Here is a 144179-nt window from a genome sequence, read left to right as displayed (position 1 = left end):
ATCTACAAAGTTTAGGGGAAGGAAATCTCAAGTGTGACAAACAGATAACAAACAAAAGAAATTAGATAACACATATGAAGGATTTAATTGAAAAGGCTTAATAAAAGAATTATTTACAAAGGTATGAGCAGGGTTAAAGTAACCAACAAGGAATAATAAATCACCCAAGGACTGGCAACTCTGGGAAGCCATTTCTGTGTGTAGACTTGACATGGCTAAAAAGAGGAAACAGTGTAACTTAACCCAGTGAGAAGAAAGACCCACCTGACAGAAGCTTTGGTTATGGAAGAACACAGACATTTTCAAAGCCACATCCTAGCAGAGAAATTGTAAGGGACAGATAGGGAACAAATACCTCAATTTATCTTTCTTTCTGTCCTCCAGGCTTCTGCTGGTGCCTATTATTAGACAAACCCAATTAGAAACCACAGAGCAAGAAGCTTGGGTATATCAGTCTGTAGAGGCTGCTGCCTCCAGGGTGCAGATCAGGGTAGAGAAAAGCGGATAATGGATATTGAGGGATGGGGAGCAAACAGAATAACCAGGACTACTAAGGATTTTATACCCAGCCAAAATTCCTATCAAGTATAAGAGTAATGGGCACAGTCTCAAAAGTAGGAGAACTAAAGAAAGTATAGTACCAATAGCTTGCTTGTCATAACAACAACAAAATAATAATAATAACAATAATAATAAACACTACTTGATAAAATCTGGTAAATCAAAATAAAGAATTTAGGAAAAGATAAGCTAGGGTGAACGCTTCTCCACAGTAATACTTGTCACACCTCAATCTATCCAGGAAGTCCCTACTTTTTATCCTTTTGAATAAAGAAACTAGCAGCCTAGGCTGATTCCTTGTCTTCACCTAGAAGTTCAAAGCAAGTTGCTTGAATATTTCCAATGAGCACGTGCCAATTTTAAAAAAGTAAAAGGAAATATGTACGATAAAGAAGAAAGAGTATGAAGAAATACTGTGATAAATAGCTCATTACCTGATAGGAACAAACAGAATATGAAACATTGTGTGCAAGCTTTCCAAAATGCTGCGAAACTTGTATGTAATTGCCTTCTTTCTACATAGAAAAAGATCAGATCCTGAAATGACTTCTCTGGCATTAAGACCAAAAAAAAAAAAAAAAACCAAAACCCAGTGCTGTCAAGTCGATTCAGACTCATAGCGACTCTACAGGACAGAGTAGAACTGCCCCATAGAGTTTCCAAGGAGCGCCTGGTGGATTCGAACTGTCGACCCTTTGGTTAGCAGCCGTAACACTTAACCACTGCGCCCAGGTTTTCCTAAAAAAAAAAAAAAAATTTTTTTTTTTTTTTTTCCTAGCCACTCTCAAACCAGACGATCATTGAGTAATCTGGTATTCCTGGCCTCAATCTTTAGATTACTTGCCACGCTGAGGCTTAACCAAAACCAAACCCATTGCTGTCAAGTCTATAAGGACAGAGTAAAACAGCCCCATATGGTTTCCAAGGAGTGGCTGGTGGATTTCAACTGCCGACATTTTGGTTAGCAGCCTAGTTCTTAATCGCTGCACCATCACGTCTCTACCCTGAGGCTTAGATACACTGTGTAAGTAGTAAATCTTTCTCTGGTAGGCTCAAGCACTCTGTTTCAATAATTTATTAACTTTCTGGAATTGATTTAGGCATTTGTGGATAGGGATTAACTCAGAACACTAGATCTTAAATCGAAGTCTGCTTTTCTAAATAGAACCTTAGGGGCCTGGGAGGGTTAACAAAGTGGAAAAATGCATTCGAACTGACCTATTCTGCAGGAGAACTTCAGTGAAACTCTTAGCATTTAATAAATCTTTAAAAAAGTAAATTGCAAGTCTCTTTAGTTGATTTTTACTTGATTTCATTATGATGGTCAGCATTTTTAGTTCATCTCATTATGATGGTCTGCAGATACCAAGACAGTCAAATTATCAGAACTGAAACAATCAGCTATTTTTTTTCAGTCAAGAGCTCCAGAAAAACATGAAAATTGTTCAACTTCAGTACCAACAAATAAATGGAATTTTAAGCAAAAAATAAGATATTCATTTTTATCCATTGAACTAGAAAATGTTAAAAAAAAAAAAAAAGTTCTGTTGAAAGGAAAGTAAATTGGGAATTATCAAATACTCCTGAGGGTTTAATTCAGTATATCTAGTAATCGATTGTAGAATTGAATTATCCTAACCAAAATAAAACAAAAACAAAACCCCATTGCCATCAAGTTGATTCTGACTCACCGCGGCCCTACAAGACAGAGTAGAACTGCCCCATAAGGTTTCCAAGGAGTGGCTGGTGGATTCGAACTGCCAACCTTTTGATTAGCAGCTGATCTCTTAACCACTGTACCACCAGGGCTCCAAATTATCCTAGAACCTTTCTAAAATTGGAGCTCTGGTGGTACAGTGGTTAAGAGCTTGGCTGCGAACTAAAAGGTAGGCAGTTCAAATCCACCAGCAGCTCCTTGGAAACCCTATGGGGCAGTTCTACTCTGTCCTATAGGGTCGATATGAGTCAGAATTGACTCAAGGGCGGTGGGTTTTGGTTTTTCTACAATTGGGGATGACTTCCCTTTCTGGACTCTGCTGTCACTCTTGTAACGGGAGGCTTAATAAAATTGTGAGTTAAATTGTAAGTTCAAATGGTGTACCAAGGGAATTCTGAGATAACCCAAAATGTAGATTTTCAAAGGGAATAATATCTAGAAAAAATTCCTAATGATCAAAAGGATGTGAAAATATTCAGGAGCTGGAGAGTTGCGGAGATGTAGAAAAAGATTTCTTTGGACCAAACTGATGTCATAGTATGAGTTCCCCGTTCATCACACATACATGTAAACACACACAGAGACATTAGGATGGGTAGGGCTCTCTTCCATGCCAGCCTGGGGATTAGGGTAACAACAAGGCCATTATGTGAGCTTGACAACTCTTGGAATTTGGGAAGGACAGTGGATTGGTGTTTCACTTTGCCAGGAAAGAGAATGAGCAAGGTGGAGAGCCAAATAGAGTGAAGAATGAAGGAGAGGTGCCATTTTGGTTTTGCCTGGGCTTCCAGGACGTATTTGAACAAAAGATAGAAAAGTGTTCATTGTGGATCGTAAGCGGTGCAGGCCAGTGAGACAGTCAGCATGGAGCTGTTGTCACCCCTCCCCAAGAAATCCTCCTGGGTGTGCTGTAGAACTAGCTGTAAGAGAGACGGTCTACACGGAATAGACCACTGGGGAGCCAGACACTGAGGGGGAAGCACTGACCAAAGAATAGAGTATATCAAGACAAACTTAGTTGGAGTTAGAAGATCCTAACATGAGAGTTTTCAAAACCCCATGAATGGTGCATATGAGAGAAAAGATCAGCTTTTTTGACAGTTCTATAAAGCCACAAAATATATCCCAACAACACCTGTTGAATAAGAAATTTCTATACTCCTCCTCTTTTCCTCCTGTGTTCCAATCCAAAGGGTCCTTAAGAATTACTGGCAAGTGGGGAGGAGATGAGTAATAAAAGAAAGAAGCTACACACACTAGAGCCTGAAAGCAGAGAGTAACCCTCTACAGACTACATTTGGGGGCATGGACTAGAGAATCTTATATTGAAATGAAGATGGATGTGTGATTCTCACATCACAATTTCTGAACTAAAGCTTTATTTTGTATAGGACCCAAGAGAGACTAAAATATAAGAGAGCTTCCAGAGGTTTTATTCAGTGAAAGAGGAAAACATTTCACCCAGGGGAAAAAAAATTATAAACTGACGATGGAAAATAAAAAATTATATGCATTTTTGAACTTTTATTAGGATGCATGGATTATACCTCAACATAAAGGAAACAAAAATCCTTATACCTGGGCCAATAAGCACCTGTATCTACAATTAATGTCCATGGAAGCAGCACTCAATAAATCAAACAACGCATTGCATTGGGCAAATCTGTGGCAAAGACCTCTTTAATGTGTTGCAAAGCAAAGATGTCAGTTTGAGGACTAAAGTGCACCTGACCCAAGCCATGGTATTTTCAATTATCTCATACGGATGAGGAAGCTGGGCAATGAATAAGGAAGACCAAAGAAGAATTGATGCATTTGAATTATGGTGTTGTCAAGGAATATTGAATATGTCATAGACTGCCAAAAGAATGAACAAATCTGTCTTGGAAGAAGTACAGCCAGAATGCTCTTTAGAAGCTAGGATGGCAAGACTTCATCTCACGGACTTAGGACACGTTCTCAGGAGGGACCAGTCCCTGATAAAGGACATCATGCTTGGTAAAGTAGAGGGTCAGCCAAAAAAAGAAAGACCCTCAAGAAGATGGATTGACACAATGGCTGCAACAATGGGCTCAAACATAACGACGATTGCGAGGATGGCGCTGGCCTGGGCAGTGTTTCGTTCTGCTGTGCGTAGGGTGGCTTTGAGCTGGAACCGACTCAATGGCACCTAGCAACAACATTAAGGTGTAACACACAAACAGAGTAGTATACGAATCATAAGGCACAGTTCAGTAAATTTTCACGGAGTTATCACACCCCTGTAACCGGAATCCATACCAACTTACATTCATTTTCAGCATCTCAGAAACTTCCCTCATGCTACCGTCAAATCACCCTGCTAAATATAACCACGGTCCTAATTTCTAACTGTACCACCAAGACTCCAGTTTCTAACACCATAGGTTTGTTTTGCCTATTTTTGAACTTACATAAATGGAATCAAACAGCATGAATTCCTTTGTGTCCAACTTCATTCATTCAACTTTATGTTTATGACCGTCTTCCATAGGGTTGCAAGTTGTCATTTTCTTCATTCCCACTTCTGTATAACATTCTTCCACGTCATGAGTTGGACAATTGCAGATCTAGGCCAAATTCGGCTAACTAGCTCTTCTTGTTTTACCTACAAGCTAAGAACGATTTTCACATTTTTAAATAGTTGAAAAAAAATTAAAAATATTTCATGGCACATGAAAATTACATGAAATTCAAATGTCAGTGTCCATAAATAAAGTTTTATTGGAATACAGCCATGATCATTCGTTTATGTATCATCTGTGGCTGCTTCCGTGCCACAACGGCAGAGAACTTAAGGCCTATAAAACCTAAAATATTTACTACCTGGTCCTTTATAGATAAAAACTGCCAACACTTGTTTCACGTGAAGGCACCACTATTTATTTATCCGTCTGACTACTGAGAAGTATTTGGTTAGTTTCCAGTTTGGAAATATTACAAACAGTGCTGCAATGAACATGCTTACACATTTCCTCTGTGAACATATGTGAGCATTTTTCCTGCATGTATACTTAGGAGTGGAATTGCCGTCCTTCAAGAAGCCACTGCCAAACAGTATTTCAGAGGAATTGTACAAACTGACACTCCATCTGGCAACGTTTGGAAGTTCTGGCGGCCCCATATCCTTCCCAGCACTCGGTATTACGTCTTATTCATTTTAGCAGTTATGGCAAGCTTTTAGTAGTACACTTAATTTTTATTTTCCACAAGGAAGCTAGGATTTATTCCTGCGTATTTTTTTTTTCCTATGCTATTATCAGTGGCATCATTTTTTCAGTTTTTATTTGTTTATTGCTGGTATTTAGAAATACAATACATTTTGGTATATTGACTTTGTATCTAGCAAACATGCTGAATTAATTTATCCCAATCGTTTGTCTGTATATCTTCTTTTGGAATTTGTGATTATGCTAACATGTTTTCCTTCGCATAATGATAGCTTTATTTATTCCTTTCCAGTTCTTGTGCCTTTTCTTTCTGTGTTTTTGTTTGTTTGTTTGTTTTTGGTCTTATTGCACTTGCCAGGACCTCTGGAACAATGCTAAATAGAATTGATGATAACTGGCATCCTTGCCTCTTCTAATCTTAGGGAAAAACCATTCAATATTTCACCATTAAGTATAACTTTTCCTATAAATTTTTCACAGGTACTCTTTCTCAAACTAAAATAAGTTTTCTTTTATTTAGAGTTTACTGAAAGGTTTTTGTACGTTTTAAAAAATTGTTAATGGAGCCATGATGGCACAGTGATTAAGAGTTCAGGCTGCTAACCAAAAGGTTGGCAGTTCAAATCCACCAGCCGTTCCTTAGAAACTCCATGGGGCAGTTCTACTCTGTCTGATAGGGTCCCTATGTGTCGAAATTGACTGGATGGCAAAGGGCTTGTTTTTTTTTTTTTTTTTTTTTGGTTTATTATTAATGAGTGTTGAATCTCAACAAATACTTCAATGTATTTATAAGACCGGCATATGCTTTTTCTACTTTTATCATATGATGAAGTAGAATAAGTTTGAATGGGAAATCATTTCTACATTGCTGTAATATACCCCACTTTGTTATAATATATCATTCCTTTAATATATTGCTGGATTGGATGTACTATTTGTCAAAAACTATAGAGGGTCTGAGATTTCACCTCACTTTCAAACCAACATGTTAACCCGCCAGAGTTTTGTGAATGCTGGTAGAAGACACGAGATGCCTGGGCCAGAGAAAAGGAGCAGCTATTTCTTCACTGCAGGAGCAGAGGCCAGAGCCTTAGCATTGCTGTCAGCTCCCTCAGCCCCAGTTCCCACAAGGCAGTCCAAAGTAGGCCAGGTGATGCCCGCAGGTGCAGCAGGCTGCATTACAAAAGAGGGCACAGAGTTTAGAGAACCCGAATCTTTTATAATGGGCGGTAAGCATGCTGCCCTGTTGCTCCAAAACCAAAACCCATTGCCATTGAGTCTGGCCCTGGTGGCATAGCAGTTAAGAGCTATGGACGCTAACCAAAAGGTTGGCAGTTCAAATCCACCAGCTGCTACTTTGAAACCCCATGGGGCAGTTCTGTCCTATAGGGTCCAATGAGCCTGTTGCCCCAGAGGGAGGCGTTATCTCTTCCTTCTAAGGCAGTCTGCTGTATAAAGATGAAAAGGGAGTCTAAAACCAAAGGGCAGACAGTGCCTCCCATGCAAGATGTGCACAAATGCAAGAGGCCCACGGAGAACCATCTTCCAGCACCGTTTTCCCAGGAACGCATCGCTCTGATAAATTCAACTGACAGAGGCTAGGGCCAGATCACTCGGATCTGTCTCACTTAGCATTTAATTATGGGTACTACCGACAGGACTTCAGATAGCCAGATTAGGCTAACCTGAAGATTTAAGGCCAACCTGAAGAATTAAGGCCAACCACGCTTCCAAGGTTCCTGGATCCAGCCAGTTGAACAAACTCCATAAATCATCAGGATCTACCTTAAAACTCCAGGAGACTTTCCCATTATCTGAGCTGACCTTTTCTCTTGACCAGAGACATGAGTCCAGGGATAGCGGTGTGTATTAGCTCTTACACAGACTCTCTGCTGGCCTGCAGGAAGAAGCCTAGGACAATTCTATCACCTATAAAACCCCTGACCAGTGAGTTGAAGCTCACCTGAGATGAGATGGTGTCGTTAATTACTTCAGCTAAAGTCAGGTACAAATTTCATTATTTTTAATTGCAGGGTTCTCATCATAGGATAATTGCTGGACGGGTACATATAAATAATGAGCCAGTTATCCCTCCAAGAAGCTCCTCCAATTTCCCGAGGCTAAGTCATTTTGGAGATCTCTCCACAGTCATCTGATGGATACATCCTGGTAGTATTTCCTCAAATATTGGAAAACTTTTTATGGTCACTCCTAAAGTGCAAATCACTGTGTTTTTGGGAAGGAAACAAATTAATGTCTGCAAAGCTGAGAAAGCAGGAAGAGACAGGAAAGCTGGAAGAACGGGGAACTCGGCGTGGAAAGGGAAAGGGGGAGAGTGCTGACACGTTGCAGGGATGGCAACCAATGTCCAAAACAATTTGTGTATAATTTTTTTAATAATTTTTTTAATGAGAAACTAATTTGCACTCTAAACTTTCACCTAAAACACAATTAAAAAAAAAAAAGTGAAAATAAATAAATAAAAAGGTCCAGTGCAAGAAGAACAAGGGCATCTTTATAGAACTTACAGAGAGCATCCCTGTCTTCCAAGGATGTAAAGAAAGTTTGTCTTTGTTCAAGAGAGATAGTATATCTATCTTCCAAGGCTATGTTTTGTCCAAGCATTCTTAAAAATATAGCTCAGAACATAAGGGCAGTAGGTAGAAATATCTGATATTTCTAAAAATAGCTTCAATCTCTAATAAATGTGACTATTCAAATTTTTCTGTTCTGTTTTTGTAATTTTTGTTCTGTTTTATAAGGAATTTGTTCATTTTATCCAAATTGTCAAATTTCTTGTTGTACATTTATTCATAATTACTTTCTTGCTTTCTTGTAATATCTGCAAGAGCTATAGCTTTGTTCCCTTTCATAACTGATATTTCTATTTTTTGTTTTCTCTCTCTTTTTTCTTAATTAGTGTTACTAAAGGTTTCTCAAGGACCAACTGTTGGCTTTGTTAATTTTTTTTATGCTACATTTGCTCTGTGTCATATGGATTTCTGCACTTTTGGTGGTCAAGAGGCAACCATTGAAACTATTGACTTCAAAACGTACCACAATGACTGCAAGAGAGTTATCAGGAAGCTGTTACTGCCACCACGTCTTCTCAGCCAACAGGCAGCTAGTGACTGGGCACCAGGATGCTGGTGAGGAAATAATTAACATCTCCATGACCATGCAGGCTGGCAGCAACAGGAAGATGGTGTTTGTCTCATTCCGACCTTCCAAATTTTGCTCATGAGTATTTAATGGGTGAAACATATTTTGCATCCAGAACCCGAGCTGCAAAGAAAACTTGGAAATACAGTTTTTAGCTTTCTAACTTCTTTAAGGACTAAGGTGCACTTGAACAAAGCCATGGTGTTTTCAATCACTTCATATGCATGTGAAAGCTGGACAAAGAGTAGGGAAAACGGAAGAATTGACACCTTGAATTATGGTGTTGACGAAGAATATAGAATATACTATGGAGTGCCAGAAGTATGAACAAATCTGTCTTGGAAGAAGTACAGCCAGAATGCTCCTTAGAAAGCGAGGATGTCAAGATTTTGTCTCACATACTTTGGACGTGTTATCAAGAGGGACAAGTCCCTAGAGGAGAATATTATGCTTGGTAAAGTAGAAGGTCAGCGAAAAAGAGGAAGACCCTTAATGAGATAGATTGACACAGTGGCGGCAACAATGGGCTCAAGCGTAACAATTGTGAGGATGGTACAGGACCAGGCAGTGTTTTGTCCTGTTGTACATAGTTATGCTATGAATCAGAACCAACATAACAGCACCTAACACACACAGACACAGACACACACATACACACACACTTCTTCAGTGCAGAAAAGTGTATCAAAAAGGTGGGAGCGGCAGCATGTGCAAATTCACCATATTCTCCGCCCAACACAATCTCCAAAGGTGATTTTTTTCTTTTATTAGAAAAATTCACATTCAGAAAAAAGGGTACATGGAGAGGGACGTAACTTAAAAATAATAGATTTAATCATGCCTGTTATTTTCCCTCTACTCCCCTGAGAAAATATTGATAAAATCTTTCAAAAATATTATCAACGGGTCTCCAGTATCGTAAGAGGGATTTGACTGAAGGCATCACAAAACAGAGAAAGTATCAACTTTAAAACAGACATACACTTTGACCCATTAATTCCGTGGCTAGAAATCTAGAATAAAGAAATAATCATAATGGGTTATTTATACAGAAAAGTGTTTCGAATTGTTATTATTTATAATAGTGGAAAAAATAGAGACCAAATGTCTTAAATAAGGAAAATGGCTAAGCAAATTAGAAAAATATATATTATAATATTATACAATTATTAAAATAATATTTATCATATAATTCTGAGTAAAAAATTAAGCTACAGAATTTTCTACACAGCATGATTTTGACTATGTACACAAATGCATGAGAGAACGGTAGGGAAGAATTAACTCAAAAAACTAGACAGTAGCTACGTTTCAGTGATAAGTTTATGGGGTTATCAGGCTTCTTTACACTCTTCACTTCTTCCTCAATTTTCTTTAAGAAGCGTGCATTTATGTTGTAATCAACAATAAAATAAAAAGTGGTTTTATTCTAACAAGACAGCCTAGTATTTGGGAGGAAAATGATCTTCGAATTCTTGAGTTGAAGGGAATTAAAGGAAATCTCAAAGAATCACCATTTTTTTCTGTTCCCTGGGCCACCCCTAAAGGGATGTTGTTACAGAGTGTTTAACAATCATGTCAGAAGAAAGCAGGAACATTACAAAACGTACAAGATCTCATTCACTTGATCTATTGCCTAATTGTCCAAAGAGTCTTGTTTAACGTTCTCACTTCTAAAGTATGTAAACAATAGGGACTAGCCAGTTGCTCTTGTCGAAAACAAGAAGAAACTTGCCAAAATGCCCTTAGTTTTGTTTTGTTTTTTTTCAAGTAACCTATTTTCACATAACCTTTTTATTTTGACTAAATTGTAGTTTCACGTGCAGTTGTAAGAAATAATACAGACATATTCCATGTGCCCTTTATCCAATGTTCCTCAGTGGTAACATCCTGCAAACTGCAGTAAAATATCATGTCCAGGATACTGACATTGATACAATGAAGATATACAACATTTCCGCTACTACAAGGATTTCTCTTGTTGCCTTTCTACAACCATTCTCCATTCCTGCCCAAGCCCATCTTCTCTTTGACCCCTGACCAACCACTAATCTGTTCTCCATTTCTAAATTTTGTCATTTCAAAAGGCTATCTAAATGGACTCCTACATTATATAATCTTCTGGGATTAGCTTTTTTCACTCTGCATAACTATCTGGAGATTCATCCAGGGCGTTGTACGTATCAACAGTTTATTCCTTTTCATTCCTAAGTAGTATCCCGTGGCATGAATATACCACAGTTTAACTATTCACCCGTTTAAGAACATCTGGGTTGTATTTAGTTTTTTACTATTATGAAAAGAGTTCTTATAAACATTTGTATATAGTTTTTTGTGTAAACATATCTTAGTTTCTCTGGGATAAATGCCCAGGAGTACAACTGCTGGGTTGTACGGTAGTTGTATGTTTAGTTATGTAAGACACTGATGAAGTGTTTTCTGGAGTGGCCATACCATTTTATATTCCTACCAGCAATGGATGAATGATCCATTTTCCCCACATCCTCACCAGCACTGGGAGTTATCACTATTTTTTATTTTAACAATTCTGATGGGTGTGTTGTGCTACCTCATTGTGGTTTTAATTTTCCCATGCTCTAAATGGATTTTTTGCTCTCTTACATTGAGTTTTGAGATGCTTTATATATTGTGGATATAGTCATTTGTCAGATATTTGGTTTGCAAATATTTTTCCCAGTGTAATTTTGTCTTGTCATCCTCTTGACAAGGCTTTTCGTAAAGCGAGAGTTTTTCACTTTGATGTTGTCCAATTTACCAGCCTTTCCTATCATGGTCATGCATTTATTGCCAAGTACAAAAACTCCCTGCCTAGCCCTAGGTGCCAAAGATTACTTCCTGTGTTTTTTTTTCTAAATTTTTTAGAAATTTATATTTTATGTTTAAGTCTATGATCCACTTTGAGTTAACTTTTGTATTAAGTGTAAGACTTTGGTCAAGGTTCACGTTTTTGCCTCTGGATATCCAATTTGCTGACAGGCAATCTTTCCTCCATTGAATTGCTTTTTGCACCTTTGAAAAAAGATCACTTCGACATATTTGTGTGGGTCTATTTCTCAGTTCTCCATTCTGTTTCATTGGTTTATGTGTTTATTCCTCCTCCAGTATCACATAGTCCAGATTACTGTGGCTATAGAGTAAGCCTTAAAATCAAATAGGCTCATTCCTCCTACTTTACTTTTTTTAAAGTCATTTTAACTGTTCTAGTTCTTTGACTTGCCACATAAATTTTGAATAATATTGTCTGTATCTACAGAAAACAAAATCTTGCTGAGTTTTTTATAGGAATTGCATTTTGATAGGAATTACATTAAACCTGTACATCAACTTGAGGAGAATGGACATTTTTACTATGTTGGGTCTTCCAATCCGTGAACAGAGTATGTCACTCCATTTATTTAAATATTTTTATTTCTTTCAACAGCGTTTGTAGTTTTTGTCACATATGTCCTGTATATGTTTTGTTAGATATAAACATATGTATTTCTTGTTTTGAGTGAATTCAAATGGTATTATATTTTTGTATTTGGTGCCCATGTGTTCATTACTAGTACATAGAAGTACAATGGATTTGTGTTGTGTGTCATGTATCCTGAGACCTCGCTGAACTCACTTATTAGCTGTAGGAGTCATCTTTTTATAGATTCCTTGGGATTTTTGACACAGACAATCATGTCATCTGCAAATAGGAATAGCTTTTATTTCTTTCTTGCTGTACTACTCTGGCTACAACTTCTAGCATTATTGAATAGAGTGGTAAGAGCCAACATTCTTACTTTGTATCTGATCTTGATTGGGGGTGGTAGGGGGAGCATCCAGTCTTTCATCATTGAGAATAAAGTTAGCTGTAGGATTTTTTTTTTTTTTGTACATGTTCTCTATCAAGTTGAGCAAGATCCCTTCTGTTGCTATTTTTCTGAGTTTTTATCATGAATGGGTGTTGAATTTTATCAGATGTTTTTTCTGCATTGATATGATGTGATTTTCCTTCTTTTTTTTTTTTAGCATGTTACTATGGTAGATTACATCAATTGATTTTCATATATTCAGTCTTGCATTCCTGGAATTAATTCCATTTGGGGACATAATTCTTTTTACATTCTACTGACTTCTATTTGCTAATATTTTCTTAAGATATTTTCATTCCTATTAATGAGGGATATCAGCTTATAGTTTTCTTTCTTTTTTTTTTGTACTTCCTTTTTCCTGTTTGGTATCAGTATAATAGTAGCTTTGTTAAATGATTTGGGAAGTGTTCCTTTCTCTTCAATTTTTTGGAAGAGACAGTATAGAATTGGTGCTAATTCTTCATTAAACATTCAGTACAATTATCCTCTGAAAATATCTGGGCCTGGAGATTCTGGAGGGGGAGAGTTTTTAAATGTTAATTCAAATTCCTTGAATTTGAATTATAGGTTTCTTCAGGTTATCTGTTTCCAATTGGATGGACTATGGTATCTTGTGTTTTTTGAGAATGTGGTCCATTTCATCTATGTTGTCATATTTATGTACGTAGAGTTATTTGGAGTATTCTCTTTTCCCGTTTCATTCCTGATAGTGGCAATATTTGTCTTTTCTCTCTGCAGTGTACATATTCTTTCTTTTTTTCTTTATGTCTCTTGCTGTGCACATCACCAGAGGAATGCCGTTATAGAAAAGTAAACAGTTTTAGAGGAAAACTACAGAAAACAGAATGTACAAGACCTCATTCAACTTCTGTTGGATTTTCTAGACATCTTGTTTAACATTTTTACTTCTGAAATATGTAAATAATTGGAGCTGGCCAATTTCTCTTGTTGAAAACAAGGATAATCTTATCAAAAGCCCTAATTTTTTTTTTTTTTTTTTGAACTACTGAATTCAATTTTTTTCAGTCTTAGTTAGGCCATGTGGGATCCCGGAGAAGAAGGCACAGAACACATGGTAGGATTTTTGCTGTGACTCAACTTCCGTCCTGAACTGCCATTTATATTCTGATTGAAGTGATAAAGCAAGGGAGGCCAAATTGCATTTACTCTTTCAAGTAATGAAGAGAGAGAATCCTTTCCTAATTTTAATTGGAACCCAATTAAATATGTGGAATCCACACGGCTAGCTTAAATAATAAGAACACCATCTTATTATTTAACTGTAAACTCTTCACTTGCAAGTCATTGGGATTTAATCTGCCCTTTGACTGGCTCATATTCATTCACTTGTATATTTTGTTGTTGTTGTTGTTAGGTGCTGTCAAGTCAGTTCCAACTCATAGTGCCCCTATGTACAATGGACGGAAACGCTGCTGGGTCCTGTGCCATCCTCACAATCCTTGCTATACTTGAGCCCGTTGTTGCAGCCACTGTGTCAATCCATCTCATTGAGGGTCTTCCTCTTTTCTGCTGACCATCTACTGTACCAAGCATGATGTCCTTCTCCAGGGACTGGCCCCTCCATTCTGTACTATATAAAAATTCTGTGGGGATATATCATGCTTCGACCTAATCTCAAATCATTTGAAAGGCCTATATGACCTTCCTTGGGAACTATTTTAAGAGCTTTGCAAAGCAACTGAGCTATCCCAGCCCTCTGGGCAATTCCTTTACTCTCTTCCCTGTAGACTGAAATCGGCAGATTGACCTTTCCCCAGTACTTCAGCTATAGTGGATTTCCCAGAAGCCTAATGCTATTTTTCACCCACTTTAAAGTGTAGATTTTAAGGATGATTAAGTATCTACATTTGGATAGAAAAACAAAACAGAAATAGATTGATAAACAAGAGACCTAATTACAGATGCTATTCTATCATTTAGACTGTAAGCAAATCATTCCTGTTTCCCAATTTCCTTTTTGCTGGATGCATATATTTATTTCCAGCCCTGATCCTTGGAGACAGAAATTATCAAAAGAACACTTACCAAACACTGAGTCATAAAGGAGTAAATCGAACAAGATATATGCCATTAATTAACCTAGCTCTTACTAGTGATTTGTTGCTGTGTTAATTTTTTCATACTTGTACATGGTTAAGAACAGCCATCTTTATGTTTACAAAATGTTGGTCACAAAAAAAAAAAATAGTAGAATTTTAGAAATCTTGCCAAATTCACTTATTTCAAAGATGACAACACTTAAGGCTGGAGCCATCTCATCTGCCCAGTGACAGAGCTGGGACAAGAAGACATGTCTGCTGTCTCTTTTTCATTTCTTTCCACTTCATCAGTATTTTTCTTTAATTTAGCAACAGCAGATGACAGCTTATCTATTGCTGACATCAGTAAGATTGGCCTATACTCATGCACAGCATATATTCCTTTTCTTTTGAAAGCAATACAAATTTTAAGGGGAACATTATCAAGTTAATATAAATCTGTGAGTGAATATAAGCCAGTCAAACAGGGTGGATTAAATCCCAGTGACTCGCGGGTGGAAAGTTTACAATTAAATAATAAGATCATGTCCTTTCCACATAGCTAGCTATGTAGATTACACATATTCAATTAGGTTCCAATTAAAATTAGTAAGGGATTCTCTCTCTTCACCACTTGAAGAAGTAAGCGCAATTTTGGCCTTCCTTATTTTGATTAGCTGGCTGTGAAAGGGTGTGTTCCCCTGTGTGTAATTAAATGAGGGTCAGAGATATGTCCAATGTTAGAGCTGAGAAAGAGTTTAGAAATTACCCAGTCTTACTTGTCTACTCATGGAAAAATTCCTCATTTACTCAACTTCATTAAGGAATGACATTTTTGACATAGATATATAGAAACGTACAGGTAATTGAGCTGATGGTCCAGGGCTTTAGGAGAAGAGCCAGCAGGAGTTGGGTGTCAGTCACCCTGGAGACAAACCAAAGCAGATTGCAGATTTTAGAGATAATCTTGGACCAAAGCACTGTTAGAGTCAGGTGTAGATAAAATCAGGAGGGCAATTAAGGGACACATCAGTCATAGGATGTTCAAGTTCTAGTTCATAACCCAGAGAGACCCAGAGTTGGGTCAATTCCCTCCAGTCAAAAACCACCATGGACACACTTGTAATCAAACAAGCAGTATTTAGATTTCAGTTGGAAATTTTGGAGACAGGTCAAAATTGTGGGGAATTGGTTTTTGTCAGAAAGTGGGGACAATTTTACAATTGAGTATTTCAATAAATCTTATCTGATGGGATGGCATTGGTGGTTCAGTGATAGAATCTTGCTTTTCATGCAGGAGGTGCTGGCTGGATACTCAGCCATTGCATCTCACGTGCGGCCACCACCCATCTGCCACTGGAGGCTTTTCTGTCAGCGATTTCAGGCTAAGAGAGACTAGAAAGAAAGGCCTGGTGACCTACTTACAAAAATCAGCCAATGAAAACCTCATGGATCACAATGGCCCTATGCACAACCAATTACGGGGATCAATCAGGACTGGGCAACATTTTGTTCCATGTGCATGGGGCCGCCATGAGTCACACGGACTGAGGGTAGCTAACAACAACATATAGGGGCAAACTAGAATGGGGCTAAACTTGTGATTGGTAAAGAAGGAGCAATCTCATATTAGCCAGGAGATGGGGATGTTTGGTCATTTTTGTGATTAGGAGAGTTCAAATTTTGCTTATGTTTAGATGTGATAAGGAGCCCTGGTAGTGGGGTGGTTAAGTGCTCAACTGTTAACCAAAAGGTCGGCGGTTCAAATCTACCAGCTGCTCTGCAGGAGAAAGATGTGGCAGTCTGCTTCTGTAAAGATTACAGCCTTGGAAACTCTAAGGGGCAGTTCTACTCTATCCTACAGGGTAGCTATGAGTTGGAATCTATGAGTTGGAATCAATTCGACTGTGGTGGGTTGAGATATGATTACAGAGTGGTCTTGTTTCTGTTTTGATCCATCTGGTCACGGAATGCCCTTGTGTGATGTTCATGTTCTGTGAGATGCGTACACCCAACAGCTGTGAGTGCCAGTCCAACTCACAGCAACACCAAGCCTAGCTAACAGTGCCCGGCCAGCTCCTGCATGTCAGGACCTGCTTTTCTCTTTCTCCAATTGGAAATGGTCCAGTAAACCAGTCAGTTCTGTAGAAAAGCCAGTCTAACAAAAATAAGTCATTTTCAAGTGTTTATTCCCTATAAGCCCAATTAGTCTAGTAAGCTACGCTGAGTAAGCTTGAGTTTACAATACAGAGACTGTGGGTGAGATGAATTATCAGGAAGCTTGCCATTTGGTCTACCCTGTTGACATGAGTGTGTCTATATAGTTGGAAGGGTGTTAATGACCGTGAGTAACATGACTTCGTGACTGACAATGAGCACCATGACATGGTCATGAAGGAGCTGTTGAAATCAGGCCAAATACCATATTCTATTGAAGCAAGATTGAGCTTGTATAAAAAAAATATTCAAGATGTCCATCAAAACAATGCCAGCACGAGGGCCTAGATGAAAACTTAGATACCCAGAAGCACGAAGCAACGCATGAAAAAAAGTCTAGTTACAAAAAAATTAAGGGCCCCAAAGGGCATATTTGGAAGAAATGTCTCTCTCAGATGAATTCCCAGGCTCAGTTTACATGGCCCAGGGCAGTGTTTTCAAACTGTTCTACATAAAGATTACATTAGGGCTTCCATATGCCTGTGGTTCAAAATTATTTTTAATAAAGTTTATAGCTGTATTGAAAAAAAATACACACACACTCAATGAATTATACACCAAACGTAGGAATGAAGGGCAATGAAGATCACTAATGTGTTACCTTGTGATGGAAGTTGAACTCATTTTTCTGAAGCTCTCAGAATGAATACAGACTAGGGCACATAAAATTTTCCCCATGGATACGTGCCCACTGCATATTGTGTTGGGCTCAGTTAGTGGCAAATTAAGACTTAGTATGCGCTGATGCATGTCACTCAGCTGTGATGACGGCAAGTTAGAGATACGTTAGGCATTCATTTTGTGTTGGATTTTGGGGTGTTAGCTTTATTTCTTTATGACTTTGATCTCTTATATTGTGCTGGGTAGCTGTGGAAGTGGCCAAGGAGTTGGCTGAGATGGGAGTGATGTGACATCTATGCTCACTGCTGTCAAGTCGATCTCGACTCATAGCGACCCTATAGGACAGAGTAGAACATCTATAAAAAAAAAAAAAATTGAACATCTATAGTTACCATTCAAACGAACAAACAAAAACCTCATTGCTGTCAAGTCAATTCCGACTCATAGGGACCCTATAGGACAGAGTAGAACTGCCCCATAGGGTTTCCAAGGAGCGGCTGGTGGATTCAAACTGCCGACATTCTAGTTAGCAGCTGAACTCTTAACCACTATGCCACTTTCTTGTTTTTCATTATTTTATGCAATATTTGAGTCCATTTCCTGCCTGAAAGCGGGTGCTCTCCATGGTTTTATCATTGCTCGTGTGTCATATACTTATGGAGGCTGAGTATGGGCATTGAAATGAATCCTCTCACGTGGTCTGTGCCCTTTTGTGTATTCTTTAAATGTGCAAACTTTTAAAAACCATTTTTATGAAACTCCTTATGCAATGTATTAGTACTTCCTTTCTTTAAACAGAATCTCCCAGGCATAATTTAGCTTCTTGGAGGACTCAAGGTCATCGCTAGGAATATGATGTACATATAGTTCTCTGCTCTAATTCAAGGACTTCAGGTACCATACAGGGGTGTGCAGTAGTCTGCTTGCCCCAACACTGGATGGCCCTAGGCTGCTTTGTTGTGTGTTTATTTACTCTACTTCTAATTTTTAGTTCATCACTCTGATTTCAGGCTGACACATCTCCCTCCCTACGGCCCATCTGCCTGCTTCCAACTGCTGTGTTCTTGCCTTTCTCAACCCTTTTTAATCAATAGTTTCTTGAACTTGGTTAAATTTCAGAATCAGCAAGACCCTTGGGAGAATACAGACTTCCAAGATGCTCCCTGACGACTATGATTCACTGCCTCTGAGGTGGGAACTGGTAGCCCATACTTGTAATCAATACCCCAGGGAATGAAAAATGCCACATAATGGGGTGAGACGCCATATAAGCAAGCTTCTTAAATGTACTAATATTAAATCGATCCCAAGTGAGGCCATGTTGTACTTTCTTTTGAGAAAAACATCTGAACTGTTTAAACTTCCTTTGGGAATTATTTAAAATACAGAAAACAACAAACATTATTACAATATAGACACTGAAAACCAGAATTTTTAAAAGTTAAAATTTTGCCATGTTTCTTCAGAACTTGAAAAACAAATGAATAAAATACTACCAGTAAATACTATTTCATTTGTTTAGGCTTGTATTCACTTCTAGGAGCCCTGGTGGCGTAGTGGTTTAGAGCTTGGCTGCTAACCAAACAGTCAGCAGGTCAAATTCATCAGCTGCTCCTTGGAAATCCCATGGGCAGTTCTCCTCTGCCCTATGGGGTTGCTGTGAGTTGGAATTGACTCAATGGCAATTGGTTTTATATTCACTCCTTCCCAGTCCTGTCCCCTTGTTCCATTCCCAGAGAATTATGTATCTGTCATGGATGGATTTGTGTCCCTCACAAAAATACATGTTGGAATCCTAACCCTTATACCTGTGGATGTAACCCTATTTGGAGATAGTGCTGTCTTTGTAATGTTAATGAGGTCATAGAGAGGGGGGGTAAGGGTATGTCCTAAACCCAGTGACTTCTGAGCAATAAGGAGCAGCAGAGACACAGAGACAACCAAGAACCAACACGAGGAAGATAGATGTCACGTGAAGGTTGCCAAGGAGCTGAGGAACACCGGGGTTACAGGAGCTAAGGCAAGGATCTTCCCTAGAGGTGACCGAGAGCCTTCGTCTATAGCCAGCCCCTGAATCTGGACTTCCAGCCTCCTAAACTGTGATTCTGCCCTTTAGAGCCACCCGTTTGTGGTATTTGTGTTATAATAGCACTAAGAAACTAAGATAGCTTTATGCAATTTGCTTTTTTAACAGCATTATTTTTGGACTCTCTCTATTTGATCTGCATAGATCTAGCTCACTCTTTTCACACTGCTGTATATTATACAAATGTGTAAAGATTTCACCATTTCTTTTCCTATTCCCCCGGGTGAGCAGCTGTTTGTTTCCAATGGTTTGTTCATATACATAAGGTTAGCACGTATATTTAACTCCTTGTACATAAGCCCAACGGTCTCTAAATTTTATATCTAGGGTGGTCATCTAGTTTGTACATTTTCAACACTATGAGAAATTTCCCAATTGTTCTCCAAAATGACTACTAAGTATATTCCCACCGGAAGTGTGAGAGAGTTACCTTTTCCTAGTAATGTGATAATTTAGACTTTCATTTTGAGGGATAGGAAATGATACCTTGGCTTCTTTGACTGCTGGTGAGGATGGGTGTCTTCTCAAATGTTCACTGGTTATTTAGAATCCTGGTCAGTGAACTGGCTGTTCTGATCCTTTGCCCGTTTTCCATTGGATTGGTTCCTTTTTCCTGTTAATTAGTTTTTTCTTTATAAATTCTAGATACTACCCCTTTGTTCATTATATACATTGTAGGTAATGTACTTTGCTATTATAATTTTTACTACTGTTTAGTCTTAGTTTTTTAGGTGTATTCCTGGAGGTTGGGATTGCCTGAAAAGTTGCTGCAGGTAAATGTTCCTACAACAATTAATTCTTTTATCTGAACACAAGAAAAAAATATATTATCCAACTTTAGACAACGTAAAGCCTAAGCCAGAATTTTCATTCTTTTGTTATATTCATAATGGAAAAAAAACATACGTTAAAAAATAAAGTAATAATCTTTCACTTGATCGGCTTTAATTTGTTTTTTGTTAAAGCAATCATACTGGAAGTTGATGTAACAGTACCTTTCACGCCTCTTCCCAAATTAGCTAATTCGGGAAACTGATTTTAGAGAGGCTTCAAGTAACGCCAAGACTCCTACTAAAACAAATGCCTTCCTCTGTCAATTTAAACTGAAAAGAAATAAAGGGCACATTAACATACAAAATGTAATTTTTAAAAAAGTGCTGAAAAGTCAAACCGTCTTGTTGCTAATTCCGGTAGCAAAAGCAACTCTATGGATTTAGCACACTGTGTATGTTTTGCTAGCCGACTAAAGGTTAAACAAATCTAAACTGATAGACGGAGACCAGGCCCCCAAGCTACCTACCTTCGACTTCATTTCTCCTGGTAATCAAAGGAGAACAAAAATGCTCGGCAGCTACTTTTTTAGGAATAGAGGTGGTCTTGCCTTTTTGTAGATCTTGGTTTGTAAATATTGTTATTTATTTATTTATTTATTCTGCTTGCCATTCAAAACCCATTGCTGTGGAGTAAATTCCAACTCATAGCGACCATATAGGACAGAGTAGAACTGCTGCATAGGGTTTCCAAGGAGCAGGCAGTAGATTTGAACTGCTCATCTTTTATTTAGCAGCCAAGCTCTTAACAACTACACCACCAGGGCTCCAGGTGCTTACCATGAGCATCCTGAAAATGCCAAAGCCTGTTCATTTAAAAGATCTCTATTGTTTGAGACGGGAAGACGTTCAGTATTCGCAGGAAAGAAGTTTTTACCAATTTATATTCCTCAAATTCTAGAGACAGTGTTTTTGAGTCATCAAGTAGAAACATGGTTGTTTTTAGAACTGAGTGTTCTTTTCGTTTTTTTCTAAGCACATTTCTACCTTATCATTTTTCTTGTAAAACTGGTACAAAATATTGCCTCCATTTTATCAGCACAAACTGTCCACTGACCTAATTAATTAGAAGTGCTATTTTCTGAATTGCTGCTCATTTGTCCCACGTACCTCATAGGAAGCTTCAATCAGCATATTAAAAGGATGGAGTACGGTCTCCAAATCAAACAGTAATATATTTTAAACTTAGCAGGAGAATGCAATATTGCAGAGGAGGAAAAATGTATCTCCAGCAACCTTATCTTCATTTTTTCTTTACCCCTTCCTTCCAAGCCCCCCAGCTCTGCCCCACCTATGCACTTCTCCCTCCACGTTCAAATGTACGCGCGCACACACACACACACGTGTCCTTGTGATCTCACCAGCCGTCTGACGTCTCACCTCTCGTGGCATCTTGTATTAGCCATCAGCAGAACAATATATTAAGTTCCTTCCACGTAAAGTGTTAAGTAACAATATGATAGCCCTTTCTAAAATATTTATATTGTAAAAGAGATGCTAGGAAAAGCGTTGCCTTGCTTGGTTCCTTGCTCTAGCATCCATCTAGCCCTATGATGGAGCTAAACTTGTGTCTCACCCACAAAACTGTGCAAGATTGTCATCATGTATGGGTGTATGTCCACCACAAAGTAAAAAAAAAAAAAAAGCTGCCACGGGTGCTGTGTTTTTTCATCCTGCTGAGCTGAATCATTGCCTTCTTCTGGGTGACGAGGATGTTGATTTGTACACAGTTCCACCAGTGACATGATCCTGTCCCTGTTCCTTTATGCCATTAGCCCACCTTTGGTTTGCCAGGGGTGCTGCCTTCCCAGACTGCCTAGGGGTGGTAGTGCTGCTGCTGACCCTTAGTCTTCATGGCTAGGTCACTCACACCTGCTGCCAGAGCTCCTGGATGTGAACTGCTTGCTGCCCCGAACCTACAGCTGACCAAACGCACTGTAGTCTGCCCACCTACTGGGATGATGGGCCACCCTGCTAGCTGGCTCGATTGTCCCATCCAAAGAGACTGTGCAATTGGCATAACCCCTGGCCAAACAAGGCCATCTATGGCTAGGCTTCATTTCCACAGTCCTAATGAGAACAAGTTGCTAATGCAGAATTTGAGATATCCATAAAAGGAGTTTTTTATTTTATAAAATGAGTTTACTACAGCAAGGGAAAAGGTAGCTTTATTAACTGGAAAATCCCGCCATATGTACAATTCTCTATCTCATACGTGCATAAGTCTAATCCTGGTGGCAGAAATAATGCTAACACCATCAACAAAAACAACACCATTATAACAATAGTAATACAACATTCATTACATGCCTGCTATGTGCCAGTCAGAATGAGATTGGTGCATAGTAGGCGCTGTGAGTTGGAATCGACTCAACAGCAATGTTTTTTTTTTTTTTAATGGATGTGCCAGTCTCAGTTCTAAGCATATATGTATTAACACTTTAAATTTTCACAACCCTAAATGGTAGATATGACTTCACCCTCATTTCATAGATAAGGATCCTATGCTACAATGATTTTAAGTAACTAGCTCATCTAGAACATGGCACAGTCAAGATTTAAACCCAGGAAGTCTGCATTATAATTCTGCCACTCGGATCCATAAATAGCAGGGCTCTTTTTCAAGTCTGCTGTGAAATCACACCCTTGGAGCTTGGGCCTCATGTCCATTGTAAGAGGCTCAGGACCTTGAGCTACAGAGCAAGGAGTAAACCCATTTTGGTGTTCAATGACCAGGGTCATATGATGGAGATCTAGTTGTCTTAAACTCTAACCTAACATGTTAGTCGAGACATTTCAGTTCTCTCTCATGTCTTTCTGGGAGTTTGTTAAGTGAGAATAACTAGTCACCTACCTTAAAAATGGTTCTCACTGACAATCATACTAAAATGGAATAGTTTGACTAAAAATAATTTTAGTCCCATTTGACCAAATTTACCCTTTGACCAAATTAGAGAGGTTGGAATTATAGCGAATATCTACACCAAGAAAGTGAAAATGAACCAAGTTTGTGACCAAGGAGTAGAGACCTCTCCCATAGCTAACACTCACCCTAGGATTTCCAAATCCAATTTTTCTGCTATCTTTTTGCATGGATTTCCCCAAAGGCTGTTTCTTGGGTTATAACAAAGTAATGTAATATGAAGTGACATTTTACAAACTTCTTCAGAAAATAACCATCTCTGTAAATTTACAGAGGAGAATAATTTGTGACTGGGCCTTTAAAAGGGTGCATGTATGTGTGTGTACACGCATGTGCATATGTGTGATGTCTTCTGTGGTCTGGAATTTTAGGGTTTTTTTTTGTTTGTTTTTCTAAAATTAAAATAACAACTCAGGAGGACTGAAATATTCTTAATTCCCCGTTTCGGGTCATGAAACAAGACTATTGAGTAATAATTCTACCAAGGCACGCTTGGAAATTCTTGCTAATAGATGAACTCATGTTGTTTTTAGTGTTACTTTGTTACAACGTGTATGTCTTTTCACATTGAATCCAAACTCCAGAATCACTCGATTGTACTGTACAGATCTCTCACTGTGTTTCAGTAGGGCATCCATAGGAATGGTAAGTAACCGTGGAACGGGAATGAATCCACCATTCATTTCCAAATGCATCCAGCCTCAGAAGATTCATGGTGGTAATAAAGAGCTAGTGTAGTACTGGCAAATGAGTGTATGGTTGTTTCAGTTTTAGGAATGACGCGCTTTCTTACGTTTATTGCTTTTCTGTCTTCATAATAAGAGTAAAATATGCTTGCAGAAAAGATCAAACAACACAAACCATAAAACAAACGAAAAACCAAACCTGTTGCTGTCAAGTCGATTCCGACTCCCAGAGACCCTGCCAGACAGAGTAGAACTACCCCATAGCGTTTCCAAAAAGCACCTGGTGGATTCGAACTCCCAACCTTTTGGTTAGCAGCTGAGCTCTTGACCACTGTGCCACCAGGGCTCCATACTAACCACAGAAAAATTAAAAAAAAAAAAAAAATAGATGACCTTTTCCAGAAACGACATAAAGATATGTTGATGAATGTGTTATCTCACCTCTGATTTTATATATTAACATCCCTCCGTGAATGCAGACTAATGTATTGTATTTAAAAGTATATGTTAACATGAAATGGTTACAATAAGTTTTTTACTCACATACTAGCTAGTGTCTCTTAAGCTTTTAATATGTATCAGGCATGATTCAAAGTGCCTAACAATGATTATCTCATTTAATCATTACAATCCTATAGGCATTATATCAGGACTAATTATTATTATTATATTATAATTATTATTATTACTGTTTTACAGATGTGAGATGGGAGACACATACAGGCTAAATAACTTGCCCCAGACCACGCAGCTAGTTAGCTACGGAGCTGGGCTCAGAACCAGGCAATCTGACTGCAGAGACCGTGACTCAACTACTCATTGTTCTGCCCCATGCTTCCTTTTTTTCACCTATTGCAAAGAAATCTGCGAAAAATTGACTGATATACAGGTAGTCCCTAACTTACAACATATTCGAGTTACAACAAACCACACTTACAACTGGCTGTTTTTTCTTTTTTCCTACATTTTATCGTTGGTAATACCTACTACATACAACTTTATAGTGTGTAATTTGCTGATGTTATTGTTCTCAGATATTCACTTGTAAACGTTCGATTTTATGATTTACTGTTCATAACACTGCTGTATATTAGCTGAGGTTTTTTCTAAACTAAATCAGGGACTGTACCCACCCAACCGAGTGCCATCGAGTCGATTCTGAACTGTAGTTGCTTGAAAACATGGACCCAAATGCTGATCGCTTTGCTAAGTAGACAGGCAGATTTGGGAAGCAGTGAGATATTAGGGCCATACAGACAACTGTCACTAATTTTCCCTCCCCCATTCTCAGGGATAATCCAGATGATCCGGAACCTTCCACAAGGGGAGTTATTACCACAACTGACAAAATGCCAACGTTGTCCAACTCTTCTTATCGTTGGAGTAAACTTTTAGGATTTGTGTTATTTTTTATGTATGTACGTATTAAAATATATTTGTAAGTTTATATTTAATGCTTACAACCCCCAAAGACAAAGACAGGATTTATAGACATAATGATAATAAAAGGCAATAATAATAAAAACTAAAAAAAAAAAAAATGAAGTATTCAACTTAGGTAGAACCGACTTACAAAGAGTCATCAGAACAGAACCCTGTGGGGGACTACCTCTACTCTTATTTAGGGAAAGTATGTACTATTTGGCCATGGGGTTCATGCTAGGTGCCACGCAATCTAGCTGTCAGCTGGGCTGCGTTCTTTTCTGAATCTTGGAATCCTCTTCCAAGCTCACACTTTATTTCTCTGCAGATGACATGCTCATCAAAGAGTAATGTTTATTAAACATCAATCTTTTCCTGGTTCTTTTATAATATGGCACCCATTTATTTTCTTATATGTACCTCCCAGCATATGTCCATGCCTAATTAGCACTTATTTGAAATTCATAACTTGTATTACTAAAAACACTCAATCCATTATTGTTGCATTGGAGAGGTACTGGCCATGTATTCTGTAACTCAAATCCCAGACACAACTGATTGGATCAGAGGTGGTCAAATCATGGATAAAACTATATATCATGAGCTATCCTTGCAAACATGCTCCGCCCAAAAGAGGAAAAGGGCACTTTAATCCTGCCTTATTAACATAACAAGGACAACCCATTCTCAAATGGGATTATAACCACAGGCATAAAGGTTAGGATTTACAACACCTATTTTGGTGGGACACAATTCAATCCATAACAGAAACATAGTTGGTCCATCAACAGAACACTCAAACATACCCAATAATAAACTCAGTCCTTGTTGATGTTTGGCCAATTTTGAGACATACAAAAACTGAAGGTTTACACATTTTTTTTCTACATGGAAGGTATTTTTTAAAAGATAGAGCATTTTTACTGAATGGTTACTTTGATTTGTAACTTTTAAATATTTAAATACATAGCTTGTGTACCTACATCTGTGCTTGCGATCCAAGCCCCGCTAATCTCTGGGACAGCCCAGTTTGAATGCATTCAAAACCAAAACCAAATACACTGCCATCCAGTCGATTCCAACTCATAGCGACCCTAGAGGAGAGAGTAGATAGAGCTGCACACAGGGTTTCCAAGGAGCTCTTGGTGGATTCAAACTGCCGACCTTTTGGTTAGCTCTTAACTACTACGCCACGAATGTGTCTAAAGCAGAAAAAAACAAACCAACCCCATTGCTGTAGAGTCAATTCCGACTCCTAGTGACCCTACAGGACCGAGTAGAACTGCCCCACACGTTTTCCAAGGAGCGCCTGGTGGATTTGAACTGCCAACTTTTTGGTTAGCAGCCGTAGCACTTAACCGCTACACCACCTGGGTTTATACCATAATGTTTTGATGCTTACCATCATTTATTTTAGAAAGTAATCATCACATTTTTCTTGAAGAGCAAAAAAATTTCACTGTTCCTTTTCTGTTTTTATACTCCATTTTTCATTTTGCTTCTCCCACAGATATTTATCTTAATGTAATATTTTTAATGAATGTATTTTTGCTTCAAGGCCTGTTATGAATTACCCTATCATTCTTGAAAAAAGTATACAAATTGAAATTAATTTTTAAAGTTTCTTTGACTATAAGGTTTTACATGTTAAAAATACCATTTTTTATTTACTGAGTCTTATTACAATAACTATTAACATACAAATGATGAAAATATATTGAAAGATTTGATAAAAAATATTAAACATAAAAATGTATCTCTTGATGAGATAGCAGGGAATGTTTTAATTAGTTCATGTATCAGTGAAGACATACTACTTCTTGCTAAAATGGAGTCAGATCCAGCATCAATTCTACTCTACATTTTTATTTTTTAGCAATATTAGTCCCTAGGTGGTGCAAACAGTTAAGTGCTCAACTATCTGCTCCAAGGTTGCCTGTTCAAACTCACCCAGAGACACCCTGGAAGAAGGCCTGTGATCTGCTCCCGAAAGGTCCCAGCCTTGAAAGCCCTATGGAGCAGTTCTACTCTGCGTACGTGGGGTTGCCATGAGTTGGAACTGACTTAACAGCAACTGACAACAAGTGCTGAGAAGCCATCTTCACATAAAGAGAGAGTTTCTATAAACTGGGTCTGCTTCAATTCTGTTGAAAGGAAAAGGTTAGAATTTAATAACTTAGCACTGCCATCACCCTGATCCAGTCACCATCCCGTCCTGCCTGAATTATTACGACAGGATCTTAAATGGTGTCCCTGCCTCACCTTTGCCTCTCTTCAGTCTATATTCACTTTGTATAACAGCGACAGTGAGTCTGATCATGTCACTCCCCTGCACGTTGCTGTGATGCTGGAAGCCATGCCACTGGCATTTCACATACCAGCAGGGTCACCCATGGTGGACAGGTTGCAGCAGAGCTTCCAGATGCAGACACGCTAGGAAGAAACACCTGGCGATTGGGTTCCAAAAATTAACCCATGAAAACCATATGGATCACAACAGAATCCTGTCCAATACAGTGCTGGGAATGAGCCAGCTAGGCTGGGAAGGCACTAAGAATACACGGTGGCCACAACAGTGAATTCGAACATACCAGTGATTATGAAGGTGGCGCAGAATTGGGCAACATTTCCGTCTTTTGGGGTCACCATGAGTAGGAGCCCCCGTGATGGCAGCTGACAACAACAACCTGTTTAAAATTCTCCTTTTGCTCCCCATTGCACTCAAATTAAAAGCCAAAAAATTTACTATGACCTGCAAAGTCCTACATGGACTTGACTCCTTTTTCCCCTTGGACCTCATTTTCTATGCCTCCCCCACTCTTCGCTCCACTCCCCATCACAGGCCCTTTGCCTTTCCTCCACAGCAGCAGCTTGCCCCAGTCTCTGAGAGCCTTTGCACTAGTTGCCTTGCTTCTTAACAACACACTGTTTCTCTGTGAGGCAACTCCTTCAACACCTCCTTCCACCCAACACTGCCCCTTCCACAATTAATTTCCCATGTTACTGTTGTTGTTAGGTGCCATCCAGTCAGTTCTGACTCATAGAGAACCCCCCCTCACCCATGTGCAACAGAACGAAACACTGCCCGGTCCTGAGCCATCCTCAACAATCGTTGTTATGCTTGAGTCCGTTGTTGCAGCCACTGTGTAAACTCATCTCTCTGAGGGTCTCCCTCTCTTCCACTGATGCTCCACTTCTGATGTCCTTCTCCAGGGACTGGTCCCTCCTGCTAGCATGCCCAAAGTATGTGAGATGAAGTCTCGCCATCCTTGCTTCTGAGGAGCACTCTGGCTGTGTTTCATCCAAGGCAGTTCGTTCTTCTGGCAGTCCATGGCATATTCAATATTCTTTGCCAACACCATAATTCAAAGGCATCAATTCTTCAGTCTTCCCTATTTGTCGGTGGTGTTAAAATGGGTGTGCATGTTTCGGGGGAAGAATAGTCAAGTTGGGAGAGGGAAGGGACACAAGGAGGCGTATAATGGGAAGCACTGCAAGAGAAGCTGAGCCACATAAATACAGCAGTGAGGAGAGATCTACAACCTGAAGCTTAAGCGGCGACAGAATTATCTCATCAGTAAAGCTATCCTGGAACCGGAAAGATCTCACCGTTCCTAAACACTAGCGGAGTCTCAAGGAGCACTGGTGGTGCGATGGATAAGTGCTCAACTGCTAATCGAAAGGCTAGCAGTTCAAACCCACCAGCGGCTCCACAGGAGAAAGGCCTGGAGATCTGCGCCCATAAAGTTACAGCCAAGAAAACCCTATGAGGCAGTTCTGCTCTGTCACATGGGGTCGCTAGGAGTCAATGTTGACTCGATGGCACCTAACAACAAGAGTGCAGTCTCCAAGAAAAGTGGATGTTCTAAGCCCTGGGAAGATTCCCAGGTACCTTATTGCCACATGAATTCTTAAAATAAACTCTCAGTTTTGAAAGTAGCCTGCGTTCATTTCTGTTCCTCTGACAAGGACAATGCTTTAAAAAAATGCTTTAGAGGTTAAAAAATAAATAGCTTAATATGCTTTGTGTGTACTAAAATAGCATAATTTGACTTTTAAATATTAATTTTGGGTTTTAAGTGTATTAACCTACTTTATAAGGAGCCCTGGTGCAGCAGCAGTTAAGTGCTCGGCATCTAACATAAAGGTTGACTGTTGAAACCCACCAGCCGCTCCACGAGAGAAAGATGTGGCAGTCTGCTTCTGTGAAGACCACAGCCTCGAAAACCTAGGGGGCGGTTCTGCTCTGACCTATAGGGTCCCTGTGAGGCACAGTCAATTCGACAGCAACGGATTTGGTTTTAGTTTTGGAGCCGACTTTACAGAAGTATGATTTCATTTTATAAAATGTGTGTGTTTATGCATACGGAAACTATCTGGAAATATACCAAAAATATTATCTATGGTTAATTCTGCAATTACAATGTTTTAAATTTAAACTTATTTTTGTTTATACATATTTTTCTTTTTTAAAAAGAAACAATCAATTACTCCACGCTGCCTCAAAAACAAAACCAATCTGTGTTATTTTGAAAAAAAAAAAATACTACCGAGAAAAAATCCAGCAAGACCCTTCATCAAAATTGCTTCCTTCCTTCCTCCCTCTCTTCCTCCCTCCAGCCATGGTCTCCTTCTCCTTCTCCCTCCCCTTGCCCCCTCCCCCCCCCCTTATCTTCCTCTCCCTGGTGATTTTGTGTGCAGTAAGGGTTGTATAGATTAGATTGTGAGCCTCTAAATCTTGGAAACCAGGTCTCCTTGGCCTTTCATTCCCAGCAGTTACCACAATGCCTGGTACACAAGGTGTCCTAAAAGTCACAATCCAGTTTCACACTTTAATAACTTTAGAAGTGTAAATGCTAACTTACAACAAACATCATTTCTAAGTTTATTTTTATTTCAAAATCACATAAACTCATTTATGTCTATGACTTTTATTAATAAACATTTAATTATTTTTTCCTTCAGTCTTTCTGATTAAAGGTAGCACACACTGAAGGAAAATTAAAATAAAAAATATACTTATTCAAATCCACAAAATTAAATAAGAATAAAAATTAAAAACAATGAGCTTTTCAAAATTTCTTATTTTTAAATTTGTAGCATTTATATGTCTCAAGATACTAAAACTTAAATCTGCATTAAAACTTCTAGAACACACTGTATGGTAAAAAAAAGAAAAAAGGAATTAATAATTTTATACTTGAATCTGCAACTGCATCTTGATAGCCATTAAGTATTAAAAGTCTTGGTTTTCAGTTCTATTCTCATGAAGATGTAGGAATGCTTTTGGATGCACGTAAAAGAAAATGGCGGCTTAAGAATAGTTTATTTTTTGACAAATAACAAAAAGGAGGCAGGCACTGGTAGCGTTGATTTAGCGGTTCAGCAATGTCAGTGTGGCACTCAGTCTTTCTCCCAAGATTGCAAGATGGCGGTCACAGCTCCAGGCTACATATCCAAATTCCTGGTGCAGTCGGTTACGGTACTGCTAGTGGCAGCCAGCGGCTGGATTTTTTACCTGAAAATATACATGGTTTCCCAAAATCTCCCCAGCAGATTTTGACTTAAGTTTTATTAGCCAAGACCATGTCATATAACCAAGAATTTCTGGGATATCTAGTATTTAACTTTTGCTTCTTCTATTTTGTCCCAGGCAAGAGTTAGGCATGGATTAGGTTGCTAAAAGTTTATATCATACCTCACCTTTTATGTAATTTGCATCTTCTTTCACGTTCTCCATCTATTAAATGTGAAATAAATTACTTCCAGAACTGATGGATCTGTCAGTTTTTAGATAATATTCCCTTTCCTTTTAAATAATGAAAAAGTGTTCAGAGATTTAGAACTTCTTTTAAGACTGTTTCCCAAAGGTAAGTATTACCGCCACAAATTTGCTTTTTCAGTTCAAGCAGAATATTTTTCCTTTCTCTAATAATAAAATTAATATGGTAACAGCCATTAATAATGACGGCTGGGTGTCCCTCTAAAAAGTGCATCAGTGGGAAGTGTTCAATGGGAAATGACAAGTTAAAGCTGATGCCTTGTGGAGATCCTCCATTTTCTCTAAACTGTACCATGGCCTACTGTACTTTTGGTATAATTCCACTTTTTTTTTTTTATTAACTTTTATTAAGCTTCAAGTGAACGTTTACAAATCCAATCAGTCTGTCACATATAAGTTTACATACATCTCACTCCCTACTCCCACTTGCTCTCCCCTTCTTGAGTCAGCCCTTTCAGTCTCACCTTTCGTGACAATTTTGCCGGCTTCTCTCTCTCTCTATCCTCCCACCCCCCCTCCAGACAAGAGTTGCCAACACAATCTCAAGTGTCCACCTGATATAATTAGCTCACTCTTCATCAGCGTCTCTCTCCCACCCGCTGACCAGTCCCTTTCATGTCTGATGAGTTGTCTTCGGGGATGGTTCCTGCCCTGTGCCAACAGAAGGTCTGGGGACCATGGCCGCCGGGATTCCTCTAGTCTCAGTCAGACCATTAAGTTTGGTCTTTTTATGAGAATTTGGGGTCTGCATCCCACTGATCTCCTGCTCCCTCAGGGGTCCTCTGCTGTGCTCCCTGTCAGGGCAGTCATCGATTGTGGCCGGGCACCAACTAGTTCTTCTGGTCTCAGGATGATGTAGGTCTCTGGTTCATGTGGCCCTTTCTGTCTCTTGGGCTCTTAGTTGTCGTGTGGCCTTGGTGTTCTTCATTCTCCTTTGCTCCAGGTGGGTTGAGACCAATTGATGCATCTTAGATGGCCGCTTGTTAGCATTTAAGACCCCAGACGCCACATTTCAAAGTGGGATGCAGAATGTTTTCATAATAGAATTATTTTGCCAATTGACTTAAAAGTCCCCGCAAACCATGTTCCCCAGACCCCCGCCCTTGCTCCGCTGACCTTTGAAGCATTCATTTTATCCCGGAAACTTCTTTGCTTTTGGTCCAGTCCAATTGAGCTGACCTTCCATGTATTGAGTGTTGTCCTTCCCTTCACCTAAAGCATTTCTTATCTACTGATTAATCAATAAAAAACCCTCTCCCACCCTCCCTCCCTCCCCCCCTCGTAACCACAAAAGTATGTGTTCTTCTCAGGTTTACTATTTCTCAAGATCTTATAATAGTGGTCTTATACAATATTTGTCCTTTTGCCTCTGACTAATTTCGCTCAGCATAATGCCTTCCAGGTTCCTCCATGTTATGAAATGTTTCACAGATTTGTCACTGTTCTTTATCGATGCGTAGTATTCCATCGTGTGAATATACCACAATTTATTTACCCATTGGTTGCTTCCAACTTTTTGCTATTGTAAACAGAGCTGCAATAAACATGGGTGTGCATATATCTGTTTGTATGAAGGCTCTTGTATCTCTAGGGTATATTCCGAGGAGTGGGATTTCTGGGTTGTATGGTAGTTCTATTTCTAACTGTTTAAGATAACGCCAGATAGATTTCCAAAGTGGTTGTACCATTTGACATTCCCACCAGCAGTGTATAAGAGTTCCAATCTCTCCGCAGCCTCTCCAACATTTATTATTTTGTGTTTTTTGGATTAATGCCAGTCTAGTTGGTGTGAGATGGAATCTCATTGTAGTTTTAATTTGCATTTCTCTAATGGCTAATGATCGTGAGCATTTTCTCATGTATCTGTTGGCTGCCTGAATATCTTCTTTAGTGAAATGTGTGTTCATATCCTTTGCCCACTTTTTGATTGGGTTGTTTGTCTTTTTGTGGTTGAGTTTTGACAGAATCATGTAGATTTTAGAGATCAGGCGCTGGTCGGAGATGTCATAGCTGAAAATTCTTTCCCAGTCTGTAGGTGGTCTTTTTACTCTTTTGGTGAAGTCTTTAGATGAGCATAGGTGTTTGATTTTTAGGAGCTCCCAGTTATCGGGTTTCTCTTCATCATTTTTGGTAATGTTTTGTATTCTGTTTATGCCTTGTATTAGGGCTCCTAGGGTTCTCCCAATTTTTTCTTCCATGATCTTTATCGTTTTAGTCTTTATGTTTAGGTCTTTGATCCACTTGGAGTTAGTTTTTGTGCATGGTGTAAAGTATGGGTCCTGTTTCATTTTTTTGCAAATGAATATCCAGTTATGCCAGCACCATTTGTTAAAAAGGCTTTCTTTTCCCCAATTAATTGACACTGGTCCTTTGTCAAATATCAGCTGCTCATACGTGGATGGATCTATGTCTGGGTTCTCAATTCTGTTCCATTGGTCTATGTGCCTGTTGTTGTACCAGTACCAGGCTGTTTTGACTACTGTGGCTGTATAATAGGTTCTGAAATCAGGTAGAGTGAGGCCTCCCACTTTCTTCTTCTTTTTCAGTAGTGCTTTGCTTATCTGGGGCTTCTTTCCCTTCCATATGAAATTGGTGATTTGTTTCTCTATCCCCTTAAAATATGACATGGGAATTTGGATCGGAAGTGAGTTAAATGTATAGATGGCTTTTGGTAGAATAGACATTTTTACTATGTTAAGTCTTCCTATCCATGAGCAAGGTATGTTTTCCCACTTAAGTATGTCCTTTTGAATTTCTAGTAGTAGAGCTTTGTAGTTTTCTTTGTATAGGTCTTTTACACCCTTGGTAAGATTTATTCCTAAGTATCTTATCTTCTTGGGGGCTACTGTGAATGGTATTGATTTGGTTATTTCCTCTTCGGTGTTCTTTTTGTTGATGTAGAGGAATCCAAGTGATTTTTGTATGTTTATTTTATAACCTGAGACTCTGCCAAACTCTTCTATTAGTTTCAGTAGTTTTCTGGAGGATTCCTTAGGGTTTTCTGTGTATATAATCATGTCATCTGCAAATAGTGATAACTTTACTTCCTCCTTGCCAATCCGGATACCTTTTATTTCTTTGTCTAGCCTAATTGCCCTGGCTAGGACTTCCAGCACGATGTTCAATAAGAGCGGTGATAAAGGGCATCCTTGTCCGGTTCCCGTTCTCAGGGGAAATGCTTTCAGGTTCTCTCCATTTAGAGTGATATTGGCTGTTGGCTTTGCATAGATGCCCTTTATTATGTTGAGGAATTTTCCTTCAATTCCTATTTTGGTAAGAGTTTTTATCATAAATGGGTGTTGGACTTTGTCAAATGCCTTTTCTGCATCAATTGATAAGATCATGTGGTTTTTGTCTTTTGTTTTATTTATGTGATGGATTACATTAATGGTTTTTCTGATATTAAACCAGCCTTGCATACCTGGTATAAGTCCCACTTGATCAGGGTGAATTATTTTTTTGATGTGTTGTTGGATTCTATTGGCTAGAATTTTGCTGAGGATTTTTGCATCTATGTTCATGAGGGATATAGGTCTATAATTTTCTTTTTTTGTAATGTCTTTACCTGGTTTTGGTATCAGGGAGATGGTAGCTTCATAGAATGAGTTGGGTAGTATTCCGTCATTTTCTATACTTTGAAATACCTTCAATAGTAATGGTGTTAAGTCTTCTGTGAAGGTTTGGTAGAACTCTGCAGTGAAGCCATCTGGGCCAGGACATTTTTTTGTTGGGAGTTTTTTGATTACTGTTTCAATCTCTTTTTTTGTTACGGGTCTATTTAGTTGTTCTACTTCTGAGTATGTTAGTTTAGGTAGGTACTGTTTTTCCAGGAATTCATCCATTTCTTCTAGGTTTGCAAATTTGTTAGAGTACAATTTTTCATAATAATCTGAAATGATTCTTTTAATTTCATTTGGTTCTGTTGTGATGTGGTCCTTCTCGTTTCTTATTCGGGTTATTTGTTTCCTTTCCTGTTTTTCTTTAGTCAGTCTAGCCAATGGTTTATCAATTTTGTTAATTTTTTCAAAGAACCAGCTTTTGGCTTTGTTAATTCTTTCAATTGTTTTTCTGTTCTCTAATTCATTTAGTTCAGCTCTAATTTTTATTATTTGTTTTCTTCTGGTGCCTGATGGATTCTTTTGTTGCTCACTTTCTATTTGTTCAAGTTGTAGGGACAGTTCTCTGATTTTGGCTCTTTCTTCTTTTTGTATGTGTGCATTTATCAATATAAATTGGCCTCTGAGCACTGCTTTTGCTGTGTCCCAGAGGTTTTGATAGGAAGTATTTTCATTCTCGTTGCTTTCTAAGAATTTCCTTATTCCCTCCTTGATGTCTTCTATAACCCAGTCTTTTTTCAGGACGGTATTGTTCATTTTCCAAGTATTTGATTTCTTTTCCCTAGTTTTTCTGTTATTGATCTCTAGTTTTATTGCCTTGTGGTCTGAGAAGATGCTTTGTAATATTTCGATGTTTTGGACTCTGCAAAGGTTTGTTTTATGACCTAATATGTGGTCTATTCTAGAGAATGTTCCATGTGCGCTAGAAAAAAAAGTATATTTTGCAGCAGTTGGGTGGAGAGTTCTGTATAAGTCAATGAGGTCAAGTTGGTTGATTGTTGTAATTAGATCTTCCGTGTCTCTATTGAGCTTCTTACTGGATGTCCTGTCCTTCTCCGAAAGTGGTGTGTTGAAGTCTCCTACTATAATTGTGGAGGTATCTATCTCACTTTTCAATTCTGTTAAAATTTGATTTATGTATCTTGCAGCCCTGTCATTGGGTGCATAAATATTTAATATGGTTATGTCTTCCTGATCAATTGTCCCTTTTATCATTATATAGTGTCCTTCTTTATCCTTTGTGGTGGATATAAGTCTAAAGTCTATTTTGTCAGAAATTAATATTGCTACACCTCTTCTTTTTTGCTTATTGTTTGCTTGATATATTTTTTTCCATCCTTTGAGTTTTAGTTTGTTTGTGTCTCTAAGTCTAAGGTGTGTCTCTTGTAGGCAGCATATAGATGGATCGTGTTTCTTTATCCAGTCTGTGACTCTCTGTCTCTTTATTGGTGCCTTTAGTCCATTTACATTCCGGGTAATTATAGATAAATAAGTTTTTAGTGCTGTCATTTTGATGCCTTTTTATGTGTGTTGTTGACAATTTCATTTTTCCACATACTTTTTTGTGCTGAGGCGTTTTTCTTAGTAAATTGTGAGACCCTCATTTTCATAGTGTTTGACTTTATGTTAGTTGAGTCGTTACGTTTTTATTGGCTTTTATCTTGAGTTATAGAGTTGTTATACCTTTTTGTGGTTACCTTATTATTTATTATTTACCCCTATTTTTCTAAGTAAAAACCTAACTTGTATTGTTCTATATCGCCTTGTATCACTCTCCATATGGCAGTTCAATGCCTCCTGTATTTAGTCCCTCTTTTTGATTATTGTGATCTTTTACCTATTGACTTCCATGATTCCCTGTTATGTGTATATTTTTTTTTAATTAATCTTAATTTGTTTGTTTTTGTGATTTCCCTATTTGAGTTGATATCAGGACGTTCTGTTTTGTGACCTTGTGTTGTGCTGATATCTGATATTATTGCTTCTCTGACCAAACAATATCCTTTAGTATTTCCTGTAGCTTTGGTTTGGTTTTTGCAAATTCTCTAAACTTGTGTTTATCTGTAAATATCTTAATTTTGCCTTCATATTTCAGAGAGAGTTTTGCTGGATATATGATCCTTGGCTGGCAGTTTTTCTCCTTCAGTGTTCTGTATATGTCGTCCCATTCCCTTCTTGCCTGCATGGTTTCTGCTGAGTAGTCTGAACTTATTCTTATTGATTCTCCCTTGAAGGAAACCTTTCTTTTCTCCCTGGCTGCTTTTAAAATTTTCTGTTTATCTTTGGTTTTGGCGAGTTTGATGATAATATGTCTTGGTGTTTTTCTTTTTGGATCAATCTTAAGTGGGGATCGAGGAGCATCTTGGATAGATATCCTTTCGTCTTTCATGATGTCAGGGAAGTTTTCTGTCAGGAGTTCTTCAACTATTTTCTCTGTGTTTTCTGTCCCTCCTCCCTGTTCTGGGACTCCAATCACCCGCAGGTTATCCTTCTTGATAGAGTCCCACATGATTCTTAGGGTTTCTTCATTTTTTTTAATTCTTTTATCTGATTTTTTTCCAGCTATGTTGGTGTTGATTCCCTGGTCCTCCAGATGTCCCAGTCTGCATTCTAATTGCTTGAGTCTGCTCCTCTGACTTCCTATTGCGTTGTCTAATTCTGTAATTTTATTGTTAATCTTTTGGATTTCTACATGCTGTCTCTCTATGGATTCTTGCAACTTATTAATTTTTCCACTATATTCTTGAATAATCTTTTTGAGTTCTTCAACAGTTTTATCAGTGTGTTCCTTGGCTTTTTCTGCAGTTTGCCTTATTTCATTTGTGATGTCTTGAAGCATTCTGTAAAGTAGTTTTTTTATATTCTGTATCTGATAATTCCAGGATTGTATCTTCATTTGGGAAAGATTTTGATTCTTTTGTTTGGGGGGTTGGAGAAGCTGTCATGGTCTGCTTCTTTAAGTGGTTTGATATGGATTGTTGTCTCCGAGCCATCACTGGGAAACTAGTTTTTCCAGAAAATCCACTAAAAAAAAAAAAAATGCAGTCAGATCCCTATCAGAGTTCTCCCTCTGGCTCAGGCTATTCAGATGTTAATGAAGCCGCCTGGGGAAGGTGGGGGAGGGAACAGAGAGATAGGAGAGTAGCACCTCAGAATATAGCCAGAGTTGCTTGTCTTGCTTGGAATGACTATTATATCTGAGATTCCCGCGGGCGCGTTGCCTATGTGTGCTGGCTGTGTGGAGATTGCCCCCGGGGGGTCTGGCCTGCTGGAGTCAAGGTCAGATCCTCCACTTCCAGCCCCACGCCCAGCGTCAAGGCTCCCCTGCTGGGACGGTGCACTCTCGACTCCAAAATCAGTCACTGCCTCCCGGGGACTTCTCGTCCCTCCAGCCGCGTTGCCGTGCCGCCTCCGAGAACCGGTTGGGCCCCCTCTTGGGGTTAGTTCAGGTGGGTGGAGCAGCTCCCCGTGCTTGTGCCGTGACCGAGTGTCCCGGCTGGGACGCTGTTCTCCCCGCTCCAATACCAGTCGCTGCCTCCCGGGGACTTCTCCTACCGGCTGCATCCCATGCCGCCCGCGGAACCGGCTGGTCCCCCTCCCGGGGTTAGTTCAGGGGAGTGGAGCAGCTCTCCGTGTTTATGCCGTACCTGACTGGTACGCTGGCTCCAGGCTCTGAAAACAATCGCTGCTTCCCCGTATTAGTTCGTTCTCCATCTCTAAATCTGTGTTTGTTGTTCAGGGTTCGTAGATTGTTATGTATGTGATCGATTCACTTGTTTTTCCATGTCTTTGTTGTAAGAGGGATCCGAGGTAGCGTTTGCCTAGTCCGCCATCTTGGCTCCGCTTCCCAAAACGTTCTTTTTTATTGAAATATAAAACGTTCTGCTCTTTAATTTCTGAATCTACTGCAGCGCTACCTCAGTTTGAGATTGACGCACCTCCCCCCGACCAGGAGTGGGTTCTCATAATTCCACTTTTAAAGTGTCAAAAGATGCTTTACTTTTACTTTTCTCTCACTTTCTGGTAACGTTTGTTAAATTTTATGTTTTACCTTTTCCTTCTGAATGGGATTTCAGTGTATATTCAGATAAAGACTAATTGTATTCATTAAATTATTCATAATTCATTAAATTTATAATTCACAGGAGTAAAATGTATTAAAATAGGCAGGGAAACCAGTTATAATAGTCTTAGTGATGGTCGTGGAGCAGAGGCCGTAAACACATGTAAAGGATGTGGGTGGAGTACTGCAAGTAGACACAGGATGAGTACAGTGATCACGAAAGAAAAAAGGAAAGAAACAAATAATAATTCCTAAGCTTTCCAGCATAGGTAACTGAGAAATAAAGATCAAGTTCTGGAAGAAAACTGAATTCACTTTAAAACAAATTCAATTTGTGCTACCAATGGAATCCCCAAATGCAGATGTCCAGCAAGTGACTGGAATTGTGAGAGATCCCCGGAAGACGGGCTGGGGATGGAGAGTTATTTTAGGAGTCCTCACATAGAAGCAATGCTGTGTATGAGAAAACCCAAGAGTATTTGTAAAAAAAAAAAGTTTTCTAGTTGTTAACATTATTTGACTAATATTTGTTATCTAAATTTGTATCTTAAAAAGAAAATGTTTATATGAATTGTAATAATCTTAGTAAACATGTAAAACAAAAAGTTTAAATAATCATTCTTGTTAGAAACTAAGTCTCTCAGGGTGGTGAAAGAGCCCTAAAAGGAAACCAAGCATTAAACTTACTTTTATTTTCAGAGAATCCAATTAAAAAAAAAAAAGTGTATGTTTGCATACATAAACACTCACACAGACACAAATATACATGTGTGTATATTTAGTTAGAAATAATAGAAGAAAAAATCCATTGTCGTTGAGTCAATTCTGAAGAACCTTTGCAAATATTCCCTTGTTTGAAGTAAAGATAGAGTTGCGAACTTAATATAAAAGCGATGGTCTGTTCACCAGCTCTGTTCAGTTCTACTTTTATTCATGGAGCTCTGATCTCCTTCTGTGTTTTCATTCCTGCACACAGCATCCAAACCACCCTCTGTCCTGGGGTCTTACAAGTGGCTATAACTACTGCATGTTGGTGTTCCCTTTGGGATAACGTGGGGAAGAGTCATCTCCTATGAGATGCCACTCCTCCTCCGCTTTCCATTCGACAAAAGCACATTCAATATGTCAATTCACATTCCATTAGTCAAAGCCAGTAATGTGGCCAAGCCAGAAGTCAGTGGAAAATACACTCCACCTACAGGCATGCAGGAGCCCTGGTGGTGCAGTGGTTAAGAGATCAGCTGTTAACCAAAAGGTCAGCAGTTCGAATCTACCAGCTGCTCCATAGAAACACTATGGGGCAGTTCTACTCTGTGCTATAGGGTAGCTATGAGTTGGAATCAACTCAACAGCAATGAGTTTTGTTGCTGTTGTTTTATTTTGTTTTTAATAGGGATGGTGGCCAAGGACAGAGAGGCAATGAATAATACAATATGCTACACAGGTATTATATTTCTAGACGGCTGTTACCTGTCTCCATCTAAGTTCTTTTCCTTCACTATTTACACAAATTTATTACCTAACCATCTTAAATTTTTTAATCAAGATTTTTCTTACTTATGTAAAGTATACCCTCCTTGTTAAAATCTGCATTCCAGATTTTAACTAATCATTTTTTTTTTCCATTTAAAGCAGCCATTGTGATTTTTAATATGAATCTCTAAGTTTGGTGCCATTGACAAATTTAATCTTACTCAGTCAAATATCACCTAATTCCATGAGGACCAAGGTAATTGGAAAGAGACCTTCTCTGGTGAACACAAAAAACTCATGAGACGATTCTTCCATAACAAAATAGATGAAGTATTTGAGTCTCCAGCAGAGAAGAAATCATGATGAAATACTGTTAATCATGGTGATATTAAAACTATCTGTCACTTGTCACATGCATATGTAATGAAGTAATCAGATAAAATTGATATCAGAAACAAATGGCCCATGTTAAAAATGTCTGCTTGAAGTTCTAAAATGGCTCCTTTTCATGATTATCGTAATAACTAAACCTCTCGATTCACAAATGAAGATAAATGCTAAGGTAATTTTTAAACTCAGAATTGTGAAACAGAATGAAGAGAGAACTGAAGGGGCAAAGAATGTAACATCTGAAAACTATGCTTCCAAACTGTCATGGATTGAATTGTGTCCCCCCAAATTATGTGTCAGCTTGTTTAGGCCATGATTCCCAGTATTGCGTAGTTTTCTCCCATTTTGTGATTTTCCTATGTGTTATAAACATAATCTCTGCCTGTGGTTAAAGAGGATTAGGGTGGGATGTAACACCTTTGCTCAGGTCACATCCCTGATCCAATGTAAAGGGAGTTTCCCTGGGGTGCGATCTGTACCGCCTTTTATCTCTCTAAAGATAAAAGGAAAGGGAAGCAAGCAGAGAGTGGAGGACCTCATACCACCGAGAAAGCAGTGCTGAGAGCAGAGCACGTACTTTGGATCCAGGGTTCCTGTGCATAGAAGCTCCTAGTCCAGGGGAAGACTGATGAGAGGGACCTTCCTCCAGAGCCAAGAGAGAGAGAAAGAGTTCCCCTGAAACCGACACCCTGAATTTGGACTTCTAGCCTACCAGACTGTGAGAAAATAAATCTCTCTTTGTTAAAGCCATCCACTTGTAGTATTTCTGTTATAGCAGCACTAGATAACTAAGGCACAAACTACTTGAGAAGAACAGATATTTTTATCTCTTTTCTAGGATATTCGCTTTATATTCTCCATAATTTTTATTTTTAAAAGATTATAGCAGCATGGGAAGTTGAGTAAGTCTTTTTATGTATTTGGGTTTCCATTTTTTTAACTGTACATCTAAAAAGCTAGATGGGAATCACTGTGTCCCATATACCCTGTTAGATGGTTCACTCAACAACAACAAAAGAGTGGTTGGGCTGAGGGGAAGGTCAATAAGAAAATAAGTTAGGGAATGCTACGTGGCAATGCCATGATTTGCCTCCCAATACCCATTCTCACATAATGCCTCATCAGCAAAATTCCAATTTAGTTCAGAGTCTTGGCAGAGTCCTTATAAGCTATGGCTGCTAATCAGAAAGTTAGCAGCTCAAATCCACCAGCCGCTCCTTGGAAACCCTATGGGGCAATTCTACTCTGTCCTATAGGGTCACTATAAGTTGGAATCAACTCAACAGCCATAGGCTTCCTCCCCTCCCAGAGTGGTAATGTTCCCTGTTTAAAAACTCATTTCCACCGATTCCCTGAGGGTATGTGACCTAGTTCTGGAAAAATATAAGCAAAAATCTACTGGATGGGTACTTAGAAAAGAAATTTTAACTCCTGTGGATGTGGGAGTCTTCCTAGACCTTGAGGTCCAAAATCATCCAACAATATTAGCTGAGCAGAAAAACTGAAAGACCTCAGAACATGGTGACTTAATAAGCCACTGAATCAACCCTGGATTGCCTTTCCTCGGACTTCTTCTCATGTTTAAAAAAAAAAAGAGAGAAAATCTCCATTTCATTAAGACTGTATGATTGGGTTTCTGTGACAGAGAGCTCAATCAATCTGTGACTCACAGAGTCTCTGTCTTGGATAGTCATATGTTCATTAGCATAATAACAACTGTGATAAGTCCTGCAATGAGGACACCACTTTAACAAAAAATTTCTCAGTCTTACTTGATCATAAAATACCTGATAATTTCCCTATGACTAAAATCTCAAATAACCATATTTTTGTTGCTGTTAGTTGCCATCTTGAGTCAGCTCCAACTCATGGGAACCTTATGTATAACAGAATGAAACGTCACTCAGTCCTGTGCCATCTTCACGTGTTTGAGTTCACTGTTGCACCAATTCTCACAATCCATCTCATTGAGGGTGTCCCTCATTTTCATTAACCTTCTGTTTTACCAAACACAATGTCCTGAAGATGTGTCCAAAGTAAGCAAGCTGAATCGCCATCCTCCCTTCTAAGGAACATTCTGGTTATATTTTTTCTGAGACTGATTTGTTTGCTCTATTGGCAGTCCATAATAGTTTTAGTATTTTTTGCCAATACCACAGTTTGCATGCATCAGTTCCTCTTCTGTCTTCTTTTTCCAGCACCACTTTCTGTCAGTTCATTGTACTATGGTGGCTTGTGTTGTTGCCATGACACTGGAAGCTATGCCACTGGCATTTCAAATATCAACAGGGTCATTCATGGTAGACAGGTTTCAGCAGAGCTTCCAGACTAACGCAGACTAGAAACAAAGGCCTAGAGATCTACTTCAGAAAATTTGCCAGTTAAAACCCTATGGATCACAGCAGACCACACTTTGGTAAGCATTGAACTAGGGATCTCAAAAGTCTTAGAAATTTTACATTCAGTAGTTGCATAAAAAAACTTAAAAAATACTATGTGCACAAGGGGCACAGTTAGGAAGGCTTTCTAGACATAGCTAAACAACTCGTGGGATTGGTTTACTGGGTTAAAGGGCTTAGGACCATAGTCTTGGGGGACACCTTAGTCAATTGCTATAACATAGTTCATAAAGATTATGTTCTACATCCTAGCGTGGTTACTAGCATCTGGGGTACTAAAAGCTTGCAAGGCGCCATCTAAGGTACAACTATTGGTCTGTACATACTCGTATGGAGCAAAAGAGAATGAAGGAAATCAAAGTCCCAAAGAAGAAACAAGTCCACACAAACCATGACCTCTTCTAACCTGAGACCAGAACTAGATGGTACCCAGGTACGACCACTGACCATTCTGACCAGGGACACAATAGAAGGTGCCATACAGAATGGGAGAAAAATGATTCTGACTTCTATAAACCCTGCAGGACAGAGCAGAATGGCCCCCATAGAGTTTCCAAGGAGCAGCTAGTGGATTCAAACTGCCAACCTTTTGGTTAGCAGCCAAGCTCTTAACCACTGCACCACCAGAGTGCCATACTACGGGGATACAAATAAATGGCACTGAGTTTCTTCACTAGTCTTGTGGCTAAGGCTAGTTATAAGGCCACTGTCTATTCAGACAAGAACACGTGGTAAAATAGGACAGATTACAAAGAAGAAGTAAAAATAGAAAATAAAGTCTTGTCACAGTAAGGTCAGGAAAGACAAACTTTAAGAGATAGAAAAAATAAACTGTTCTTGAAATACATTGGCTTTACATATAAATGGTTACTTTTTTGTTGTTAAATATAGGCATTCTGGAGAAAGTGTATATCCTAGAAATATATTTTTAGAATAAAGCTCCCTCACCTTTTCCTCTACCTGCCAATCAATGGAGAAAAGTTACTCAACTTCACCTTTCATGTCCATAAAGGCAGTGAGGTCAGTCTGACAATTGGAACAAAGGTATACTAGTGACATTTCTAAACCATAACGTAACATATTGACTCTGAAAAATGTAGACTGGTAAAATTAACTCGTATCGCATTAATATCCTGAGGGGCAAAAAATAGTATCACAAAACAGTTTTAATCCACGAAGAGGAGAGAGTTGAGTAAAAACTAACAGATTTATTCTGAAAATCCTGTCAGTCTAATTGAATCTCACCTCACTGAGGTTTCTTTCTTTCCCTTTATCTTTCTTTCTACTTATCTTTTTCTTCCCCCTTCCCTCCTTCATTTCTTCCTTTCCTTTTGCACAGATTTAACCATTTATTTTAATTTTAACAAATGTATTTTTAATCTCTTTAAAATCAGATTGGTTACCACCAAACTGGTATGGCAAAACTGTTGTTTCTAATAGTGGGAAAGAGAACTCAACAATAATTTCAAGTCCTGTATAGTTATGGTATCTTTAAATTTTATAGCATACAATACATTTCAGATTCATGACATCCTTCCACTGTTAGAAAAACATTTAACTCAGGCAGCTCCCAAGGCCCCATTGAGAGGAGCAGGAATTTAAACCAAACCAGAACGCTGAGCCACAGGAATCTGGAAGGTACCGTCTAGTGCTCCTGTAGGCTCAGTCTGGCGGTGTTCTCCCATTTACTTATACTTCAGATAAACCCTTCTTCAGCATGGGTTCATCTTCTAAAGCCTCTCCCACTTTTCTCTTGCATATTTCTGCTCCAAATACTCTTTAAATAGGATTCTATTCCTGAGTACATCCTTGATGATACTAAAGAAAAAACAAAAAAAACTACTGTTTTCGCTCTCTGCAAAAATTGAGTTTTTATCACTATCCCATCATAAAATATTTACGGGGAGTGTACACATTAGAATAAAGCCCTTTACAACCAAGACTCTTTATAAGCACTGTGGCTATCTGAGACCAGCATGGTTGATTTACTGAGAAGGTTCTCCCATTGTTGGCCTTTTTAGGCAAGATTAGATTAGGTTCTTAATTTGTTTCAATTTCATAATCTCTTCAAAGCTTTCTAGATACAATTTTTCTTTGGTATACGAACAAATGGATGTGGGTTATTACGTAAGAACTTATGTTTTGTAAGTATACTTTGTGGCATTTCCTATCACTTGTAGGCTTGGGTTTTTAAGAAGAGAAAATGTTATTTACACCAAAAAATGAATTCAAATTTGTAAGGGTTTTCCAGTGTTTTTGAATAATGTCTTTCAAATTTTATTTCTTTAATCCCACTTTTAATACCCTTGGTTTTAAAAATACAGAGTAAAAATCACACTGTCCTAGAAAATAAAGAGAACAAGAAACCCAAAGATAAAATTCACTTTTGATAAACCTAGGAGACTCATCTGTAAGTCAGAATAATAACAATATGAGTGAGAATTTCCAAATTCGGAGAAGGTAAAATAGTGGAAGGTAAGCAGGGGAGGATGCCAGTGGTTGCAGGCCAATCTGGTAGAACCTTCTAAGTGGGTGACATAGCTCTTCTTTAAAACATCAGGATGAGTGTGCTAACTGTGGAGCTTCCGTGAAACAGTATGACAACAAAAAACAGGGCAGGTGAATCTGAACAGAGGCTCTCACTGATGTGCCCTATTTCCAAGAAGTATTTAGTTTGTGGGAAACCCTGGTGGCATAGGGGTTAAGTGCTACGGCTGCTAACCAAAGAGTCGTCAGTTTGAATCTGCCAGGTGCTCCTTGAAAACTCTATGGGGCAGTTCCACTCTGTCCTATAAGGTTGCTATGAGCTGGAATTGACTCGACAGCACTGGGTTTGGTTTGGTTTGGGTTATTTAGCTTGTTAACCAAACATCGCAGTGTAGCTGCAGGAAGATCAACAGCTACTCATTTATGTTGACTGCAGGAAGGAGCAACTCAACACACAACTCTGGATCATAAAAGACAATACTATAAACAGTTCTCTCAGGTAGTGAACCTCTTATAAGATAACTGACTCGGAATGAGAATTAACTTTACTCAAAGATAACACATAGTCTAAAATTAATCAGCTCTGGTTCTTTATAAATATTACCACATTTTTACACAAACAACGCACATGTTCTATGATTTTGGCCAACCATGCCTTCCTCCCGTGAGGTATTTTCATAAAAGTGCTACGTCAATTTTTTTTTTTTAACATATTGGTATAAAAAATTAGCATAGTGCATTTACGGAAATACCTCGTGGGGGGAGGGCATGGTTGGCAAACAAATGTAGAGCACACGTGTTATTCGTGTAAAATAGGGTATACCAAATGAAAGAGAAAAGAAATAGGAAAAGCAAATGGCAAATAATACACATCAAAACTAAACAAAACAAAAACGTGCCCCAGAGCAGATGACCAAAACTATCATCGTGAATTAGAAACACTCAGTGAAGTGTTTTTATAAAACGACCACTCACAGTAGTGGTACAAAAGGCCAGAGAACATGAGATGATATGACAAAGGGTTGAAATACGAGTTGAAAGAACTTTTAGGAATCAAGTGTACTGAGAGTAAAACAACCACAGAAATGAAAGTTACATTGGTGGAATCACACAATACAAAATATAATAAGGGATTTGAAGAATAAAACTGAGGACAACAAGCAAAATGAAATGACAATAAAGAGTTAAAAAGGACTACAGAAAAAATGATTACTATAGAAGTCAAACAGAAGATCAAACATATGTGTAAATGGTGTCCCTTAAGATGAGAATCAAAATAATAGAACAGAACAAATATTTGAAAATATAGTATAAAAGAAATATCCAGAAATTTAAAAAATAATAAATCTAGAGAAAGACTTGGACATAGAATGATCAATAACAATAATGCAGTTACTAGATTTCAAAGATAATGAAAAAATCCCTTACATGTACTAGTAAAAAGGTCACAATACTTACGAAGGGTAAAACATCAGGTTGGTCCAGAAAGTTCCACAGGAACACTAGAAGACAATGGAGTGATGCTTACAATGCTTACAATGTTACAACCTGCTCAAAGAAAGAGAGGTATAATTTTATACCTAGCCAAATTATCATGCGAGAGTAAAGGCAAGAACTCAGGGATATAGTTCCTGTATTAGTTTCCGCTGGTTACCGTGACAAAATACCACAAACTGTATCAGCTATAAAAACAGAAATGTATTGTCTCACGGTTCTGGAGGTTACAAGTCCCAGTCAACATGTCTGTCATGACATGCTCCCTATGAAGTCTTTAGGGGGTGATCTTATCTCAGCTAGCTTGTAGTAGCCCCAGACTTTCCTTGGCTTGCATCTACAAGGTCATATAGTGTTCTCTCTGTCTCTCTGCGTCTCCTCCTTTTTTATAAGAATACCACTCAGATTGGATTAAAACCCACTGTATTGCAGTATGACCTCATGTTAACTGACAATATTTCCAAACAAGCTCACATTTATAGGTCCTGGGGATTAGGACTTCCACATATCTTTTTGAGGTGGACACAATTCTGTCTATAACAGTGCCTATGAATTCTTCTCGAAGAAGCTACTAAAGAGCAAGCTTCAGTCATCTAAGAAATACAGGCAATAGCAGAAAAGACTGGTGATGAATATTAATTTTCTTTAACTCTAGGACTAAGAATAAACAATTATACATTTATAGTCACAGAACAAAATGTGAAAGTTAAAACCTTAGGGGAATTCTGTCTCTTGCTTGTTCTCTTTCTCATATTAAGTAGATCTTCCACTTGTAGGTCACCCTTCAGTGAAAAGTTATGCATCGAAGATGAAGAAGCAGGGAGCTATCATAAGGTTGAGTTATAAAGATTGTGGGTTGTCTTCAGTTACCATGAAGAGAAGCAAGGCTTTTGGTAAGAGGCTCTTGCCAAAAATAAATATTTCTTGGAGCCCTGGTGGCACAGTGGCTAAGAGCTATAGCTGTTAACGAAAATGTTGGCAGTTTGAATCTACCAGCTGCTCCGTGGAAATTCTAAGCAGCAGTTCTATCCTGTCCTAAAGGGTTGCTATGAGTCAGAATCAACTCAAGAGCAACAGGTTTGGTTTTTTGGATGTATTTCTTGGTGTGTCCCCTTTCCTCTTTCTCACAACAGCCTGATGGCTGGTATACAGGAGGGAGAGGCACATCTCTGTGAATGGGCTTCCCAGACAGAGCACAGGTTCCTTAGGCATCCAACACACTCCAGGCCTTATAAGAAAAGGAATGTCAATTTATTAGGAATCCAAAATTGAGTTTCATAGATCTGAAATATAATCAAATGCACTGACTACGATCAAATACAAGCAAAGCTTTCATTAAACACATGTGATTTAAAATATCCATTAATGGTGGTCTGTGAAGTAATATTAATATAGAAGTCACTGGACTAAATATTTGCTGATTCTAGATAAATATCTGAAATTTTCTTGGTTTTTAAAATAAATCCACTGTCATTACTTTTAATGTGTCAAATTACTGGTTATTTAGTCCTTGCAGCTTAAATTCTGATTAAATATCTATTTTTTATAATAATAATGATGATAACAGCATCTTATATTTATCCAGAATTTTCTATATGCCCTGTGTTGTTCTAAATGCTTTATACATATTATCTCAATTAATTCCCTCCCTAATCTTGTGAGGTAAAAAAACCAAAAAACCAAACTCAATAGTGTCGAGTCGATTCCAACTCATAGCGACCCTATAGGACAGAGTAGAACTGGTTTCCAAGGCTGTAAATCTTTACGGAAGCAGACTGCCACATCTTTCTTCCGCAGAGCAGCTGGTGGGCTTGAACTGCTGACCTTTTGGTTAGCAGCCAAGCATTTTAACCATTGCACCACCAGGGCTACATCTCGTGAGATATGTACTATTATTAAGCACATTTTACAGACAAAGAAAAGAAAATATGCTGCATAGAAGAGCGAGGCATAAAGTACTAAGTGCCGGTTGCTGAAGTAGAAAACCTAGATTCACATTTTACCTGTTATTTAAGTTAATAGCACTGTTTTACAGAAATTATTTAAACTGAAGTCTCAGAATCTTTATACATAAAATAACAATAATAGTAATAATAACAATGATAGTAATAACCCTGACTACAGGATTGTTTTGGACATCACCTCCCATAATGTACATAAAAATGCTTCAAATTTAAGGGATTAAAGCAATTAATCAATATTAATGTTGTTAAAGGTGGCAAAGAAATTCTTCATTTAAAGATCTCATTTATAATTAGCAGCATGGTGAATGGTTTTTATATCTTTAAACTGAACAGAGCTGAACAAGTTTTCAGTAGAACTAAAAATCATGAGTTCCTTTTTACAAAAAGGGTCTAAAATTTTGGTCTCTGAATGGCTGGTGGGGAAGGGTTCATATCAGAATCTCAAAGGGTCTTAATCTCAAAAATTTTACGGACCCCTGACAATTGGAAACACTGGAGGTGTAGTGGTTAAGTGCTACAGCTGCTAACCAAGTGGTCAGCAGTTTGAATCTGCCAGGTGCTCCTTGGAAACTCCATGCGGCACTTCTACTCTGTTCTATAGGGTCGCTATGAGTTGGAATCGACTCGATGGCAGTGGGTTTTGACAGTGGAACGATTTGCCTGGCCAGTTTTGGCAGTGATATTTAATCATAGGAGCTAAAGATTCCTAAAGTGTGTGCCAGCAAATTCAGATTTCTGTTATCATTCATTCTATCTCTAAAAAAAAAAAAATCCCTCTTTCTTAAAATAGCTGCATCTACCTAAGAACAAGGCCAAGCATAAATGGTCAGACGAATGTATTAGAAACCGTTTCTCCTGGATACGATTTGAGTACAGAATATCCCAGCAGTCAGGATAGAGCTTTGCGAATACTCCAGATATTCATATTTCATGTGAGTTTCTCCTTTGTTTTTAATAATAATTTGTTTTTTTCTCTTGTCTCCAAGAATATTCTCCTTTAATGTGTTCCTTAAAAAAAAAGCAAGCAATATTTCAGAAATGTTTGGAGTATATCCGTTCTCATTTCTACTTATCATTACCTTCTCCTCAAACTGGCATTAAGAAGAAACTCTTGCTTTTCCAGGAGGAAATAACTTCAGCACAGGAGGTTTCCCGAAGTATTAGTGATGCACGTGGACTCGGTAGCATCGCCTGTCAAGCCTACCAACAGGTGGCAATAACAAGCAGTAGAAGTGCCCTGGTGGCACAGTGGTTAAGAGCTACGGCCGCTAAACAAAAGGTTGGCAGTTCGAATCCACCAGGCAGTCCTTGGAAACCCTATGCGGCAGGTATACACTGTTTTATAGGGTGGCTATGAGTCGAAATCGACTCGACAGCAACGGGTTTAGAAGAGTGAGACTCAAGCTCAATTGTTCCGAAAAACTTAGCCTATATCTCCAATTTGATACCGGTCTCACTTCATTACATTCCATCTCTGCAGTTTCATGAGTTACATTATAGGAGCTTCGATCTATAGTTTGCTTTCCCTCCTGCTCTGCCATATCTGGGGCCCTGGTGGTGCAGTGGTTAAGCACTGGGCTGTTAACCAAGAGGTCAGCAGTTCAAACCCACCAGCCTGTCCTGGGAAACGCTATGGGACAGTTCTCTGTCCTATGGGGTCGCTATGAGTTGGAATTGACTCAACAGCAATGGGTTGGGCTGCCATATTTTACTTCCACACAAACACCCCTGAAGGGCTGACTGCCCCGACAACGTTCCAAACCTTTGAATTCTTTCCCCAGTCTCATTCTTCGATTTTGGATGTGAAATCTACTTGTTTTAGCTTGTTCGTTTGTTTTCTTTGGGCTGGTGTAACTTAAGTGCCCATGTTTCTACCATGCCTGAATGGGGGAAGAGAAGTATAAGATTACAGGAAAAGAGAAGAGCAGTAATGTCACTGAACGCCAGAAAGCCATCACATAATCACTTCCCAATTGGTAGCCCTTACCTTCAAGTTCTTTTAAGACACATTTTATTCCACCTCCATTAATTAAATCTTACTGATTTATTATTAAAGAAAAATGTAATATTAAAATGTCTGTCATAGCACAATTTAGCTAACTTCACTTAATATTAGGGAACACTTCAAGGCCTTTCTTCTTTTTTATTATACATAGTGGTCATTTCAGTTTTAGCACATAAAAATTTCTACTTTTATTAAGGTGTTCTTATCTGGCAATTTAAATCTAATTGATGGTAGACTGATTGCATGACTGACCCCAATTCCTCACCACTCTTTTCACACTGTTTGCCATAGGACTTGGCAGGTTCTGCCCTCAAAAAGGTGAAAGATATTTCTCTACCCCTTGATTCTGAATTCAGCTGTTACTTGCTTTGGAAGGAGCCCTGGTGGTACGGTGGTAAAGCTTTCCACTGCTAACCGACAAGCTGCCAATTCAAACCCACCAGTTATAGGAGAAAGATGTGGCAGTTTGGTTCCATAAAGATTTACAGCCTCAGAAACCCTGCGGGGGCAGTTCTACTCCGTCCTGTAGGGTTGCTATGAGTTGGAATCCACTCAACAGCGACAGGTTTGGTTTGGTTTTTGGTTTACTTGCTTTGGCCAATGGGATATTAGCAGTGGTGGCGTAAGCCAACCAAAAAACAAAGCTTTTGCTGCCCAGTTGATTCTAAGTCATAGTGACCCTATAGGACAGAGTAGAGCTGCCTAATAGGATTTCCAAAGCTGTAACCTTTATGAAAGCGGGTTGGCACATGTTTCTTCTGAGGAAGAGAAGGAGCGGCTAGTGGAGTCAAACCATCAACCTTTTGATTAGCAGCCAACTTTTAACCACTATGCCAGCAGGGCTCCCAAGCAGAGGCTTGAAAAATTACTTTTCATGGGTCTCCCAGCATGTCCTCCAGCTATGGGCATGGCTAGGCTAGCCTGCTGGTGGTCAAGAGATACACAGACTAGAACCACCCTACCCTAGTCATTCTAGCCAAGACCAGTCTACATGTGAACACCAGTCAATCCCCCAAATACCTGAGTGAGGCCAGCTGAGGTCAGCAGGGTGGCCTGGTCGGCCCCAGCTGATTGCAAATCATATGAACAAGATACCAGCCCAGATTACCTGAGCGCATTATTGTAAAATGAACAAATGTGCTTTTCTTATGCCTTTAAAGTATTGTGAGTGTTAATTATGAAGTATTACTCTGGCAGCGTATAGCCGATGGAAACTCTGATGGTGTGGTGGTTAAGAGCTACAGGTGCAAACCAAAAGGTTGGCAGTTCAAGTCTACCAGGCGCTTCTTGGAAACCCTATGGGGCAGTTCTAGTCTGTCCTACAGGGTCACTGTAGGGTCACTATGAGTCGGAATCGACTTGACAGCAACAGGTTATATAGATAATACATACGTGTACAAACACAATATATCCACACATGCATAAACATATGTATATATTACAAAATAAATACTTCATAAAGTATTAGAGGGTGGAAATATGTTCCTGAATAAGTTATGTGCAATATTTCATATCTGTGAATAAATTTTATGATAGATTTAGAAATTTTAAGTTTATAGTCACAGAAATAGTTCTGGCCCATAAAAATTCCTACCTCTATTAATACGAATCTTATTAAAGAAACCTAAATGTAAAAGTTGTATTTTTCCTGAAGTCACTTTACCTGGAATCACGTTGCCTAAAAGGAATTTTCCAAAACTTCAAACCCTTTTTCAGTGTGTGTGTATATATTTGAATGATCTATTTTTTACCTCTTTTGGGAAATTTCAGTTTTTAATTATTTAGATCTTTATGCGTTTATCTTAATTTTATTTAGGTGTCAAATATTAAATCTGTAACACTTTAGGAAAGATGGAAATATTTTCTATCCTTGCAGATTTTAATATTTTATTCATTTTTTGATATGCTAATACCTATTTTTTTTTTACCTATTAGTCAGGAAAAAAAAAAAAACTCTACGTTCAAATAAAAAATAAAACTAGCAAACAATCCCTGCCAATGCTATGAAGTCATTAAGTACAATCAGTTCTATACGTTAACCACAATATTGATACAGATAAATTATGGGTTGTTCCATGAATTGTATGTCTTAATCCCGTGTTTCTCCCCAGAATAAATATACTGAAAACATCTGAATCTCATTTGACATACTACGAACCTGAAACAGCTTTAATCTTATAAAAGTAAAATATTCCAAATTGATTAAAATCCTTAATGTGTTCAAAAACAGATACAATGGGGGAAAAAATAAATAATGGTATTAAACAATCCCATCATGATAAAGTGCTATAAATTTGACAAACATGTACTATAAATATTTTGAAATATGTTTAATGTCTTGAAGATGAACTGAAACTTTTTTCTCCTTATCTTGCCTTCCCACCAATCATGTGCCAAGGGAACAATTTAGGGATTAGGAAGAAGCATTTATGGACAAGACGCAGCCTATGTGTGTTTCATGCCAGGAAATACTAAAATGTGACCCAAACCAGAAAGGGGACAATAGACGCTTAACTTAATAAAGCTGTGGTGACCATTTCACTCATACTCACGTTCTTTCCCTCCCTCCTTCTCTTCCCCTCCCTCTCCTCCTTCTCTCTCAAGCGCACGTGCACACGCGGGCGCGCACACACACACACAGAATCAGAGTATGTTGCTATGAAGAATACAAATTTCCAATGTAAACTAGACAAGGAATACACAGGTTAGTGTATTTTATTTTAGATACTTGAGGAGAAAGCCAACCGATGCCCCTATTGGCTGCCCTCCAATATTCTTCCTCGGCTGCCATCCATGGAGCCAGATGGTTTCCACAGCAGAAAACCTCTTTATAAACTGTACAGTGTTGCACAGGTATAATCTTTTTAACTTTCCTTGGGTTTACTGATCACGAAATGTAATCTTAAAGTATACTGAATTTTGCTTATTCAGGAAGAGTGGTGCAATGTTGAAAACAAAAACAGAAGTGACCATCGTTGTTGGCTAAACAATCGCAATTAGTGCTGTTTTACAGTGTGGTATGCCTGAAACACTTACTGTCATGATCATATTTAAAATGCTCATTGAGATATTCTAAATGACAAAAATATGCACGAATACTGAAAACAAAGCTTAGGGAGGACAGTGTGAAGGGGGAAGGGTGGGGAGTTTGGTGTCAGTGTGGTAGACTGAAAATACAATTAAGCCTTTGAGCTACAAGCCAATAGGAAACTGCCTGAGATCCCACCTATAAAGAGCGCTAAGGTATCACTGCAATAAATGAGTCATTGGTGCCGGTGTACTGGGCTTTCCTTGCAGAATTCCTTATATAACTGCTGAAATGTAATTTGGGTTGACTCCCACTGAGGTAGACAGTGCCCTCAACTGGACATTGGTTTAAAACACTCTCACTGGCACCATCCTATCTGACTTGAGTGGTGCTGCATCTCACACAGGAGTTTGTGGGAAGCCCACCCTCAGTGCAGCACCCGGTGGGCCGAGCACCAGCCAAAGTGGAGTAGTCGTTGTCAGCAGAATCCTGGACCAAAATCACGTGTGCACAGTGTAATAATCAGGAATGAGCAGCAGGTTTTAAAGCCTGAGTTTTAAATATTTAATGTGCCTTCCAAAAAGGCAATTGGTTCAGAGATGTTCATAAGAAAACTAAGAGAAAACAATGCCTACAGAGAAGGAGGAAACATTTTTTTCCACCATGAAAGCAAGCAAAAATGATTTTTAAGTGTACTTTGAACACAATGGTAATTATACCCAACTAAGCCATCTCTGGACCCTGATGGCGTAGTGGTTAAGTGCTACAGCTGCTAACTAAAGGGTTGGCAGTTCAAATCCACCAGGTGCTCCTTGGAAACTCTATGGGGCAGTTCTACTCTGTCCTATAGGGTCGCTATGAGTCAGAATGGACTTGACCGCACTGGGTTTGGTTTTTGATGTTTTAGGCCACCTCTGGACCCTGGTGGTGCAGTGTTTTAGAATACAGCTGCTAACCCAAAGGTCAGCAGTTCATATTCACCAGCCGCTCCTTGGGAACCCTGTGGGGCAGTTCTACTTTGTCCGATTAGGGTCGCCATCAGTGTGAATCCACTTGACAGCAACGGGTTTGTTCCTTTGTTTTTGTAAGCCATCTCTACCCTTAGGGATTGAGAGTGACTAATGCTCTATAAGCTATGAGTGACAGAAAAACGGCAAAATAAAAAATAATTCTAAATCAAGTAAAACACATTTTAATACCCTATAAGCTATGAGTGACAGAAAAATGGCAAAATAAAAAATAATTCTAAATCAAATAAAACACCATGTCATGTGCAATGCATAAAATAAATCACATGGTTTGAACATAAATAAGCAGTTAGGCAATTCATTTAAGCAGTAGGCCCCTTCCTGTCCCCACTAAATAAAGTTTAAACAAATATTTAAAGAATATGTTTGCATGGTAATAAATTATTAGCCTGTGCAAAGTAGCCTCATGTTCCAGGCGGACTCTGCGTAATCCTTGACTAAGCATGTCCAAACCCCTAAATGAGGACAGAGGCTGTGGCTGGAAGGAAGGGATAGATTTATAGACACTTACAAGATAAAAAATAAAACACTAAGATCCTGTCTCCCTTTCGGTGTCTGACCCTAGTTCAGCGTTCCAGGAGTTGCCGTAGTCATGAATCCAACAAGTCACCCCCTTTCCTGCATGGGATGCATTTTCTAAACTTACCGTTCAACACATGCCATTCAGCACCTAGGTAGCGAGTACAGGTGGTAGCAAATTTTATCCTGGGATATGTAGTCACTTCAGAAAAACTGTGTATGTAAAGACAGAGCCGAGGGAGCTTTCCTTGGCAATGGGAGTATAAGGGCAGCACGATTATAAATAAACAATGAATCTCAACAACAAAAAGCAGGACAAAACAAGGTACATAGCACATGTAATCCAGGCCGCGAAGTAAGACTCATAAAAAAAAACTATTAAAAAGCCAGAACCAAAGCCACTGCTGTCGAGTCGATTCCAACTCATAGCGACTCTATAGGACAGAGCAGAACTGCCCCGTAGAGTTTCCAAAGAGTGCCTGGTGGATTCGAACCGCCGACCTTTTGGTTAGCAGCCGTAGCACTTAACCACTACGCCACCAGGGTTTCCCGTAGCTCTATCAGGCACCACCAATTAAACCAGGTGCTGTGACGTCAGCCCTGACTCATGTGTGTCAGAGTAGAACTGGGCTCCGTAGGGTTTTTAATGGCTGGCTGTTGGGAAGTAGATTGCCAAGCCTTTCTTCGGAGGTGTCTCTGGGTGGGCTAGGACCAGCCCGTTTCACATCCAAATCTTACAGATGGATTCTACCAGCATTCAAGGGTACAGGAAAGGGCTAGGGTCTGTCAGTTATCATATAAAAACTAGCAGAAATCACATAAGCCTGAGTGACATCTCATCATTCAGTTATTAGAAATAGAGGATTTTCTAGAGCCCATGAGAAAAGAAACATTAACTAGAAGATGTAATGGAATGACAGGTTTCTGCAAAAGATTTACTACACGAAGTTTACGTGCACACACACACACAACAATAAGCTCCTCAGGAAATCAGCATTGTTGGTTCTTTGTGTTGCTCTTCATTTCTTCCTGCATTTCCAAGTTTCTGTCTGTAATCATTTTCCTTTGGCTTGAAGAATACCTTCCAACCTTTTCTGTAGTGCTGGTATTCCCGTGAAGGGTTCTCAGAGTATTTGCCCGCCCTCTTGGCTCTTAACATTTTTATTCAGGTGAGAAGAAACTGCCTCTGAGCCCTAAGCGACATCCATAATGGTGTTTATTTATTTATTTTTAAATGAAAGCAGCTTCTATTTTCACATAAGTGGGCATGAAGGAGCATGCTGGGAAGAAAAAAAAAAAAAGTTGCTTCCACTTCCATTTTGTGGTTTTGTGATAGGATGACACAGCTGTGCCTTAAATATCTGTCACACACCTAGATTCAGGACTGCCTCATGCATTCCATACTTTGGAAACAAATTTTCCTAAGTCATCGCTTAGTCTTTGGTGACGTAAAGCATAAAATCACCTCATCAATGGAATGATTCACGGAGCCGTAAACATGGGCATGAAATCATATTCTGGAAATATGCGATTCTTTATACGTTTTATTGCTGCCCAGGGACCTGGCATCTACTAAGCCATTGGCCGTGCCTCATTTTCTTTAGGCTGGTACTTGCTGGCAATCCTCTCTCACAGGGGCACATTCATATTTTCATAATGCTGTAAGTTGTTGGCTGTTCTTGCAATTTTTATTTAATGTTTATAGAAACCCAAAGATCCTCTCTAAGTAGGTTCTTGATAGGAGCTATAAACCAGCGCCTGTTTTTTTTTTAAGCTTGGTGAACATGTGTTCCCCTTGCCCTTCTCTGTACACGTAAAAACCCTGGACTTGTCTGGTAATCAAAGGATGCTCTCTATCCAGTCCCCTTCCCTTTCCCCCCAGTTTGCTCCTCCTTCAGCTTCATTTTGAAACAAAGAGAAAGTGCTTCCTCTACCAGTCTCCCTCACCCCCCGTGACGGTTAAGACTGTGTATCAGCCTGGCTGGGCCGTGATTCTCAGTGTATTGGCAGTATCGCATGATGTTGTGATCACTTCCCTGTTGGGATGTGATATGTGATCACACGCATGACTGCTGTGAGTAGTCAATCAGTTGAAAGAGTTTCCTTGGGCATGTGGCCTGCATCCAAATTTAACAGACATTCTGGCAAGGCTTGGGGGCTTTTGTTCATTCTGGATCCTGTAGCTGGCTCCTGTTCGCCTGATCTCCGGTTCTTGGGACTTTAACTAGCAGCTTACCTGTGGTCTTGCCTGCCAGTCTTGGGATTCATCAAATTCAGAGGCTGTGAGCAAGAGCCCTGCTCTCTGACCTGTCCATCTTGGGCTCGCCAGCCCCCTTGGCCACATGAATCTGGAGAAGCCTCTGTTCCAACCCATGGACTTGGGACATTCCACCTTCTACAATCACGTGAGCCATTTCCTTGATATAAATCTCCCTCTATATCTATAGTTATACACTTTACTGGTTTTACGTTTCTAGAGAGCCCTGTCTAAGACACCCGCACTGGGTACGTACAATATTTCTAAGTTTTTTAAAACTTTATCATAACTTCTGATGAAGCATAAAAAACTGTTAAGTCAAAAGTCCATTGTACTAGCTTTCCAACTGGTAAATTACTAAACTTTCATCTTTACTAATCCTTGATTTATACCACTGTCAATTAATATTTTTAACACACATATTTTAATTTTCATTTCCAGCCATCAGTTAAATTAGATAAAATAAAAAGTAACATCCCTCCTAAAAGACAGAGAGAAATGTGAGGGGAAAAAAATCCAAGAGCCTAAAATGAAGAGTTAACTGCAGACCTGAGTGAGAAGCAGTGAGCTGAAGTTACAGGCATCCTTGGGAGTTTGATTAATCATAATACTGAGCTTGAGTGTTTTATTTTTTTAAGACCATGCCAGGGCAAGAAACAAGGAAAAGAGTCCACTCAAGACAGAGAGTTAGAACACAAATTCCAAATAGAGCTGAGACCCCTAAAAGGCTACCTCTCAGTAAAAAGAGGGATGAAGAAAATCCAACCACTATTAAAGAAAAATAACAAGGAACTTCACCTAAGCAAGACTCCAGGAGAAAATCTCCCCCAAGACTGTGTAACCTTATACAGATTTGGGATTCAAATTTAAGCTATCTGTGTATCTTACATATTCTCAAACCAAGAACTTGTCGTAAAAACGTTTTTTAAAAAATTTTAATTAGGGTGGTCAGCAAAGTTCTTACGAAGTGACATTTGAACAAAGACTTGAAATAGGTGAGGAAGTAAGCAGTACTGATATCTGGGAAAGAGTGTTCGAGGCAGAAAAAACAGCACGTGCAAAGGCCCTGAGGTGGGAGTGTGTTTGCGGAAGAGAAAGGAGGCCATGAGGCTGGGGCAGAATGAACGAGGAAGAAAGTATAAAAACATATCATTTGACAGTAAATGGTGAGCCACACCGGAATGGCCCTTGTAGGGGAATGTGGCTTTTATCCCAGATGGGAAGAGAAGCCATTGTAGGGTGTGATCAGAGCAATGCCATGATCTAACTTATCTTTTAAGACTATGCTGACTGCCATTATGAGAATAGACTATTCAGGAACAAGGGTAGAAGCAAGGAGTCCTGTTAGGGAGCTCCTGAAATCAAGCAGAGATAATGATGGCCTGAATCAGACCAGTACTGTAATGAGAAGAATTTAACCCCTTAGTGACCTAATTATTTTCTGCTTTGAATTTTTTGTTCATACCTTGTGTTTTTATTAACACATTGAATGTTTCTCAATTTTTGGTAGGTAGTATGGACTTTTTCTCTTGCCCCCTCCCACAAGATAACCCTAAGTGTTCAGTGGTACATATGAAGTACCACTAATTATACCCCAGAGTCCCTACCGGGGTCTACCGGTACATATGTGTAACAAATGAAAATTCCAAGAATTTCTATTTTTCCTACCAAAAATTCAGACACTTCATACAATTCTCTGTAAAGGCAGTAATTTGCAGTCCCATGCCCATTTCTTCAGTTTCAAACAGTCATGAAGGCCCATTATCAATGGTACAGCATCTTTCCAATAAACCCCAGAGGCTGAAAAAGTCCATGATCACAAAAAGGCACAAAAGGGTTAAAATATGATCTTTTCAAAGTGGGGGCAGTGGGAATTTATGACAGATTATATGTTGGGTGAGAAGGAGAAGAGTCAAGGATGACTTCCATGCATTTGTTATGAGCTGTCATTATCTGAAATGGGAAAACGAAGTCAGACTTGGACTGGTTAAGTCACAGATGCCTAGTAGACATTCTGGTGAAGCTGTGAAGTAGGCTATTGGATATACTAAACTGGAGTTTAAGGGAGAGGTCTTGGCTGGAGTCATAAATTTGAAAGCCATGAACACAGATAGTATTTAAATCCGGGACTGGATGAAATCACCAAAGGGTAATGTGTAGATAGAAAAGAAGTGCAAAGAGCATTAGACCAAGTCAACATTAAGGGGCAGGGCTGGGGGAGCGGAGCTGATGAATCCGACACGGTGATGCTGAACCAGGTGAAGAAAACCTGAGAGGGTAAGTTTTTGCAGAGTGAACACTGCAGCTAGTGAGCAAGGGTCTGGAAACGCTGAGTGCCTAAGCCCCAGCTTGATGAGACTAAAGTGACCGGAAAGCCAGGTATGTCCTGAAAAGCACGGTGGGCAGAAGCGTGGGCTATATAGTTTGAACCACGTGTTCCACATCCCGCACGTCCATCTAACACAAGACGCTTGTTGATTCTCTCCTTCTTCTTAGGTTTACATCATTGACGGTCATGGGTAGACAAGCCTTCCCATTGGCACTGGAGCAACAGCACTCTACGACGAGAGTCACTTCCCCCAGATACCGTTCATCACCACTTGGCATGATCTGCTGCCCCCGGTACCCTCAAGGGTAAATGTGTTATGTGCCCAGATCTTAAACACAGGTAAGGAGAGTCAACATCCATCCACTAAGTGAACCCAGAGCCTTCAGTGACCCAGGACCGAGCTATTCTCAAACCTCTAAATCAGTGCTTCCCTCCCGTTCCATTGTGGGTTGCCCACTTTGGGTCCTCAGATGCGAAACAAGTCACTGGTCCATGGGACACCAGCAGTGGGGAGCCAGAAAACACGGGAAGTAACTGACATAGGCTCACAGGCAAAGCAGACCTGGGACACGAGGCTGCAGGTTTGGGCTGAGTATTGCCAGCATTTGAGCATTGATTTGGGCACTTCTGCCAGGCCAGATGTTATATTCAGAAACAGCAAAGCAAAGACATTCTAACGCATGTCTCTTAGGAGTTGTAGATGGAAAGAATAAAGAGAATGGCAGAAAGATATTATTTGAAGACATAATGGCTAGGAAGTTCCCCAAAATTCATTCAAGACATAAAATCACAGACTCAGGAAGATCAACATGTCTTGAACAAAATAAATAATAATAAATTGAAACCTAGACACATAGTGAAAACAGCAGAACACCAAAGACATGGAGAAAAATCTTACATTAGCAATTTCAAATGGCCATTCACCTTGCTTTAAAACTGTCCAATAATTCTCATTATTTAATGGATTAAAAAAAAAAAGAAACTCATCCTGGAGGGCATGACTTTACAAACTGGACCAACCCTGCCTATCTAAATAAACTTGTTTTTCTACCATGCTCCAAAAGTCCAGACACTCAGTTTGTAGACCTGTGTATACTACATGTATTCTGAAAGTTTCCTCTCATTTGTCTTCCTGCACAGGCCCCTGCTCTCTGCCATCACTGCTTAGAACCTTGCCCAAAATTCAGTAAATTACAAGGTAGATTACAGGGTGATCTCACCTTCACCTTGAGACCCTCCTTGATTATGCTGGCCCACATCTGTGCTACTCACTATGTCATACAGTCACACCATGCCTGGCACTTTATGGATGTGTGTCTCCTTCCTTGATTCATCTATTATCTCTTAAAGTCTAGCTACAATGACAACGGCTTAAAGTTAATAGTTCTTTGACTTTGAATCTAACAGATTAGTAAAATCCGGGTCGATACTACATTTTCAGTTCTTCTTTTGGCTGAAAATGCATTAAAAAACAACCAACAACCATCTACTATCCATGCCCTTTCATAAGAAAAAGGACATTTCAACAATGCAAATCTGGTAAGGGCATAATCTCATGTAGGCACAGTGGGTAAGAGCTCGGCTGCTAACCAAAAGGTCGGTAGTTTGAATCCACCAGCCGCTCCTTGGAAACCCCATAGGGCAGTTCTACTTTGTCCTATAGGGGCACTATGAGTTGGAATTGACTCAACAGCAATGGGTTTGGTTTGGGTTTTTTTTGGCTTTATTATTCTGATTCCTCTCCTTCTTGCCCCTCACCTCATGGCGGAGAAAAGATGAAATAAATATTTGAATGATTAGATTAAGTAATCAGGCTAGAATATCTTTATTCCCTCGCATTTTCTCATCCTGTTCATGGACCTTGTTGTTCTCAGTCAGGCCATGGAGAGTTTTTTAAATACACAGGTTACCAACGCAGAAGACATTTTGCCCTTCAGAAGTTTTAACTGCCAGCTCTCAGCATATCTTGTTGCAGAAGCAGTTAGCACTGCCCCATACATTTACAGGTCTGTCTCAAACAGCTTTCCTTTACTGGCTCTTCCGTGGACCCTAATTTCTTGCCTTTTTTATTGTGGCTCCAATTTTATTTACTACTTTCTGGCACTCTTTCTCTCTAAGTTAACCTCGCTTTGGGTTCTGTGCTTCTCTCATCTGTACTTAGATGCTTACACAACTTTAATCATTTATTTATACCCATAGTTTTTCTCGTTTACAAAAATATATATACCTCTTGTGCCCTTAGAATACATTATTTTTATAAAGTTAAACTTTCTATTAAAGCAATATAAATTATAGAATATTTTAACATATTTTTAATAATGAAAGAAAATCACTCACAAACCCTATTGCCAAAGATAACCATTGTTAATATTTTATATATTTGCATCTTTTTCTGGATTTCACCTCCCCCACTCCATAATTAAAGGCTATAGATAAACAGGTAAAAAAAAAATAGATACCAATAAACAGATAGATATAGGGATGGAAATAGACAGATACAGACACAGATACAGATATAAATGGTGATAGGTAAGTAGATGGACAGATAAATAGGCAGACAGACAGACAGATAGACTAGATACACTAGATAGAGAGATGATAGAACAGACAGACAGACAGATAGATAGATAATTTGGGGTGGTATAATTAAGGAAATAATATTCATAGGCCCTAGATAGAAAATAATAAAATGAGAGAATTTATTTACAGACAATACTTACCAACACTGGTGGTCTGTTACCACCTGTGGAAAATAAAACATTAAGGAATATATGCCTAACTGTTTCCATGAACAAATGCCTCCTGTCATGAGACCAGAAGAACTGGATGGTGCCCAGCTATCATTACTGAACATTTTGATCAAAGATTCTATAGACAAATCCTGATCAAAAAGAGTAAACATGAAGAACAGAATTCCAAATTTTCATGAAATCCAGACTTTCTGGAATCATTGAGACTGGATGACCTGCAAAACTTTAAACCTTGCTCCAAAAATATCCCCTGAACCAAACAACAGGTTTAAATCAAACAATAGCTTAACTTATTTAATAAACAATCTTTGCCTTGCCCATCGTCATGCTCTTTTGGAGGGCTATCTACACGGGATCAAATTGACAACAGCAACTGGAAAGGTTAGAGAGAAAGCTTAGGGGGCAGTGTGTTCATGTGGATGGGGGTGATGAACGACGACTACTGAACTTGAAGAATTGTAATCAACGTCAACGAGCTGTTCTTACAGAAATCATTGAATTGGTGTGTGTTTTGCTGCGTATACTTTCAGCAACAATAAAAAATGAGTATAAGACATTAAGTATAATCATGAATTTTACGATTTTTTTTTTAAAAAATTTAAATGAAGAAAACCATGACCTAAGTTCCTTGGCAGAGCCCTGGTGGTGCAGTGGTTAAGTGCTATGACTGCTAACCAAAATGTCAGGAGTTCGAATCCACCAGGTGCTCCTTGGAAACCCTATAGGGCAGTTCTATCGTGTCCTATAGGTTCGCTATGAGTCGGAGTTGACTCAACGGCAGTGGGTTAAGTTCCTTGGCAATCAAAATGCTCATTACCTTGATCTATTCAGTTCTGATTTTGAGCATAGAAAAAGAAAATGCTTTTGGTTTAGCAAGCCTCCTAGCACTGTCCCTACCGTGAAAACTGTTTAGCCATTTTTATTAAGTGCTGTACCAAGAGACTAGCAATTCCTGCTTTCACAGATTGCAGAATACTCATCAGGCAATTTGCCTGCCTTCTCCTTGGAAAGTCTTCTGTAGCCCAGAGCTCTGTTGTTGGGGTCTGTAACCACACCCAACCCTATTCCCCTACAACCCCTCCCACACACACATAAATCTCACCAGCCACTGCTAATTGGACCAGCCATGAACAACGGGACTCAAAGCCAGCCGGTATACAAACTGGCTTCTCCTGGGTTTGGGTTTGTTATTTTCCCTGGAATTTGGACTCAGTGATCTAGTCACATAGCTCTGGAGGCCTGGCAATCATGCAGACTCAAGGGCAGAGGCTTCTACCTCAGGGTGCAATGTCAGATCACACACAGAGAGAAGCCACGACGAAAGGCCACGCGGAGCCTTAAAAAGAGAAAGATCTCGGTGGTCCTGGAGCCTGATGACTTTCTGGTACCCAAGCTTCCTCTGAGTGAAGTCCTCCTCCATTCCTTGGGCCTCTATGTTTTGAGCAGCACTTACCTTTTTTTTTTTTTTGGCCTTGATCTATTCTTAGTGTGCTTTTGTTCCTTGTAAGTACGCAGTGACTGAACACAGTAGAAGGGAGGAAAAGGAATAAGAGATTCTAGCTGAATTGTGGCAAGATGAATGGACATTCAGGAAAACATTTCAAGAAACTGGGGAGGAGGAAGAAGAGAGAAGAATTGAAGGGAAGAAGGCCCTCCTTGCACAAACAAGCCTTGCCCTGGACTGCAGGTCTTTTTTTTTTTTTTTTTAAAGTGGGCAATTAATTTGACTGAACACAAACTGCGAAGTTCTGACTCTCTGCTGTGAGCAGCAGATCAAATCTCAGTTCATTTTAGCCTTGTCTGGGGTGTCACAGACTTACGGAGTGTTTATACTCAAACTCTGGGGCCCCTCCTCTCTGGCTTTCTCCTTTCTGATATTTGCACCCTGGATATCCAGTGGCTACAGTTGCTTGCTGACCCTTGTCTTCTGGTTCTTCAAGTCAGGAGAATTGCTGGCTTTCCATCAGTTTTAGCTGTCCCCCAAGGTGCAGGCTGGGGCCAGCCCCCAGGCTAAAAGTCTTAAAAACAAGAAACTCACTGGAGTCTGTTTGTTCCATGTGTCATTTCCCCTCCAGTTTCTGCCTGCTCTTTTCACTCTCCAGTGCCTTGAGGAGTTATTTATGTTTTGTTTTTTCCATGAATTGATAGTTTTTATCTGTGGGAGAGCTGGTCTACTTGGCCATGCCTGAAGCAGGATGCTTCTGTGAGTCTTTTTAAAGTCTGATTTTTCCATTCTTAAGTCCTTGTCTTTGTTTTAACCTCTGAGTCAAATGAAGTACCTTTTCAAGTAATCATTTTCATGACTGCAATGAATCATTTTCAAGTAATCATTTTCATAGTCTATATTTCCTGGATCTGTATGTGTCAGGGAATGCCATTCTAATCCCTTCCTACACAAAAAGCAAGTTGGCTAGCTAACTCTGGATGTCACAACTGGTCTCAGTCCACAAAGGAGAGTACCGGAGAGCCAGGCAATGGGATAGGAGAAATTCCTATTTGATTCTAACACAGCCACACAACATGAATGCAAGAAAGTCAAGCTATAAATCTGAAAAACGGAACTGACTAGCATACATTTTAACAGACCAGGACCAAGAGCAATCCACACACCCTTGCCTGTGTTAGACTGATCACCTCCCAATAAAGGATGAGGGGTGAAAAAACAGAAAAACAAACAAACAAAAAAACGTATTATTCAGGGATCCAGCAAGAAACAAAGAGTATATCAAAAAGGGATAAAAGAAAAGGATTTAATGAAGAAATTAATTAAGTTGTGGACAGGCTGTGAAGAAGCTCTGGGAGGTTGGTGCAAAACCCAAGTGTTAGCAACCACAGGGAACCATTTCTACCCCCATGTCTGAAGGAGCAAGGACAGAGAATAGTTCTTGGAAGATACAGGGGTAGCCATACAAACAGGGCTCCTCACAGGAGCTGTGCCAGTCTTGCCAGTCTGGCGGATATGGAGGTAGGTAAATAAATCAATTTCATTCTCCTCTTGCCCTTCGATACCCTGCTGGTGCTCCCACTGGCTGAACCCAACTGGAAGTCGGAAGTCTCTTGATGTGTTTTGGTGATGTCATCCACAGGTACAAGCGTCGTAGGGTACAGTCCAAGAACACACGGGCGGAAGGTGACTGAAAATGGATCTACAGAAGCAAATAGCCAAGGACCCCAGCACAGAGCCTGCGAAAAATCCAGGGCAGATGCATGGGAAAAGGACATGATTCTAAAGTAAAAAAGAAGTGCAGGCTTTTGGCAAGTCTTTACTGTGTGAACTGGAAGAACATTTTCGGTTTTTTAAGAATTCTGTGTGGCATTCTCAGTAGGGTATGAGAAGAAACAACCTCTATGAGACAGAGCCAGAAAGCTTTTGAGAAGAGAACAGGTTGACACATAAGTAGAGCTGGATAAAACAAAAACAGATTTTTTTTTTTAAATTAAAAATATAGCAGCAAAAGCCATAACAAGAAAAAATGGCACATCGACCAATCAAATGAGGCACTTGTGGTCAATATGTGGAAGTCAGCTGATGTGGAAAACCTTTCTTCCTACTTCAAACATACGATTATATGTGAACAATAGATTGATAAAACATAACCGATAAATTTTAAATTCAAGGGCATGCTTAAACATAAAGAAAGGCAATCTCTTGGTGCCATGAACTCAGAGGAAACTTCAAGAAGAAACAGATAGAAGTAAAACCAACTGTCCCACAGAGCATCTGCATTTGCTATTTTTTCTAAATGGATGAATTTTTAACAGTTTCTTTGAGATGCCTTGGTGGCTATGGGGAGATGAAAGTAAGCTTCCTAAATGAAAAGAAAAATCTACAAGGATTGCTCTGCCTATTCTGAGGAACCAGAGACTGCACACTGGCCATGCGCAGTCAGAGAGCATCTGGTCTCCACAGGTCACTGGAGGAAAAACAGTGATGCGAGGGAAATAGCACAAGCTTGTGGGAGTGATGTCTGATTTTGCACATTCACCTAGTGTGGAAAACACAGAGCCAAGACATTTAGCTCAGAACTGGAAAGACGCCAACACAACTCAGATTACCCAGCCCTCCAGCAGAGAAATAACTCCCGAAGAAGATGAGTGCGTGCTACACATTTCAGCACACATGGAGGAAATGTGCTGCCTAAGCCAGAGTTGGCAGCTGTAACAACTTGAAAATTCACAGCCTATGAATTCCTATGATGGATGAATCTAAAAGAGATATTACAAAATGAGTTTAAAGTCTTCAGGGGTGAAAGCAATTAACCAAATTTCCAAAACAAATATGATGACAACAAAATAAATGAATAAAATTTAGAAAAAAAAGATTGAGAAAATAGAGGACTCAGGTAGAAAGGAGAAGAAAGCACAAATTCTAGAATTAAATAATGTCGTCTGTTAACATTAAAAAAAAAAGCTTAAACAGCTCTGTTGAACACAGCTAAAGAGAGTACTGAGAAAACGATAAGTAAGTATAAAGGAATCACTGAGGATGCCGCACAGCCAGAGAAAGGAATGGAAAATGTGAAAAAGATGTTGAAACACAGAGGGAAAAAATGAGATGCTCCAGCTCATTTCTAGTATGATTCTAGGAAAGATGACAGAAAAGGAGGGAAAAGGAATATGTGAAGACATGCTGTGGGCGAACTTTCCAGAGTTGAAGGAAGCATGAGAACTCAGATTAAAAACACTTGTCAAATCTGAGTAAGAGAATTAAAAAAACAAATCCATGCATGGACACATCATAAGGAAACAGCTCAACATCAAAGACAAGGAGAAAATATTCAAAGCTTAAGAGAGGAGATATCGCTTCCAAGTAATGATCATCAGACTGTCAGCAGATTTACGTGCAATGATATACGCCAAACCCAAGGAGAGTACCACATTTTTACACAAATAACGCGTGCCTTCTGCATTTGTCTGCCAGCTGTGCCACCCCCTTCCCTGCAAGCCACCCTCACGAGCGCCACCATGTCAATCCTCTTCCACGTGTTGCTGTAAGAAATTAGCATAGTGCACTTGTGAAATTACCTCGCAGAGGGGAGGGTGCGGCCCACAAACGCAGAAGGCATGTATTATTTGGGTAAATGGTAATATCTCCTCATTGCTGGGGGAAAATATCATCCCCTTACCCCAAGCTCAACTATCGTTTAAAAGAAGGATAAAATCAAGATATTTGCAAATACCATAAGAGACTTTATACTTCCTGAAAGTACCATTTCAGAAGACAGTATCAGAAAGTTGAACCCAAAAGGAAGGAGTTTATGAATAGTGTTTTAAGGTCTTTATCTCTTTTCTGGGTAAAACAGAATGATGTCGCTTAATATCAGGCCTTGTTAAGACATGTGCATGTTACAATTAAGAGTAACCTCTGAACAGTGGGATGGTTTTGCTCCCTTGGGGACATGTGGCAATGTCTGGAGACATTCTGACAGTGGGAGAGAGACGTGCTACTCGTCCCCCAGTAAGTAGGAGCCAAGGATGCTCTAAACATCCTACACAGGACAGTTCCTACAAAAAAGAATTATCTATCCTAAAATTTCCATTCTACCACTGTTGAGAAACCCTGATTCAATAGAATAGAATGTATAACTTTGAAACCAATAGGGGAAAGGGGAAAACAGGAGGTTATCCAAAGAAGGCATGAGTCCAAAGAAGTAGAGAACTTACACAATAAAGAGATAAGATAGCAGAAATAAAATCAGTATTGATATAAACAAAATAAACTTGTCATTTATAGGAGCCAAAAACCCAGTGCCGTCAAGTGGATTCTGACTCCCAGTGACCCCACGTGGTTTCCAAGACTGTAAATCTCTATGCAAGCAGCTGCCACGTCTTTCTCCTGTGGAGCCGCTGGTGGTTTTGAACCACCGACCTTTTGGTTAGCAGTTGATCACTTTAATCACTGTGCCACCTGGGCTCCTTATTTAAAAGATACACATTCTCAAATTGGATTTAAAAATGAAATTCAGCTATTTGCGATTCGCAAAAGACATATTTAAAGCTTATTGGCATTAAAAAAAAAAAAAACCATCGCCATGAAGTTGATAAACACGTGGACTAGATAAAGAAACTAACCAAGAAGGGTAACAGAGCAACATCACCACCAAACAGAATTCAGAGTTAAAAGCACTATCATGTATAAACGCCGGACAATACTTGATGATATAATAGTTGAGACACTTTATACACCTAACAAAATAAACTTAATATATAAAGAAAAAATACCACATTTCCAAATAGAAATAGACATATTCATAGATAGCAACAACAATTTTGGACAAGAACTGATAGAGGAGCTGATAAAACAAGAGTAAAGTGGCAGATACGTTGTCCAGTGTATTTAACAAGTTTGGTCATGTATGAACAGAAAGGAATGAAAAGCAAGCTGTCTTCAAGCTGCATTAACATGTCAGCAACACTGAGTAACATATAAACATGGATGATTCTGGGCTGGAGAGAAAAGACCAGATCTTTCTGCTTTGTGGCTAACAGGTCTCCATTTCTGACTGAACATAAGAACACTGCCTAGAGCTGAAACTTAAATCTAGGCTTTATTGGTTTTTTGAACTCCAAAATACAGTAGTTTTCTACTCTACTACATGCCCCTGGGTGATACAAATGGTCAAGGCACTCAGATGCTAACTGAAAGGCTGGTGGGTACCTTGGAAGAAAGTCCTGGCAATCGATGTACAAAAAAAAACAGCCACTGAAAACCCTGTGGAGCGCAGTTCTACTCTGACACACATGGGGTTGCCATGAGTCCGAGTCAGCTCCAAGGTAGTTGGTGGTGGCACGGTGAGTCTAAGAAAAACAAATTAATCGCAACTTTAAAGATCTCTGTAGAAGTTATGTTTCTGCAGGATAAATGAGAAATATCAGCTAAGTCTTCTGAGAAGACTTGAAATAAAATAAAATGAAAAGATAACACTGTAATTTCCACTTTCTCTAATTTTCATTTAAAAAATTGTAATTCTTCCTTGCTGAAATACAAAGTTGAGTAAAGAAATGCCTGGGAGGAAGGAAGCACCATTTTATAAACATTGTTAAAAAGTTATTATTGTCTTGGAAATTTATTCTGGAACGCTGAGTAGCTCATCATTTAATTATTTCCTGAGGGAACTGGAAAGGTCCAGAAATCATTCTCATGCCTTTCCCAACTTCATCTTTCCCCAGATGATGAAATAAAAAGGACATGACCAAGTTCTGTCAGGGTTAAGTGGAAATTTCACATAATTTACATAAGGGCATAAGATTGTATACTGAAATTCCCACAAGTGCTTCGTAGTATAAGTCAGTATTCACTCAACCACTGCAATAAGCTATTTAATAATTCCCATTAAAGAGAATATGTTGAACTGTTAGTGTTCGTGTGGACTAAATTTGACATAAAAATCGTGCAAAAGTTCGTGGAAAACCCAGTATCATTAAAATGCCAGTTCTGCCCAAATGGATCTATAGGTTCAATGTAATTTCACTCAAAATACCAGCAGGCTTTTTAGTAGAAATTGATAAACTGGTTCTAAAATTCATATGGAAATACAAAGGATATAGAATAACAGATACAATTTTAAAAAGAACAAAGTTGGAGGACTTGCCCTACCTGATTAAAGATTTATTAAAAACCTACAGTAATCAGGACATTGTGGTTTTGGCATCAATGTAGACAAACAGGTCAACAGGGAAGTGGATACAGAGCCATGAGATAAATACAGACGTGTATTCAAGTTATTTTCAATAAGCTGTAAATGCAATTCAATAGAGGAAAGATAGGCTCTTCAGCCAATGGTGCTGCAATGATTGGGTATTCACATACTGAAGAAAGAATGAACTTTGATTGATATCTTACTCCATACGCAAAAAATTAACTCGAAGAGATCTTAGACCTAAATGTAAAACCTAAAAATCTAAAACTCCTTGAAGAACATATAGGAGAAAATCTTTGTTACTTGGGCTAGTCAAAGATTCCTTAGATACAAGAACTAAAGACAATCTATAGAAGAACAAATTACTAAGACAAGACAAAGACTAGCAAAAATATTAGCGAACTATGTATCTGATAAATGACTTGAATTCAGAATATAAAAAGAACTCTCAAAATTCAATAAGAAAACAAATAACCAAATAAAAACTGCATCAATAATTTGAACAAACACTTCACCAGAGAAGAAATAGGAATGAAAAATAAGAACATGAAAACATGTTCAACACCATTAGTCATTAAAAAAAAAAAAAAAAATTACCATTGTGTTGATTCCGACTCAGCGACACTATAAGGATAGCGTAAAACTGCTTCATAGGGTTTCCGAGGCTGTAATGTTTATGGAAGCTGACTGCCACATCCTTCTCCCGCAGAGCCAGTTCGAAGCACCAACCATTTGGTTGGCACCTGAGCGCTCAACCGCTGTGCCACCAGGGCTCCTTCATTAGTCATTACAGGAATACAAATTAAAACCACAATGCTATACAAATGACATACCTTTAGGAATGGCTAGAATTAAAAAGACTGACTACACTAAGTGTTTTCCAGGATACGGAGGCACTCAAACTCTCATACACTGCTGGTGAGAATATAAAACAGCACAAACACTTCAGAAATAATTTTGGTAGCTTCTTAAAGAGTTAAACATACACCTACTATATGATCTAACCGTTCCTAGATATCTACCCAAGAGAAAGGGAAACATGTGTTCACACAGAATTGTATACAAGTGTTCAAAGCAGCTTCAATGTTAATGGCCAAACTGGAAATGACTTAAACATTTACCCACAAAGGAATAGATAAATGAGCTGAGGTATGTATCTACACAATGGACGACTACTCAGCGATTAAAAGGATGAAGTATTGATGCCATAACATGGATAAATCTCAAAATAATTACACTTAGTGAGACAAACCAGGTTTTTTTTTTTAGAGTACATACCATATTTATTTATGTAAAATATTCTAGAAAAATGCAGAAAAATCTACAGTGACAAGGAAGATCAGTGGCTCCCTGGGGACGGAAGGTAAGCTGGGAAGGGAAGGTGGGAGGGGTTACAGAGCCTTTGGAGACGGTGGATATGTTCGTTTTCTAGACTGTGGTGACGGCTCCCAGGTTGTCTACCTATTTAAAAGTGTATCAAATTGCACACTTTAAAGATATATACTTATTGTATGTCAATCCTAACTTAATAAAACTTTAAAAAGAGGAATATAAAAGCTTAAAGTCAGTATTAGGGAAAATATAAATTAGTATAAGAGATTATGAGTGGGGGTATGGAAGATGGAAGTGAAAATATATACTGATGATAACACTATACTATCTTATATCTTATGCATCCAACAGAGTAGTTGTAGTTCAGCCACACACTTCCTTGCAGCTCGCATCAAAAAGTCAGTTATGTGGTTTTGTCTGTGAGGAATAATATAGTTCCTCAGAGAAAGCAAGTACCTTCCTAGTACCTGACTTGAACGGTGGTCTCACACTGGGACCTTATAAAGAAAGCGTGCGCGTGTGGAAAACACAGTCAATGATATTTCTAAAGCAGATGCAGAGATGTGTTCTTGGATCTGCTATTTCCATGTCCTCTCAGCGAAAGCCAAGGGACCATCATCAAAACCCAAACAGCCACAGCACTTCCAGGAGGAACCAGGAGAACAAAATATGTTGGGTATAAGGTTCCATCACGCTTGGTAAAGTAGAGGGTCAGCAAAAAAGAGGAAGACCCTCAACAAGATGGATGACACAGTGGCTGCAACAATGCGTTCAAGCATAACAACGATCGTGAGGATGGCGCGGGACCAGGTAGTGTTTCTTTGTGTTGTATGTAGGATCACTATGACTCAACAGCACGTAACAATGATTACTTACAAATTTTCTGAAAACTCATTCTCCTTCTAAAATGAAAGTAAAGCAAAAATAACACAGCATTTGTAAATTAATGATAACGTTGTCATGAGTTTCCCTTTTCAAGATCTTCATATGGCTTCCCTGAGGTCATCTCCAGCACAGTGGGATGGTAGTCACTGTTGCTGATCTAAAGATTGGGCACACCACTGGCTTCGTACGTGGCAGGCTCTGTGCTTAAGGCAGGTAACTTCACCTTGGTGTTTTCTATTTATTGTTGTTCTAAACTGCCATGATTCGGCCCCCGACTTATGGTGATGTTTTTGTTGACTGATTTTCAGAAGTCGATCACCAGGCTTTTCTTCCCAGCATGTCATCTTGGTCTGGGAGCTCTACTGAAGACTGCTCAGCATCATAGCGACACCGAAGGCCCCAGTGACAAACAGATGGTGGCCGTACTTGAGGTGTGTTGACCGGGAATTGAACCCATGTCTCCCACATGGAAGGTGAGAACTGTACCACTGAACCACCACTACTCCCGTTTTCTATCTGGAGGCTTATAACAGAAATTACTGGACTGGTAATGTCAGTTGATAAGATTTATATTTTGATAAGAAGTTAGAAAAGGTCCCAATAAAACCAAAAGGAAGCCAAAAAAATTTAAAAGTTGTTTAAAAGGAAAAAAGGAAACATAATGTCTCCTATGAACAATTAAAAAAGAAGGAAAATAATACCAGTATCCTAAATAAATAAATAAATAGTTTTTTTTTTTTTTATCCTAATGGATGGGAAAAAGACTCATGAATGTGCTATATTTCCTTTGTCAGTGGTACTTATTAATTTAAAACCTTTCACTAGCCAATAAGTTATATAAAATTACTACATAAGCCTGACTTGTCATTTTACCTACACATACACAAAACGAACAAAATTTAAGCATACACCTGAAAAAATAACAGTTTAATAATGGGCTGGGATTAAGAAAAAGCTTTTCTTAAAAAGTGGTCATTTTCAGCTTTATTTGAGCAAACATCCAATCTTCCAATCTCCATGTTTTGCCCTTGCCATTGGTCTTCACCTGTTTCTGATCTTTAAACGTGGTATTCTCGAGCTGTTACGATGGTAGCTAGCTCTGAAATAATTTAGTGTATTTAAATAAAAGTACGTATGAATAATGAAATAGCATCGCTAGCAAATGCTCCAGAATTCATTATTTATCACCTAACCTTAAAAAATCCTAACATGCAGCCATCCTAAACACAAACTGCAGATTTAACGAACGTGAACTTTGATGGAAGAAGCAGTTTTCAGGAAAATAAACCAAAAACATCAGACACGGTATTCATAACAATAATTTTCAGCACTTATTTAGTTCTTACGCTGTCCCAAGCACCAGGCATGTGCTTTATGTATATTACCTTCTTTAATCCTAAAAAGGAAAACCCTGATCTGGTAGAAAATATGATTATCGCTCATTTTAGACATGAGGAAACTGAAGTTTTAAAAAGAGATTAAGTGATAGAATGAAATTAAGTGGTAGAGTGTGGATTTGAACCACCCGGCAGTATGGCTCCGGCATCTGTGTTCTTAGACTACAGCAGGCTGCCTCCAAACCTTCCCTGCTCTCTGCCCCCTTCCATCACTGCTACAGTTTAGGCTCTCATCCTTTCTGACTTCACCGCTCAGCTGCCTCCTGACTGGTCTCCATCTCACTGGTCTTTCTGTCTGTCCCCCAATATACACTCGGTGCTGCCATCAGAATATTCTACCTATAATACAAACCTGCCAAATTCAGTCCTCTCCTTGCTGTAAGGTGCCCTTGAGTCAGTTCCGACTCATAGCGACCCCAGGTACAACAGAACGAAACATTGCCTGGTCCTGTGCCATCCTCACAATCGTTGCTATGCTTGAGCTCATTATTGCAGGTACCGTGTCAATCCATCTCCCCAAAGGTCTCCCTCTCTTTCGCTCACCCTCTACTTGACACCAAAAAAAAAAAAAAAAAAACGGTTCCTGATGAGTTGATTCCGACTCATCGCGACCCTATAGGACACAGTAGAACTGCCCCATAGAGTTGCCAAGGAGCGCCTGGTGGATTCAAACTGCCGACCTTTTGGTTAGCAGGTGCAGCTCTTAACCACGATGCCACCAGGGTCTCCTGCTTGGCACCAGTACCTCAGAATAAAAGTCCAAGCTCTTTGCCATGTTCTACAAGCCTGGTTACTTATCTTCGCAGCTTCATCCTCCACCACTTCTCCCTTGTGCTTTACTCCCAGAAAAATAGAACTCCTAAGTTCCCCAAGTACACCACACCGCCTCATACGTGCGCACCTTTGACCGGGTAAGAAAATAAGGTACAAACGAGGGTGACAGACTGAAAATTCAAGGAGAGTCTATATACTAAAGTCTGAGACTCTCCACCTCCTTTTTCATTCAACTCTGAGAACTCAGGCAGTCAGGCGGACACTAAGAAAGAGATGGGAAGAACTGCCCCATAGGGTTGCTGAGGAGCAGCTGGTACACTCGAACTGCCAACCTTTTGATTAGCAGCCAAGCTCTTAACCATTGTGCCACCAGGGCTCCCATAGTTACCTAGTGCTGCCTTAACAGAAATGGCTCAAGGAAGGTCTTTAAGGAAAAGTCTTCCATCCAGGAGAGAAGGTAACCCCAAAGACTATGTTTTCATCACCCTGATGGAATTAGCCAGTTTTAGTTCTACTCTGTCATACAGCAATGCCATGAATCAGAATCGACTCGACGCACACAGTAACAACAACATCTCTAATTTAGCAATGTCATGCCAGCATTTTTTCTTTCACTGACTATATACCCGTTGGTGTCTCATGTCTTCCACTGAACCAACTTCTTTTGGTTTCCTCAATGATGAGTTAAGTAAAGCTTTGACACATGCTTACTGTTTATTTGTATGAGCGTTGGGATTTTTTTCTCTTCCTAATTTTTATTTTACACTGGCCTCCACAAACCCTGTAACCTTAGCCCAATGTTTTGAAGTTCCAGAAGCTTCAGTTTTCTCATTTGCCTCATAACGTTTATTACATGGACTAAATGAGACAAGGTAAGTAAAGCCCTTGTTAAATACCTGGCACACGATAAGAATCAAATATGCTACCATCGTCACTATTATTTTCCATAGGAAATTTCTGTTTTTGAGCTTATTTTAATTAATAATAAAAATACAATAAATAGCCTATGAAAAAGATTGTGAGACTTATTTGGCACTAAATATAGAACCTCATGCTTATAAAAGCTGTGACCTAATGGCCATTGTAGGACAAGAACAGTGTCTTATATGACGTAAATCTCCTTCCATAAGATGTCTGAACATTCCAACGAAGAACTCATTATCACTCATGGTGATATTACTGGGAAGTTTTAGTAGATCAAGAGTTGCTCATTTTATGGGCAAAAGATATGAACAGGCACTTCACTAAAGAAGACATTCAGGTAGCTAACAGATACATGAGGAAATGCTCTCGATCATTAGCCATTAGAGAAATGCAAATTAAAACTACGATGAGATTCCATCTCACTCCAACAGGCTGGCATTAATCCAAAAAATATAAAATAAATGTTGGAGAGGTTGTGGAGAGACTGGAACACGTATACAATGTTGGTGGGAATGTAAAATGGTACAACCACTTTGGAAATTGATTTGACGCTTCCTTAAAAAACTAGAAATAGAACTACCATACAATCCAGCAACCCCACTCCCTGGAATATATCCTAGAGAAATAAGAGCCTTTACACAAACAGATATATGTACACACATGTTCATTGCAGCACTGTTTACAATAGCAAAAAGATGGAAGCAACCAAGGTGTCCATCAACGGATGAATGGATAAATAAATATGGTGTATTCACACAATGGAATACTATGCATTGATAAAGAACAGTAATGAATCTGTGAAACATTTCATAACGTGGAGGAATCTGGAAGGCATTATGCTGAGTGAAATTAGTCAGCTGCAAAAGGACAAATATTGTATAAGACCACTATTAATAAGAACTTGAGAAATAGTTTAAACAAAGAAGAAAATATTCTTTGATGGTTACAAGAGGGGGAAGGGAGGGAAGGAGGGAGAGGTGTATTCACTAATTAGATAGTAGATAAGAACTATTTTAGATGAAGGGAAAGACAACACACAGTACAGGAGAGGTCAGGATAACTGGACTAAACCAGAAGCAAAGAAGTTTCCTGAATAAACTGAATGCTTCAAAGGCCAGCATAACAGGGGCAGGAGTTTGGGGACCATGGTTTCAGGGGACATCTAAGTTAACTGGCGTAATAAAATCTATTAAGAAAACATTCTGCATCCCACTTTGGATAGTGGCGTCTGGGGTCTTAAACGCTAGCAAGCGGCCATCTAAAATGCATCAATTGGTCTCAATCCACCTGGAGCAAAGGAGAATGAAGAACACCAAAGACACAAGATAATTACGAGCTGAAGAGACAGAAAGGGCCACATAAACCAGAGACTACATCATCCTGAGACCAGGAGAACTAGATGGTGCCAGGCTAAAACCAATGACTGCCCTGACAGGGAACACAACAGAGAACCCCTGAGGGAGCAGGAGAGAAGTGGGATGCAGACCCAAATTCTTGTAAAAACGCTAGCCTTAATGGTCTGTCTGAGACTAGAAGTACCCCGGTGGTCATGGCCCCCAGACCTTCTGTTAGCCCAAGACAGGAACCATTCCCAAAGCCAACTGTTCAGACAGGGATTGGACTGGAGAATGGGATAGAAAATGATACTGGTGAAGAATGAGCTTCGTGGATCAAGTAGACACATGAGATAATGTTGGCTTCTCCTGTCTGGAGGGGAGATGAGAGGACAGAGGGGGTCAGAACTTGGCCAAATGGACATGAAAAGAGAGAGTGGAGGGAAAGAGTATGCTGTCTTATTCAAAAAAAGAAAAAAAAAAAAACAAACCCAGTGCCATCGAGTTGATTCCGACTCATAGCGAGCCTATAGGACAGAGTAGAACTGCCCCATGCAGTTTCAAGGAGCGCCTGGTGGATTCAAACTGCCACCCCTTTGGTTAGCAGTCATAGCACTTAACCACTGCACCACCAGGGTTTCTGCTGTCTCATTAGGGGGAGAGCAATTAGGAATATATTGCAATGTCTATATAAATTTTTGTATGACTTGATTTGTAAACTTTCACTTAAAGCACAATAAAAAAAAAAAAAGAGTTCCTCATTTTAGTTAGCCAAAAACTGCCTCAACATAACTTCCAACAATTAATCCTAACTTTTTTCCACTGTATTACAGAAAAGGAAAATGAGCTAACATTAACTGATCACATTATGTGCAGGGGTCAGTATACACACATCATATACTTTCACTTTTACATCAACCCCTGAATTAGATACTAGTATTATTCCTTAGAAGCAATGGCGAGACTTCATCTCATCTACCTTGGACATGTTATCAGGAGGGATCAGTCCCTGGAGAAGGACATCATGCTTGGTAAAGTAGAGGGTTATCAAAAAAAAAAAAAAAAAACAAAGAAGATCCTCAAGGAGATGGATTGACACAGTGGCTGCAACAATGGGCTTAAACATAGCCATAATGGTGAGGATGGTGCAGGACCGGACAGTATTTCATTCTGTTGAACATAGGGTCGCTATGAGTTGGAACCAACTTGACAGCACCTAACAATAACAAATTATTCCAAATTTAAAATTTAGAGGGGTTAGGCAACTTTTCCAAGGTCACGCAGTTAGTTCAAAGCTAGGACTTGAATCTGGATGGGTCTGACCCCAAAGGCTGTGCCCTACTGCACGAGACAGTCTCTACTCCTCCTGTCTTTACAACATTCACCTCAAATCCCCCAGACTCCACATGCTAAGCAAGGCTCCTCAGTCCCCTTGTGTACCCTAGGGCCCTAAAGGTCAAGAATGCACAAACTTAGTTAAAATTCTCTTCTACATTGTAGCCTTTCAGCATTTGAAAATACCTTATCTCCTTTGAGGGTTTTCTTTTTTTCTGTGCCACTATCTTCAACTAAGTCCCCAGGTGGTGCAATGGTTAAGTGCTTGGCTGATAATTGAAAGGTTCAGTGGTTCAAATTCACCAACAGCTCCTTGGGAGAAAAGGTCTGGTGATCTGCTTAAATATTAAAAATTTATTAAATATTAAAACCCAATTCAAACTCATAGTGACCCTATTGGACACAGTAGAACTGCCTCATAGGGTTTCTAAGACTGTAAATCTTTAGGGAAGCAGGCTGCCACATCTTTCTCCCACAGATTACCTGGTGGGCTCAAACCACTGACCTTTCTGTTAGCAGCCAAGTACTTAATCACTATGGTACCAGGGCTCCTTCCACAAAGATTACAGCCTAGGAAATCCTATGGAGTAGTTCTTCTCTGTCCTATAGGGTTGCTATGAGTCAGAATCAACTGAAAGGCACACAACAGCCACAATAACTAACCTGAAGGTTGATGGTTCAAACCCACCCAGCAGTACTTCAAAATAAAAGGCTTGGCTCTCTGCTTTTATTAAGATTACAGCCAAAAAACCCCTATGGAACAATTCTACTCTGTAACACAGCCATGAATCAGAATCGACTTGATGGCAACTAACAAAAACTTTCTTCAACTATTTCAGTTGGCTTTCTATGTATGACAAGATTGCCTTCAACTCAGAATACTGATAAGGGTAGACTGTCCCTCTGAAAACACAGTATCCAAGACTGAGCACAACGCAGTAAAAACAGTCTCCCAGGCATGGGGTAGAGTATCTTATTCTGAATCTAAGCCTCTGGCAATGAAGCTCAAGTTATGTTAACTTTTTGGTAGAGAGGTCACACTTAAATAACTCACTGTGACCTGCTAGCAAAATGCAAAGACTAAGCTGTGTTCAAGTGAGCATCTTCTCTAATGAAGACTCTCTGGAGGTCCATCCCCTGTGCAGTTGATGCCTTAAAACTAAGGGCAAGATATTGTGTCATTTCCAATTAATTTTGCCTGGTCTGTTTTTGCCCCTTACTTTAGCCTTTTTTTTTTTTTTTTTAGCCTGTCAAGGTAGCTCTTGGCCTTAATTCTATTTTCAAATATGTCACTTAACCTTGACCAATTCCAGATAATTAATAATCTTCATAAAAATGGAAGGCAGTAAGGCGTCTTACAGGTTTACTGGCTGCTACTGTTATCCCTCCCCCTCGCTGTGATAAGGCACTTTTTGGGAATACAGATTTCAGAAAGTTGTCGATCTACCCAGCTTTGCCATCATCCAGGCCGTCTTCTCTTTCTTTATGGTGCTAGTATATAAAACCCCAGTGGTGCTTGGCATATGATATGTGCTTAATAAATGGGTCTTGAATAAACTAATGAATTGCCCAAAGCATATCAGGGGAGATTTTGGTAAATGCCTCTCTGAAATTGACATCTACTGTTTCTAAAATATTCTGGTGACCTCTCTAGTTCGAAGTCTATGCCAGCAAAGGAGACAGACTAGTCTGACATGATTTGGTGGCAGCAAAGCTACGCTGATTGCAAGAGGTCTTTACTTCCTTTATAAAAGTTCATGAACCGCCGTTTCATAATCCATTGCAGGGTCTTTTCCAAGTCTGAGGAGACACTTCTGTTCTATAGTTATGGAATCTGCCCTCTTCGTGGTTTCAAAAACTGGGTCTTCTGTTACTATCTTCCATGAGTTTTTTTGTGATCCTCCTCCAGCTGCTTCCAGCTGACCATGAAAAACCAATCTGTGCCTGAGACCTGAAGTTGTTGGAGGCAGATGCTTGCTCTACTTTGAGCTCCTTATGTATTCTCTGCCTCAATCCCTTCTTAACCATATTTTTCCTCTGATTTACAATTTTCAAATTAATCCAGTTAAGAAAGAAGATAGAAGCAAAACAAATGATCTCTTCTGTCTTTGAGGAGCTCAGCTTGCTCCCAGGAATTTGGTACCATTTGCTCCCTTGGATTTTGTAGAGTTTGAGGGATGAGTTACCGTGACAGAAGAGTTGGCAAAGAATGGGCGGAATAGTGGATAATTGAAGTTAGCATTTTGGGTGGAACAAAAGATTTATTTAATCAAAAGTTTCACTTATTACCATGTAGGAGAGGGCAGGAAGTAGAACACCTGGTTACCGTGAGCCATCATGAATCCACCTCAACTTCATGGGTTGTTCCAGTGGCCTCGGCTCACCAAGATGCAGCCAGGTGAGCATGCCATATATAAACACTCCATGTAGTCTCAGGATGTCAATGTCCAGAACCCAAGTTTACACAGAATACATAATTATAATGTTATATGATTTCCGCAGAGTAGAAAAGCAGTCATAGCCCTAGAGAAGGAATAAAATGAATAAATAGGCCTGCCCCCACCCCACACACATGACTTGGTCTGTTAAGGCTTCCAGGTTGGTAGTCTGTGTCTCTGTCAACATGTGGGAGAGACTGGGTGTCAAAATGGTGTCCACCGATGATAACATCCAAAGTGAATTTATCCATGAGTTTCACAGATACTATCAAGTGGAAGGAAGCCTTGGTGGAGTAGTGGTTAAGAGCTATGTCTGCTAACCAAAAGGTTGGCAGTTCAGATCCGCCAGGTGTTCCTTGGAACTCCATGGGGCAGTTCTACTCTGCCCTATAGGGTCTCTGTGAGTCAGAAATGACTCGACAGCAATGGGTTTGTTTTTTTTATTTTATCTAGTGGAAAATAAGCTGAATAGCTTTTGTCCTCCTTGTTATGGACAAGGTTATGTTAGTTAAACCTTGAAAGCAGAAATAACATTTATAGCATGCCCACGATATGCCAAACACTACGTGGATACATATTGCGTGTATATATATATATATATATGTATGTTATATCCTTATTGCATCCTCATAACAATATGGTAAAATAGTTATTTTTATTTTCCTTTCAAGGGTGAAGAAACTAAAATGCTTTGGATAGGTAAGTAGTTCAAGACCACAAAGCTAACAAGTGGCAGACCTGGCATTTCTACTGGATTCCAAAGAACATGTTCTTTTTGCTGCCAAAATGAACTTCTCAAGAGAAGCAAAAATGGGGAGGGGGATGGCAAATTGGGAAAAAATGGCAAACTGTCAGCAAATAAGTCACCATGATGGAATAAGAATATTTGTTTGACAAAATCAACAACAAAATCCTGGCAAACCTACACAGTGACAATCTTCAGATTTTGAGAAATTCAGAATTACTGCATGTAGAATATTTTACATAATTTTTAAGTAATGTTTATTGTGTGGTTTTTAAGGCTTGTGGGGGTACACTTTAATTTATTGCAGAATTGAATAAATACTTAAATAGAAAGCAGTTTGAGTGTGTCTGTGGAGAATTAGGAAGGTATAAACCAAAACAAAACCCACTGCAATCGAGTCCATTAGGACTCATAGCGACCATATAGGACAGTGTGGAACTGCCTTATGGTGTTTTCAAGGAGCACCTGGTAGATTCGAACTGCAGGCTTTTTGTTTAGCAGCTGAGCTTTAACCACGGTGCCACCAGGGCTCCTAGGAAGACATGAGAACATTAAAAACAACATTAAAAAGTCTGTCGCGTCTACAGTTTCTTGGTAAAATAAGTTTGCACAACACTATTTGACCCTCAACAGCATATTGTTTTTTTCTCTCTGATTGCTCCTTACATTATATTTTTGTCTGATCAGCCGTACTTTAAGATTTTACATTTCTTTCTTGGATGCCAGACACCTAGCATAAGGCATGTCACGTAATTCCATTAGAAGCATTTTTCACCCATCAGGGATTAATATACTGGATCTCTCCGGAACACATGCTGCCAGCCACACTGGAAACATTGTCATGATTTGATTTCTTTATTTGTATGTTTCCCATTCTTCCTCTTGCTTAGCTGCTTGACGTCGGAGAACATGTTTCAGAGTCTCCTCTGACATCCGTCTTGGTCTTTTGTCTCTATGTTGTCTTTTCAATGACCTCTTGCTTTCTTCATGTATGATGTCCTTGATGTCATTCCATAACTCATTTGGTCTTCAGTCACTAGTGTTCAATGCGTCAAATCTGTTCTTCAGATGGTCTCTAAATTCAAGTGGGATATACTCAAAGTCATATTTTGGCTCTCGTGGACTTGCTCTGGTTTTTTTCAGTTTCAGCTTGAACTTGCATATGAGCAATTGATGGTCTGTTCCACAGTCGGCCCCTGGCCTTGTTCTGACTGATGATATTGAGCTTTTCCATCGTCTCTTTCCACAGATGTAATCAGTTTGATTTCTGTGTGTTCCATCTGGCGAGGTCCATGTGTATAGTCACCATTTGTGTTGGTGAAAGGAGGTATTTGCAATGAAGAAGTCGTTGGTCTTGCAAAATTCTATCACTTGATCTCTGGCATTGTTTCTATCACTAAGGCCATATTTTCCAACTACTGTTCCTTCTTCTTTGTTTCCAACTTTTGCATTGCAATCACCAGTAATTATCAATGCATCTTGATTGCATGTTCAATTTCAGACTGCAGCAGCTGATAAAAATCTTCTATTTCTTCATCTTTGGCCCTAGTGTTTCGTGTGTAAATTTGAATAGTCGTATTAACTGGTCTTCCTTGTAGGTGTATGGATACTATCCTATCACTGACAGCGTTGTACTTCAGGATACATCTTGAAAGGCTCTTTTTGACAATGAAAGCAACACCATTCCTCTTCGAGTTGTCATTCCCAGCATAGTAGACTGTATGATTGTCCAATTCAAAATGACCAATACCAGTCCATTTCAGCTCACTAATGCCTAGGATACCAATGTTTATGCGTTCCATTTCATTTTTGACGATTTCCAGTTTTCCTAGATTCATACTTCATGCATTCCAGGCTCTGATTATTAATGGATATTTGCAGCTTTTTCTTCTCATTTTGAGTCATGCCACATCAGCAAATGAAGGTCCCGAAAGCTTTACTTCATCCACGTCATTAAGGTCGACTCTACTTTGAGGAGGCAGCTCTTCCCCAGTCATCTTTTGAGTGCCTTCCAACCTGGGGGGCTCATCTTCCAGCACTATATCAGACAATGTTTTGCTGCTATTCATAAGGTTTTCACTGGCTAATGCTTTTCGGAAGAAGACTGCCAGGTCCTTCTTCCTAGTCTGTCTTAGCCTGGAAGCTCAGCTGAAACCTGTCCTCCATGGGTGACCCTGCTGGTATCTGAATACCGGTGGCATAGCTTCCAGCATTACAGCAACATGCAAGCCCCCACAGTACAACAAACTGACAGACACAGAAGAATTCAAAGGGCGACTCAAGAAGACAAAGTAGAGTATTATAATGACATGTGCAAAGAGCTGGAAATGGAAAACCAAAAGGGAAGACCATGCTCGGCATTTCTCAAGATGAAAGAACTGAAGAAAAAATTCAAGCCTCGAGTTGCAATAGTGAAGGATTCCATGCAAAAAATATTAAACGACGCAGGAAGCATCAAAAGAAGATGGAAGGAATACACAGAGTCATTATACCGAAAAGAATTAGTCAATGTTCAACCATTTCAAGAGGTGGCATATGATCAGGAACTGATGGTACTGAAGGAAGAAGTCCAAGCTGCTCTGAAGGCATCGGTGAAAAACAAGGCTCCAGGAATTGATGGAATATCAACTGAGATGTTTCAACAAACAGATGCAGCACTGGAGATGCTCACTCGTCTATGCCAAGAAATATGGAAGACAGCTTTCTGGTCAACTGACTGGAAGAGATCCATATTTATGCCTATTCCCAAGAAAGGTGATCCAACCGAATGTGGAAATTATAGAACAATATCATTCATATCACACGCAAGGAAAATTTTGCTGAAGATCATTCAAAAATGGCTGTAGCAGTATATTGACAGGGAACTGCCAGAAATTCAGGCTAGTTTCAGAAGAGGACGTGGGACCAGGGATATCACTGCTGATGTCAGATGGATCCTGGCTGAAAGCAGAGAATACCAGAAGGGTGTTTACCTGTGTTTTATTGACTATGCAAAGACATTCAACTGTGTGGATCATAACAAACTATGGATAACACTGTGAAGAATGGGAATTCCAGAATGCTTAATTGTGCTCATGAGGAACCTTTACATAGATCAAGCGGCAGGTGTTCGGACAGAACAAGGGGATACTGATTGGTTTAAAGTCAGGAAAGGTGTGTGTCAGGGTTGTATTCTTTCACCATACCTATTCAATCTGTATGCTGAGCAAATAATCTGAGAAGCTGGACTATATGAAGAAGAATGGGGCATCAGGATTGGAGGAAGACTCATTAACAACCTGCGTTATGCAGATGACACAACCTTGCTTGCTGAAAAGTCAGAGGACTTGAAGCACTTACTAATGAAGATCAAAGACCACAGCCTTCAGTATGGATTACACCTCAACATAAAGAAAACAAAAATCCTCACAAATGGACCAATGAGCAACATCATGATAAAAGGAGAAAAGATTGAAGTTGTCATGGATTTCATTTTACTTGGATCCACAGTCAACAGCCATGGAAGCAGCAGTCAAGAAATCAAAAGATGCATTGCATTGGGTAAATCTGCTGCAAAGAACCTCTTTAAAGTGTTGAAGAGCAAAGATGTCACCTTGAAGACTAAGGTGCACCTGACCCAAGCCATGGTGTTTTCAATCACATCATATGCATGTGAAAGCTGGACAATGAATAAGGAAGACCGAAGAAGAATTGACGCCTTTGAATTGTGGTGCTGGCGAAGAATATTGAATATACCATGGACTGCCAAAAGAACAAACAAATCTGTCTTGGAAGAAGTAAAACCAGAGTGCTCCTTAGAAGCAAGGATGGCGAGGCTGCATCTTACACACTTTGGACATGTTGTCAGGAGAGGTCAGTCCCTGGAGAAGGACATCATGCTTGGCAGAGTGCAGGGTCAGCAGAAAAGAGGAAGACCCTCAATGAGGTGGATTGACACAGTGGCTGTAACAATGAGCTCAAGCATAACAACAATTGTAAGGATGGCTCAGGACCGGGCAGTGTTTCGTTCTGTTGTGGATAGGGTCGCTATGAGTTGGAACCGATTCGACAGCACCTAACAACAACAACATGTTACAATCGTGACATGGTAGCTGTCACTGATGTATCCCACTCAGATTGAAATTCACCCTTTTTGCACGCTCTGTGACGACAGAGATGTTATTACATGCTCTTGAGTTTGTCCCAGACTTGTGGTGACTCCATGCACAGTAGAACTAAACACTGCCCAGTCCGACACCATTCCCATGATGGGTTGCAGATCAGACCATAGTGATCCACAGGGTTTTCACTAGCTGATTTTCAGAAGTAGATGCCAGGCCTTTCTTCCTAGTTCATCTTAGTCTGGAAGCGCCACTGAAACCTTTTGAGCATCATAGCAACCAGAAAGCCTACAGTGACAGACAGGTGATGGCTATGCCTGAGTTGGCCGGGAATGAAACCTGGTTCTCCCACATGGGTGCAAGAATTCCACCACTGAACCACCGGTGTCTCCTACTTAGGTGTAATGATGTTCACAAAATAACAAAGGAAAAATAATGCACGAGAAGTGAAAAGGCGTGATTTCTAAGAACCTGATAATTACTAGGGCCAGAGCTGGGGAGGCCTTTTGCAAATCTCTTCGCATTTTACACATTATCAGTAAAGCTCTTCTGAAGCCTAATCCCCACCCGAAGAGCCTCGAGCATGTGCCCAGACTCCCTGGAGGGTGACTGGAGAGCGCGGAACAGATACCCTTTGGAACAAGCAGGAGTTGTTAGCGAGGCATCTCGGGCAGAGGAGCCGAACTGCCTGCTCTTCCCCAGCTGCACTCTGAAACTTGGCTGCCAGCAGAGAGAATAGGCTGAGCTCCCCAGAGGCCCTCAGGGGGTCTGTATCCCCTGCTGAAGGGGTTTCAGCTTTCAAGAAAGAGATAACTGTTAACCCTTGGCTTGGTGACTGGACTCGTCTAACTTTTGCCAACTGAAATGTAAGTCACACAGATATCTGCCCTACCCAGCTGTTGAGCCTAACGTCATCTAGCAATGTGGCTTGCGTTAAAGGCACACGTGGGCTCTACATCTGGGCCTCTGTGGGCCGGCCAGGGAGAAGCCTCTGTTGTTACCTATGCCCTGGCAGAGGTCAGCCTTGGGAGCCCACAGAGCAAAACGTTCCAAGCAGGCAGGCTCGCAGTCAGCTCCGCACACCCCTCCACATTCCTCCACAAGGTCCTCCAGAGAGGAAACCCCCCCATTTTGTAAATGGCCTTTTGTTGTTGATATCTTTAGGAGTTCCTGCTTGATAGGAACTTTGATAAAGGGGAATTGGGGAATTTAAAGAGGACTATGTCTTCCAAGGAAACCCTGGTAGCGTAGTGGTTCAGTGCTATGGCTGCTAACCAAAGGGTCGGCAGTTCAAATCCGCCAGGCGCTCCTTGGGAATCCTATGGGGCAGTTCTTCTCTGTCCTATAGGGTTGGTATGAGTCGGAATAGACTTGATGACACTGGGTTGTTTGTTTTTTTTTAATGTCTTCCAAAGAAACCCTGGTGGTGCAGCGGTTAAGAGTTCAGCTGCCTACCAAAAGGTCAGCAGTTCAAACCACCAGGCGCTCCTTGGAAACCCTGTGGGGCAGTTCCACTCTGTCCTATAGCGTCGCTATGAGTCAGAATCTACTCAATGGCAAAGAATTTGGGTTTTTTTGGTTTATGTCTTCCAAAAAGGAGCCCTGGTGGCACAGTGGTTAAGCACTCAGCTGCTAACTGAAGGGTCAGTGGTTTGAACCCACAGCTGCTTCATGGCAGAAAGATGCGGCAGTCTGCTTCCTTGAAGATTAAACCAAAAAAAAAAAAAAACTCCTTGCTGTCGAAGTCGATTCTGACTTATAGCTGGTGGATTTGAAATGCTGACCTTTTGGTTAGCAGCCTGAGCTCTTAACCACTGAACCATCAGGGCTCCTCTGTAAAGATTACAGCCATGGTAGCCCTCTGGGGAAGTCTACTCTGTCCTACAGGGTCACTATGAGTTGGAATCGACTCGATGGCAGTGGGTTTAGAATGGGTATCTTCCAGAACCCATTTCAATCAGGAATAACAGAGGGGCAAGACATTCGAACATGTTTCGGGGCTTCTGAAAGCACGGAGGTCTAAGGAACTTACTCTTAGAATGCAGATGGAATCAAAGCAACAACAAACTATTATGAGATCCTTTCATGAGCATTTTAAGTTGTGAGAATTTTTTAAAATTCCATCACCACGTTACACAACACAATTTTGGGCTGCTTTGTGTAATTAGGGGGGTGTTTTTCCAGAAGTCCCCACGTGCCTAGAGTAAAAACACCTGCTCAACATCTGCCAGGAGTTAAGAACGCACACATTGAGAAAATTGCTTTTGTTCGTAAACAACAAACCTTCAGGGACAGTCGACGAAAATCTAAGCCTTTATTTTGTTGAAATTATGTTTCTGATTTTTGGCATTACAAGAGCGTATTTAAAATGTAAACTGATTCACAGTGATCCTGTTAACTGGGGCCAGCTGTGCAGACGAGGACTCCACGTCACTTTTTTCTCATGTATTGCTTGCGTCTTCCTGGTTCCTGTGTAACCACCCTCTCAGGATGAAAACTCCCACTACTACCTGCTCTACAGCATAAGGTGTGAACACATAAAACCGCTTCAGAATTTACAGGTTCCTGAGGAAAATGTTTCCCATGTTTCAAGAGGAGAGAGACGACTCTTAATCTCTTAAAATGAAAAATGTACAAGTCTTACGACAGAGCAAGTTTAGTTTCGTTCTCAGTACTTATCTTTATAAGTCAGCATTTCATCACAGAAGCAGAACCACTAGGATGTGAATATTTGAATATATATGATTTGGCCTTATGCAGTTGTGAAAACAGGGGACAGTGATGGTTCAGTGGTAGAATTCTTACCTGCCACATGGGAGAACCGGGTTCAATTCCCAGCCAGTGTACCTCATGCTCGGCCACCACCCATCTGTCAGTGGAGGCTTGCATGTTGCTATGATGCTGAACAGGTTTCAGCAAAGTTACCAAAGACAGACTTGGAAGAAAAGCCTGGTGATCTACTTCCAAGAAGCAGCCAATGAAAATCCAATGGATCACAATGGTTTCATTCCATTGTGCACGCGGTCATCACAAGTCGGGGTGTACTTGACGGCAGCGACAACAACAATTGTGGGAGCTGGCTGCAGAGTCTCCGTGAGGCTGTTGTCTCCGTGTCTGCTGCTGGACCTGAAATCCACAGGGAAGGCAGTCAGAGCAGCCTTGAGAGACTGAGCCCGAGGCCATGAGAAAGGACGAGAACCAGCGTCTGCCTCTCACCACCACCAAGCTTCTGACTTCGATGATGGGGCTGTGCTGTGGAGAAGCTGGAGTGTCTTCACGGAGCCACAGAGGCACCTTGCCCAGGGGCAGGAGATGCAGCAGGGGCTGGAGGGGCTACAGCCGGCTCTGGCCCACGATGACAACCACAGGAGCCGGCAGAAAAACAGCCGTGTCAGTGAACTAGACCAGCAGCTCCGCCTGACTGCCACCCTCCAGGTCTCACACAAAACGTCTCCTGGGCCTGCAGTCATCCAGAGCCATGCAGAAAAGGGAATTCTGGGAAGCAGAGTTCCAGCTTAGCGAAGCTGAAACCACACCAATCTGCCATACTTCCTTAGAGAAATTCACTCTCGTATGCACAAAGAAGCCGGTACAGAATGAGTAAGCCACACTGTGTTTATAAAAACTTAGAAATAATTTAAAGGTACCTTAACACCTGTGCTGGGTCCATATAAGACAGACCGCAACTCCAACAAATGAAACTGGGGTGTGCATGAACATGAAAAGAGTTTCAAGCCATACTGCTGAGTAGAAAAAGCAACAATTATATGTATGGTGCGGTAGCATGATTTTTTAAAACACACACAACACAGAACAGTATTAAATATCTGCATGGGTACATCTGTTCGTTTACTCAACACATGTGTATCACCTACTGTGTGCTAGAAACTCTTCTAATCATAAAGAATATGGCAATAAGCAAAACAGAGGAAAATCTCTCAGGAACTTATTCTAATTGAGGAGGAGACAATAAAAATAAATACATAACTAAAATATATCACCCCTTAAACCCGTTGCCGCCGAGTTGATTCTGACTCATAGCAACCCTACAGGACAGAGTAGAACTGCCCCCGCAGGGTTTCCACAGAGAGGCTGGTAGATTTGAACTCCTGGCCTTTTGGTTAGCAGCCAAGCTCTGAACCACTGTGCCACTGACCATGAACTTTTTCAGCCTCCAGGGTTCATTGGGAAGCTGCTGTACCACTGACAGTGGGTGATGCTGCAAGGCAGGGGCCCTTATGACTGTTTGAAACTGAAGAAATGGGCATGGGACCTCAAACTACTGTTTTTACAGGGTATTGTATGAGGTGTCTGAATTCTGGGTGGGAAAAATAGAAATTTTGAAAATTTTTATTCGTTACACATATATACTGGTAGACCCTGTGGGGGACTCTGTGGTATAATCAGTGGTTCTTCACATGTACCACCGACCACTTAGGGTAGGCTTGTGGGAGGGGGCAAGGAAAAGCAATCCATACCACCTACCAAAACTTCAGACACACTCAAAGATTCAGCATGCTTCCCTTAATGAAAACACATGGTATCAACAAAAAATTCTTAGCAGAAAGTAACTGAGCCACCGAAGGGTTAAGCAGAGACTCTGTATTATTAAACCCGACATCCTGCCTGCTGTGTTGAGACTGGACTGCAGAGAGGCCAGAGGAAAGCAAGGGCTACCTAGGCCGCTACTGGAATCCTTCTAGGCGAGAGATGAGGTTACCTGGACCCGGGTGGTGGTTTTGGAAGGTGTAGAAGTGTTGGATTCTAAACATACACAGAAGAGCCAACAGGATTCTCTGAATATTGGAAGTGAGCTAGATGGGAAAGAGAGGAGTCAAAGATGACCTTGAGCAAGCTTTTTGGCCTGAGCAATTGAGGTAGGGAGAGGCTGGGAGAAAGGGATTTAGAGTTTTGGACTGGCTAAGTCTAGGATGCCTATTAGACATTGTAATGGGGATGTCAAGGGGCCTACTGTCTTTTGGAAGCCAACATCTTCTCACGCTCATATTAAATAAAGATACACCTGGCTCCTCGTAGCTGTAACTTCTAATACACTCTCCTACAGAGTTAATTAGCTGATATGTAACACCCAGAAATTCAAAAAGTGCTTCCAAGGCACCCAAACTGTACTTGATGTAAGGGAATATGGCTGGTGTCCATTTCTCCATCATCTTGCTCATACCACCTATACCAGGAGGCAGATCCTACCTGCTGCCTGATAACCCCAAACACAAACGCTAGAGAAAAATGAGATGGAATTGAGTTAAATCTTTTTTTTTTTTTCCTTGTTAAAGATAATCAGTTTGTTTGGCTAAATATTTCAAATGTTTAAATGTGTAGACACAGGCTCTAATCGTTTGTTTTCTCAGGCTTATGTGGGAAAGAATGACCTCTAGATCCTATGCCTACAGAGAGATTTTTATTCTTTTGTTTCAAAACAACCTTCTAAGTTTGTAAATATTAGGTTCTTGAAGTAAACTCACTGAGATTCACCATGGAGAATGAATGAATTATAAGGTTTTTGTCATTCCAGTTGGACGAATCTAATTTCATAGAAACAGCATAAGGCCCTAAACTGTCTTCTCAGGAAGCACTTAAAATATAGCTGCTTCAAATATGAATGGATGGTATGAACAGCAGCAACACTTTCACAAGTCAGATACCTCTGCTATTACTTTTAGTTTTCTACTATCAATTGCTTACAATCAATTCGCAGGCAATTGTTTCCACTAATATGAAAGAATCAGCTTGTCTTCCTTCTCTTTTCTTTGGTTCCCAGATATGACGGACTGCTGAGACTAAATAAATCATTATATATTCTGCACGCAATTCTCCTGTGACAGCCTTTCAGAAAAGAATTAGGAAGCTTGAATATTAAATGCCAACAATCCATGACTCGGATAAGGTCAGTTTCAAGGATAAAGACATTTTTGAATTGAAAAGTTAGTTACACTTGCATAAAAACAATTTTAACAATAAGGTTTTGTTAATCTGTGTCTAATTTATGAAGAAAGCTCTTGCCTTCCAGCAACTTCACTTAAAAAGAAAGAGAACAGGCATATACACTCTATTTCTCTCTCTCTCTCTCTCACATACCACTAAATTGAATGTCAATGGCTTTTTAATTCCCATAAGACATAAGCTTTTACAGAGCATACAAGCAAAGCTGGCCTGTTGGTAACATTTTGAAGTTTTAGGGGTACAGACTGGGGTATACATTCTGGATGCTTTCAAATATCTCACAGAAAAAGGGATTGATAAAGCTATCCTGATAACGAATACTTATGGGTGGTGAGTATAGGGGAGATCGTTACACTATTCTCTCTCATGTATGTTTGAAAATTTTCATAATAAAATATAAAATTATCAGCTTACTTTAAAAAAGCAAAACATAAAATGAAATTTCAAATACAGAAACATGAATCTTTAACACTTGGTCCCTCCACTGGTGAAGCTTGAAAATCTGCTAAAAGACCTCAGGTTGACTGTGTCCAAGGAGAGGGTAGGAGAGCGAACATCTATGGAAAAGGTACTTTTTCCAGGCTCTGTAGGGTCGTGAAGAGTCAGAATGGACTTGACAGCAAAGGGATTTTTGGGTTTTAGTCACAATAGTGTTTAATCCAAACAACAACCCTCTGTCACTTCCATGTTGCAAATGGAAAAGGCTGAGATCTAGGAAGAGGTTAAGGGATTTGTCAATTTCACACAAATAGTAAGTTCTAGAGTTGGGATGTGGCTGTAGACCGGAGTGCCTCTAAACTTTATTCTGTCTTAAAGAGACTGCTGGGACTTTAGGGTGAATGTCTGAAGAACTTTCAAGCACCACTATGCATGTTCATGAAAAACTAAAGCAGTATTCTGATCCTGTGTCTTTCCTGCTGAAAAGACCTTCAAAGGCTCCCTCATTAGCTAAGAAACGTTGTTGTTGTTGTTAGGCGTCATCGAGTCGGTTCCCACTCACAGCGACCCTATGTACAACAGAACGAAACACTGCCCGGTCCTGCGCCATCCTCACAATCATTGTTATGCTTGAGCCCATTGTTACACCTAAGAAATAGAGAACAAAAATCGTTAGAAGACCTACCATTTGTGGTCTTAATAAAGGGCTCCAGGTCTGCCCACCCAACCTCAGTTCCCACAAGCCCCTTCATATCAACCCACCTTCCTGCCTTGGTACATGACGTTCTGTTGTTCCTTTTGTCCATACCATTCCCTCTACTTCAAACGTCCTACCCTTCTCCCTCATCCTTCATTCAAATGCCACATCCTCTGGGAAGTTTTCTGAACCTCCATGGAAAGGTCAAGTACTCCCACACACACCATGCTACCAACAGCCCCCACACTGCAGCGGGCAGAATACATGTCAAATAGTGCAGTAGGGACAATTTATATTTTGTTTGTTTTCCACCTGCCACAATTCTTATAATTTTCTCTTAAATTCTAGGGCTTGCACATTAAAGAGTGAGCAGGTGTAGTCCAGGTTAAGAGACAACAAAGGCCTGAGATACGGCAGAGAGGAAGCCATGAAGAGAATGAAGGGACGCTGGGGAAGTAACAAGCAATAGGGTTTGGCCACTGCTTCGAGGGCGATGGATCTTGTTCCAAGTGCCATTCCCTCCTGCCCCTCTATTTTAATATTCTCCTCATCTACACGTTCCTTCTCCCTGGGCTTTTAATGTTCTGGAAACTCACATATTTAAAACAAAGAAACCAATGATCCAGAAACCTCCTTGGACCTCACAGCCATCTAACGGCTCACCTTTTAACCTCATCCAAACTCACGAACACAGTAGCTGGCGCTTGCCTTCTCTCTTGCCTTTCATCCACTGGAATCTGGCTACTGTCTACACCACTTCACCGATATGTTTACAAGCAACCTCCTAATTGCCAAATTTAAAGAATAATTTTTAGCCTTTACTCCTAGATCTTCCTGCTACATTTGAAACAATTAACCCCCACACCAAAAAAAAAAAAAAATCAAACCCGTTGCCGTTGAGTCGATTCCGACCCACAGCGACCCTATAGGACAGAGTAGAACCGCCCCATAAGGTTTCCAAGGAGCAGCCATGGATTTGAACGGCTAACCCTTTGGTTGGCAGCTGAGCTCTTAACCACTGTGCCACCAGGGCTCCCAATTAAGCCCAGCCTCTTCGAAAATAGGCTTTTCCTTGATTTACAGGACACCACATGCTCTGGCTTTTCTCCTCTACCGCCAGTGTGGGCTCCTTTTTACTTTGACCACTTTAGGATTTTCTCAGCATTTAAGGGTTCTTTTCTTGGGGACACCGTCCTCTTCTCTTTATATGATCTTTTTATATATCTACCATCTTGATTTCAGTTACTATCTACTAATGCTCACATCCATTTCTCTGGCTTTAGACTTATATATCTCATATATCTAGTTGCCTATTTGAATGCACAACCACAGTGCTCCTTAGAAGCAAGGATGGCGAAACTATGTCTGACATACTTTGGACATATTGTCAGGAGAGATCAGTCCCTGGAGAAGGACATCATGCTTGGTAAAGTACAGGGTCAACAAAAAAGAGGAAGATCCTCAAGGAGATGGACTGACACAGTGGCTGCAACAATGGGCTCAAGCCTAATGACTGCGAGCATGGCGCAGGATTGAGCATTTGAATATCAGGCAAACAGCACAGTCTGCCATTCCCAAAATAAATTAATAGAGTCCCTGATACAAATACTGCTCTTATATCTACATTGTTTGTTCCTGGTGGTAGAAATCTGTGAGTCATCCTTGACACTTCCTTTAACATTACTTCCCACATAAAATCCATCATGACCTGCTGATGTCAATCTTTTCCTCTCTTTTCTTTCTGTCCCTATCCAATCAGAGTGTGACAGTTACCTTGTGTTTCAACCTGGCCAGGCTATGATTCTCAGTGATTTGGCCAAATAAATCCTGTACTCTCAGGTATGGCCAAGGAAAGTCTGTGCACAGCCTGGTGGATTCAGCCTCTCGGCATCTGCTAATTTTGCCTACCAAACCAAAAAACCCGTTGCTGTCGAGTCACTTCTGACTCACGGCGATCATACACGACAGAGTAGAACTGCCCCATACAGTTTCCAAGGAGTGGCTGCTGGACTCAAACTGCCAACCTTTTGGTTAGCAGGAGATCTCTTAACGACTGTGCCTACAGCTATGATAAAAGGAGACCACATTTAGCATGTTGTTGTTGTTAGGTGCTGTCGAGCTGCTTCTGACTCTAAGCGACCCTATGTACAACAGAACGAAACACTTCCTGGTTCTGCACCATCCTCACAATTGTTGTTATGCTTGAGCCCATTGTTGCAGCCACTGTGTCAATCCACCTCCTTGAGAGGCTTCCTCTTTTTCACTGACTCTCTATTTTACCAAGCATGATGGCCTTCTCCAGGGACTGGTCCCTCCTGATAACATGTCCAAAGTATGTGAGTATGTATAGTCTCCCCATCCTTGTTTCTAAAGAACATTTTGGCTGCACTTCTTCCAAGACAGATTTGTCCATTCTTTTGGCAGTCCATGGTATATTCAATATTCTTCGCCAACACCATAACTCAAAGGCATCAATTCTTCGGTCTTCCTTAGTCATTATCTAGCTTTCGCGTGCATGTGAGGCAATTGAAAACACCATGGCTTGCCTCAGGCACACCTTAGTCTTCAAGGTGATATCTTTGCTTTTTGACACTTAAAAGAGGTATTTTGCAGCACATTGGCCCAGTGCAATACATTGTTTGATTTCTTGACTACTGCTTCCATGGCTGTTGATTGTGGATCCAAGTAAAATGAAATCCTTGACAACTTCAATCTTTTCTCCATTTATCATGATATTGCTCATTGGTCCAGTTGTGAGGATTTTGTTTTCTTTATGTTGAGGTGTAATCCATGCCAAAGGCTGTGGTCTTTGATCTTCATTAGTAAGTGCTTCAAGTCTTCTTCACTTTCAGCAGGCAAGGTTGTGTCAACTGCATATTGCAGGTTGTTAACGAGTCTTCCTCCAATCCTGACGCCCTGTTCTTCATATAATCCCCCTTCTCAGATTATTTGCTCAGCATACAGACTGAATAAGCATGGTGAAAGGATACAACTCTGACGCACACCTTTCCTGACTTTAAGATTTAGCATAGATTTCTCAAAATCAGGAACAAGGCAAAAAGATGTCCATGCTTGTCAAGGACTTTTACAATGATCTTCAGATTATTTAATACTTCCTGTCTTAAGCAAAGTCTGTCACACTTTCTGAAAATGCAATGTCCTTTGTTACAGAACCATATCAGAGATGCCCAGCTGTGAGTGCCTGGTCCAGTGCCGGAGTTCCCTCGAAATTGTCTCAACTGCCAACCCAACTGATTTAACTGCTAAATGCAATAACAAATGCATTTTCCTTTTATTTAAGCAACGCATAAAGCAACAATTTAAGAAATTAATATAAGTTTGATTCAGACAGGTTTCATGAATTTAGTTTTCATTTATTCAACTAACATTTGAATGTCTACTATTCATTTACAAAAAAAAAAAAAAGGCTCTGTAATAAGAATCTCGGAGCCATGGGTATTTATCATGGTTAGGGGGTTGGGCTGGAGTGAGGGTACATGGGTCGTTAGAGCCTTCCCCAGTGCCAGAAGATTGGCTGCTAGCCAAAAGGTCGGCAAGGTCAGCAGTTCGAATCCACCGGCCATTCCTTGGAAACCCTGCTCTGTCCTATAAGGTCACTATGATTCGGAATCAACTTGATAGCAACGGATTTTTAATGAGTATCTACTTTATGCCAGGCAAAGTTCTAAGTGATAAATAAACAAGAGTATACAAAACAAAGCTCTTACCCTCTTGGGGCTGACATCCTATGAAAAAGATATAAAAATCAATCATTCACCTGGAGCCTCATCTTCAGGTACTTTCAGGTTCTAGCCAGACAATGACTAGTGCTACAAGAAAGGAAACAGAGAAACAAAAAAAGGCTATAGACTTTAGAAGAAGTAGCCATTGCTTCCAAGAGGCAGGCCAGAAAAAAAGGCTCAAATTTTCTAACCAGACTTGAAGAATGGGTAAGACTTAGGCCTGCAAATGAGGTAGGAAGAGGCTTCCAGGATGAGAGAAGAACACGAGCAAAGATGTAGGGTTGGAGAGTTGGGTTCATGATTTTGTGTGGCTAAGAAGGTTGGTTCCAACAAGGGGAATAGTTGAAAAGAAGGTTAGAAACGTAAGTTGTGGCCTAGGGCCAATCAAAACTTTCAAGGCCTTAAATACTGAAAAGGTAATGACTTCCCCACCTCACCAGGAAATAGATCATTCAAAACAACACAAACAGAACAGCTTACATTTTTTCCCACACAGTTCTGATTTGCCCCAGGTGGACTACTGTACTGAAGAGTCTGACTCTGTTTTAGTTGTTTTGCTGCTGCCAGAGTTAAGTCTCACTCTTCTCTCTTCCTGTCTGCCCCACATCTGGGCGAGTTAATGAGAAAGCCCAGGTGCTCTCCCTTCTGGCACTGGGGAAGGCTCTAGCCACCCGCGTACGCTCACTCCAGCTCTAAAAAAAAAAAAAAAAAAAAAAATTACCTACCCTCTAACCAACATAAATGCCCCAACCCAGGCTCCTTTCCCTGCTTTCTCCAGTAGTTTTCATACCTGCTTAGGAAGCCTGCCTGGATCTCCCTCATTATGTTTCATAATAAGCCTTCTTATACCTTTGGGTGCGTGTATGACATCATCGGTCTCCACACTGGAATCAGATTTGGGATGGAGGCCCACCCTGTTGCCGTAGAGTGGCCACTGAAACTACTTTGATGATCCTGCTAAAAGAGGTCAAAAAACCAAAACCAAACCTGTCGCCATCAAGTCGATTCCAACTCATGGTGACCCTACAGGACAGAGTAGAACTGCTCATGGGGCTTCCAAGAAGCCACTGGTGGATTCGAACTGCCAACCTTTTGTTTAGCAGCCAAGCTCTTAACCATATTCTCTCAAAATAATTCAGGATCCCTGCTCTGTTCTGTCCACTGAGTGACACAGCAGCTTGAAGTCAGATCACAGAAATTTTAGGTGTTAACGCCATTGGAATTTGGAAATTGTTTTCTCCATAGCTGAAGACGGCAATAGTTTGAGCTTCTTGCAGTTGTGCAAAATACCTAAAGACAGTGCTTACTCTAAATACACAATAGGCATTTAATGGAAGAATATTTTAGCAAGAGTTGTTGCGTTGCCAGCAGATATTTTAATAGCGTGAAAGTAAATCTGAAAAAAAGTGTATAATAGAGCCATGCACTTCACCAAAAATGAGTACGAGAAATCGCACAACTTTTCATGTACTCAGAAACTGTTTATCAAGCATCTGCCAAGTGCAGTGCACGCAGATCCCTGTAGGATGGCGGGATGGGTTGTTTTTTCTTGCGGAGTTCCTTTACATGCAGACCTAACACATGGTGTTTGAACAGGTGCACCTCAGGTGGTTAATATGCCCAACCAAAGTTGAGATGAATGGATGAATGATGAAAAGGAATTAATTGTCACTTAGCACTTAATGAGTCACTTTCATTCAAGCTATTTACGGGGTAGTAGGCTCTGTTCTAGAATGCATTTCACGTACAACTCACTTCTTGAAGAAAACAAACTGCGTTGAAATTTCTGAGGATTGGTAATTCTGGAGGATGAGCAGCATTTTCCTAAACTAGCAAATACACGCCTTATGATACCAGAAGCATAATTCTCACGATCGACTACAGCTGCCAGTCATACTCCGAGTGCTTCATCACCGCTGTGCCTTACGTCTTGCTGAGAATTTCCTGGCTCTATGGAATGAACCGGTATTGCCTCTTGAAATATAATTTTTTTTTTCTGAATTCTTTTCTAATAATGGAACCTGGGAAATTAAAATGCTATCCTTTATAAATGTTTATCAAAAGAAGGTTCTCAGTAACTGTTAGAAAGAAGGGACAGAAACAAGTTGGGCAAAGGTGTAGGCAGATCGCAGGAATTATCCTATCGATTCATCTCCTTGTTCCTGAAGTATCTTGAGTAGGTTTTCTCTCTGTGAATCTGAAGTCATTAGATCATTACAAAGAATTAGAATTACAAAGAGATTATGCTCATCTCAGTTCTGAAGAAAAATCTGAGCATTTAACTAACACCATCAGAGTGGGTAGCAATGCAAGAATATTTACTATCGAAAGTTGAGCTGCTAAACTTAATTGACAATTTTGATAAAGGCAGATATCGTCAAGTGACATACTAAGTTTCCATCAGTACTGGCGAAAGTTGTCAAAACTGACCCAAGCCATTTGGTAGATAGTCAGCAAAGGCTAGACCAACACAGTGAAGCATGCAAGAAACAAACCATTTTCTCTTCCAATGGGGGGAAAAAACTAATTCTAAACATGGAATAATGAACACGTATTACATGACAACCTTCTTCCTAATATGGAGAAATTTATTAAAAAGTAGAGATAATCTTTTGACAAAAGCTTCCAAAATATGGGACCAGGCCTTAAAGGAAAGGAGAAACTGATCGAAGGCAAGGACTTATAGAAGAAAACGAACTGGTTTTCTAAGGGAGCTAGGGTGAAAATTATGCATCTTTTTTTTTCTTGTGGATGTACATTGTAATGCTGAAGAGTCTACGTTTCTCCGCATCACATCAAATCCCTAAAGCCAGTTTCTTTTGAGTGTACTGAGAACTATCTTCAGTTTGTGCGACGGGACCTCAAGGACTCAAGGTCAAGGGAAATATAAACAAAGAGGACTTTGCATGCCTTGGCCTGAAGGCAAGGGTCAACTCTATCCCCAAATTTCTTAAACATTCTGTCTACAAATATGCTGTTTCCACTACTCACCAGGCTCTATCCCAGGCATATGAAACACATCTGCAAAACAAAAGGACAAAAATCTGTGCAAACCCTGATTTCTCACTTGGAATGCTACGGCAGCCTTTCTACTCTGTCCAAAGGCTATTTCTATCTGCTTAGGCCGCCGGACTCTTCTTTCTCTCACTCTGGCAAAATGGTCTCGCCTCCTATTTCCCAAAAGAATTCTAAGTCAGGAAACATAAGCTCCTTCAACTTCCTGCCACCAAATATGCTCTGTACCCTCCCTATTACGAATCTCATCCCTTTCACATCTCCTGGAAAACAAAACCAAACCCATTGCAATCAAGTTGATTCTGACTCATAGCTACCCTATAGGGCAGAGTAGAACTGCCTTACAGGGTTTCCAAGGAGCGCCTGGTGGATCTGAACAGCCATAGCTCTTAACCGCCACGCCACCAGGGATTCCTCAAATTTCCTAGAAACTTAACATTTTTTTCTCTTTATCCTGTGTCCTAAATTACTCTCCCTCTCTCTCCACTGAACCCTTCTTATGAGCATTTCTGTTTTATCTTAACCAAAATCCTTGTTTAAAAGACACACAAAACAAGACCCCAGCTCACCTACAGCCACCGCCTTACCTTTCAAAGACAAACTTCTGTAAGAAGTTGCAACATCAGTCTTTTCAGCTTCCGTATTTCCCCAGTCCACTCATTCCAGTGTATGCCTTGCCCTCTCCACATCACAAAAATTAGCCTTGATAAGATCTCCCATGACTTGTGTGCCACCAAGTCAGATTAGGAGCCCTGTTAGCGCAGTGGAATAGGAGCTGGGCTGCTAAGCAAAAATGTCAGCAGTCTGAATCCACCAGCCGCTTCTTAGAAACTCTATGGGGCAGTTCTACTCTGTCCTATAGGGTCGCTATGAGTTAGAATGGACTTGACAGCAAAGGGTTTGGTTTTTTAGGTTTTTTTTTTTTTAAGTCTAATTAACATGTTTCATCTGTCACTTTATTAAAAAGCATTTGACATGTTTAGTTTACCCCTTTGAAACTCTCTCTTCCTTTGGACTCTTTCACATCACACTCTCCTGATTAACTTCCTCCCACCTCTCGGCCACTCTCTCAATAGCCTTTCCCTTTCTCCACCTGGTCTTTAAATGCAGGTGATCCTTGGAACCCTGTCCAGAGCCCTTAATCTTCTCATTCTCTGCTCTCTCCTTCATCCACAACCACAGTTTCCAATGATACTCACGTTACAGTGACCTCACCAGTAATAGTTCTATCCCCACACTCTCTTCTGAACTACAGAGCCGTATTTCCCATCACCTACTTGATAGAGCCATGTGGATGTCACATAGGCCTTCACAGTCTGTGTCTAAACCAAAGTCATGATCTTCCCTCCAAAACCTGCTCTTCATCCAACATTCTTTTATCACTGTAAATGGTACCACCTTCTACCCTATTGCTCATGATAGGCCACTGGGTCCTGTCTCAGCCATCTCAATCCGACTTCCTGACCATCTCAAATATATTCAAAGCCATCCATCTCCAAAGTCATGAGTTTAATAAGAACCACTATTATCTTCTTCCTGCAGACTCTTATCTTCCTGCATTTACTCTCCCTCCAATCTTTTTTCCACATCACAATGGACACAATTCCTTTTAAAATGCAAATTGCATCAAGTCATTTCCCCATATAAGCTTATCAATCACTTGCCATTATTTTTAGGACAAAGACGAATGTCTTAACATGGCCCAGAGGGCCCTTCGTCTCTGGCCTCTGACTATCTCTCCCACATTTCTTGTACCACCTTCTCCCTTGCTTTCCTCTCTCAATCATACAGAAGGCCATCCTGACTCAGCTTCTTCACACACACTGCTGCTTCTACTTGGAGCTTTCTTTCCCCACCTCCTTCCCTCTCTAACTCCTAATCCAATCTCAGCAGAAGTCTTACTTCTTGTACAATCTTCGGCAAGTTACCTAACTTCTCTTTGCCACAGTTTGTTCATCTATAAAATGGGGCAGTTGTGAAAATATGGACAGTTAATACAAGTAATGGAGCCCTGGTGGTACAGTGGTTGAGAGCTATGGCTGTTAACCAAAAGGTCAGCAGTTCGAATCCACCAGCCAGTCCTTGGAAAACCCATGGGGCATTTCTACTCTGTCCTATAGGGTCACTATGGGTCAGAATCAACTTCACAGCAATGGGTTTGGTTTTTGGTTTAATACAAGTGAAATAGTTACAAGGTGCTCGAGATAAAGTAAGTGCTCAGTAGATGTTAGCATCATTATTTTTATTGTTATTATCATTGTCATCATTACCTTGCTTTTCAGGGAAGCCTTCTTTGACTCCTCACACTACCTCAAATGCTCCAAGTATAGTAACACCTCGAACTCCTCCTTTACTACATTTAACTCAGCTATGATTAATTGAATATTTGTATGATCCCCTATAGGACTCCAAGCTCCAGGAGGGGAAGCAAAACACTCTCTTATTCATCACTGTATAGACCCATCCTGTGCTTCTCTGGCACAAAGTAGGCACTTAGTATACAATACAAAGTGAATAAATGAATGAATCACTCTCTACAAATTAATTTTTTTGTCTCAAACATCTTGGAGTACCCATAGCCTATTCCTGTAATTGACCTAATCCCCTTGGGTAGTAGTGTCAGAAGAAATCATTTGTCTCCTTCGGTCCTTCTAGCAAAAAAAAAAAAAGGAATCCAGAGGCAGATAAACTAAGAGCCTGGACAAACAGACACAGTATAGATTCATCTCTGTCTGCCTCTTGGTACTCTCTCTTGCTCACTTTTTCAGGACCCCATGCTCACTGAAAAATGAGCCACCTCCTGCAGCTGGCTCACAGCCCTGGTGGCTCCTTGGATGATGTTGAATCAATGCGTGAGGTTAGCCTGACTCTAACAGGGCCATTTTCAGTAGGAGATTCTAGCCACTGTTTTCTTCTTGTTTGAAAAAGGAGTGTGCCTTTATAATGTATTCAGTATAACTGATTATGGAATGACTAATTTCAATATTAAACAGTATTCTTTCTGCAAGTCAGTAAGCCATGATAAGAGTCTGAAAATGCTTAAAAGGCCAGCTCAAAGAATGGTAGGTTTTCACCTGTGTTTTTCAAAGCATGCAGCAATAATATAAATTTAGCCAATTGGTGGAAAGAAAGTATTTGTTCTGTCAGCTTCTGTACGCTCAGTGATTACAGAACTGCCTATATTATTATTCTTGCCAGTTCACACGACTGCTTGACAACCCCTTATCCATTTGCATTTTTCAGTGATTTTCCACCGGTATAATTTGGAAGCATTAAGATTGCACAAAAGTGGAAGGCTAGAGAAATCTATGCATGCTGTTTATATTATTTTGAATTATTATAGCTGCAGTCTTATTATCACTCATAGTCCTGAATTCAGATACAATCAGAGCCATTTGTTAAATAGGAATAACACTGTAGTATGTGTATGTATGTTGATAGGTTTGACACAATAGCATTAAAAAAAAAATCTTGTTATTTCTACCCTCCAAAAAAAAGAGCATGAGAAATATTCTCATGATATCTCTTGAAATAATTTTAATAAATTTTTTATGGTATTTTCATTATTAAAAGAAGAAAACATTAGCTCTTTAGAGCTAAAGATTCAAAAAGAATTCTCTTGGTTAAATCTTACATGAACAAAATATCTAATGGTAATAACTGAGTAAAGTTCAATATTCAAAAGCTCTAGAAGGAGGTTCTGACAAAAAGACATTTCTATCCTAAGGAAACTACAACGTGAACCATTTTTATATTTTCCTCTTGAGTCAAAATATAGCCTCCTCAGAATAACAGGATTTGAAAAAAGAAGTGCTAGCACTATTTTTCATGAAAACATGATACGACAAAAAAAAAAAAAAAAGGAAAGTTCCACTCAATTTACATAAAGTTTGGTCTTGCTTGAAATTCCATCATCAAGTTCACAAAAGTGCTTGGATGCCTGGAGTGAATAACTATATTCTTGAAAGCAGGAATCTCTCCAGAAGGGTTTTATCAATTCATTTGTTTACTCGCCGCTGTAGGTGGCCACTGATCCCTCACCCAGCTTTCCTCTGCAAAAAACCGCAGTGCTGGCTTCAAATCTACACATCTCGGACCCTTGGGAAGCCTGATTTATTGAAAGATGTCTAAAAATCCACATGCGGCTAAGCATTGTTTTAGTCAGAAAAAATTTTTTCTATAATTTTTCAAATATAAATAGAACATACTGTGATTCAAATAATTTTTTTTATTACGGAATTCATGGTAGTAGCATTGTTATCTATTTTCTCAATCATCTAATGGCTAACAATATGGAATGCCCACTGTGTTTCAGGAATTGTGTTAAACAATTAAATCATGATCTTATTAATTTTCACCTGCCCGTCAGTTTGTTACACTGTGGTGACTTGCATGTTGCTATGATGCTGGCAGCCATTAGTTTAAATACCAGGAGGGTTACCATGGTGGACAGGTTTCAATGGAGCTTCCAGACTAGACAGACTAGGAAGAAAGACCTGGGGACCTCCTTCCAAAAACTAGCCAATGAAAACCCTATGGATGACACTGGAATATTGTCCAATATAGTGCTGGAAGAAGAGCCCCCTAGAATGGAAGGCACTTAAAATACAAAGTGAGTCAGCAATGAATTTCAGCATAACAAAGATTGTGAAGATGGCACAGGACCAGGCAACATTTTGTGCTGTTATACATGGGGTCATCACAAGTTGGAGCTGACTCAATAGCACCTAACAACAACAAGGCATATTAATAAATCCCAAATTATTGGACATGTTTAGAAAGGTTTTTCTCCCAAAGTCACACTTTACAAAAACCAAGGTCAGATTTCTAAACTAGAACAATGATAACCTTTTTCCTACATTGCAAAATATGATATAGCTGTTATGAATTGAATTTTGTTTCCCAAAAATGTGTATCAACTTGGCTAGGCCATGATTCCCAGTATTGTGTGGTTGTCCACCATTTGATCTGATGTGATTATCCTATATGTCATAAATCCTAACCTCCATGATGTTTAATGAGGCAGGATTCGAGGCAGTTATGTCAATGAGGAAGGACTCAAACTACAGGATTAGGTTGTATCTTGAGCCAATCTCTTCTGAGATATAAAAAAGACTCAAGCAGAGAGGATGGGGATCTCCTACCACTAAGAATGAAGAACAAGGATGGGAGCGTGTCCTTTGGACACAGAGTCCCTGCACTGAGAAGACCCTAGGCCAAGGAAAGACTGATGACAAGGACCTTCTTTAAAAGCCGACAGACTGAGAAAGCCTTCCCCTGGAGGTGATGCCCCAAATTTGGACTTCTAGCCTCCTTGACTGTGAGAGAATAAATTTCTCCGTGTTAAAGCCACCCACTTTTGATATTTCTGTTAAGAGTATCAGTAGATAACTAAGAGAGTAGCCACTGGTGTGCCACAGCCAGCTCACACTGGCCTGTGCCAACTATTAAATATTCAGTAATTTTATAACCCTGTTGTTAAACCGTTGATAATTTGAACTTGACCATGGTGGGAGTGCTTACACCATGGAAGTCAGCAAACACTACAAATCAGGGTTTTTGTTTTGTTTTGTTTTGTTTTCTTTCCCTGGAGAGTTAGTTTAGCAGCACACCACAGGATATAACTAAAGGATGTCAAGAATTATTCCACTTTCATCTTGGTTCAAATTGGTCAGAATAATCTGTCTCTTCAAGAACCTATTGAAATAGGACTTAAAAGGACCATACGCACACTTGAAAAGCAAAGGAGTTTGCCTGTGGCACCAACTGCAACATCCCAGCTCCCTTTTCTGGTATACAGAGAGCTGTGAAAGCCCAGATCTTTCTTTTTGTGATGTCCACCATCCAGCTCCAAAGTCAGTACAGTAAGATTTTATTCCTCCCTGAGGAGTCTAACTTCAGACCATAAACCTAACCTCATGTGTTATATTTTCAAAAATTTAACTACTTTGTACTTTTTCCCAGAGTCAGAAAGGATTTTTGCTTCACTTATACAAATACTTGGGAAGGGTCAGAATCTACAGCCAATATTATAGGTTGCTTGTTTTCTCTGTCTCATATTGGGTTCCTGCAATGTTCTCCAGGAGAGGCAGAAGAGTTGAAAGAGACCTGTCGAATGGGACCAATGTCATTGCGACAGCAGCATTTTAAAATCTTCCCCAAAAAGAAAAATGACGAACAAAACTCAAATACCAAAAAAAAAATAGGCCAGACTTACTGGATCAGTAGAGACTAGATAAAGTCCCAAGACTATTGTCCTGAGACACTCTTTAAACTTGGAACTCAAACCACTCCCAGAAGTCACCTTTCAGCCAAATGACAGAGTGGCCCATAAAATAAATAATATCACTGGTGAGTACTGTGCTCCTCAAAATAGTCATCTAAATGAAACCAAAAGGTAAACATTTACCCTAGACCAAAGATGAGAAGGAAAGGGGGGAATAAGAAAGCTAAATTAACGGAAACAGAACAACCAAAGTGGAAATAACGAGAATGCTGATGTATTGTGAAGAGTGTAACCAATGTCAGTGAACAAATGTATAGAAATTGTTAGATAAGAACCTAATTTCCTCTGTAAATTTTCACCAAAAACACAATTAAACATACATATTTTTTAAAATCTTCCTCAAAGGTCCTCCCTTACCCAACTCCAGCCCTTTCTTATAACTATGCTTACTGTCAAAAGGACATTATTAAACCATGGCTTCATGTTACCGTACATTCCTGAGAGCTGTTTTGATTTTTAAATGAGACACACCATGTGCTCATTCATCCAGATGAAGGGAAATGCTCATCTCAGCTCAATGGGCTGGATGAGTTTAGCAACATGCATCCTGTCCATCAATAGTCTCAAAACCTACCTTCTCTGATAGTTTTTTATGCACAGCCTACTTTTTTCATGATTAATGAGGAGTAGCTTAAGCACAAATAAAACCCGCAGAAAGCAACCCACTCATCAATGAGCAATATTCTTTAGCAGGTTGCTGTCAAGAAATAACTTACTTAGGAGAACAAAAGAAAAACATTTTGGAAGCTGAAATGGTTGTTTAATGAGACTATAGGACGAATAAGTACTGAAGAAGTTCCTTGAATTAGAATGACAGCGTGATCATTGTATACTTAAAACTTGCTTTAATAAGTAACAGTAACACTTTGGTATCCTAAGCCACCACAAATTTCTCTTTAGCTCATGTATTTACAACATCAGCATTTATTTTTATGATTTAATATAATTCTATCCAGATTCCCATTTTCAGTATGATGGGGTCAACTGCTCCTGGATTAGCCCTCCTGCTATAAAAACTAGAAAAGTGACCAAAGCATATGAAATAAATGTTTTCAGATGCCAAAGAGCACATATCACATGACTTTGGTTCATGAGAGAAGGGAAACAAATGAGACAAGCCCTAGAGTTGGTCCAGATTGCTTCCTGAAGGCACTTTTAGAACCACAGAGGATGGAGGCAGAAATGAATCAGAGCACAGAGGTCCACTGAGATTAAGAGACAGAGATCAGAGGTGAGAGAGGTGGAGGCACCTGGAATGTGAGGGCAAAGAAACAGAAAAGAGGGAGTCACATAAATAGCTGCAGAAATTAAATCTTTGGTTGAATGCTCAATTGCACATGTGTAGGAAGAGACTACATGAGACCAGGCAAAGACTAACTGCTGGGGGAGAACAACTACCCAGGAGCTTTGGCCAGAATAACCCCCAGAGCTGGCAAACGGCTGAGAGACATTTAAGTTCTGGCCAGGCAGGGTAGAGAGTTCTTGTTGAACACCCAGGGTTTTAAGAAGAGATTCCAGAAAGACAAACGCTGAAGAGAAGTTTTAGGCTAACACAATCTACTTCAAACATGGCATAACCAAAAAAAAAAAAAACAAACAAACCCAGTGCCGTCGAGTCGATTCCGACTCATAGAGACCCTAGAGAACAGAGTAGAACTGCCCCGTAGAGTTTCCAAGGAGCGCCTGGTGGATTCGAACTGCCGACCCTTTGGTTAGCAGCTGTGGCACTTAACCACTAGACCACCAGGGTTTCCAAACATGGCATAACAAAGCTAAAAAAGCTTCATTAGGATCAAGATAAGTTAACTGCCTGAAGTAACAACAACAACAAAAAAACACTTTTAAAGGAAGGAAACAAAAATCCAGACACTTGCAATCATAACATTCACAGTCTCTAAAATTTAGTGAAAACATTCTGGATATGCAAAGAAGCAGAACGACATGACCCACAGTCAGGAGAAAAACTGGTAAATAAAAATAGAACTAGACATTACAGAATTGATTCGATTAACACACAAGGAGTCTAAAAATACCATTTTAAGTATGTTTATGTTCAAGGGCTTATAAAAAACATGAATATAATGAGGAAATGCACAGAGATTCTCAATAAATAAATGAAAATGATTTTAAAAAGTACCAAATGAAAATTCCACACCTTAAAATATAAAGAAATAAAAAATTCACTTTATGGGCTTAACAGATATTAGATGCTGCAGAAGAAAATATCAGTGACTTTCAAGACCCGGCAGCAGAAACAATGTAAACTGAAGCACAGAAAGTAAGAAGGCTGAAGAATGAACAGAGCCTCAGTGATGTCTGAGACAATATCAAGCAATCTAACAAGGTTTGACGGTTTTTTGAAGTCCCAGAAAAAGAAAAGGGATAGAGTGGGGCACAAAAATATGTGAAGATTCGGATGGCTAAGAATTTTCAAGATTTGATATTGAAATATAAACACACATACCCAAGAAGCTCATGACCACAGCAAAATAAACATAAAGAAAACCAAACCAAAGTATACCATAATCAAATTGCTGCCAATCAATAACAAAGAAAAAATCCTTAAAGCCACCAGGGGAAGGAAAAGCCACATTAAATAAAAGGCAAACGGGATAAAATGACCTTTGATTTTTCATCAGAAACAAAGCTAGAAAATAAAAAATGACATTTTTAAATAATTGCTGAGGAGAAATATCAACTTAGGATTTTATATCCATAGATTGTTTTCATCAAAAATGAAGATGGAATACGTATTTTCAGACAAATTAAAGCTGAGACTGTTACCACTAACCTTCACCACAAGAAACGTTAAAGGAAGCCCTCCAGACTGAAGGAGAGCGATAACAGGTAGACATTCAAATCTTAACATAGGAATAAAGAACATCAAAAGTGGTAAATACATGGGTAAATATAATTTATTTTCCTTGTCTATAAAATTATAAAAAGATAATTGACTATTTAAGGCAAAATTAATTATGAAATATTGTGGAAGATATAAGATATGTGGAAGTAAAATATGATAAAAAAACAAAAGATAGGAGAAGGTAAACAGAAATATACTGCTGAAAGGTGCTTAAATTATACATGAAGAAATTCAGTGGTATCATTTGATGGTAGATTGCGATAAACTACAGATGCTTACTATAAACCCTATAGCAATCATTTAAAGAATACATAAAGAGTTGCAGCTAAAACCCAAAGAAGGAAATAAAATAAAATATGAGAAAACAATAAATTTAAAATAAGGCAGGAAAAAAAGATGAAAAAATTAAACAAAGATCATATGGGACAAGAAGATAATAGGAAGATGGTAGGCTTAAATCAAGTATATCAATAATCACATTACATAGAAATGGACTAATCACACCAATTAAAAAGCAGAGATTGTCAAACTGAATTTTAAAATTCCAGGTTACTTGAAATATAAAAACAGAGGAAGGTTAAAAGTAAAAGTTTGGGAAAAGATACATGATGTAAACACTAATCATAGGAAAGCTAGAATGACCTTATTAGCATCAAACAAAACGGAATTTAGAATGACAGTTTTACTGGAAATAAAAAGAGACATTTCGTAAGATGAGAGGGTCAATCCATCAAAACAGACCTAACAATCATAACTGTGAGTGCAAATAATTATAAAACTTCAAATAAAGCAAAAACTAAAAGAACTGTGAAGAGAAAAGTGGAAAAAGCTACAATTACAGTTGGCGCTTTCAAAGCTTCTCTCAGTAATCCGTAAAAGAAGTAAACAAAAAATCAGTAAGAATGTAGAAGACTTGAGCAACACTGTCAGCCAACTTGACCTAATTGACAATTACCGATCACTACGACCAAAAACACTCTTTTCAAGTGCACATGGAACATTCACCAAGATAAAGCATATTCTAGGCCATAAAAAATGAAATAAATTTAAATGATTTAAACCATTCAAAGTATGTTTTCTGACCACAAGGGTATTAAAATAGAAATCAATAATAAAACAAAATCTGGAAAATCAAAAATATTTGAAATTAGCAAAAATATTTCACAACCTATGGATCAAAGAAGAAATCACAAGGGTAATTAGAAAGTATTTCAAATTGAATAATAATGAAAAGATAGTATATAGAGATGTGCACAATTTAACTAACTAGAGGGAATTTTATGGTTTTAAATCTTAAATTAGAAAAACTGAAAGATTTAAATTAATGATGTAAGCATTCACCATACCCACACCCATTGCCATTGAGTCGATTCTGACTCATAGTCCCTATAGCGACCCTATAGGACAGAGTAGACCTGCCCCACAGGGTTTCCAAGGAGCACCTGGTGGATTTGAACGGCCAACCTTTTGGTTAGCAGCTGTAGCTCTTAACCACTACACCACCAGGGCTTCCAAGCATTTACCATAAGAAGTTAATTAAAGAAGAGCAAAGTAAGGCTTTGCTCACAGTTAGTCTAAGAAAGAAAATAATAAAGATAAAAGCAGAAATCAATGAAACAGGAAAAAAAAAATGAATGGAATCAAATGTTGGTTCGTTAAAAGATCAACATAATTGAAAAGCCCTTAGTTGCACAGATTAAAAAAAAGAAAGATAAAACACAAATTACCAGTGTAAGAAATGAAAGAGGAGGGAAAGTGACAATTCTACAGAATTAAAAATGACAAATACAGAATGATAAAAACAATTTTATACCAATAAACTCAACACCTTAGATGAAATGGACATATTCCTTAAAAACACAAATTAATAACGCCCGCCAAAGAAGAAATAGAATATCTGATTAGCAGCATGTATTTTAAAAACCGAATTTGTAATTTAATACCTTCCAACAAGAAGAACTCCAGACCCAAAACAGCTACACTGGTGAATTCTATTAAATGTTTAAGGACCAAATAACACTGATCTTACCGAAAAGGGAGGAGAACAATTTCCAACAGTTTTATGAATTCAGAATAACCGTGACACCAAAGACATTACAAGAGAGAGAACTGCAGACAATATTTATTAACTTACACTAAAATTAACAAAATATTATCAGATTGAATCCACATTATGACCAAGGAATTCCAGAAATAAAAAACTGACTTACTGCTCAAAAATCAACGTAATTCACCACATTAATAAAATAAAAGTCAAAGAAGTCATATAATCATCTCAAATGCAGAAAAAGTGTTTACGAATTCAACTCCCATTCCTAAGTCTTAGCAAACGAAGGATAAATGAAACTTCCTAGATCTAATTAAGAACTTCCATGAAAACGGACAGCAAACATCACACATAATAGTAAAAGGCAGGACCCTCTCTCCCTAAGATCCAGACAAATGTCACAGACGTGCAAGCCAGTGCGAAAAGACGGGGGGGGGGGGGAGGGCATGTGTGCTGGAAAGGACAGCTATTTGGAGATGATGCAAGGTCAGTATAAACACGCACACACACGCACACACACATACACACACGCATATTTGCTGCTGCTGTTAGTTGCCGTTGAGCCGATCTTCACTCCTGGCAATCCCCTGTGTGCAGAGCAGAACTGCCTCCTCAGGGTTCTGGAAGCAGATTGCCAGGCCTTACTTCTAAGGCATCTCTGGGTGGGTGTGAACCACCAATCTCCCAGTTAGTAGTTCAGCTCTTAGCCATTGCTTATCACCCAGGGATGTATGTATATGCAAATATATTAAAAAAAAAAAAAGTGCCATAGAGTCAATTCCAACCCATAGCGACCCTGTATGACAGAGTGGAGCTGCTCCATAGTGTTTCCCAGGAGCTGCTGTCGGATTCGATCTGCCAATCTTTTGGTTAGCAACCAAGTTCACCCTAGCTCTTCTTAACCACTGCGCCAGCAGGGCTCCACGAAAATGTCTATAAATTGTAAATGGTAATAGTCTAAAAATTCATTTTCTAGTTTCTTCTTGTTAACGTCTATGTCGACTCTACTTTGAGGAGCTCTCCCCCAGTCGTCTTGTGAGTGTGTTCTAATATGACAGCTCATCTTCGAGCACTATATCAGGTTTTCACTGGCTAATTTCTTTCAGAAGTAGACTGCCATGTCCTTCTTTCTAGTCTCATTCTGGAAGCTCAGCTGAAACCTGTCCACCGTGAGTGACCCTGCTGGTATTTGAATACTGGTGGCATAGCTTCCAACATCACAACAACACACAAGCCCCCACAATACGAGAAACTGATGGACGTCTGGGGGATTCTGACTCACTGATCCTATAGGACAGAGTAGAACTGCCCCATAGGGTTTCCTAGGAGCAGCTGGTGGATCTCGACTGCTGACCTTTTGGTTAGCAGTTAAGCTTTTAACCACTGTGCCTAAAATTATAAATAAAATAGAAAAGTAGTTAGCAGAGGATTAGAGAGAGTTATTTATACTGCACTGTGAATTTTCACTCTGTTTTATGTCAGTATGGTTTGCCTTATGGCAAGACAATCCATAATTGCACTTTATTGCAATATAAATGTTAGCAAAATGGACTTTCCTAGTTAATCAGTGTTAAAATGAAATTAATCAAATGCAATCCCTTTTTCTAATGAACTTTTTCATGCACGGCTGGCTCATGCACACAGCTCTAAGTCAGCAGGTAAACTGGAGAAGCCTGTGGATAGGTGGTCGTCTCGCTTTGTGCTTGAAAGACTTGGAGTTAAGAAGCCTGTGAGATATTAGCTAAAGGAGAAATCTACATACGCTCTAATCTCGGGAAAAGTTCATACATCAAACAGCTAGTTTTAACTGCATTAAACGCATCAGTGGCTGTTTGTCATAGGTTTTAAAAGTGCAGCACACTCACTGAAATTGTGCAAGCGTAAGATACTTGTATGCCAGTAAAAATTAGCAGACTGAAGGATATATTTGGAGGCATTTTAGAAGTTCCCTGTAAACAGCTGGTATACCAAAACCAAGCTTGGTCACCCCAGTTTCCTCAAGTTTCCACATAAGGAAGTGTTAGGAAATAAGCTTTAGATTCTAAGCCTGGCTCTGATGTTCGATAAGGATGTCTTTAGGAAACCAACATCTCTGTGGCTCAGTTTCCTTATCTATAAAATGGAAGTAACAGTACACACGCCATAGGTTTTTTGAAGAAGAACGAACAAGATAAAGCATGCAAGTGTTTAGCTCGGTTTAGGACACAGTATTTACACACAGACAGACAGACACAATCGCAGACACACGCATTCACTAACGTATACTATGCTTCTATGACAGGTAGCATTTGTATGTTTGCCAACTGCTAGGATTTAGGAAACCATCACTGAATTTTAAATTGTTGTAAGGGAACCTTCCCTCTGTTCGCCTCCCAAGACCACCTTCCCAAATTTCCCTTCCTCCCCTGTTGCAGATGCCCAGTGTTCAGCTTGTTTTACTGTCTGTTTCTGAATGCCTTTCGTCTTTGAAGCTCCACCATCCTGAGCATCCCTTTGACTCACCCACCAAAGTTGAGGGCACCATGGCAAAAATAATCTCTTAGATCCCCCAAAGGCCCTAGGCTTTTTTCCTTGTTGTTTTTCATTTTCTTTACTGCCTAACAATTTGAAGGACAAGAATGGGAATAACAAAAGGAGATAAACTGAAGAAATCGCAAAGTATAAGACTCCCTTCAAAGTCCATTTAGATGGCCACCTGTTAAAAGAGGGTAGTTTTACCTAGGCTTTGGCTAACATCACCACATAGGCAACACACACACACACACACACACACACGATTCCAGTTACCGTCTAAGCCAAGGATTCTTAGTTCAGGATATTCAGGGGGTCTTTGAGCTTGAATGGAAAAATATTACATTTATTTCCACAAACCTTTAACTCAAATTTAGCATTTTATTTATTTATTTGTTTATTGTTGTTAGGTGCCATTGAGTCAGTTACGACTCATAGCGAACCTGTGTACAACAGAACGAAACACTGCCCGGTCTTGCACCATCCTCACAACTGTTGCTCTGCTTGATCCCATTGTTGCAGTCGCTGTGACAATCCATCTTGTTGAAGGTCTTCCTCTTTTTCGCTGACCCTCTACGAAGCATGATGTCCTTCTCCAGGGACTGATCCCTGCTGATAACATGTCTGAAGTTTATCAGACGAAGTCTCACCATCCTTGCTTCTAAGGAGAAATCTGGCTGTACTTCTTCCAAGACGGATTTGTTCATTTTTCTGGCAGTCCATGGTATATTTGATATTCTTCACCAACACCATAATTCAAAGGCATCAATTCTTCTTTGGTCTTTCTTATTCATTATCTACCTTTCCCATGCATATGAGGGGATTGGAAATAGTATAAACAGTATATACACATTTGTGACTTTATAATTGTTGCAAATATTGTCTAATGCTCATCACTACTTAGTACACTAGCTACTACACCCAACAGATGTTTTTAATGCTTTAATAGAAATAACACATATAACTATATCACAAACTTGTTTCTGATTTCTATATTCCCATCTAATTTGCTTCCTTTTAACCCTATGCATTTTACTTTATGTGTCTAAAAACATTATTAGCTATTTAGTTATTCTTTCATTTCGGTCCTACATTATTTTAATTGGCTGCGCCATTTTGTTTCCTTCAATCTAGTTAAGATTGTGCCCGAACATGTCACACTTTAACAGTGAGATTTGAAGTGAGGGATGAAAATAAATCAATAACAAACAACAAAACTTCCATAGTCTCAGCACTTCCTCTTAGGAGGCTGTTTCCCTAGGGAGAGAGGGAGGCGTATGCCAACTTGTGTAATAACAAACTATGCTACAATTGACTTCTAGAATATAAGAGACGTAGTGTATAACGTATGCTGAACACAAAGGCACGGCTCATGGAGTTTGCTTACTGACCTCTCCACTCTCTGGGGTGTCCTGCTACGTTATTGACAAGAAACACTATGAATTGTGTCACGCAGCCATCTGGGCGGGATCTGCCCAACCGTGTGCGTAGGTACCATATCCCAAGTCTATACAGAGTGATTTTCCTTTGTGTCTTGCACGTAACGACATCTGCATTTGTCACCATGCTTTTTGGACACGAATCTCTAAGCCTTTTCAGAAAGCAGAGAATCATAAAATGATGATTCTCTATTATGTTGCAAAATTGCCTCAATGCATTGTCAATGGTCTTGATGTCCAAACGGTGATCGCTAAGCAAACTTGAAGAGAATTCACTTCCCCAGGCATCAAAGCAAGATGAAAATTTACGTTTTCCTCTTTGAAAGAGCCTGCTACTGTGAGATCAGCATAATCTGCCATCTTGCAGAGCCCCAAGATGTTCATTCAGAGAACATCTTGATCTCATGATCTCAAAGTACTCTTCCAAATATTAATCTAGATTTGAGCCATATCTAGAGTGTTGTGTGAAAGCAAAGCCAACAATCACAACTATCTTAGTGAATGGTGAAAAGAATTACCTGGGATGTTCACGGCTCCACACCTCATGCCAAGTGAAAAGCTCAAGGGAAAAATAAGCCATTTGCTAGAATAGTAATTGCCTTCCCTACTGAATAACAATGGAGAAACCCTGGTTGCCCGGTGGTTAAGCACTCAGCTGCTAATCAAAATGTACGTAATTAGAACATACTGGTCATCCCTCGGGAGAAAGATGTGGCAATCTGCTTCCGTAAAGATTACAGCCTTGGAAACCCTATGGGCCAACTGTACTCCATCCTACAGGGTCACTATAGGACATCGACTCAATGGCAACAGATAGTAAATAAAGGGGCCCCAGTGGCTCAGTGGAAACCCCGGTGGCATAGTGGTTAAGTGCTATGGCTGCTCGGCAGGTCAAATCCACCAGGTGCTCCTTGGAAACTCTATGGGGCAGTTCTACTCTGTCCTATAGGGTCACTATGAGTGGGAATCGACTTGATGGCAAGGGGTTTGGTTTTGTGGGTGGTACAAATTGTTAAAGCACTCTACTACTAGATGAAAGGTTGATGGGTTGAACCTACCTAGAGGTACTTTGGAAAGCAGTCCTGGCAATCTGCTTCTGAAAGGTCACAGCCTTGAAAACCCTATGGAGTAATTCTACTCTGCTTATATAGGGTCACTACTAGTTGATATCAACTCAACAGCATCTAACAACAACAAGGTGAATAATAATGAAAAAAAAAAAATTGCCATCAAATCCATTCCAACTCATTGTGACCCTGTAGGACAGAGTAGAACTGTCCCTAGAATTTCCAAGGAGTGCTGGGTGGATTCAAACTGCCAACCAGAGTTTCCACAAAGTGAAAAATATCATGCAAACCCATGAGGATTTAGGATCGGCTAAGAAATGTTTAGGATAATTAAAGTCGGAGAAATAATACTTTGAGATTAAGGAATTTGTGCAAAACTGAGAATTTTACATACTTTTAATATTTGGCTTAATAAAGTGACAACCTTTTAACTTCAATTTAGAATGAGTAATTGGGTAGACTTTTAAGTTAGCATCTTTCTAAGATTATTGTTTTTGACTGCCTACAATGTTAAGATCACTGTGTTTTTAATTTATTAGTTTTATAAGAGTTATTCAAATACTAGAAAGGATTTGGTTAACTCAGATATTAAGATACTTAGAGAGGAACAAAAGTTATTAGATTTATAAATATGGTTCGAAACATTTAAAGCTGTTGAATATACTAAGTTTGCACATGGACCAGAAATTATTTCAAAGCACCTTAAAATTGGTAGCAAAAGTTTCCCAAAAGTACAGAAGAAATTTCTAAACTGAACTTAAAATCTCCAGGAGGAATCTAGATTTTTGAATTTGTATATTTAACAAATTGATTAATAATTAAAAAAAAAAAGACATGAACAGCATTTTCTGTTCTTTCAAATTGAATAGAGGAGATTACAATGCAATTTCTAGTCAGGGAAGGTGATTGGGAAAAGACTAAGTGACTATCAAATACTAGTAAAAGAGGGACAGGGTAACACAAGAAACATAAGGAAAGTTATATTCCTAACTTCCTATCTACTGCTTTGACCCCCAAATTTTGCCTAGATTTAGGGAAAAATATTCAAAGTGCTTTCACATAAAAACAGCCCAGCCATCTTTGAAAGTAAATTGGATTTTCAGTTGGTAGATCTATCTCTTTGCATGGGATTCAGCAATCTCACTCTATAGCAGTACACATACCTGGCAAGCTCACCTGGCAAGCTCAAGGTAATCTGAGACCACCACAACGACAAGAGCGGAAAAAAAGAAAAATACCTCCTCCCAAAAGTAAAATAAATACAAACATGAAATAAATCTTCCTACAGAACAAAATCCAAGTAATGGAACATACACGTGGCTGTCCTCCCAAGTTTCAACTCAATGGAACCTGACAGCTGGCCTCAGTATTTGTCAAACTCCCAAAATACAAACCACTCCCCAAACCCTTAGTGAGAAATGTCAGCTTTTATCAATTATTTCATGGAAAGACTGAGAAGACACACATTACATATCACATAGGAATAACAATAAAAATTCCACATTATATCTGTCTTTCCCCAAAGACCTCTCTCCAGTTCCTTTCTCTCTCTTCTGGCTGTAAGAATATCAACTTTTTCTTTCTCTTATGTCTGTGCCTCAAGGCTTCTTGCTTTTTTCAGAAAGTTCTTTGTATTCTATTTAAGTAATTGTACTAATCCAATATGTTTTATTTCAAGCAATCAAGCATGCAAAGTGTTCCCAAGTTTGCACAATCCCGTAATTTGTTGTATCCCTTTATTTACAAAAACTCTTGCAATACTTATTATCCTAGATATTATTTCATTAAACCATTTCCTGCTAGGTCACTACTAATCATCAGTAATACCTGTTGTTGTATAAGTCCTTGCGAAGTATTTATTTCTCTGTGAAATAGGTGCCTTCCCAATATCTGTGTCTCCCCTTTAATATTTCCCATTATCATGTGGGCTAATTTTTCAAATACTTTTAACCATGCATCCTGTATCTTGCAACTCTTGTACAGAAAAAAAAAAAACGTAACAGAAATTGAGTTCTCTATGACTCAAGAACAAAGTGGGTCTTTTTGGTTTGTGTGATTACTCACTGTAAGTCTTCTTTCTCTGCCATCCAGCTGACGTATGCTCAGTGTTAAGATACCTACCTTCTCACTTATCAGTTCTACTAAAAATACTGAATAGTTGTACACTGGGAAAAAAAAAAAAAAGACATTTGAGGAACCTTTCAGAGTTTCAAGAAAGTAGCCTGGGTAGCACTTATCATGATAAGAAAATCGGCAATGCTGATACGGTTTAACCTAGTAAGAACTTTTCAAAAACGGCAGTTGGAACAGTTGATTTCCTGAGAGGTCGAATGACATCTTCAATGGTGTGAAGTTTCCAGACCAGTCTCTGCAATTCCACTATCCCAACAGAAGTGGGGAAACTAATTTATCATTCTTGGCTAATTAAATTCTACCTGTGATAATAAGTGCCACCACTGCTTGCCTGTAAACTGGAAATATGAACTAGATGAGAATACCCAGGATTACCACTGCTTGGAAAGTCAGTTACTACAGCCATATTTCCTAAGGGCTTGGGCCAAAGTCACTTTGAACTGAAAAATTCTGACTATTCTTCCCAAAAGTCACTGAACCCTGTAGGTCCAAATCCAGAGCGGTCACCCACCCACCTTCTATCTGCTAGCGAGCACCTGATGTATTAGCTGTAGTTTTCTTATACTGGACCTCATTTTGAAAACATATGAGGTACAAACATCATAAATATGTCAAAACATGGCAAATAAAAAATCACAAAAGAGAAAAAATAATTTATATGAAGACTGAGAGGAAAAAATAGAGCAAACGCAAAAAGGCCTTAAGGAAGACAGATGCACAACGTACAAATTTAATTCTAAGCTTCCTAGCTTAGGACGAAAAGAAAACTTTTTAACTGTCTCCAGCAGAAACTGTTGGTTCCTACTCAAGGTCAGTCCTCTCTTCCTAATTAACAAAACCCTAGGTTGTTCAAGTACCTACACAGATTGGGAGTACATCCTGATGAATGGAAGACAGCCATGGTAATCGCATTCCCTCTGCTATTGGTTGTTCTACGGTGAGCACATGACCTGGTTCTGGCCAATGAGATGGCAGTGGGGATCTGGGGGGGCCTCTGACAGATGTTTCTTTAAGCTTAAACACAACACACTGAGACAGATTGACACAGCTTGTTCTAGGTGTTACAACCATAACTAAGGCCAGCCAGAGAGCAAGGTTGACACTGAAGGTGGCAGAGCAGAAAGAAATGGGAAGACTGCAATGCTGTGATTGTCACTGTGCTGTTGAATTAGCCACACTCGAAGTCACACTATCTCCTGACACCCTGTTAACTGAGATCACACACTTATTATTGCTCTAGTCCTTGGAAATGGTGTTGCAGGCAGTGCTCACTGTGTGTGAGGGAAAATACCAGTTCTTTGGGAGAAGAAACATTTCTCTAGTAATTAACAGAATATTTTCGTGAAAATATTTTCCTCTGGAACTTCATAGAGAGGGCAATGAGTATTGTGATGGACCGTATCCTTGAACAACATTCCTATAGTAAATAAATAAACAGGTTTTTATAAGAATTTCATGAGGACATAGCACCAAAAAACAGCTCAATGAAAGCAAAATATTGGGGCTATACAATACAGACAATGTCTTTAGTTTTCTGCTGGTCCGACTTTATTTTAAAATAAATTCTAACCTGCCTAGAAGAATTTTTCCCAGAGAGTTGGTCAGAAGTTAAAATGTTGAGGTAGCGGTAGACGTACTGCCAAAAAAAAAGAAGGTGGAGGAGGAAGAGGGGCTGGAAGGGGGAGGAAGAAGGAAGAAGAGGAAGGAAAATATAGAATGGTCAACTAAGTCTGGGAAACAATGTCAACCAATTTCTCAAAGCTTCTTGGTATGCTAATGTACCTTAAGAGTGTACAAGAGGAGCACATAGCACGTGGCATTTCCTGCATTAATCGGACCACAGAGCCCTTTATTCTCAGACCATTCAGAGGAAACCTTTTCTTCCACATTTTGTCACAGAAAATATAGAGGGAATATTATTCTATATATCCTTCTATAAAGAACCAAACCAAAAACCAAACCCACTGACATTGAGTGGATTCCAACTCCATAGTGACTCTCTAAAGAACACAGTAGAAAACTCTGAGCAGGAATTTAAGCACAGGGTTTGTCTATCAGAGATTAAAGGGTATACAGGGATTATCTTTGAAACCACCATAAGTATTACTACTTTAAACTAGGCTTTGACAAATGTACAGCCAACACTGTCAGAGTCCAGGTCCCCACCCCCATCCCCAGGTGCTGCCTGATGGTGACCTGCCACGTAGACATTATTTGGGTGGACGGTACAATTGCTATCCATTTTACGGAAAAGTAGGACCTTAGTGGAAACTCTTCCTGGAGAGATGAACACCCACCTAATATGACCATGGTCCTGAAGGACTGAGATTAACAAAAATTACTCCTGACTTTTATTACTCCTGACCTTTTCCAAATTTCTTAACTACGGTCATAAAGGTTTGTTCATTTTATATTGAGCCAACTTGAGTTTTTCTTATTTTCTTCCCAGGGCAGGAAGAAAAGGAATGCTACTTCTTTACTTGCTTCATTGGCATCTAATGGGAACTTGAAAAATGAACTCTTATGAACTGGAAAATGTTTACTAAAAGAAATTCCCGACAAAAAATTATCAGGTCATTCATTAAATAGGAGAAAAAAAAAAAAAGGAATTATAAACTTCTTTTTATCAATATCCCAGAAGAATCTGAAATTAGATTAAAAAATCTTAGTCAGCAGATGATTCAATCTAGAATGTTCTTCAGCATGACTTTCTTTGTATCCCACTCTGCCTCCTTGTTCCCTGATGTGAATTGATTAAAAAGTAATACATCATCAAATTGAGACTAGTTAGCTAGACCCAGTGCCGTCGAGTCGATTCTGACTCATAGCGACCCTATAGGACAGAGTAGAACTGCCTCATAGAGTTTCCAAGGAGCGCCTGGTGGATTCAAACTGCCGACCCTTTGGTTAGCAGCCGTAGCACTTAACCGCTACGCCACCAGGGTTTACTACTAGTTAGCTAAGGACTGGTTATTAAGAAAATATTACAAATATGATGGTTCACAGAGAGCAGCAATCCTTTATCAATTTTTTTGGAAGTCCCACCTCTTTTGAATTCATCAAAGAAAAAAAAAAAACTAATCCACTGTTTCCTCGATACAGTTCCCCACCAAATCCTGACCACTGTTCTATTCAATAAGCATTTCTAGAGCATCCACTTCACGTCAGGTGCTGTTCCAGGTGCTGCTCCAGGTGCTGCAGGTGGACAGCTGAGAAGACACAGTCCCTGACTTCGAGAAGCTCAGAGTCATTTAAACTGTACTTTTTTTTTTTATTTGTCTACCAGAGACCAAAAGGTACTTGTGTGTTTACAATCATAATGAGAACAGAGAGTGGAAAATACATACCAGTAATTATTAACCAGTAGCAACTGAAACAAAGAGAAGTTGATTCTGATAATTTGTGTGAAACGTGTAAGTAACGAGGCTAACACTCAGATTGTGTCAACGGAAGATGACTGGCCAATTTGATCTTTTAATTTTGATGCTGTCACGTGTATCCACATTTGTCAACTGAAATAATACTCGATTTGACAAATAAATATTGAGTATATACATGAGCCCTGGGAGTGGGGATGGGAGAATGGTGACAGATTAAAGAAGAAGGATGAATGAATACCAGGTAAAGAGAAGAGTCTGGGGGCTCAAAAAATTCACAACACAGTGGAGGAATTAACCAGGAGATTGTTAATTATAATAGGCAACAAAGTCAGACAGACAATGGACAGAGTGCTGAGGAAAATTATGAGAAACTAGCAGAAGGGTGATTGAGAAAGGCTTTATAGGTTAAGTAGCATTTCAACTAGGCGTTGAAAGCTACTCATAGCGATTCCATAGGACAGAGTAGAACTGCTCCATAGGGTTTCCAAGGAGCAGCTGGTGGATTCAAATTGCCGACCTTTTGGTTAGCAGCCAAACGCTTAACCAGTGCTCCACCAGGGTCCCATTGAAAGAAGAGTATGGTTTTATTACAGGTTACACAGGAGGAACTTTTCCATCAACACAGACATTCTTCCAGCTTGAATCTTTAACCTTTTACTCTTCAAAAACTCCCCTCTATCATTATTCCTGGCAGACATCATCCTTGTTCCACTGACTGGGTTTTGAATTTATAGCACCTAGGTGCTTATAAGGTTATCAGGAAAAAAGCTCCTTTTCATACCAACTTTTCCAGGTTATGGTGGTGTTTGGAAAACATCCACCTCTCAGGATTATTTGACTCTGAATTTATATCAGTTTGTAGATGCTTAGATCACAAACTCATTCTATATGGCTCAAAAAATTGAATCCATATATCAAATGTTATAGCTAAAAGGGACACAAGTCATCATATAACCCAAATATATTGAATTTCAAAATTAGTAAACAGAGTCCTAAAGCCGTTAAGGATATTGCTAAAGGTCACACTGGAATTTCTGTAGCAGAAATGGCACTAAATATTGGATCATAGTTGACAAAGTCCTTTTCTCTTCACTACACCACTCTCACTTGGACATGCTTGGATTTGCCACTGATTAAAGGATTCCCAGTCGCTGAGCCACCTGTCTCCATGGGAAGAGTTTTGTTTGGGTGCTTTCACTGACACTCCATATCCAGAAATTATTGCTAATCTGATAAAGCCAGAGCTAGAGTCTTTCACTGGGAACTCCCCACATCAACCGAAAAATGGTTTTTACCAGCACCCTTGCTTGTCTGTCTTCAGCCACAACTCATGTACATTTTCAGAGAAAAGAATATGCTTTATGCACAAATTAGCATTCGTCTTGCTCACGCTGAATCTGTGTAATCAGTGTAATAACCAGAGAAATGGTTCCTATTCTTTTGCCTTATGTTTTTTTTCAATTTGATAAATTAAAAAGCAATGCCAAATTGCGGTTATGAAGATGCAGCTGAGAGGCATGTTAAACTGCTGCAGCCTTGTGCGGCATTTATGGGAAGAAAAGCCACATCTGCTTCTCCTGTAAGCTTCTTGGAGGGATGATTACTCTCATGGGGGAAACATCAATCCAGGAATTCATGGGATTTTATGAACCAAACCAAACAAACAATGACAGCCTCCCCCTGCGGGAAAAAAAAAAAAAAATAGTCAATGCACCCTTAAAAAGAAATGCTTTTCAGTTTTCCAGTCTTTGTTGTATCCTTTGAAGTAAGAGTGGGTCAGACAATCGTAATTTTAAACTGTTTAGCCTATTTTCTGCTTAATTAATATGTTTAAATATTAACAGGTGCTCAGTAGTTTTCTACATAGAAATGTGTGTTGTAATACTTTATCATCTGATTCCTGTGTTTAGGGTTTATAAATCTTATTTAATTTTAGCATGCAATAAAACCATTTATGCCCTAACATGTTAAGTTATACAGAGTACTGATGTGGAGAACATTCACTGGCAGATGACTTGATAGCTAGAGTTAATATTAAAATAGTTTCCATAACTGTTGTGATCATTTTTATTGCTAGACATGTCCTAGGCAGTCCAGCAACAGAAGGTATACAAACTTCCGGCAGGCAGTATAAGAGGAGGCCAGAAAAACTGGTTAAGCCAATAATGAGATTTAAAAACATAAAAACAAAATGTCAGGATGCTAAAGAAATAGCAAGATCCCTTTTAAATTATACAAATATTTCTAATTCTTACACTTTAACGCTCTGACATAGTGTGGATGATTTTAAACTCTATATGTTCAAGTGTAACTACAATTTGCTCCTTGAAAAGCCAACTGGGTGACACGATTGGAAAGGAATTTACTGTAATCCTAGGCTGTACTGATGCTGTTGTTACGTGCTGTTGAGTCGGGTCCAACTCATACTTTTCATACAACAGAAGTAAACACTGCCTGGTCCCGCGCCATCCTCACAATCATTGCTATGCTCGAGCCCAACGTTGTAGCCATTGTGTCAATTCATCTTGTCGAGAGTCTTCTTTTCTTTCTCTGACTTTCCACCTTACCAAGTATGATGTCCTTCTCCAGGGACTGGTTCCCCCGATAACATGTCCAAAGTCTGTGACAGGAAGTCTCGCCATCCTCGCTTCTAAGGAGCATTCTGGTTGTACTTATTCCAAGACAGATTTGTTCATTCTTCTGACAGTCCGTGGTACAGTCAATATTCTTTGCCAACGCCATAGTTCAAAGGATCAATTCTTCTTCGGTCTTCCCTACTCATTGTCAGCTTTCGCATGCATATGAGGCAATTAAAAATACCATGGCTTGGGTCAGGTGCACCCTAGTCCTCAAAGTGACATCTTGGCTTTTTTGAACACTTTAAAGAGTTCTTCTGCATCAGATTTGCCCAATGCAATACATTGCTTGATTTCTTGACTGCTGCTTCCATGGGCATTGACTATGGATCCAAGTAAAATGGAATCTTTGGCAACTTCAATATTATGAGGTGTATAACACTCACATCAAAGGACGTCAGAGTTCCACTGCACTCAAAACACATCAGGAAAGGTAAAGCTCTTCTTTACAGAGAAAGTTGGCTAATAAAGGTGAAAGGAATAATAAAATTAGAAATTGTGCCACCACCAATGTAATAATAGATGAAGGCAACAGTTAGCATTGGGATGCTAAAACTATGGGTGAAAATTGGAGGGAAACAGCATATTCATGCTGCCTTATAGTATCATCCGACATATTGCATATTAATTTAAAGGATGAAACAACCTTTACAATGGAGAGGTCTGGGGACAACACCTTAACCAATTGATCAAAATGTTTATCACCAGCAATAGGACGAGTGGGTGCTGTGCACCTCCTGATGTGATGTTGTCATGACACAACATTACGTAGCATTCTTGCCAAAATGTTTAACATAAATCTAATAATGAAAATTCAATCAGACCAATCCAGATTCTGGAATATTCTATAAGACAATAGTCCTGGATTCTTGTCAATGTAATCAAAGGAAAAAAAAAAGGAGGGGGGGAGAGGACTTTAAGAAGATTAAAGAGACATGACCACTAAATGCAAAGTACAATCTTTGATGAAGGGAAAAAAAGAAACAGAAAAGACATTTGGGAAAAATTAGGGATATGTGATATTTGCCTATTTTCATGGCAATGTTCAATTCTTAGATGTGTTGATGGTATGGTCATGTGGGAGAATGTCTTTGCTGATAGGAAATATATGCTAATGCACTTAGAGGTGATTATACAAATTGTGGGAAACCCTGGTGGTGTAGCGGTTAAGTGCTACGGCTGCTAACCAAAGGGTCGACAGTTCGAATCCACCAGGTGCTCCTTGGAAACTCTATGTGGCAGTTCTACTCTGTACTATAGGGTCGCTATGAGTTAGAATCGACTCAACAGCACTGGGTTTGGTTTATACAAATTGTGAGGATGGTGCAGGACCAGGCAGTGTTTCATTGTGCTCTGCATAGGGTCGCTATGAGTCAGAACTGACCCAACAGCACCTAACAACAACAACATACAATGTCTGCAACTTAATTTCAAAAGTTCATACATATATGAAGAGTTCATATATACATATAACCAAACAATCAAATCCATGGCCATCCAGTCAATTCTGACTCACAGTGGCCCTACAGGACAGAGCAGAACTGCCCCATAAGGTTTCCAAGGAGCAGCTGATGGATTCCAACTGCTGACCTTTTGGTTAGCAGCTATAGCTCTTAACCACTGTACCACTAGGGCTCCCATACATGTGCATGTGTGTATATATACATATATATGGATTTAGTATATATATGAATTTTTACTTGAAACTTTGGAAATTAAATTGTATACATATATTCTTTGTCATATAAATAGACAGACAGACAGATAAATAGATAGTAGAGAAGAAATTGAAGTTCTTAAAGATTTCATTCTTCTTGGATCAACCATCAATGCCCATGGAAGCAGGAGTCAGAAAATCAAACGACGTATTGCATTGGCAAATGTGATGCAAAAGACCTCTTTAAAGTGTTAAAAAGCAAAGATGTCATTTTGATGACTAAGGTGCACGTAACCCAAGCCATGGTGTTTTCAATTGCCTCATTTACATTCAAAAGCTGACAATGAAAAAGGAAGACCGAAGAATTGATGCATTTGAATTGTGGTGTTGTTGAAGAATATTAAATATACCACGGACTGCCAGAAGGACAAACAAATCTGTCTTGGAGGAAGTACAGCTGGAATGCTCTTCGGAAGCAAGGATGGCAAGACTTTGTCTCAGTTACTTTGGACACATTATCAGGAGGGATTAATCCCTAGAGAAGGACATCATGCTTTGTAAAGTAGAGTCAGCGAAAAAAAGGAAGACCCTAAACGAGATGGACTGACACAGTTGTTAAAACAATGGGCTCAAACATAGTAATGATTGTGAGGATGGGGCAGGAGCAGGTAACATTTTGTTCCATTGTACATAAGTCCCTGTGAGTCGGAGCCAATTCAACTACACTGATGAAGAGAGAGAAAGCAAATGTAGCAAAATGATTTAAAAAAAAAAAAATTGTGAATCCAGACGAAGAGTCAGCACATATTTAATGTGGCAATCCTTCAACTTTTCTCTAGGCTTAAAATTTTACAAACAAAAATTGGGATAAAATTGAGTATGATAGGAGAATTGAGTTCAGTTTTTGATACCACCTCTTAAAGGGTACCATCATGTTCCAGAGAAAGGTCAATGTATCAAAAATCAAAACAGTGAGAGATCAAGAAACAATGGCATTTGAAAAAGTGGGGATTTTTGCCATGCATATGAGACAACTATCCTTCTAGATCTGAAAATCCAATCACACAGAAGGTAGACTGGATTTTTTTCTATATTACTTCTGAAAGAATGCCTCAAAAAAATGGTTGAATGTAATAAGCTCCCTAAGGCTGAAAAAGAGCAGAGATTGAATGACATTGTTCCTGAAGTGGATGAGGGCTCACTAGAGAAGACCCCTCAACTCCCCTTCATCTCTAAGGGTTCACAGTCTAAATCAGAAACTGGTCTCTTACATAGCCTCAGAGGAGCACCGTGACATTCACTGGGTAATTGCACCCCACAGCTTGCTTCACTGCTTTCAGACCATCAGATACAGATCAGAAGCAATAATGAGATTTTATTTCCAAAAAAAAAAAACTGTTTAGAGAACACCACACTCACTATGCACCACACACTTTCCTAAGCACTAGGATTCCAGAATGACAAGAACGATGAGGTCCCACCTCTCATGACTTTTCAGGACAGTCCATAGTTTCAGGAAGTGATGGGACCAAGAAAACAAGTTCCTGTCCATTTTACAGGGCTAAGGAAGAACTATAAATGAGTAGAACTGCCCCACAGGATTTCCAAGGAGCGGCTGGTGGATTTGAACTGCTGACATTTTGGAAGCAGCTGAGCTCTTAATCACTGCGCTACCAGGGCTCCTTGCATTCTAATAGCAAGTACTTAGACTTATTTTCTAGTATTAGATTTAGTGACTGTTCACTTGATGATTTTAGCAAATTCAGAAAGCTTAATACTTCAAGATCCAAACCTACCTCATTAATCATTATCTTTTAGATAAATGATCCCTAAAGCATCGACAAATAATTTTCATAAATGATAAATTTTGCTTCTACCACTATCGGTTGCTCTAAAGGTTAATGACAGGCTTGTCATCTCCCTCAGAGTTTCATTAGGTGGATATTGTCAGAAAGGTATTTACCAGCAGTGACATGTTTACAGAATCAATAGTAGTAATCAGGAGCTGTTTCTTTTGGAAGTGGAAGTAAAGTATGGGTGTCATTCTATGTGTCACATGCCTTGAATCAATGATCTGGGTCTTCCTGAACTAGCCAGCTCTGTTAATTGTCACCCACAGGCAGCCAGAGAATTTGGTAAATTACAGAACACTAGCATTGATTAAGGTGATGAGCACGAAGCTAAGACTTTCAGTGTGTTTCTAGTTGTTGTTGGTGCCATCCAGCTGGTTCTGACTCATAGTGACCCAGTGTGCAACAGGACTAAACACTGCCTGGTCCTGTGTCACCTTCACAATCTTTACTATGTTTGAGCCCATTGTTGCGGCCACTGTGTCAATCCATCTCATTGAGGGTCTTCCTCTTTTTGACTGACCCTCTACCTTACAAAAAAAAAAAAAAAAATTTTTTTTTTCTTTTCTACCTTACCAAGTATAATGTCCTTCTCCAAGGACTGGTCCCTCCTGATTAAACATGTCCAAGGTATGTGAGACGAAGTCTCACCACCATTGTTCCAAGGAGCATTCTGGCTGTACTTCTTCCGAGACAGACTTGTTCATTTTTCTGGCAGTCCATGGTATATTCAATATTCTTCATGAACAGCACAATGCAAACGCATCACTCCTTCTCAGGTCTTCCATATTCATTGTCCAGCTTTTGCGCGCATATAGGGAAATTGAAAATATCATGGCTTCAGTCAGGCATACCTTAGCCCTCAAAGTGATGTCTTTGCTTTTCAACACTTTAAAGGGGTCTTCTGTAGCAGATCTGCCCAGTGCAATACATTGTTTGATTCCCTGACTGCTGCTTCCACGGGTGTTGTTGTGGACCCAAGTAAAATGAAATCTTTGATTGCTTCAGTATTTTTTCCATTTACCAAGATGTTGCTTTTTGGTCCAGTTGTGAGGATTTCTAGAAAATAATAAAGTCTGTGTTCACAGGATAGGAAAGGTTTCTTTCCAGTAGGGTGTGTTGGATGGTAAAAAGAAAATTTTGATGACCTCAGGTCTATCAGCTTGTCCTGATTTTCAAAAATAAATAAACAAATAGAGCTTTTAATTATGTACAGCAGTGACTTATTAAGAGGAATTAGAGTTGAGACCAGTTATTCCTATATTTAATTGCTCCCTAGAACTCCAAATGTTTTTGGCTTGGCTTTGATTTGTGCTAATTTGGGGCCCTCTTGTTCTGTTAAGAGATTAAGAGCTCAGCTGCTAACCAAAAGGTTGGCAGTTCGAATCCACCAGCCGCTCCTTGGGAACTCTATGGGGCAGTTCTACTCTGTCCTATAGGGCCTCTATTAGAATCAACTCAACAGCAACAGGTGTTTTTGTTTTTTTGGTTTAGTTCTGTTCAGAATCTCCAAGAAGATGACTTATTAAATGCAAACCTGGTAACTGTAAGGAGCTGGTAAATCTCAGCTTGGTAACTATTTTACTTGCATATTTATGAGCTCGATACAGATAAGCATATATTGCCAACATGAAACCAGTTTAAAAACCAGTTGCCATCAAATTGATTCCAACTCATGTGTGTCAGAGTAGAACTGTGTTCCAAAGAGTTTTCAACGGTTGATTGTTTAGAAGCACATCACACATCTTTTCTTTCCAGATGCCTCTGGATGGACTCGAACCACCAACCTTTCCGTTAGCAACAGAGCATGTTAACTGTCTGCATCATCTAGAATCAGTTTCTTCTTTAAAAACATTCCGAGACATTGTCTTGGTTGGTTTGAGTCCCTACAGTATCTGAGTTCTGCTAGAATACAAGATGGGGACATTACTTTGTTCCTAACTTTATCCCCAGGGCCAAGAACACTGTCTACGTCATAGAAGGCACTCAGTAAATGTTTATTGAATGGATGAATGTTCATCACTGATCAACAGACTCTAAGTCCAAGAATTTACCATAGTTTAATAATATGCTATATTTTGTGTCAAAAAGAGAGGAACTAATAATATGTGTTTGTAAAACAAGTGGAGGGAGAGAGATGGGTTCCACACAGAGGGAACAGCATTTGCAGAAATGCCCTGGTCAGAAGACTTTCAAGAGCTCCAGGGGAACAAAGTTGGGTAGGGAAAAAAAAAGTCATCGTAGTTTATAATACAGTTTACCTGTTACCCATAAAAACCCATTGTCATTGAGTTGATTCTGACTCATAGCAACCCTATAGGACAGAGTAGAGCTGCCCTATAGGGTTTCCAAGGAGCGGCTGGTAGATTCCAACCACCGACCTTTGGGTTAGCAGCCAAATGCTTAAACCACTGAGCCACCAGGATTCCTGTTCATAGTCATAAAAATGTAAATGCTGCATATTCATCTAACCAAAGTCACAATATGATGATATTAGAAGAAGGGGGACTTCTAGCCTACAAGACTGTGAGAGAATAAACTTCTCTTTGCTAAAGCCATCCGCTGGTGGTATTTCTGTTATAGCAGTACTAGACAACTATGGGGTAATAAGAAGGATGCCTGTTTATGATACAGGGGTGCTGGGGATACAAAAAAGACATCACGCTTCATCTGCCATCATAGAAAGTCAATATTGTCTAAAACTGAAAGTTCATGAAGTAGTAACACAAATGTAAAACTAAAAAAAACACGAAAATAAAGTCCAAAATAATCAGCTAAAGAAATGAAAGTGTTGCCCATGAGGTGGAAAGAATAGGGGGACTGCTGTCTTTTTTTTTAAAAAAATAAAAGTTACAGAATTACTTAATTCTTGAAATAATATGAAGTTAGGAAAATCATACCAAAAAAAAAAAAAAGCATAGATTATCATAGTGCCTGGTATACACTAAACACTCAGATATGGTAATGACTATTAGCATTCTTTCATTTATTTAATGAATACGCATTCACTGAGCCCATTACACCAGGCTGGATACCAGGCACTAGGGGTACAGAACTCAATCAGAAGGACCGAAAGTAGACCCACCCCACACTTTACATCACGCTCAATCACATCCCTCTGTTACTTCTGCCATAGTGCTTAGCACCATTTAAAATTCTTTGTTCACAATCACATTACCTGTGTCTGTTCACCAACTTTGAGGTTTGTTCCTAGCTATCCTCGGAACTTAGCATAATTCTAAGTGACGATCCAAGTATGGAGTCCCTGGATGGTACAGATGGTTAAGCACTCAGCTGCTAACCAAAAGGTTGAAGGTCGAGTCCACCCAGAAATGCCATGGAAGAAAGGCCTGGGAATCTACTTCTGAAAAATCAGCCATTGAAAACCCTACGGAGCTATTCTGATACACGTGGGGTCACCAGGAGTCAGAACTGACTCGACGGCCAACTAGCATGATTCAAGTAACCAAAAAAAAAAACTAAACCGGCTGCTGTCAAGTCGATTCTGATTCATAGAACAGGGTAGAACTGCCCCACAGGGTTTCCAAGGAGTAGCTGGTAGATTCAAACTGCCGACCTTTGGGTTAGCAGCCAAACTCTTAACCACTAATTTCAGAGTAACAGGCATCATGAGAAGAACGGAAGCAGAGAATAAAAGAACTGTTCATAAGCATGGATGGGACATCCTTGGAAACTACCTAAAATAACTGGAAAGCATCATGCACAAACTGTGGGGGCGCAACTGACAACAATTTGATTATTACTTTTAACGTGACCTCGTTAGCATCCTGGCCCGTACCAGTTGTGCTCAATTCGATTCCTTAGACCGAGGAAAATCAAGTTACACAATGAAACAAACAGAAATCCACTCGTTGCCCGTGTGAACCGTTTTCATTTGCGAGCTCCTTTTCATTCTAAAATCACATTTATACATGTATTTTACACACTTCTCAACATATGTAGCTCCAATTTTGCATTATACTTTCTTCAGTTGGCATCATATCATATGCATTCTATATGTTGAAGCATTGTCTTTAGCATATCCATGATAAGGTATGGATCTGCTCCAAACTAGCCATTTGGAATATCTGTGGGTAGGCCTCCCAAAACCGTGTTAAAAAGTGTAACCTTAATTTCTACATAACTTCATCCAAAGCTCAGTTATAAGAAATATGATTTATGGAGACATTCCCAAAGGATATTCAAGCCATCCCGTGATTCGACAAGGGTATTAGGGCTGTGTTCCAAGACTAAATCATCTGGGCCCCTGGCAGAATTCCTTTTATGGAACCAGATGTCAGCTTCATGTTTTCTTTAGGGTACTGTCTTAGTTATCTAGTGCTGCTATAACAGAAATACCACAAGTGGATGGCTTTAACAAAGAGACATTTATTCTCTCACTGTCTCGGAGACTAGAGTCCAAATTCAGGGTGCCAGCTCTAGGGAAAAGCTTTCTCTCTCTGTTGGCTCTAGGAGAAGGTCCTTGTCATCAATCTTCCCCTGGTCTAGGAGCTTCTCCACACAGGGACCCCAGGTCCAAAGGACACCCTCCCCTCCTGGTTCTTCATTCTTGGTGGTATGAGGTCCCCCGTCTCTCTGCTCACTTCTCTCTTTTATATCTCAGAAGAGACTAACTCAAGATACGACCTAATCTTGTAGATCAAGCCCTGCCTCATTAACATAACTGCCCCCAATCCTGCGTCATTGACATCACAGAGGTTAGGATTTACATATTGTAATCACATCAGATCACAAATCAGTGGACAACCACATAGTACTGGGAATCATGGCCTAGCCAAGTTAACACACATTTTGGGGAGCACAATCCAATCCGTAACAGTTACATAATAAGACACTTCTGTGAAAAGCTTACGAATGTGTCTACTGCAAAGATGTTGTTGAGCACTAGGATTTTCAAAGAAATAAAAACCAAACCCATTGCTGTCGAGTCGATTCCAACTCACAGTGACCCTATAGGACACAGCAGAACTGCCCTATAGGGTTTCCAAGGAGCAGCTGGTGGGTTTGAACTGCTGACCTTTTGGTTAGCAGCCGTAGCTCTTAACCACTGCAACACCAGGGCTCCAAAGGAATTCTATCCCTCTTCAAACTCAAGCCCGACTGGCTAAGAGAGCGGCAGAGGCCTGAGAGGATGGAGATCAGTACGGCAGCTTCAGGCTTAAATTAGGGAAGCTCGTCAGAGAACTTCGATGGCACTGGGTGTTTTGTTTTATCAGAGAACTTCAGCTCTCTGCCAAAACAGGGTCCCTGAGGCTTTACCCACGACTGAGAGAGATTTAACAGCTGAGTCACAGTCAGAGGCAGACAGCTGCAGCCTTTTCCCCAATCCCAAGAGACCCAGCTGGACCCTGAAACTCACCCTGGAGCTGCAGAGAATCCAGACTCCCAGCAGGAGGATTAGTTCCAAGAATTGTGAATGCAGAAGGCGCTGAGCCACACACACGCCTTTCCCCAAACACCTCACTCCTACTTGGGAGCAGTGGGAGGTGCTTTCCCTCCTGGGGAGGTAGTGGACAATCCTTTCTCCCAGTGGAAACATGAGAGAAAGGGTCCCTCTCCCCTTAAAATCCAGGGCCCTGTTCACTATGTTCAAACAATGTCTTCTTTACAGATACCAGCAAAACATCGCTCAAATGTCATACTGTTTAACAGCTAAGGAGCTCTGGAGGTACAGTGATTAAACACGCAGCTGCCCCGCGGAAGAAAGAAGTGACAGTCTGCACCTGTAAAGAATACAGCCTTGGAAACCCTGTGAGGCAGTTCTACTCTGTCCTATGGTGTCACTCTGAGTCGGAATTGACTCGGCAGCAATGGTTTTTCTTTTAACAGCCGTTTCATCTTACGACTTTTTTAGGCAGTATAGTTTTTTTCAAATTAACTTCAAAGAGCGCACAGCCGAATCTGTGGTCCACAATAATTAAACAGTTAGGACAATACCGTTGTCATGGATTCCAACTCATAGTGACCCTACGGGACAGGGTAGAACTGCCCCATAGTATGGTTTCCAAGGAGCCCCTGGTGAATTCAAACTGCTGACCTTTCGGTTAGCCGCCAAGCTCTGAACCACTGTGCCACCAGGGCGTCTAATGCTATAAAAATTAGGTTAACACAATTATAAAATTCTTTCTGTGTGTATCGGGCACTAACCATAGCACAAGATCTTACTTTTCCTACCTTAATTTCCACTTCCCCTGGTGCTCACGTGCATTTTAAAGTTATTTTATCCTTATAGTTCTTCGCGTGTCTTTGTTTGCACTTCGAATTCTTTCCTGAATGTCTTGCTTATAAGGAGTATTTTTTTAAATTATTGTCACAATTGCCATTTTCGTGGCTACATAATCTTCACTAATATTGCTAAGTTTCCAAACCATTTCCGTATTGTCCGTCCCAGGCTGTGTCCGGGTTTCACGGTTACACAGACACCTACGATCTTTTTTAAGCAGATAGCTTTTTTCCTCTTTAGTGTTATTTCCCCTAAGAAAAGTCCCTATGTGTGGGGTAACTGGAGTCAGTGGTAGGAGCAGTTTTCTGGCTTTTATATATTTTTCCACATTGCAATCATAAAGAGTCACGATAAATTATCACAATGGATTATTATGCGAGCTCCAACAAAACTCTCCCAGCCTTGCCTATAAACGTTCATCTTTTTAACTAATTTACTAAGTATAAAGAGATACCTCTGTTTGTTTGGTAATAAGATTGTTACTACAAAATATTGTTTATTAATTGTATTTCCAGTTACAGGAAACGATGGTTCACATCATTGACTTCATTATCTGTTGTAATTTATTAGTTCTTTAACTAACATAGACAGCAATCTCTTGCCCTTTATATTTGCTAAAAAAAAGTTTGAGGTTTTAATAAAATCTATTAATTTTTCTTTTTCAGTATTCCTTCTATGCTAAAATGTATTGATATCATTCCTCATAAGAACTGAGAATTAATCAGCTTTGTTTTGACTAGATTTCAGTTACACACAGGTAAACATATGGAGCCCTGGTGGCGTAGTGGTTAAAGTTTTGGCTGCTAACCAAAAGGTTAGCAGTATGAATCCACCAGCTATTCCTTGGAAACCTTATGGGGCAGTTCTACTCTGTCTTACAGGGTCGCTGTGAGTTGGAATCAGGTTTGGCTTTTTTGGTTATACACCACCCATGTGTCACTGTGTTGTATGTGGGGGCTTGCGTGTTGCTATGATGCTGGAAGCTATGCCTCCAGTATTGCAAATACCAGCAGGGTCACTCATGATAGGCAGGTTTCAGCAAATCTTCCAGACTAAGACAGACTAAGGAGAAAGCCTGGTCAGCTACTCCCAAAAATTAGTCACTGACAACCCTATGGACCACAACAGAATATTGTTCAATATAGTGATGGAAGATGAGCCCCCTAGTTGGAAGACACTCAAAATACACCATGGCCACAACAATGACCTGGAGCGTACCAGTGATCGTGAAGATGGCACAGGACCGAGCAATATTTGGTTCTGCTACAAATGGGGTTGCCATGATTTGGAGCCAACTTGATAGCAACTAACAACAATATATGCACACACACATACACACACACACACACTTAACTCAATCTACCTGACATTTATTTCAGCGTGTGGTTTAAGGTTTAGTGCAAATGCTTTAAGTACTTTTGATTAATCAGAAATGTTCTAAAGAGGTTTATGATTTTATTTTCCATCATAGCCCTGTGTTATCCTAGCATCTATGGCTGTGGTTATAATCCCATTTGGGAATGAGTTGTTTTGTTTTGTGAATGAGGCAGGATCACTGTAGGGTGTATCATGAATCAATCTCTTCTGAGATATAAAAGCGATTAAACAAGCCAGCAGAGATGGGGTAAGAGAGACGCCAAGACACATGGATATCTCCAAGGAACCAGGAAGCAAAAGTGAAGAGACACGGACCTTCCTCTATTGCTGACAGAGAAAGAAAGACTTCCCCTAAAATCAGCGCTCTGAATTCGGACTTCTGGCCTCCTAACTTGTGAAGAAATAATTTTTGTTTGTTATAAAGCCACCCACTTGTGGTAGTTCTGTTATAGCACCAGTAGATAACTAAGACACCCTGGTTAGTGACTATTTACTGAAGGCATTCAGCAGGCATTTTAAATTACATGTGGCAAATTGGCAAAGAGAAAAATGTTTAAAGATGTATACTATTATCTGTGGGAGGTCATTTGGAAACGTTTCACTAAGTACTGTCTTTCTTCTTTCTGTGGTTTCGTAATACGAGCTGTATTCCATCAACTTCACGTCTGGAGTAAAGACAATTGCCTCTTGTGGCAGGGAGTTCATTTTGTGGACTGTTTACTTAAATCTGTGAATTACATGTTAGAGAGGTTGTGCCTCTACAACTAGATAGGAAAAGGACACTTTCATCTTCAGCTCCTTTTTACTTTCCTGGGGTGGATCAAAGCCACTTAAAATGGTTTCAGAAAAATGAGAGACAATTTTTCTGGATCCATTTTAAATGTTTTCAGCTCCAAAGGCAAAAATAAAAATAAAAAAGATGACATAATTTGATACCAAATATAGCAGAAGATATGACCTCTTATTCTAGATATCCTGTTGGTAAAGGAACCAAGTATCATAGAACTGGATAATTTCTGGGGTTTTGATTGGAGAATTGAGAATGGACAAGGCAGAAAGTGACATCAGGTATAAGGGTGGATGCCCTGAAAGATTTTCATAAGAAAAACTAGTGTAACAGTTGCCATATCAAATCCTTAATGTCTAGGGTAGGGACCTTATCTACTTACACAATGGTTATGTGGACGCAAGTAAGGGGGCATGGTTCCCTGGGGTCTTATCTTATGACTGAGTTTTGATGAACAGTTTTGAAACATACGCTGCTACTGGGAATAGTTAATGTGCCTGGGCCACCAGCCCTCACTCACTTGACCAAGATGAATAATGGTTTTTGCTGGGTGATTCAGGAGATACTGACTTATCTTTTTATTTAGTTGCAGTTCTAAAGAAAGGCAGAAACTATTAGTGAGTTGTTAATTTTTTTATGCTTGTTTGAAGGTCCTCATTAACAGAAAATATCACTGGCTTGTAGAATCCAAGATGGAGCAAGTATCGTCCATTCACACTTCCCTGTCGTTGCTGTTGTTAGCTCCCATCGAGTCAGGCCCCGACTCATTGTAACTCCGTGTGTTACGGAGTAGAATGGCTGCATGGTTGTAGTCTTTTTATTTATTTATCTATTTATTGTGCTTTAGATGAAAGTTTACAGCTCAAGTTAGCTTCTCATTTCAAAATTTATACACATATTGTGTTGTGATGTCGACTGCAATCCCCACAATGTGACAGCACTCTCTCCCTTTCCATCCGAGGTTCCGTGTGTCCATTTATCTAGTTCCTGCCCCTTCCTGCCTTCTCATCTTCCTTTTGGGCATTGGATGTAATCTTCATGGAAGTGGTTTGCCAAGCCTTTCTTCCACGGAGCCACTGGGTAGGTTTGAACTGCCAACCTTTAGTCTAGCAGCTGATCACAAACAACTTCAGCTACCCTGGCTCCTTTAAAGTTCCCTTATGAATCAGAATATGTTTAGAACAGCAGAATACGCCCCCTGAAAGGGTGTTATGAGTTAAAATTTAAGGCCCCTATATAGCTTTAAGTTTCTTCTTAATAAGACTTCACTATGTACAACTCATGTATTATGATGAAGGTCCTCTGGTAAATCTGGGACACATAACTCTAACATCAACAGCTGTGTCAGACTTTACATACCATGAAAGATCTCACAGCAGAACAATTTGCCTAGCTTCTGTCACTCATAATGAAGTGTCACGAGGTTCATCAATCTATTGAGTACCTATATGGCACACTGGAGCCCTGGTGGCACAGTGGTTAAGAGCTCGGCTGCTAACCAAAAGGTCAGCAATTCAAACCCACCAGCCATTCCTTGGAAACCCTCTGGGGCAGTTCTACTCTGTCCTATAGGGTCACTGTGAGTCAGAATCGACTGGATGGCACACAACAACAACACAACTGTACACTGAACTAGCACGATAGAGTTCTGGCATCCTGAAGAGGCTTAGTATCAGTTCTGGCTTTTCTACCCATGACAAGTTTTATTCACCTACAATGTGTGAGGAGAGAGCAGAGGAAAAAAAAAAAAAAAAACACCCAAAACAGATGTGGAAACATGGCAATAGTCATTTTGGCTCTTGAATAGCACTCGATTTAAAATAAACAACATTTAAGGGAATTTGTTTTAACGCCATGCTAATATTTACAAGTGAAAATGCAGTGGCCAAGCTGACTAGCCATTACTAGGCAAGCATACACTTGGTGTTTTTTCCGCTGGAGTTTGCTGATTTGTTTCAGCTCTTGTCAGGTCTTGCTTATCTACAGCCTCTGGTCAGGGAGTGAAACACAATTATCAAGAACATGTGAATTGAGCCTGTGACCACGGCAGTGACCTAGAGCAGAACCTGCTGAATAACAAGATTCACTGTGTAAATGTCTAGACCACAGAGAAAACAACTATCTTGAAATATTTTTCTAGATCCTTATCCAAAGCAAATAGCTGGAAACTATAAATATCACCCTACATTACCAAATAATTCTCTCTTTACTTTTCCATTGTAAGAGAAAAATTTTACTTGAGAAACTGGCAAAGTATTTTAGGCACATATAGAGATATCATAACGTAGAGATATACAAGAGCATTTTTAAAAATACTTATTCATCAGTATGCATTAAGTATCAGTTATTTCTGAATATTTGTAGAAACTCAAGTTAAAACGTAATCATATTGAGTCTTCACATGCCTTTCAAATATTTAGGCCTTTCAGTCAAACAACCACTACCAGATAAATCAATTTTCTGTAGTTTTTTTTTATTATTATCACAAAACACCTTATCAGTTTAGCTAGGGTGATGGTGGGGGATTAATGACATACTAAGAACAGGAATTTAAGGATATCAAAACAAGCCAAAAAGAAGTCTCATTTCCCTGAAGATGCCCTAAATGTTTTTGGTTAAATGGTGAAGACAACTTAGAACTGTCAGGTAGGCCCTGTATTAACATTCTCATATAAATGTCTTAGGCTCTGATGGGGGGCACAGGAGAGAAGTTGGACAGACTGAAGTATCAGGGAGTATACTTTGGGTCAGAGAAGAATCAAGATATACTGGGCCAAACATTAGGGGATCACAGAAATATGTTCAGTGATTTATCTTGTAGTTCTTTCTCTAGGACTTATTCCAAGTGCTTCAAGAGACTTGACTCTAAGAACTTAAAAAAAAAAAAAAGGCAATTTTTTAATATACTAAATAAATACCTCTACTCAAAGGTATCTGTATTATTTTACATAGGGCTAGACTGCTGTTTCATGGAGACCCAAAAACAATTCAGTGACCATTAAGAAGATGAAAACTTATTTCTGTTTCACAAAAAGCCCAAGGTAAGTGTCCCAGAGAGTAGGCAGCTCTACTCCATGTGATCATGCAGGGACCCAAGTCCTTTCCACCTTGTTTCTCATATTCCCAAGGGCAGCCGTTTTCAAAGTGTGGTCTACAGACCCATTGGGGTTCACAGGCCTTTTCACGTGGGTTTTAAGGTACAGTGGGTTAAATGATGGCCTCCAAAAAGGTATGTCCATATCTTAACTCCAGAACATGTAAATGTGACCTTGTATGAAAAAAAGGTCTTCGCAATGTAATCACGGATCTTAAGGTGAGATGATCCTGGATTACCCAGATGGGCCCTAACTCTAATGACAAGTGTCCTTATAGAAGACAAAAGAGAAAAAGACACAAAGGAGAAAACCATGTGAGGAAGGAGGCAGAGGAAAGGGTTATATAGCCACAAACCAACAAACATCCAGAGCTACCAGAAGCTGGAAGAGGCAGGGAAGGATTCTCCCCTAGAGCCTTCAGCGAGAGCATGGCCCTGCTGACCCCTTAATTTTGGACTTCTGGTCTCCACAACTGTGAGAGAATTTTGGCCAAAAGCAGAGAATATCAGAAAGATGTTTACCTGTGTTTTATAGACCATATAAAGATATTTGGTGGTATGGATCATAACAAATAATGAGTAATATGGCAAAGAATGGGAATTCCAGAACACTTAATTGTGCTCTTGAGGAATCTATACATAGACCAAGAGGTAACTGTTCAAACAGAACATGGTTTCAAATCGGAAACGGTGTGTGTCACAGCTGTATTTTTTCACCAGACTTATTCATCCATATGCTGAGCAAAGAATCTGAGAAGCTGGACTATATGAAGAACATAGCAACAGGACTAGAGGAAGACTCATTAACAACCTGCAATATGCAGATGAAACAACCTTGCTTGCTGAAAGTGAAGAGGACTTGAAGCACTTACTGATGAAGACCAAAGACTACAGCCTTCTGTATGTATTACAACTCAACATAAAGAAAACAAAAATCCTCACAACTTGGAGAAAATACTGAAGTTGCCAAAGATTTCATTTTACTTGGATCCATGAAGCAGCAGACAAGAAATCAAAGGATGTATTACATTGGAAAAACCTGCTGAAAGGGGCCTCTTCAAAGTGTTAAAAAGCAAAGATGTCACTTTGATGACTAAGAGGCGCCTGACCCAAGCCATGGCATTTTCAGTTGCCACATATGTATACAAAAGCTGGACAGTAAAAACAGAAGACTGAAGAAGAATTGATACCTTTGAATCATGGTGTTGGTGAAGAATATTGAGTATATCGTGGACTGCCAGAAGAACAAAACAATCTTTCTTGGAGGAAATATAGCCAGATTGTGCCTTAAAATCGAGGATGGCAAGATTTTGTCTCACTTACTTTGGACATGTTATCAGGAGGGACCAGTCCCTGGAGAAGGACATCATGCTTGGTAAAGTAGAGGGTCAGCAAAAAAGAGGAAGACCCTCTACAAGATAGATTGACAAAGTGGCTGCAACAATGGGCTCAAACATAATAATTGTTGTGAGGATGGTGCAGGACCAGGCAGTGTTTCGATCTGTTATATGTGGGGTCTGAGTTGGAGCCAACTCGACAGCACCTAACAACAAGCCACTAAGTTCGTGGTAATATATTATGGCAGTCCAAGGAAACTGATATATGAGGTCAAACTATTTTCATAAAAATACTAAGACATGGGGTTTACGTTAGCTTTGATAGTGCAATAAAGGCAGTGGCAAAAAACTACATCAATAGCCCCTAAAGAATGTCCTTGATGACACAGTCAATATTATAAATTTTATTAAATCCTGACCATTGAGTACCTGGATGATGAAACGGAAGGTAGAAATAAAGCACGTCTGCTGCATGCTGAACTATGATGGCCATCTCATGAAGAAAGACTTCTGTAATTATCCAAGGAGTGGCTGGCGGGTTCCAACTGCCAGCTTTTTGGTTAGCAGCTGAGTTCTTAACCACTGTGCCACCAGGGCTCCACACTTCAACGAGAGAGTCAAAAATGTTCCAAAGATAAGAGAACTTCAAAACACTCTTATACCTAATCTTATGCAAACACATCACCCAGGCTGACATTTGTGGGACAAGATGTCAGCAGTGGGACGTGCATCCTTGCTGTGAATTTTGTGGATTTTTCTTTAAAAAAAAAACAGATTGATTGAGGTATTGAGAAACCATTTCAATTCTCCTGGAATCCAGATTTCTGGGTACAATAAACCAACTTGACCTCATAGACATATACAGAACACTCTACCCAACAGCAACTTTCTTTTCTAGTGGACATGGAATGTTCTCTAGAATAGACCACATATTAGGTCATAAAGCAAGCCTTAGCAGAATCCAGAACATTGTAATATTACAAAGCATCTTCTCTCACCAAAAGGCCATAAAAGTGGAAATCAATAACAGAAAAATCAGGGAAAAGAAATCAAGCACTAGGAAACTGAACAATACCCGGCTCAAAAAAGACTGGATTATAGAACACATTAAGGATGGAATAAAGAAATTCATAGAATCCAATGAGAATGAAACACTTCCTATCAGAACCTTTGAGATACAGTGAAAGCAGTGCTCTGAGGTCAATTTATATCAATAAAGGCATACATCCAAAAAGAAGAAAGATGGGGCAGGGGTCTGGGGACCATGGTTTCAGGGGACATCTAAGTCAATTGGCATAATAAATTCTGTTAAGAAAACATCCTGAATCCCACTTTGGGTAGTGGCATCTGGGGTCTGAAATGCTAACAAGCGGCCATCTAAGATGCATCAATTGGTCTCAACCCGCCTGGATCAGACGAGCATGAAGAACACCAAGGACACAAGGCGATTACGAGCCCAAGAGACAGAAAGGGCCACATGAACCAGAGACTACATCAGCCTGAGACCAGGAGAACTAGATGGTGCCCGGCTACAATCGATGACTGTCCTGACAGGGAAAACAACAGAGAACCCCTGAGGGAGCAGGAGAGAAGTGGGATGCAGACCCAAATTCTTGTAAAAAGGCTAGACTTAATGGTCTGTCTGAGACTAGACGCACCCCAGTGGTCATGGTCCCCAGGCCTTCTGTTAGCCCAAGACAGGAACCATTCCCCACGCCAACTCTTCAGACATGGACTGGACTGGACAATGGGTTGGAGAGGGATGCTGGTGAGGAATGAGCTTCTTGGATCAGGTGGATGCTTTAGACTATGTTGGCATCTCCTGCCTGGAGGGGAGATGAGAGGGTGGAGGGAGTTAGAAGCTGATGAAATGGACACGAAAAGAGCGAGTGGAGGGAGAGAGCGGGTTGTCTCATTAGGGGGAGAGTAACTGGGAGTGTGTAGCAAGGTGTATATGGGTTTTTGTGTGCGAGGCTGACTTGATTTGTGAACTTTCACTTAAAGCACAATAAAAATTATTTAAAAAAAAAAAAAAGAAGGGCCCAAATCAAAGAATTATCCCTATAGCTTGAACAAAGAAAGAGAGCAACAAAAGAAACCCTCAGGCACCAGAAGAAAACAAATAATAAAAATTAGAGCAGAACTAAATGAAATGGAAGACAGAAAAACAACTGAAAGAATTAACAAGACCAAAAGCTGGTTCTTTGAAAAAAAATCAACAAAATTGATAAACCATTGACCAAACTGACAAAAGAAAAACAGGAGAGGAAGCAAATAACAGGAATAAGAAATGAGATGGGTGATATTACAACAGACCCAAGTGAAATTAAAGTAATCATATCAGATTACCATGGAAAATTGTACTCTAACAAATTTGAAAACCTAGAAGAAATGGATGAATTCCTAGAAACATACTACCTACCTAAACTAACACAAACAGAGGTAGAACAACTAAATAGACCCATAACAAAAGAAGAGAGTGAAAAGGTAATCAAAAAACTCCCAAGAAAAAAACAACCCTGGCCTGGACGGCTTCATTGCAGAGTTCTACCAAACTTTCAGAGAAGAGTTAACACCACTACTACTAAAGGTATTTCAGAGCATAGAAAAGGACAGAATACTCCCAAACTCATTCTATGAAGCCAGCATATCCCTGATACCAAAACCAGGTAAAGACACCACAAAAAGAGAAAATTACAGACCTATATCTCTCATGAACTTAGATAAAAAAAATCCTCAACAAAATTCTAGCCAATAGAATTCAACAAAATATCAAAAAAAAAAAATAATTCACCATGACCAAGTGGGATTCATACCCGCTATGCAGGGATGGTTCAACATTAGAAAAACAATGTAATCCATCACATAAATAAAACCAAAGACAAGAATCACTTGATTTTATCAATTGATGCAGAAGGGCATTTGACAAAGTTCAACACCCGTTCATGATAAAAACTCTCAGCAAAGTAGAAATAGAAGGAAAATTCCTCAACATAATAAAGGGTGTTTATACAAAGCCAATAGCCAACATCATCCTCAATGGAGGGAGCCTCAAAGCATTCCCCTTGAGATAGGAAACTAGACAAGGATGCCCTTTATCACCACTCTTATTCAACATTGTGCTGGATGTCCCAACCAGAGCAATTAGGCTAGGTAAAGAAATAAAGGGCAACCAGATTGGCAAGGAAGAAGTAGAAGTATCTCTATTTACAGATGACATGATCTTACACACAGAAAACCCTAAGAAATCCTCAAGAAAACTATTGAATCTATTAGAAGTGTTCAGCAGAGTACTGGGATACAAGATAAACATACAAAAATCAGTTGGATTCCTCTGTACCAACAAAAAGAACATCGAAGTGGCAACCACCAAATCAATACCATTTACAGTAGCCCCCACGAAGATAAAATACTTAGGAATAAATCTTACCTGAGATGTAAAAGACTTATACAAAGGAATTTTTTTTTTTCTGCAAGTAACCAAAAGAGACCTACATAAGTGGAAAAAGATACCTTGCTCATAGATAGGAAGATTTAACATTATAAAAATGTCTGTTCTACCAAAAGAGATCTATACATTTAATGCAATTACTACCCAAATTCCAACGACATTTTTTAATGAGATGGAGAAACAAATCACCAACTTCTTTTGGAAGGGAAAGAGGTCCCAGATAAGTAAAGCATTACTGAAAAAGAAGAACAAAGTGGGAGGCCTTACTCTAGCTGATTTTAGAACCTATTATACCACCACAGAAGTCAGAACAGCTTGGTACTGGTACAACAACAGATACATAGACCAATGGAACAGAA

This window comes from Elephas maximus, chromosome 23 (genome assembly GCF_024166365.1).
Source record: "Elephas maximus indicus isolate mEleMax1 chromosome 23, mEleMax1 primary haplotype, whole genome shotgun sequence".
Taxonomy (NCBI): Eukaryota; Metazoa; Chordata; class Mammalia; order Proboscidea; family Elephantidae; genus Elephas; species Elephas maximus.
Note: the sequence above shows the minus strand (reverse complement) of the source record.